The sequence below is a fragment of the Aethalodelphis obliquidens genome, unplaced genomic scaffold, assembly GCF_003676395.1.
Source record: "Aethalodelphis obliquidens isolate GAN/ISIS:26980383/991018 unplaced genomic scaffold, ASM367639v1 scaffold7, whole genome shotgun sequence".
NCBI classification, from domain to species: domain Eukaryota; kingdom Metazoa; phylum Chordata; class Mammalia; order Artiodactyla; family Delphinidae; genus Aethalodelphis; species Aethalodelphis obliquidens.
The window spans coordinates 21,867,971-21,981,050 of record NW_020837951.1 but is presented as its reverse complement, the minus strand read 5'-3'; the positions used below and the strand labels follow the sequence as shown (position 1 = coordinate 21,981,050).

General features: G+C 39.3%; 1 protein-coding gene and 1 pseudogene across 10 annotated transcripts; both read right to left on the bottom strand.

The window, feature by feature from the left end:
* Positions 1-2,595: 2,595 nt before the first annotated feature.
* LOC113619411 (40S ribosomal protein S25 pseudogene) lies at positions 2,596-3,099 on the bottom strand (annotated as a pseudogene).
* A 3,233-nt stretch (positions 3,100-6,332) lies between these two features.
* On the bottom strand, positions 6,333-105,170 carry ECPAS (Ecm29 proteasome adaptor and scaffold). Of its 10 annotated transcripts, none has more exons than XM_027105225.1 (50): positions 104,906-105,165; positions 95,211-95,314; positions 78,424-78,554; positions 70,032-70,148; positions 69,069-69,187; positions 67,768-67,917; positions 64,654-64,822; positions 61,653-61,792; positions 58,616-58,697; positions 55,479-55,598; positions 53,478-53,563; positions 53,170-53,248; positions 51,048-51,097; positions 49,953-50,019; positions 49,737-49,859; positions 47,107-47,210; positions 46,584-46,707; positions 44,862-44,942; positions 43,620-43,845; positions 43,095-43,186; positions 41,255-41,389; positions 40,283-40,445; positions 39,662-39,834; positions 38,389-38,490; positions 34,937-35,060; positions 33,495-33,640; positions 33,005-33,059; positions 31,964-32,078; positions 31,240-31,308; positions 29,859-29,976; positions 29,423-29,590; positions 27,044-27,123; positions 26,330-26,435; positions 25,274-25,321; positions 24,119-24,240; positions 22,394-22,544; positions 20,430-20,495; positions 19,127-19,216; positions 17,968-18,034; positions 17,279-17,370; positions 17,133-17,199; positions 16,475-16,666; positions 15,612-15,820; positions 14,709-14,752; positions 14,420-14,612; positions 12,737-12,875; positions 10,698-10,803; positions 10,322-10,410; positions 8,055-8,126; positions 6,333-6,606 (listed from the first exon to the last, which is right to left on the bottom strand). In XM_027105225.1, exons 2-50 carry the CDS (start codon positions 95,230-95,232, stop codon positions 6,467-6,469), a joined length of 5,523 nt encoding a protein of 1,840 aa, XP_026961026.1. In that variant the 5' UTR covers positions 95,233-95,314; positions 104,906-105,165; the 3' UTR covers positions 6,333-6,466. The 10 variants fall into 10 exon arrangements, 9 of the variants coding, with proteins under 9 accessions (XP_026961026.1, XP_026961028.1, XP_026961027.1 ...); XM_027105227.1 differs by lacking the exon at positions 104,906-105,165 and adding an exon at positions 104,257-104,582; XM_027105228.1 differs by lacking the exon at positions 104,906-105,165 and adding an exon at positions 103,775-103,791 and having other exon boundaries at positions 6,342-6,606.
* Between the last annotated feature and the right edge of the window lie 7,910 nt (positions 105,171-113,080).

The following is a 113,080-nucleotide window of genomic DNA, read 5'->3' as shown; positions in this document are numbered from 1 at the left end:
GGAGAGTTCTTAATCATTAGCTGGAACAATGTCCCTCGAGCCCCACAGTATCTTGTGCTTCATTTTGTTAGGGAACACAATTTATTAACATATTTTAACAAATAGTGTGTATGGAAAAATAATCAGTACATGTTTCGTTATCTATAACTTACAAATACTCTAAAATGACCCAGTTACAATGGATTGTCTTTTTTTTAAAACAACTTTACTAAGATATAATTCATATACCATACAATTGCCCCCATTTAAATTGTACAATTCAATGATTTTTTTTTAGTGTATTCACAGAGTCATGCAAATATCAGCACAATCAATCCTAGAACATTTCACCATCTATTAAAAAAAATTCAATACTGAGAAAGGAGAACCCTGTGCACTGTTGGTGGGAATATAAACTGGTACAGTCACTATGGAAAACAGTATGAAGTTTCCTCAAGAAATTAAAAATAGAACTACCATATGATCCAGCAATCCCTCTCCTGGGAACATATCCAAAGAAAACTAAATGACTCTCTCAAAGAGATATATGCACTTCCATGTTCATTGCAACATTATTTACAAGAGCCAAGATATGGAAGCAACCTAAGTCCCCATCAACAGATGGATAAAGAAGTTGTGATATGTATATATACGTATATGTGTGTATATGTATATATATACATATATATACACACTTATATACATATAAATACAATGGAATATTACTCAGTCTTAAAAAATAATGAAATCTTGCCATCTGCAACACCATGGATGGACCTTGAGGGCATGCTGCTAAGTGAAATAATTCAGACAGAACAAGACAAACACTGTATGATTTCACTTACATGTGGAATTTAAAAAACAAAGTAACTGAACAAACAGAGCAAAAACAGAGTCACAGATATAGAGAACAAAGAGGTGGTTACCAGAGGGGACGGGAGTTGGATGCATGAGAGAAACAGGTAAGGGAGATTAAGAGGTACAGACTTCCAGCTACAAAATAAATGAGTCATGGGGATAAAATGTACAGTGTGGGGAATAAGTCAATAACAATATAACATCTTTGTACAGTGACAGATAGTAACTAGACTTATCCTGGTGATCATTTTGTAATGTACAGAAATACCAAATCATTATGCCGTGCACCAGGAACTAACATAGTGTTGTAGGTCAATTTTACTTCAAAGACAAACAAACTCACAGAAAAAGAGATTAGATATGTAGTTACCAGAGGTGGGGGCTGGGAGGTAGGAAAATTGAATGAAGGTACAAACTGACAGTTATGAGTTAAATAAGTACTGGGAAAATAAAGTACAACATATAAATATAATTAACACTGCTGTACGTTATATATGAAAATTATTAAGCGGGGTGTTAAAATCCCCTGCTATTATTGTGTTACTCTTGATTTCTCCCTTTACATCTATTAAGATTTACTTTATGTATTTAGGTGTTCCTATGTTAGGTGTTTTAGGTGAATGTTATGTATTAGGTGTTCCTTTATGTATTGAGGTGCTCCTATGTTGGGTGCATATATATTTACAATTGTTATATCTCCTCTTGGATTGATCCCTTGATCCTTATGTAATGTCCTTCTTTGTTTCTTGTCACAGTCTTTGTTTTAAAGTCAATTTTTCTGATGTAACTATTGCTACTCCAGTTTTCTTTTCGTTTCCACATGCATGGAATACCTCATTCCATTCCCTCTATTCAATCTGTGTGCATCTTTAGATCTGGCGTCTCTTGTAGGCAACATACATATGGGTCTTGTTTTTGTATCCATTCAGCCACTCTGTGTCTTCCAATTGGAGCATTTAGTCCATTTAAAGTAATTATTGATGGGTATGTACTTTTGCCATTTTGTTTGGGGGTTGTCTTTGTAGCTTTCTTGTTCCTTTCTTTTTCTTTTGCTCTCTTCCCTTGTGATTTGATGACTATCTTTAATATTATGCCTGGATTTCTTTCTCTTTTCTGTGTATCTATTACAGATTTTTGGTTTGTGGTTATTATGAGGTTTATATATAGCAATCTGTATATATATATATATATATATATATATATATATATGTGATTAAGTTGCAGGTCCCTTAACTTTGAATGCATTTTAACATCTTGCATTTTTACCCGCCTCCACGTTTACATTTTTTTTAACATCTTTATTGGAGTATAATTGCTTTACAATGGTGTGTTAGATTCTGCTTTATAATAAAGATGCTACGAGAAAACTATCAGAGCTAATCACGTTTACTATTTTTGACATATTTTACACTGTTTTGTGTATCCCTCAACTTATTGTGGATATAGATGATTTTACGGCTTTTATCTTTTAATGCTCATACTAGCTTTATATGTGGTTGATTTACTATCTTCACTGTATATTTGCCTTTACCAATAAGATTTTTCCTTTAGTGATTTTCATATTTCTAGTTGTGGGTTTTCCACTTTTTAAAAACCAATTGTTATTCTAATCAAATAATCTGGTACTAGCTTGAAGGGAAAAAGGAGGAAAAGCATAGAAGGGAGCAGCTTAGGCTTTTTAGCTGCTATGAGAGAAAAAGCAAGGTATCTCTCACCTTCAAGCATATCTTCCACAGACTAAAAATAATTTTTTTTTGATTTAATAAAGTTTTATTTTTCAAAATATACAGTTGGTGGGACCTGTTCACGCGTCTTCATCAGCTGCTGGAGCATCTCCACCCTTGGTATTTCTGGTGTAAATTACTTGAGCTCTGTGCTTTGAAACCAGTTTAGTAAGTCCTTTACTAAGGAGCTCCTGAAGGGCTGCCCTGGCCAGGGAACCACAAATCTTCAGTATCTCAGGGACAACAGCTGGAGTTATAACCTTATAGTTTGGGCACTTCTTTAGAGTTTGTCTTATGTTGCTTTGTCAAACAAGACTAGGTTATTGAGCTTGTCCCGAACTTTGCCTTTGGACCACTTCTTTTTGGCCTTGCCCCCAGATTTGTTCACTGGGTCTTTGTCTTTCTTGGCTGACTTTCCGGCATCCTTCTTCTTCTTGTCGTCCTTGGGCGACACAGCGAAGCCGGGAGAGCAGCTGCTACCACTGCGCCTCGCTGAGATGTCGGACAAAAAGCCACAGCCTAAAATCTGTTTGGCTATTTACAACATAGGATGTACCCAGAGCTCTGATGTTTTATGTGCATAGCCATGTATGTTAATCTTAACCAAAAGCAGAACTGCTTGTTGTTCCTATGTGTTCATCAGGGATTACCTATATCAAAAAATCCAGTCTTTCAATGATTGCTTCTCTCTAAGCATTTAACAGTAATTATTCAGGTGCCTTGCCTCTGTTTGTGTTTTGCCTTGGAACTCCCAGACACTTAAGCCAACAATTTCTGTTTGGTAGAAGTAGCTCAGAATACTGCACGCAGTAGGGCTTTTTTTGGTCTTTAAAGTATAACCAGGCAATGCCTTGGAAGTTAACTATTTTCCCAGAGAACCAGTAAAAATTAATGCACCACTTCAAAGAACTGATCATGCAGCTTTTATTTACCACTTAATATCTTCTTGGGCATGGGAAGGAGTTTTCCTTTCAAGACTACCACATGCTTAGCTAGCTTAGTACATATTGCAGAGGATTCTATGAAGACTTTGCATATAAAATACAAAAATCTGTTACATATACATCCATTTAACAACAGTTTGTACATTACAATGAGTGCCAATGTCAAAATAACTCCCTGTACTTCACAAGCAGCATGAATATATTGTGGCAGCAGCAGATAGAAACTTCCCCCAACGGGCAGACAGTGTTCATACAGTGCAAATGCTACTAGAGCACAGACCAACAAGGTCACATCTTTTTTTCTTTTCTCTTCTCATTAGTGAATACACAAGTAAAAGATGGAAGGGTAAAGCAGTGGGGATTTGGTGGCAATCAGTTTTATTGCGCAGGTACACTGTATTACAGGCAGACACACTGGCAATTGTAAATTAGACACAAACATTAATTAAAGAAATGGCTGCTCTTTATCACCAAAAAGACAATTTGATACTTTGTTTTGATTTCCAATTGCCAAATTTCAGGTACCTCCTTTTCACATATCAATAAATTTGTGACGATATATATTCCAGGAATAAGGAATTCAGTAGACTCTCTAAATCAGTTGCCTATATGACAAGTAGCACTGAATATTCCTAGGGAAAAAAATAATAAAAATCTGTTCCACATAGCTTTGGAAAATGAAGGCCAAAGATATAAATGTTCACGGGTCCTTTTGCTATCTGTTCACTAATATCAACATTCCAAAATGACAAACTCTCAGTTATTAACTCTTTTAAATAAATACGTGTGCCCATGCACACCAACACAAGCTGCATTGGGAGACCATAGTTAACGTTACTAGTTGTACAAATGACTTGGCTGGTCAAGATGAAGGCAGTTAAGTGTAAAACTTAAAAATGTGCTTAGAAAACTAAAACAAATTCAACAGCACTAAGCACTAAGGTTCAAGTATCTTAGCACCTCTCTCAGCACCATGGGAAATTCCCAATATTGAATAACAAAAAGTTTAAAAAGCATAAAATCTGATGAGGTTTTAAACTTGATACAGGCCAAGAGCACAATTCTTGCCCTTACACTTTTACCTTCCAACAATACCTGACCTACATGGCACTCTTGCCTAGGAAGAGTATCCCAGGTACTGTAAATGAAAGTCAGACAGCACTTCATGGATGGGGAAATACTGATCTGGAAAACACCAAGTCCTATGAGGACGTAAGCTTTCTGAAAAACACGCAGAGTTGATTTTTTTTTCCCCAAGCAAACACCACTCTCAAGTGGAAGTCCACGATAGTTTACTTAAAATTCATGATGCTACTAAAACTCACAATTATATTTAGTACCAGCTAAGAGGATGTTTTGGTAATAAACACTTAAATTTTCATTTGTAAACCCCTTTTCCAAACAGAAGCAACCCCAGAACATAGCATATGCAGCTAGGTTTAGGTACTATCTATGGCAGTGTTTTTCAAACTGAATAACAACCCATTTATGAGTCAGGAAATGAATTTAGTGGGTCTGAAAGAGCATTCAGAACGGTGGTGGGGAGTTGGCGGGGAGGGATCAAAGCAGGTCACACATAGTAATGTACCATTTCACAAAACATTTTATTTCAGTTAAAGATTTTATATTCATTCTTTGTTTCTCTCTCCCTCCCTCCCTCCCCTCCACCCCACACACATTGCTCTGGGTCATGATGAAAAAAGTTAGTTTTACTATGGATCACAGTCAAGAAAATTTTAAATACTTTGGTTAATAGAGACCACAAAAAATATAACACGGAGTTTCCACCCTGGTGTTAATGTCAGTAAGGGGTCAGTATTGAGTGTACGCCAATTTTGTGCTTGTACTCCAAGGTGAGCTAGAGAGTTCTCCTTTTACTTGAATAAACACTTGTGTTAAATTTGTTTTTTCCCCTTACCCCACATCCTCAGGCAGGGGCCTGAGCAGCATAAGGAAAGGAAGAAGCCCTACAGCTGCAGTTATTTACTTTGAATGGTATCAGGTTATTCCCAGACGGCTAATTAAAATGCTTTCCTTTCTATCCCATAGTCGTGACTGTAAGCATAAAAGTGGGTAGAAAATTTTAATTTGTCTTTACAGTTTTGAGATTATAAATGGTCTAAACCAAGCAGTCACGATTTCGTTGTTGGTTTTTGTTTTGCAAAATACGTAAGAGACAAAAAGAACAATCTTGTCCTAATCTACCTTCATCTGCTTATAAAAGGAGGACGATTACATGGAGACCAAATTTTCCCTCCCTCTCAACCTGTAAGGTTGGTAGATAATCATTTTCTAAAAACCAATCATCTAAACAAATGACAAGACAATGTTCAACTTCTGAATTTCAAGAATCCAGTGGTGCTTACATAATGGGTCAGTTCTGTTCTGGTGCCAGGACTGCTGTGCCATCTCATCTTGGGAGTTTCTCAGGTAGGCCAGGGTTAGCACTGATTAGCAGCAGGTTGTAAAAGAAAGTGTCCTGGGCAGGTCATCCATCACACAGGTTCCAGCCTCGGCACAGGCCTCCGAAAGGAAGCTACGTCATCTCATAACCTGTTTCTTCAGATGTAAAGAAGGGGGTTAAACTAAGTAGTCGATACAGCCCCTTCCTGAAATAACTTTTTAAAATTTGGATGCAGTTCTAAGATTTTTATGCAGCTTCCTCTGCAACTTTGTCTCTTCCTTTATTAACACCTTTAGCTCTTTCAACAGCTATTTCTGTCAGTTTCACCTACAACCACCTCTTAAATATCCAAGGTTCCATTTAGTTTATTCAGCCCAGATACTTTTAAAACATCAAGTAAAATAAAGCTAATAAGGAACAAAATTTAAGGCATTTTTTTTTTATTTCAGCCAAGGAATGATGCATGCTACAGATTAATCTTTACTTTCCCCCACAGAGAATACCACCATTTCAACCCCCAATGAACATGGCACTTGTTTGTTTCTTCCCCTTCTAATTTATTCCAGATTTTCAAGTGTTTTCTTCAGTAACGATGCTTTCTCCTGCAGCTCAGGTCTGCTGTCTGTCTCCATAGTTGCTAAAGACTCAATCAGGAGCACTCTGCATTCAGATGTCAAACTTTCCCACTGTTTAGATTCTGAATGGAAAGAGAGCAACAAAAGAATCCTTACAGAAGAAGCAAGCAGAGAATCCAAAACTATTCTTTCTGCTTTTCTTCCACATATCCTATCCCCAAAATAAATGCAAAGCAACACCGTGGTAACAGTTCTGTATATAATGATCACAGGTTTAAGAGTTGTCTCCAAGCCTAATTATTGACAATAACCTGAGGGCCAATCAGGGAGTTTCATCCTCTGTCCCCAGAGCTGGTGGGACAAAGAGAATGAAGGGAGCCTGAAGCCAGCTGGGAAGCAGGAAGTATCGAGGCAGGGCACACAGTAACAAAAAAGCTATTTCAGCAATTGAGCCGAATATATCTTTGTAAGATATGCTCAGTAAAAAAAAGTCCTCAATAAATTTCATAATTGCAAAGCCAGTTTGAACAGATGACACTTTATTACTCCTTTAAGAAAAGCATCAGAGAACTACAGGCATACTCAAAATATTAGAAATTCATAAAGTACATCAGATCCTAAATCTTGTTTATGAGGTTCTGATACTTCCTGGTGATGTGGTTTCACGCAAGTCATCTCACTGTTTAGCTTCATTCTCCTCATCTAGAATATATTCATACATATTTGGCAAACTGTGAGAATTCAGAGATATATCTAAGTGTCTAGCTCTTCTACTTCAACAAGGAAAAAAGGGATTATGACACATGTAGTGTCGCTGAGTCTAAACGGCCTGTTTTATGGAGCCCTGAGAGAGGTGCTTTAATTGCTAAGCAAAGATAGAGACAGAAGGAGAAACAGCAGATACACAATGCTCTAGAGAAAAGTGTTCCATATTCCCCATTCTTCATCCACGTGGTTAAAATAATAAAAAGAGGGAAATGAAAAAAGAAAAGAGGCCTCCTTTTGAAATCAGTAACAGATACACCACTGGAGAAAATGCTAACAGTCTTCTTTTACCAGTGATAGAACAGACCATTAGACGAAATCTGCTTCTTTGTAAGACGGTTTAGAAAAGGGAAAACAGAAAAAAAAAATAGGATTAAGAAAACTGCTATCAAATTTGATAACTCAGGTAAATAATTGTTAAATGTTCTCCTAACTCCACTCTTCAGTGTGTCATTCTGTTTATTTACATGTGTATAGTGAGCTCTGTTCTGCCACTGTCAGCCTCTTGTTGTAATTAACCAAGATTAACTCAAGATTCACGATGGAAACCAAAACTTCATTGAGATAACCACAGCTTCATAATGCATTAAAAGTATATAAAATAAAAGAGTACCAAATTTAACACTTCATAAAATTGGAAGGTTTTAGCTATGTATATTCCACTTCCATGTACAAATATATTAATTTACATTTTGGAGTATATGCTTATTAAAAACAAAAACAGAAAATAAAAAAAATTCCTAAAACCTATGCCATAAAGTCTCCTGGCTTTCCTGTCCTCCAATGAGAGGTATCAAGAACTCACCTTCAAGTTTTTTAAGCAGCAATTCTATCACAGATAAAGCTTCTGTTCTCACAGATGAGTAGGTCTTATTTTCTAAGAAGAAAATCATATAGTTCACATTATTTGTTTTATATGCCTTACAAACAGAACATCTAAGATTAAGTTAGTGTCACCGAAAGAAAGATGTTCGGAAATTATAAATTCAGGGAAAGATACATGTGCTCCTAAGTAAGCTTCCCTTAGCCAATTTATCATCAAATACTTGAAATGTGCTATATGTCCACATTCCTTACTTTAAAAAAAAAAGCTGTCGGCCAAATATACCAATCTCCGTGGTAATATTTAAAGGACCCATTTTAGAAGTTGCCTAAGAAAGGTCTTTAGGTTTGCAAGACCTCTTCATTTTACCCAAGAACATTACATCACCCAGGGGTAAGGCCAACTCAGGGACACCCGGCTGCGACCCGACCCTGTAAAGACTAGTTTCTCAGCTGCCAGTTATTTATCCAAAGGCATGTGGCTACCTCCAAGAATCCCAACTGAAATACGCTTCCTTGGTGTCTACTCTAGACACTGCATCTTGTTCACAGTGAAACTGTTTACTGAAAAAACTAACACTCAACCAGACCCAAGACAAAGGAAGCAAAAGATGAGCTTATAACAGGCTGTCATGCTACGAAGTACGCAAATGCTTGAAAGAATGGTGGCGAGACAGCAACAGGACACAGGAGACAGCTCGAGGAGGCTTCCACTGGCCAAATCTGGGATAATTTGAGCAACAAATTAATTAAGGAAAATAATTATAAACAAAGGGGAAAATAAAGGAATCCATGAATCAATATGGATAATAGATAAATAAAGAGTTCGAGAGAGGGAGGGACCTTGCTTATGAGAGGATGCCAACTGTCAAATGGTAAATGTGGAAGAAGTGCTAGAGTTGGAAAATCATCTTAGTAAAAGCTGGTTCAGGAAAAACCCATCAATGCATGCTAAGTCTAGAAGAGACACTTTGAAGAGGAGCAGTATATGTGCATGGGCTTAAAGTGTCTTCTCCCAGACTGCTTAGTAGACCCAGTTCTGATGAGGAGCAGGTTATCTGAATGGTCTTAAAGTGTGTTTCCACAGGCTGCTTATCAGACAGAAGGGGGAAAAATAGTAACCATACAGCAGAGGAAATTGAGTAGTACCTTGACCAGGTAATCAAAATTAACACTGCCAACGAGGGCAGGTGGACACTGTGTGCCTCTTGATGTGAGAGGACATAACATCACTTATAGAAGCGCCCTACTGGGAATTCATAACCTGGATCTCATCACAAGGAAACATCAGACAAACACCAAACGAGAAACATTCTAGTTTTAAACGCGGGGAGGGGGAGGCTTTTCTTCAAAATTGTCAATGTCACATAAGACAAAGAAAGGCTGAGGAAGTGTTCCAGATTAAAGGAGACTACAACGATACGACAACTAAATTCACTAAATGATTCCGGACTGGATTCCTTAATGGAGGAGAGGAAAAAATTATATAAAGAATATTACTGGGGCTTCCCTGGTGGCACAGTGGTTGAGAGTCCGCCTGCCGATGGAGGGGACACGGGTTTGTGCCCTGGTCCGGGAAGATCCCACATGCCCCAGAGCGGCTGGGCCCGTGAGCCATGGCCGCTGAGCCTGCGCGTCCGGAGCCTGTGCTCCGCAACGGGAGAGGCCACAACAGTGAGAGGCCCACGTACCGCGGAAAAAAAAAAAAAAAAAAAAAAAAGAATATTACTGAGTCAACTGAAAACCTAGAATATGAATGGTTAAAAAATATTGCATCAATGTTATACTATCTAAAGTTGGTATGTAAAAGAAGGCACACTGAAGAATTTAGGAGGAAAGGGGCAAGATGTAAGCAATATACTTTCAAATGGTTGAGGAAAAAGTATGTATACAGAAGTGCAAGTAATAAAGTGAGTGGTGCAAAATGTTAAAAGGTGACTTTGGCTAAAGGACATACAAGTATTACATGCATTATTATTGTAACTTTTCTGTAAGTTTGAAATTATTTCCAAGTACAGGTTTTTAAAAAATACTGGTCACAAAGGTTTTTCTAATCTAGGTGTTGAAATCCTAAATTACAGTTCCAGATTAATACATTCCAGTTTGGGGGCACATATTGAGTATATTAAATAGGAGAGTTCAGTAGTTGTTCCATAAATTTAGTTCCTAGCACAAGGCAGGGACTGTTTGAAGCTTAACTCCTTGAGCTTTAGAATGAACACTCCTTATCTACATCAATTTACCACTCACCTAAAGAATAGGTGATTGATTTACAAGTTTCAAGGAGAATTTCAGCCAGAGCCTCAGGATCTGCATGTTCTTCTTCTAAAAGCATTAATCTGTACATATCAGAAAGCAAGATACAAATACTAGTTATTAAGAAACATTCCAAAACCTTTCTGGCACAAACAATTTCTATCTGTATATATTGCTTTATGATGTCACTTTAGCTTTTAGTTTTAAAATTTAAAAGAATTCCACTGCAGCAGAAACTAACACAGCATTGTAAAGCAATTATACTCCAATAAAGATGTTAAAAAAAAAGAGAAAAATTCCACTGATTATATATAAAATGCTAAGGGGTAGGGGAAGGTTAAATAAATGACTGAACTATGAAGCAAATTACCCCTGAAAAAAGGCATTCATTGACTGTAGGACTCCCAGCTGCACTTTCCATGTGCTGAGTTTTAGCTGGTCACACATCAGTTTGCAAAGCTCTTGACGATAACAACCTGGAAAAAAAGAATGGGGCAGAGCAGGAGAGAGCATGTGAAGAAGCAAGAGACAGAGCAAGTGAGGGGAAGACAGAGAGACAGAGAGAGACAGGGACAGAGAGGGATAGACGGAGAGAGAGAGGGAAGGGGAGAGGAAAAATTAAAACAACAAATGCCTTTAATTAAAGCCATGACATTTCGGAAACACTTCAGCATGACTTTATGCCCAATTCCCACAAACTTCCCTGATCAGAAACACCCACTCCCCACAAAATCCTATATATCTGTTCATAAGTGTCCTTTGTCAAGGCAACAGCCTTTTCTAAGGAACTGACACAGTCTAAACCACACTGCCTTTTCCCCATAAAACACCCTGAATGACAGCCAGAGAGCAGAACTCTGGAGGCTCACAAGCTTCTGCATGCTGTAGGCTTAACAAGAGTCAACGGTGCTTTATCCAAACCTGTTATGCCAACTGCACTTGTTATTATAATTATATAATTAATATTATGCTAAGTGATGAAACAGGAGTATAAAACTCAACAAAGTAGTTATTTTTTAAATGCTGCAGAGTTTAGTACGGTTCACAAATGTAAAGATGGATGAGGGTAAAAAAATCCAGAATTCTGCAATTGAATTGCTTCCTAAGAGACTGTAATTTCTTTCTCCACTATAAAGAAACAAAACCAGAAACTGAAGACGATACATTATGAGTAAGATGTATACGAGAAGCCAGTGTGGAACAAATCCTCAAAGGCCCTGGCCATTCCCCCAGATGACAACCAATCCAGCAAATGTACATTTCTGCTCCTTATACTAAAACTGCTTTCTGTACGTATCATCTTTTTATGTAATTCCCTACTTTAACTTCTTCTACCTATCAAGCAAAAGTTAGTAGTCCTAATGATGTCAAATAAGTGGACTTCCACTGCAGTCCATAACATAATACCAAGAAATAAGGCCTCTTACAAATCTGTATCTTTTGGAAAACCCTCCCTATACATAGCAAATATACTTTCTGAAGTTCACACAAAGGATGGCAAGGCTCAGAGACAACCTTTAAGTCTGATTTTAGAAACCTCCAATCACAGTCAACAATACTTTTCATAACATTCATGAATATTAAGATGTAGGATGCCCTGCAGGAACCAACACAAGGCAAACTCCTACTAACTACAACCCAATCCAACAGTAAAGGTTTACCGTTTATTTACTTAATCCTTCGGAAAGATATGTTCAATTCTGAAAAACTCTCAGAAAGTTTCAAGTTTCTCAGGGAAATACAGATTTCATTTGCTTATTGAAGGTTTGGCAACAAGGCCATTAATTCTGAGATGAAGAGACCCCACTAATAAGTTCTGTGGATTCCTCTGAATACAGCACCATAAAGAAGAGTGAAAGAATTCTTTCTGTAGTCAAACTATCTACATAAAATGTATCATGGTTGTTATGGGCTGAGCTGTGTCCCACAGACTCACATGTTGACATCCTAACCCCCAAGTACCTCAGAATGTGACTGAGTTGGGAGACAGGGTTTTAAAGAGACCATTAGGGTGGGCCCTAACCCAAGACGACAGGTGTCCTTATAAGAATGTACTGGACGCAGAGACACGGACGGCCATTTACAAGCCAAGGAGACAGGGCTCAAAAGAAACCAACACTGTTGACACCTTGATCTCAGACTTCTAGTCTCCAGAATTGTGAGAAAATACGGTTCCCTGGTTGAAGTCACCCAGTCTGTTGTACTATATGTTACAGCAGCCCTAGCAAACAAACAGTCAATGAGATTATCTGCCAACGAAGAAGTAAAATTTATACTGGATGATTCTCGCCGTTAATCAGTCAGGCTCTACAAGAAACGGCAGCTATAACTCGTCACACGGAACACCTTCACTGTCATGAAGTAACCCCTGGCCACAGCATTTCTTCAAAAGCAGGTTCTGCTGCTTACGTTGGGTCTCCACATTTCGGGGCCAGGCTTTGCCCAGGCCCTCAAAGGCTCCCAGCAGAGATTCCAGCTGGAGCTCCTTTTCCTTCTCATTCTCATCTTCATTTTTGGTTGTCTGGACTCCAATGCTTTCAGGTGAGTTCTAGGACATGTCAAAAAAAAGGAAAGCAAATTTTAATTTTTTTTTCCTTCAAAGTTACAGGCATACTATTAAAACAATCAGGGTACCAGAGTAGGAGATGTTAACCAAGAATTAAATGCTACAGTCTCTACCATGAGTTTTCCTATTTGTAAAAAGATTTTGTAACAGGAGTACTACACCTCTCCAATAAATTTTGGAAATCCTCTAAAGGAATCTGTAAGCAAAGGTGAAAAAAAATACCATATATGTAGTATTTTGAGCACAACATAAAAAAGACTTGCATTAGAATCACAGAATTAAAGGAGGAAGAACCCGGTAATAATCTAAATCGAAACTCCTTCTTAATAAGATATGGAAACAGGCAGAGAAGTGACTTGTCCAGCAGCTGATGATACAGACTGCCAAAGCCATACACTATCACTATGTATGTAACAGAAAATTTTTTTTGATAGTTAATTATTTTACTTTGAATTTATTTTTCTCACTGTTTTTATTTTTTTTACAAATCTTTATTGGAGTATAATTCCTTCACAGGACTGTGTTAGTTTCTGTTATACAACAAAGTGAATCAGCCACATGAATACATATATCCCCAGATCCCCTCCCTCTTAACAGACATTATTTAAACAGCTTTTTTACAACAGCAAATTAGCAGCAACACAAGAAACAGAATGAGAATGCTATTTAAAAATTTTCATGTTTCACAAAAAAGTAAGTAGGTAAACCATACTCTTCTTTCTTTGAACCAGTGCCCAACCTTTAAAAACGAGCACTTCATTTTCCAAATGAAACCAAAGTCTGCTTTTGATCAAAGTCCCCCAGCATGTGGCAGAGTCTCTCTTCACTCTGGGGTGCCCGGGGTGGCTGCAGCACACCCTTTCAAGGCAGAGCGTATCAGCAGCAAGACAGGGACTGTTCGCCCACTCCAACACCACTCTCAGGAACTCACCGCTCCCACAGCCTTGAGGTTCCCGGCTCGCTGGATGAAACCCTTGCAATAAACTCATCATTCTGCTTTGTTTTTTTAAAAAAAACAAAAAACAGCCACCCTTCTCCCATGGAGGGGAAAAGGATACCTAGAATGAAGACTACTATTCCCAGCCTCACCTGCAGCCAGGTGTGGCCACCCGGCTAAGCACTGGCCAGTGGGATAGAAGTGAAAGGGCCCTGTAGCAGCTTCCAGGAACTCTCCTTAAGAGAGAACTGACATACCTACTTTGATCCTTCATCCTTTCTTCATCTCCTCTGCCATCACCCACCTGGAACGCAGATACACGGTGGACCGTGAAGACAATGGCCACACCCCAGGGAAGGCAGAGCCGGGAGCTGCAAAGAGCCAGACTCCCTAAACTCTCCTGTGAGAGACTAATGTCTACCTTGTGTGAAGCCATGGTATTTAGGGATTTTTCTGCTATTTGCAGCTACATGAATCCTCCTAAAATATGCAAACAGGACACAGGAAAATCTCTTCCTTCTTTCTTTTTTTTAAATTTTTTTTTTTTTTAAAGTATAAAGCAGACCTGAAAGGATATGGCGATCATTACCTTCTTGATGAGAGGTATGACAATGTCAGCAAACTCCTGGAATCTGTCTTCTTTGGTGGCCTTTAAGACATCCCCTGCACAGCTGATTGCTGCAATCTTGTATTTGGGATTCTCTTTGCAACACTCCTTCAGAACAGCCTGGAGGATTTCACTGGTGCCAGGCTGACTGGGCACAGGCTTCTCCAGCTCTGCACTGCAGGATCCATACAAAAGCATCACAACAGTTAATAAAGGCTGCAGCTTTCAGGTGCAGTGTAAGAAATGGCATCTTCACTGAAGGAACATTTACCTGCAAGCTGTCACCACACAGGCAATGGCTTTCAACAGTTCTTCCTAAAGGGTTGAAAGATGAGGAAATACTATTAAGCAAACATGTCATTTACATACGCTGTACATGACTATAATTACCTCATAAATTTTTAAAAATTATGACAACAAAAATTAACCAGAGTCACCATATCTTTGACACACTTAACTGTTTAACAAGCACATCCACAGAGTTTTACTCCAAACCACGGAAGCAGGGTAACTGTCTTCCTCACCATTTCATAAAGCCTAGAGAACCAATTTGTCCAAGGTCACAGAGGCAGAAGCGTCAACAATGGAATCAGAACTGTGTCTGACTCCTAGACCCGTACTTCATCTACAGCTCTGTACTGGCCACTACTGGCTTCTACCACGTCAACCAGACTGGATATGATGCCACAGTCTCGTGCTCCCCACTGAGTAGTCACTGTGTATAACCTACCATCACCCTTGTATATAAAATGACTTTTACTAATTCAGAGGCCCCAGAGATGGGCATCCTCAGCCCGGGGTTTAGATACAGCTTGCCTTGCTACTCAATTTCACATATGCCCAAATTCTGGTCTGTTCATGAGGTCAACAGGGACAAAAGGGTGACCACTTGGTTTAAGACTTCTCTTGGAAAGCTGAACATGATAAATAAAAATCAACCTCCAGCATTACTGTGCAGTATTCAAGGACACGTGGGTTATACTTTGATGAAATATCACATTGAATCAGGCAAAGTTTACCCAAAGCTTCCCAACTGCCTAGGAAATCTGCTTTACAACAACAACCCATCTGATGTCCCACAAAACAACATTCTAATTTTTACAGAAAATGAAAGATGAAGTCATAATCCTTTAAGGATACCTTAAATTTAACTGGGCATGAATGGTTCCTTTACCTTTCCTGCCCATGTTCGTCCAGCTAGGCCTTGCAGTAATGCGGTCAGTATCATTCCCAGATACGGAGGTACCAGGGAGCTGGTTTGTTTTGCAATTGATGCCATGGCAATTGCACCCTGGGCTTTCATTTTCCAGGACTGAGACTGTAAAGCCTTCTGGGTGATAGTAATCAACTCCTGCAGGTATAACCGAATGCCACCAAAGGAACCTAAAGCAAAATTAAAAGCAACTCTTAAGTGACCAAAAAAAATATATATATATATATATGTGTGTGTGTGTGTGTGTCTGTGTATATATATATATGTGTGTATATGTGTATATATATATGTAAACTAACTGATTTTTCTTTTCTAAGTCTGGAATAAAAGTCAGTGACCATCAATCTAAAGCAGTGATTCTCAATGGTTACATCACATCACTCTCTGAAAGGGAGAGAAAGTGGGTGGTGGTGTGAGAAATCTTGACAACAGCAGGACGTTATGAACTTGGATATGTCCACGGGAGGGCTCTCGTCCATTAACATGTGTCAAGATGAAGAGCAGAGTGGAGAAGCACTACTCTAAAATAATACTCAAGGCAACACGAAAATCACTGTTCATTCTCAACTGAAATAAGCAAAGCTCTGCGTCGCTTGGGCAGTTTCTATTCTCTCACATGGGCAGCAATGAGGGAGGAAAGAAAAGAGATCTGAGCGCCAACCTGAGAACTTGGAAATGTGGATGGGCTGAGAACCCAATGGGACACACATTGTTAAGGTCCCGGGAAAGTAACTACAGAAGTTTATGAATAAAAAAAAATGAGTTAAAATTTTCAACTGTGGTTCTTAAGAAACAGGTTTAATTCACAGGCACTGTTTACTAACCAGGTACATTTTCCTGCCATACTTCAGTCCATAAATTACATTCTTCTTTTTCTGCTTTCTCCTCATCAGCAATTTCATGCATGCCTAGGAATGCCAAAGGCAGAACTTCTTTGGCATGGTTCTTCAGTACATCAGGGCTGTACCGTCCAATAGCATGAACAGTCAGAGCACAAGAGGTCTTGTAGATGGGTTCTAAAGAGAAGCAGAAAAAAACAATCTTTATGACACTTACTGTGTTTAGGATAACTGATCAAAACAGACCACTGCTCTGGGCTTCCCTGGTGGCACAGTGGTTGAGAGTCCGCGTGCCGATGCAGGGGACACGGGTTCGTGCCCCAGTCTGGGAAGATCCCACATGCCGCGGAGCGGCTGGGCCCGTGAGCCATGGCCGCTGAGCCTGCGCGTCCGGAGCCTGTGCTCCGCAAAGGGAGAGGCCACAACAGTGAGAGGCCCATGTACCGCAAAAAAACAAAACAAAATAAAACAAAAAACAGACCACTGCTCGACTTGTACCACAGCAAAACAAACCAGTAAAATCAATCAGAAATGTTCCTAGCAAACCACATAAAATCAGAAAGGGTAAGATCTGATTTGTATTGTTTCATTAGGTTGTTTACATCTAACTTAACAATAATTTAAGTAGGAAGAAAAAAGGTACCTTCTTTCTCCATATACCAGCCATTGAGTTTCTGCAGGAGTTTCTCTGTGCTGCTATCCCGTGACGTCTGGAAGAGAAACAATCCTGGTCAGTTCTTCATAATTATCAAAGTATACTTACTTAACTAAGTAAGAAATTCAACTCACCCGAACTAAATGGCCCATGGCAAATGCACAGGATTTCTGAATTACACCGTTCCGATCTGTCAGGCCACTAAGCAAAGCACTCATGAGTTTACCTAGTGGAAACAAAGAAGAAAAATCTGATACTTGGCTGACCAAATGCTCTGCTCTGTTCGTAGGACCAAAACAAACTTAACCCTATAATTAATATCTGATTTATTCCATAGTAGTCTAGAACCCTTGCATGTTACATTTGTATATCCATTTGCTTCTCTTTGCCTGGTATAAAATTAAAAATTAACCTGTTATTAATTAATTAATCTAGACTATTATGGGGACAGTTGCAAAAACAAGAGTTAGGTACATAAAGTTCATCAGCCCCATCTCGAAGCCAATTCAAGAAAAGAAAAATGCTGATGTAAAATTAAATATAAATGGTAATAAAGCATTTATGCAGTACAGAATAGCAGATACTCTCACCTCCTTATACCACCAAGAAATAAACACTTATAAAACAGTAAAAACTTGCTAAGCTTGATCATCCTGTACCTCTTGCAAACAGAGATAAAGGTAGAAGTGGGAGAGTTTTGAGGGAAGAAAAAGTACACGATATCACAAGCATGTCTGAATGATCACTGTTTTTCCTTTTAAAACCTTGTCACACAAGACATGGCCATACAAAAACATCACCCCAGTGGTTTTGACAAACTCACCTGAGTAAGGTGTTAGGTCCTGGGGACACTGAGTGGTTAATGACACAATGACACTGGCACAGCCTCCCTACAGGGTTACAAAGGCAAAGGTCTAAATTTGATGGTCACAGTGTTCTATCAAACCCTTGGTTTTAGGAGTCAAAGATTTAAAGAAATACACAAAGCCTTACAGCCCCTCCAAGATTCTATCTAGAAAGAGTAAAACTCTTATTTTAAATTATTAACACAAAGATTTCCTTCAAGACTTCCTGCAGAGGTCTTGCTGCAAGTATACACTGCTCTCATACATTGCAAGTGAGAAGGAGACTCGTACAATCTTTTGGGAGGGCAACATGTCATCCTGTCCATCCTTGTTCTAACATTTCCCGTTCTAGGAATTTAACCAAAGGAAGCAGCTTCAGATGTGTCCAAAACCATTCATCACAGCGCTTTGTTTAGTATCAAAAAAGCTGAAAACAAATCAGGTATTCCTTGATGGGTTAAAATAAATGATGTTTCAGCCACATGAGAGAGTATATGGCCATGAGAGAGGACATCGTAGAAGACACATGCACAGAAAGAGACCAGAAGGAAACATTTTGAAATATCAACAGCAATTAACCTATGGGTGGTAAACTTACAGATGACGTCTAACTTTCTCCTGATCTATAAATGCTGAAATTTTAAAATACAAGTAAATGTTAATTTTGTCAGGAGAAATAAACGTGAGTTGTTTATTTTCAAAGTGTAGGGTGTGGGATCTGATCCTTGAAAAATCTTGGAAAGGAAGACATTTTTCCATCTAAATACCTACTGATTCCTCTGTGAAAAATACTAATCACCACCTTAAGCAACCATGACTTGGTAACTGGATGAGCATTTCCACTAATAACTGATTATGAACGAGGACCCAGAGGGCATGTACCTGGCAACCAGGGGACAGAAATGATTCCACTAAAAAAGTAAGACAATGTTTACTGAATGTAAGTCACATGTTTTATATTTTGAATGAGTTACATGTTTTAAGTTATTAGTGCAGTCATAGAAACAAAATAGTTAACATAAAATAAAGTCAGGTTTTAAGAAAAAAAAATGAATTTCACACATGACGGCTGTTCTATTTTTGTGGCCCAAATGAATGAAGATGCAAATTCCTCTTATGAAAAACACACTTGCTTACCTTAGTTCCAAGACCTACACCACTTCTGATCAGTTCACATAACCTAGGAACTAGCTCACCCAGCACCGACACATCAAGATACTGCAGGCACTTTTGGAAGAGAATAAATATAAAGTTAACCTTAGCAAATAATTAAGTCAGTACCGCATCTTCAATTAATAACTGCCCACGTCAACTATGTACCCAACTGGTTTTGACATGAAGTGCAAAAACCACTGGTTTGATTTTGCTCCAATTTCAATGTTAAAATCATTATACTACAAACAAGAAAACCATTCATCAGTGGATCAACATTAAAAACAAAACAAAAATAATAAAAAACATTGATTTATAAAGGAGAAAATAAATAATGAGTACCCAAGAAGAGAGGATCTCTCTGGGCCTCCTTCTTCTTTAACAATCCATGTTTAGTGTAAAAGACCTAGATTAAAACTGACCTTCTTCCGTGGTCCTGCCCTATCAAGCCACCTTATTAAAGTTGACTTCTTAGCTGAATTTGCTATACTACATATTTTTGAAAATGTAATGACGTATAGTCTATTACTGATGAGCATATCTATAAGGTGCTTGCTAACTATTCCTATTTCTTTAAGCTTTCTTTTGCCCTCATAATCCAACGAAGACATCCTTAGACCAAATTTTGGTAATAGTTCCCCAGTAAGCACTAAAAAAATTCCTTCTTCTCTTGTCTAGACCTGTGATCTGCCCATCAAAACAATTTCCAGTAGCTCACAAGCTCTCATTTAACCACTCCAGGGCATGCACAGCAGAGTCAGCTTTTGTGACCTTAGAGACTCTTTAACCCATGATTCCAGAAACATTGGAATTTCGAAACTTGGTGCCAAGCAGCTCTTTTCTGCAAATCCCCTTCCTTTAACTGAACAACCTACCAACATTGCTCAGTTCTCCCTCCCTACCTTTTATGCTTCCTACTTCACTAACACCTCCAGCTTACACCTTCCTAGGTCCTCCCAGAAACAACGCTCAGGCAGACACAAGTATCCGAACTTTCTAAATAGGCAGGCCAAAAGATATACAGATATAGATTTATAGGCAGACCTTTTAATATATTGTTCTCCTGTGTAACACAAATCTGGACTAATGCAATCTAGTATTGGGGAAAGTATTCCATTTAGTAATACAGGAAAAGAAAAAAGAACTATACTAAGAAAAAACTAGAGTCACAACAGCTGCCTTGACTCATCCCTTAAACCTCTACTTCATTTAATGTAACCTGAAGACTTTGAACAATTACACTCTAAGGTAAGCAAACGTAAATGTTCTCATTACGTGAGGCACTTACCATGTTGATTGTTTCCATCATGGGAGAGGATTTGGCAGCACTGAGTCGGGCACTGTCCATCGCAGCCTGAGAACACAAATGCAAGCACATTCAATCAATTAAGAAGAACCTCCAGGGACTTCCCTGTCAGCCCAGTGGTTAGGACTCTGTGGTTTTCACTGCTGAGGGCATGGGTTTGATCCCTGGTCAGGGAACTAGGATCCCACAAGCTGCACACGGCACAGCCAAAATAAAAGAAGAACCTCCACACACTCAAATTGGGCTTTACTGACAAATTAAGGAATATTTTAAAAAATAATATATAGATACAACAAATTCAAACACAAGTCTAAATAATTTCTTTTGTTCTACGCTCAACCATATACATGTAGAGGCAGCATCTCACTGTAAGTGAGAAATGCAGACAACAGTTAGAAATTAACTGCAGTTAGAAAATAACATAGTATGGCTCTGAGCAAGTTATCCAGCCTTCTTGAGCCTCAGGTTCTCCCTCCATTAAATAAAGAAACAGACTAAATAATTTTCTATCTAATACACGATTTTTAATTTTATACATGTATTGTTTTAACTTTATAAAGGACCCTCCTATCTATTGATACAATAGCATTTTAATCAAATAACTATGGTACGGGAGAGGTTGACACTATCCAGACATAGTAAGTGAGAAAAATTAGGCATACAGAAGTGACTTGCCTAGGGCTGCAAAGTCTGGACTAGAATTTATGTTTCCTAATTCTCAACACCTAGTAGGTGAGAACCTAGGAAAGGCAAGATTACTGCTGAAAGAGGAAAGAATGATGACTGGAGAAGAAACAGCAATATCAGAGGCAAAGGGAAAACAGAGTAAGTGATTAGAATATAATAGTTTAGGTAAGTTAAAAACCAAATAGTGAACTGAGAGAAAACTTTTACAATCATATAACAGGAGTTTGACAGTTCTAATAAAGACAAATGTAAAAACATAAACAAGTGAAAAACAGACATAGAGTAGAAACATACAACTCACAGAAGAAATATTTATAAATGGATAACATAATACGAAAAGACAATGGACAACACTAATAATAGGAAACTAAATTAGAATAATGAGATTCTTGCTTATCAGACTGGTATTATTCAATGTTGGCAAAGATGTGGAGAAAACAGAACATTCGTAACTTTTGATGCCACAAAATCTCTCACACGAAAGTTCAAAATAATCTCACTGCAGAATACTCTGCACGCAATAAAAAGAATGAAATAGATCCATATATACACATGGTGTTTTGTTAAAAACAAAAATCAAGTTGCAGAACAATATTCGCAGTCTGATTCTATTTTAAAATTAGTATGTTTGTTTGATTTTGAAGCCTATGACTACAAAAGAATTTGAAAAAAGACCCAGGAACTGCTGACAGTGAGTACTCCTCAGGGAATGATACTGTGCTGCCACAGCAGAGGGGACTCCTAGGGGATTACTTTCTACTCTTCTGTGTTGTTTTAACTTTTCACAATAAATGTTTCATCTGTAATTAAAAAAACAGAACAAAACAAAACTCTAATCAGAGACTAGGGAACTAGAGTATACCTAAAAAGCAGAATAATTTTGGACTATGCAGAAGTCTAGCTACAAATCCTCTTGATTTGCAAAGCAGGAATGGTCCACAGGAGGACTCTGAGGGTGTAGACCCAACCCCCAGAAAATAAACGAACATGTACAAAAAACCATGTTAAATAAATGTATTGACGTATTTTTTTTGGATGGAAGTGTCATTTTTCATTCACTTCACATAACAGTGTATGAGCCCTCTCCGGCCCCGCTAAAGAAACACTGCATGTGGTTATAGAAGTTGAGCTGTTTCAAGAGTGGTGAAAGTATCATGTGAGTCATGGAGTTTGTCTAAGGACCCTGGAAGGCCTGTTGAGTATCTTAACAGGACTCTCCCTTCATGATAATTACCAATATGGCTGTGTTGTCAACTCACCTTTTCTTGGTCTGTAGCCCGGAGACTCAGATAATTGAGAACTTGAGGCTCCAAGACACTTAAGGATTCTAGCAGAGCTGGGATGAGTTTTGGTGCATGTGGTTTCAACATGGCTCCTGCACTTTTGCTGATCTTCACGAGGGTGTTAATGCTACAGACACACAAAACACAACTCCTGAGTCCTTTTAACAAAGCAAGAAGCCCTACAGGTCTAATCATGAGGAGTTTCTGCACTTTATTGCATTAAGGAACATACTCCCTTGGGTACAGAGCCTGGTCTTAGCTCTGTGTTGGTTTTTTTTTTTGGTTTTTGTTTTTACTTTTTATTACAGAAATGTTCACACATATATGAAAGTAAAGAGAATCATAAATGCAATTCCGTATGCTCTCCACCCAGTTCAACAAGCAGCAACCTTTGGCCAGTTTTGTCTCACTTAGGCATCCACCAGACATACAGACCATTCATATACTTTTCCCCCTGCCACTGTAGTATTTTGAAGCGTATTCCCTAACTAAACTTCTACATGTATCATGAAGAGACCCAGATTTTTTATCATAATCAAAATACCATATCACACCTAAAAAATATTAAGAATTTCTTTCATATCATCTAATATCCAAATTTCCTGATTGCTTCACAAGTGTCCATAAGAGCTGGTTTGCTGAAATCAGATCCAGAGTCCATCTACACATTGCAATTTACTGCATTTCTTGAATCTTTTTCAACAGTGCTCTCTCCGTCCTCTTTTTTTTAAGCTATTGATTTGTATTCTGATGGTGTCACTTAAGAGGTTCCTCTGTAGCTTATACAGATCTGCAGGCTAAAATCAAGTTCAGTTCAATTTTTTTTAAAACAAGAATCTTTCACGGGTGGTCTTCACATGTCCTGTCTCATCACATCAAGATGCTTATGTTTTTTTGTGCTGTTGAATGAACAGCAGGTTCAAGTTTGGTCAGCATGAACCAACCATCCATTATAATGCTCCTCCCGTCAGCCTTTACCAGTGGACTCAGGAGCCACTTATGATCACTACCTGGAGTATCTTAGTGAGGAGAGCAAAATGGTGATACCCTAATTTTATCATTCCTTTGCATTTGTTAGGTGAATCCTTCTGAGAAGAGCTTTCCCATAGCAACTATTTAGTTACCATGAAATAGTGTTCGTACTATTAATTTGAGCTAATTTCAAGAGGGAAATAAAAAATGGAACAGATGAAGTTCCCAGATAGCACTCTGGTTAAAAAAAAAAAAAAAAAAGAATCCTTCACTGCTGATTTTAACTTAAAAGAGCCATATATATCTAAATGTGTACTACTTGAGTATTTCACAGGCGGTAAACAGTTTATTTTAAACATAATAATCTGTGAAACATTACTAAGTGGTATAACCAACAAGCAAGCTCTCAAGGACCTGAGGCGTAGCAGAATAGGACGATGTGCCTGCTGGGGGCAGAGGCCAATGACAAGAAAATAACAAACACACTTTACTCAAGGTTGAGGCAGAGTGGCAGAAGGCTGGACAAAAGCAAGGCTCCCATGAGAATGTCTCTGCAAAAATGTTCTGACTCACCACTTCTCACATTTACTATTGGGTCACCCCACTGGATTCTCCTCAACTCATTTCTCCATTCTTTCAAGAATCTAACATTCAAAGAAACCCAATTTCTACTGGGTGGCTAAGAACTAAGTAAATCCAATGCATTCAATTTCATCAGCTGATTCAAACCTGAGGGCTCGAACTTCTGTCACAGGACTCATCACTCCTTTGTCCAGAAGGCAGGGCAGGAGGACAGCAATGGTTCTCTGGCCAGTGGCTCCTTTGGCAGGGTCACACATTTTCACACAAACCTCACATACAAAGAGCACGGAAATTAGTGAAACTGACCTCTCACCCAATAACGCGTTCATCTGACAAAATACTTCCTACTTCTTATATCCATAGAAAAGGGTAAGTGACTCTACTTTCTACGATATCACAGGAAGAAAAAGAAGATCTCATGATCTGGGATTGAGTCCTATGTCTGCCAATAACTAAACAGAAAATTTGGTAATGCATTTTACTTTCTAAGCTTTGGTCTTCTAATTTGTGAAACAGGAAACAGTTGAAGATAAAACAAGAATACGTTTAGAAAGCACTCTGAAGAAGGCTTAGGTATTATTATCAATAACTTTGGGTGGCAGCATAACACAGAGGTCAAGAACACAAATGTGGAATAAGAAACACTTGGATTTAAAACCTTCTAATACATTAGAAGGCCCTGATATACCACGAAATCAAGTTCAAGTGGGGAACCAGTTTCAAAAAGGCTGCCAGGGCTTCCTTGGTGGCGCAGTGGTTGAGAGTCCGCCTGCCGATGCAGGGGACACGGGTTCGTGCCCCAGTCTGGGAAGATCCCACATGCCGCGGAGCGGCTAGGCCCGTGAGCCATGGCCGCTGAGCCTGCACGTCCGGAGCCTGTGCTCCACAACGGGAGAGGCCACAGCAGTGAGAGGCCCACGTACCGCAAAAGAAAAGAAAAGGTTGCCAACCTCATAAGTATGAAAGGCAGATTAACATATAAACATAGCAATAATAAAGAGAATAGATGTTGCTTGATCTAAATGTAATGGTACTTCAGGGTCAAGAGAAAGTCCTATCTTATATAAAGGCCTAGGAAAGCTCTCCATTTAAAGAGCCCAGAGACACACTTTGTTAAAAATACTAGCATTCTAACGTAATAGCAACCAGTTTCCCATTCATTGTTAATAAGTGGGCTGTAACATGAAGCCAGTTACACTGCAACTAAATGTCACTTTATATGACAAAAAAAAAGTCATAATTTTCACTGTCACATAGAATCCTGCCCCACTTCACCCCCCAGTATAAGACTAGAGTTTTCACCTTGCTCAGCGTTTTCAGAGCTAGTTCTGCTGCTTTTCGTACAGATTCCTAAAAATGAGAAGAATATGACATTATACAACGTCAGAGTTTCCTTCTCATCTACCCCAAAATGTGTATTTAAACTGCCTCCAAATCTACACAAATTGGTGAAAAATCCTACTTTCATTACTAGGTAAAAAATGGTGTTTCACTAGGCTCTTTGCCCGTCAAGGAACATACTACCATTCCATACTACTGTTTTTTAAATTAGATACAACCTATTTTGACCTTACAAAAATATGGATATTAAGTATAACAGTTTAGAAACTAAATGTATTATAAAAGCAAATATATAGAGATCTATGTGAAGATTCTGAAAGACTTAAAAAAACTCTGACGAATAAAGCAAAAAACTGAAGTGCCTAATTTTAATGGTACGATGGAAAAATTTTAAATTTAGACTGCCGAGGCAAAAGAGAAACTGGTCATGTTATTTGGGAATGACTGATCCAACTTACGAAGCTGATCTAAGTAGAGTTATTTTGGATTATTTCTAAACTGTTATTTGTTCCTCACAACAGCATCACAAGATCTCTACTAAAAGAAAATCAGGCAGTAGTTACCCTTTTTTCTTTTTTTTTTTAACTTTAATTAAATTTAGATCTAAAGATACCTAAACTTGCCACTTCACAGACACATCAAAACTGAAACTTTGGGGCTTCCCTGGTGGCGCAGTGGTTGAGAGTCCACCTGCCGATGCAGAGGACGTGGGTTCGTGCCCCGGTCCGGGAAGATCCCACATGCCGCAGAGCAGCTGGGCCCGTGAGCCATGGCCGCTGAGCCTGCGCGTCCGGAGCCTGTGCTCCGCAACGGGAGAGGCCACAACAGTGAGAGGCCCGCGTACCGCAAAAAAAACCCAAAAAAACAAAAAAAAACAAAACTGAAACTTTGGAGGAAAATTCTGGTCTTTTAAAAAAAATTGTCTGGATATTGAATTTTGAAATATGTAACATACATATTTTAACAATTCCAATTTATGCTATTCTATAAATAAATGCAGATTTATGTATATAGTACCTTTATATCATCTTGTACTCTAAAGAGAGTTTCCCAAATTTCTGGAAGTTTATCAATGATGTCATCTAGGGGTCTTCCTCTCAATAAATCGTTCAGAGCTAAACAGCTGAAAATAAACAATTTGGTTTCAAATATATGATCAAGAAAGCTCAATATTTTACTATGAAACAGTCATATCAAACAAGAATATGGATTCTGCCTATATTTCTAGTCTTAACCCCCTCACCCCAAAACGGCAATGACTACTCTCTTCTTGGTGCCTCAAATACACCACAGGCATATGGCATGTACACTCATCAAATGTCTATTTCCCACAACTATAATATAATCTCTTTAAGATGATACATCATTTTTTACTTACCAATATACCTCCAGGGCCTAGCACACTGCCAAGCATATAGCAGGCACTGAATAAACATAAATTATATATGTATAAATAAATGCTACCCTACAAAGTCATGAGAGTATATAAATGTATCTTGATGTCTAATTTAACAAGTGATCTACTTCTGTTATTTCATACTTACAAAAACTAAGACAACTTAGGAAAACCACTGACTAGAGCTTAAATATCATTAACTGTCTAACCCAACCAGAAATATGCTTTTTAGTGGTTTTAACTTATTCCTTTTGCACAAAGTATAAAACTTGGAAATTTGAAGGGAAAAAAAATTCAATTTTATTTGACTAGTCTTATATTTCCAAAAATGGTACCTGGATTCTCGAACTCGCCACATATTGCTGGTTAGATTCTTAACCAAATCTTGAAGAATTTCCTTCAAATACTTATCCACCTAATGAAAACAAAAGGATAAAACTGAGAACGCAAAATGCATCAATAATCAAATGATTCATCTCTACCACACTGTGTTTCTGTACATAACAGCCTAAGTGTCTCCCTAGGCCTCTCTGTCCACAACTCTCTCCCCACTTTAGTTGCTGAAAGCTGCCCAGCTGATCATCCTGAAATGCAAACGTGATCCTCTTATTTTCCTCAGTGCATGAGAATAAAGTCCAATCACCCAGGCGTGGATACGAAGCCCTCCTGGGACCATCTAGCTCCCAAGTTCTTGCATGTCCTGCCTCACCTCCACTCCCTAGCACACACTACCTCTACCTCTTCCATCTCCTACTTGTTCAAGATTCAAATCAGGCATCACCTTCGCAGACAGGACTGGCCTACTCTGCCCTATGTTCCCACGGCACCTTCTTAAGCACATTGTATCAGACGGCACAGTAACTGTCCTGCCCCTTCACACTGAGACCTCGAGGGCAGGGACAGTGTCTCACTTGTCCTTCCCTCCCTGGTAGCCTGCACCACGTCTGGCACATAAAGAAGCACTTGATTGTTCAGAATGAAGACGAATTTAATCTTTTAAGCCTCTTTAGTTTTGATATACGCTTATCCATTTGGTAATAACTACACACACCGACAGTAGATTCACTTTTTATGCTAATCCAGAGAACTTCAAAACTTATGGCTTTTCCACTATTACTCTTGTAGGTAGGAGAGGTTTTGTTATCCTCACTTACATTTAAGAAAACCAAGACAGGGAGGAAATAACTCACCTAAGATTTAAGAAACTGATGTCTTTCTATGTCCATGTCTCTAGACAGTCTCCACAGTGATCTCATCCACATCTGTGGCTTCACCTTCCACTCACACAGAGGTGACACTCACATCCTGCGAGCCTAAGCCTGGGCCCTGAACTCGACCTATTAGATCTCAAGTTGACCCAGTGGTACCAAGTACTCTCCTAGAGCAAACAGAACTCACAGAACCCTCAAGGTGGAACCCTCCAGTGCCCACCAGCATCAGACTGGAGACAGGAAAGGCCTGCATCATGCTCAGGCATGGAAAGACAGGGTAAGGGTCATGGGGTTTATTTAAAGTGAACTAGGAAGCCAACAAAGGATTTTAACCCAAAATGCAATCCAATTTGCATTTTTAAAAATCACTTTTACTATTGGTAATTAAATGAAAGAAGGCAAAGAGAAGAGAAAGATGACAACCTGTTCATCAGGGAGGAATAAGGAAAAAAGAGAATAGATTCAAGAAATACTTTGGAGGGAATTCCCTGGAGATCCAGTGGTTAAGATGCAGCGCTTTCACTGCTGTGGGCCCCGGTTTGATCCCTGGTCAGGGAACTGAGATCCCACAAGCCACACAGTGGAAGGAAGAGAGGAAGGGAGGAAGAAAGAAAGAAAGAGAAAAAGAGAGAGAGAGAGAGAGAAAGAAAGAGAGAAACAGAGAAAAAGAAAGAGAAAGAAGGGAAGAAGGGAAGGGAGGGAGGGAGAAATACTTTGGAAGCAGAATCAACAGAATTTGCTACTGGATTCAATTGAGGGTGAGGGTGAGACAGACAATAATCAAGGATGATGCCCAGTTTCCCAGCTGGGGTAAATGAATGAACGCTGAGGAGAAGAGAGAGGGAAGTTTGTTTTTTTAAAGTCCCGTTCTAGACATATTAAGTCTAAGGTATCTTGAAACAACATCCAAGTGACAATGTCAAGCAGGCAGGGAGATAGACAAGTCAGGAGCACAAGTCGTGCCTGGGCCAGAAGTAAAGATTGGGAATCATCACAATCAAGATGACACGTAAGCCCTGGAACTGAGGAGCTGATCTAAAAAGAGAAAGTGGAGAGAGTCAACGGTACTCAGAGGCAAGCCCTGAGAAATCCTAGTATCTAAGAGTGAAGGAGAATATGAGAAGCAGCCAGATGAGAAAAAACCAAATATGGTAATTGCCTGATTCCTTATCTACCTCCCCAACTACGTGAACTCCTCGAAGGCAAGAACCACGACCTGTTCTCCACTACATCAGTGGTTAACTATCGACATACAGTTTTCCATTTGTGTGGATACACTGCCACTTCCTTAACCATCCACCCAATGGACATTTAGATTGTTTCCATTTTTGAGATTTCAATAAATGTTGCCATGAGCATCTCTGATACCTTGAAAGAAGGAAGAAAGCAAGGGATGAAAGAAAGTCTGTTTGTTTAAACAAAAAAGTACACAAAGTAGAAAGGAAGATGAGTATGAGTTTACATGCCATGTGTAACCTGGGACAAGGGTTCACAGATACTTGCCATTGACTTGTCAGTGACCAGCGCATTCCAAATACTTGTCATGGCCTGTCGAATGCCAAGGTTGGGATCAAACTGATAACGATAAAGACGAGGAACTAGTTGAGGCAGGAAAGGAGCTAGCTGCTCTCCAGCTCTGGTAGCAATTACATTAAAACCAAAAGCAGCACCCTAAAAAAATAATAACAAAGTGGCTCAGATATAATATCCACATATGAAAAATCACAAAATTCTTCCTCCTATCCTTGTCCCTGAATAGAGCCTGATTTACTGGGTGTCCAGCTTTACCAATCAGTAATAGCAGCTATGTGGTGATCTAGATCTCTCTAATCACAGACTTTTACAAAACACACTGCATAACAGTTGTCCCCGTCTGCCAATGCAGGAGGTTTGATTTGGAGGGAAGAAAAAAATAAAATGTCCAGCAATAGCCACTTACCTTCCTAGAGTTCCACATTGCGTGATGGTTGGCTAGGTTCATAAATTTATACACCAGGTCCGGCTGACTAAGATCACTTGCCAGAGAACAAAGCTCCTTGTAAGTAGAGAGGCCCTGGCTTGAACACAAAGATGAAGAAGTATGCTGTAATGTATCTCTCCACCTCCAGACTATCAAAAGTTACATTACCAATATTACTAGGACATTTTAAAATTATGTTTTTGCTAAATTTCCAATATTGCGTTATCTCATTACCACAGAGGCAGAGAACCAGGGTGACGAGAATATAGAAAGTCGCCTACTTCAGTTCTCAGCAATGGCTGGTAAATGACCTAAGGCACCTGTGATGCCCATGAGGGTGGCGCCCTCATCACCTCAGGAGACAGCAATAATTCTTCGGTGCACTGTGCACCAGTCTCTCTCAGGATCCCGAGAGCCGTCTGAAGACAGCTTCTGTCTTCCCTACACCTTTTCTAAGCTACAGCGTCCCAATCCTGATAACAACTTCTTCAAGTCCTGTTAACTTCCCTCTGTATTTGCGCAACTACCTGATCTTTTTCATTATTTTGTGAAAAGTGAGCACTTCTTTTAAAACTCAGAGGGAGTCTAGAGGGAGGGTAAGTGGAATGAAACAACTTCAGTGTGAAAACATGGAGCTACGGGAGAGACAGCCTGAGGCAGGGCTCTGGGGACTCCCCAGCGAGGCCCAGCAAGCTGCAGCTGGACCTGAGGGTTTTCAGAGGAAAAGCAACAGTACAACCATGATGGAATAGTGCTAAGACAAAAGAGGTAAGGCTCTACGAATTAATTTGAGATGCCCAGCTGGTGGACTCCAAAGCACCAAGCAGAGATGCCCCTCCAAAAACTAGGTGCAGTGCGTGCTGACTCCTCCCTGAGGACCCACTGGCTGGGAACTGACAGAACTGCCCTCAGTCCAAGGTCAGGTCCTCCCCGAGAGCAGCCCACCACCAACGGCTAGTCACTGAGGGGGTGAAAAGACCTGAGGAGGGGACACAGAGCAGGACCTCCCTGCAGGCCCTCCCAGCCCGGTCCCAGAGCTCCGTGATGGGTCACGGTCTCGTAAGCGGGGGCAGCAGGTCACCTCCTCCTCGGCCACTGGACCTGTCCTGCCTCCTCAGTCCCCCAGGGTGACGACTCCAGGCACCCTTCAATGAACTTCCAGCACACACACCTCCATCTCAGTCTGCTCCCCCAGGAAACCCAATCTAAAACACTAGGCTTTTTCACTGACATTTTCTTCTTCCACTAACACACAACACCTCCCACGAGGGTGGAAATGAACCTGGTGAGCACCCTTCCCAACGGAGAGAAGATGTCTACATCTTCATTGATGACTGATCAATGGATCCGGCACACTTACCCATCAGGGGTTTTGCCAAGGCCTCCTCCTTGAAACACCACTGTCTCTCCAGAAACTTCATGCTTAGCTCTAAACGAAAACAACACCAAGAATTTAAATTAGCCTTGAATTTTTCATACCACCATTCAACTAATGCATACATTTCATCTGTAAACTGATAAAATCAAATTCCCTATCAAGTATCTACAGTGTGCAAGATGTAAAAGTCAACTAACCCTTCCCATCAGCCAGAGAATTTTGTAAAATGAAGTCTAGGAAGAACAAATAGATATAAAAGACATCCCACATAAAGTTACACTGAGTTAAATGTGGTCACACATTGAGAACTATTCTTCCTACAAGGAAAGTAACATAAAGCAGAAACCAATTACGAGAATGACTGCCCGCCTCTTCCTCTTCACAGATCGGACCTGCGTAACACACTTCCTCTCCACATCTTCATTCCATTTAGCCAACGGTAATTACAGTACTTCTGTAATCCAATGCTTTATCTGTCCCAAGATCATTCAATTTTCGAAGCCTGAATTACTGGCCTGTTTCTAAACAGTATACACTGGATAATTAAACTGCTATCCACAGCATAACAATCGATGATTTGCAATTTAGAAAAGGCTTAATAAACAGGAAAATCACAAGCTGAACTTTCCTTCCTCCACTTCATATTCTCAGTACGTGCAAAACTTGCCCTGCGTGTTCAAATCTGAAATTTTCAAGTTCACTGTACCTTTTGCCAGTCATCAGTGTTTCTACAAGAGTAGAAACCAACTCCTGTTGATCTTGTTCATTGCCCAGTTCATACACCAACCCAAGGCCTTTTGAGGCAACATCTTGGCTAAGTTCTACACAGAAGTCAGACAAAACAATATTGTTTTAAGAAAAATTTGTCCTCTGGGCATCAAGTTAAAAAAAAGTTAAACTTGTAACATTAACCCAAAATGATATCAAAGTAAAGATATGAAAACATAATCAACCTGCCTATTTTGTTAAAAACATACTAAATCATCTGAGTGGACATGACACCAGCAAGTCTCTGTAAATGAGAACTACATTCACAGAACATCCAACTCACAGGCCAAGTCAACCCTGCTGGGCCTTAGTGTGTAGTGCATGGTGACAAAGGGTCAGTGGAGGCACGTCGCACACATGAGAGGCAATCACAGGATTTAAGGACGCCCACGTGCAATTTTTTAAATGAAAAGTCAACATTAGACCACATGTTTAAAACAATTAATAAAACAAAGCTACTATTTAAATGTCTAACACAAATATTTGCACTCTCTCCTGGCTTAAATCACAGAGAGAAAAGGAATTCTAAGTATTAGGAGAAGAAAGCTATCATTTGGTACAAGTATGAGTTAAAGAAGGCCTCGGCTCCACTTTTAAATGCAAAACTGATCTAATGAATAAATGATCTAATGAATAAATAAATACATTAAGAATCAAGTTTCCTGTAGCCTTCTTTTACGTTCATTAATCCAGGTTTTTCAAAATTTAAAATACAAGTTTAGGGCTTCCCTGGTGGCGCAGTGGTTGAGAGTCTGCCTGCCGATGCAGGGGACACGGGTTTGTGCCCCGGTCCGGGAAGATCCCACATGCCGCGGAGCGGCTGGGCCCGTGAGCCATGGCCGCTGAGCCTGCGCGTCTGGACCCTGTGCTCCGCAACGGGAGAGGCCACAACAGTGAGAGGCCCGCGTACCGCAAAAACAAACAAAAAAAAATACAAGTTTAAAGAAGTCTGGAAATCAAATATGTACCAATTACTTACCATCATTTTCTGACAAAACAGAAACAAATGCACTCTGAATTTCTTTAAGATGAGACTGAAAGAAGAAAAAAGGCATTCAGAACACTGAAACTCTACCTCCTTGGGAGAATAAAAATCTTGCTCTCAGGGTACACAACCCCTGTGAAGTCTCACGACCAGAGGCAGTCACAAACCCTGCTGTGCTCTCATCTTGGAAGGTGGCCAAATTACCTGAAGGTTGTGGCACTTACAGGTGCTCTAACGCACACAGTCTGAGCGTCCCCCATCCTCACCACTTCCTCTGACATTGTACCTTCAACTTAAGAATCATCTTCCAGCCCATATATATCAGGTACCATCCTTCATTCCTTCATGTATAGCTTATTTCAAAATATGTGTTACTGGTTAGTGGCCCTCACCCTCATACACTTCCCCTCCTACCACCTTTCTATTATAAATACTTCATAAACAGTTTCCCACAGAGCTGGACCACATTTACAGAATGGCTTACCTTCACTTCTTGATGGGTACTTAGCTTCCTCACAAGGGAAAGGAGCCAGATGCAGGCTGCTTGCCTCACATGTGGGTTGGAGCTGATGATATGTTTATTTAAAATCACATCCAGCACCCAGGGGACCACATCATTAACTTTAGCTCCTAGGGAAAGGGAAAGAATGATAAGAAGCAATTAACATAACTGAATAGAGCTCCCTGAAAAAGATAAAATTTTAATCAACATTTACTCAATACAACAATCCTACAACATATTAAGATCTACATGACTAAGGTGTTTAAATAAATTGCTGAAGGAACTGAAAATCATTCATTTCAGAACCTAGCATAAACTAAATAACCTTTCAAAGGTACTCAGATAACTTTAGTTCCCTAGAATGAAAAATTATCACTATCATGGGGGAGGCTAGACATGTGTAGGGGTAGAGGGTGTGGGAAACCTCTGCACCTTCCTGTTAATGTTGCTCTGAACCTAAAACTTCTCTTTTTAAAAATCTGTCATAAGTTTTTTTAATACTCATATGATTAATGTAATTTTACTCATTTAAACAGTGACAGCAAGAAAAAAAAGTATTTCTCTTCCTTTATATTTCCTTTTACACCTTAATTGCACATGGAGTTTTTAAAATAAATATTTTTTCTTTTATTTGTTTGTTTTTAAATTTTAAAATTTTTATTGGAGCATAGTTAATTTACAATGTTGTATTAGTTTTGTCTTAATTTTTAAAAATTATCCCCATTCTTTCCAGTGTCAGCAATTTTTTTTCTCTACCGTATCTTTCCCATCTCCATCTAAAAACTAACAGGCAAACCAACCTCTATTAACCTCACTTTCCTCCTCCAGCTACTACACCATTGTTCTCCTTTCCTTTGTCACTTCAGAGTTCCTCAACCTTGGCATTACTGAGGTTGGCAGGACACTCTGCTGTGGAGAGCCATCCTGTGCCCTGTAGGATGTTCACAGCATACGACACATGTGAAATCACAGTACCTGTAACATGTCGTCAGAAAACGCATGCCCCTTCACCTATGTGGTCACTAAAAGCCAGAGGGACTTAGTGAAGAGGCACCTGCTGCACGACCTGCACTGTGTGATAAAGGATTAGGGGACACAAAACTTGGAAACTGCTAGGCCTCAACCTCTAACACTGGCTAACCACACCAATCCTCACGAATAGAGCACAAGTCTGAAGGTAATCGATAGCTAACTCCCCTGCCTGCTTTGCCAAGGGACTAAAGAAACAGTTCTCATTCATTTTGTGCTCAGTCTCCTTTAACCAACTATCTTTCTCGACTGAGCCAACTGATAAATACATACATAAATATTGGAAAGAGAGTTAAAATGGAATGTATACATTTTTTTCTTTTACTCAAAGGTGATAACAAGAACAGAAGAGGGTTACTTGGTGGTAATAAACTGATTAGCTGACTATATGGTACCGGCAGGGGGCGTATATTCTTCTTCAGCCACCAGCCAGGCATCCCGGGCGGCCACAGAACTAGTTCCTATCGCAGCGCTGGTGATGGCTTCGCCGATAGTGAACTGAAGCTCTATCTGCTTGGCCTGCAATGAAGGGGACAAAAGTGAGGAGTCAGAGAGAACATTGCCCCAAAACATCCGTTTCCACAAAAAGCCTGCTTACTGTCCTGTTTCTCGGCATGCTTTGTTTTCACTCTTTTGCCTGCAATGCTCTCAGCTAACAGGATGGTTGGAAAGTGAGGCAGGGTGAGGGAACAGAGAACCCAAGAATGACTTGAGGATCTTTTCCCAAGTCTGTGTTGCACTCTTCACCCTCAGCAGAGAACCACTAAGCAGGGATTTTTAATCTTTGGAAGAATGGAACCATTTACTTGGGGGAGAAGGGCATGGACTGTGAAGCCATATGGATCTTGGTAGAAATTCTATTTCTCACCAGCTACATACACTTATTTAAACTCTGAGACTCAACTTTGTCATTTGTAACATGAGCATAAATAATACCATCATCCACCTCGTCAGGCCGTAGGGATTGAACGAGGTTAACGTACATAAAGCACCTAGTAGACATCTGACTGGTAGTAACTGCACCCTTAACAGCGGCCTTTGTCATTTACTAACACCTCCTCCTCTCTGCACGGCTTAAATTACATGGTATCTGCAAGTTCCTCTCAAATGGTTCAGAAAAAAAACCAGAGAATGACAAAGCAAACGTGGTAAAATACTATAATCTGGTAAATCTGGATAAAGGGTATAAAGGAGTTCTTTACACTATTCTGACAACCACACTGTAAATTTGGAATTGTTTCAAAAATCAAAAGTTTAAAAAATTCTAAACTATACATACTCAATTTTTTTTTTTTTTTTTTTTTTTTGGCGGTACGCAAGGCCTCTCACTGTTGTGGCCTCTCCCATTGCGGAGCACAGGCTCCGGACGCGCAGGCTCAGCAGCCATGGCTCACGGGCCCAGCCGCTCCGCGGCACGTGGGATCTTCCCAGACCTGGGCACGAACCCGTGTCCCCTGCATCGGCAGGCGGACTCTCAACCACTGCACCACCAGGGAAGCCCTACATACTCAAATTTTAAAAATCAGATTTAGAAATTGACACATCTCACAGTTATGAACCACTGACTAATATGGAATTGGGCCAGCCTCAGCTCCCTTTGGCATTTTTCTCTAATGTTTGCTGGGAATCAGAAAAGACCTAAGAATAGAAGAGAATGAAGAACAGAGAATATGAGTGGTATGGGAATATGGGACTTTTGGGAGAACACTGTAAAGCATACAGACAACAGTCTAGCCATTTCCAAGCTTAATCAACTAAATGCTCTAGGCTTGCTGAGGTGTTAAGTGCTGGTACCACACACTTCCTACTCTGAGAAAAAGTATTTGAAGGCTTCAGTCCTACAGCATTCCTGGTCAAAGTTTCTCTTGGCAACTCTAAGCTGAGAAAAGGTTATCTCGACACAGAGGATCCCGTATTAGGGAGTCATTTTATGTGCCTGTTTTTACCTGTTTACATGTTAATAACAACATAGTTGGCATTACAAACAAAAACAAAACTCCCTAACTCTATTTGTGAAGATAATATCCAGATTTTGCTTTAAATATTCTAGAAATAAAGAGTGGATAAATAGGGATCATTATATTATTATTCTCTCTACTTCTGTGCATGTTTGAAATTTTCCATAATAAAAAGTTAAAAGAAACAACAACAAAAAAAACCTTTAGGACTTTGTCCTAGATGACTGTGAAGATATTTTGCTTCTTGATTCCTGCTTTTTTAAAATTCTCCTCCTTCAGTCTCTCTAGCATGTTTCAAGCTTTTCATATAGTTCTGTACTTCTAAACTCTTAAAATAATGTCTTCAGTAGCAAGTTGAGAACCGAGACAAACCTTCATTCATTTAAACAAAACTGGAAGAAACCCATCTCTATCATAGATATATAAAAAGAAAAAAGATGAGAAAGGAGACATCACAAGCTTTTCCCCAAGACGTTACAATGTCAGTGACATCCAGGGAGAATGAGATATGGTTATAATTTCTTGTCAAAAAATGTCACCTTAAAAATACTCCATCAAGAATCCAGAGACCTGCATCCTAATGTCGGCTCTATCACTCAGCTGCCTTATTCCTCAACCACAGCTCTCCTCTCTCCTCCCTTTCTTCCTTCAAGGCCCAGCAGCGACTTTGCCACCAAAACACGTGCACCAGCTCCCCCAGACAGAAGTGCTCATGCCCGCCTTCGTGAGTCCACTGCCTTACACGCAAACATCTCTTCATTCAGTTACGTTTCCAAAAATGTTTGAGGTCCTGCAACTACCAGTTACGCTGCCAGGCCCCTGTTTTATAAGGGGGTGAGAATGGGGGTGCAAAACAGCCTTTGCCTTCAGCCTAGTGGGCAATTAGCAACTGTGATGAATGTTGTGAAGCAAAGTACGGAGCAGCATGAAAGCACAAATAAATAAAGAAATCTACTCTAGTCTGAAGGGTCAGGAAACTTTTCAAAGACCTATAGCAACAACCTGAGAAAGAAGGAAGCATGGGTCTGTCAAAAGCTCAGAGCAGAGAAGGACTAAGAGGCTGGTGAACAAAAGCGGCTGGTGAGTAAGTGACAAGAACCAAGGCCCAATCAGGGGCCACATCAGACTGTGTTAGGTCACTCATCATATTGGCTAGCAGTTGTCTACTTATAGGTCTTCTCCACCACACTGGACATTTATCTAGAAGACAGAAGCAAAGTCATCAGACTCAAGGGCAACCAGAACACTGGCACCCACTCCCCACATCTAGCTGAATAGGTACGTTTCCCCTTCTACCTACACTGCACCACGCTTTACTCAAAAATGATGAGAAGGGCTTCCCTGGTGGCGCAGTGGTTAAGAATCCACCTGCCAATGCAGGGGACACGGGTTCGAGCCCTGGTACGGGAAGATCCCACGTGCCGCAGAGCAACTAAGCCCGTGCACCACAACTACTGACCGTGTGCTCTAGAGCCCGTGACCCACAACTACTGAGCCCACATGCCACAACTACTGAGCCTGCACTCTAGAGCCCGTGCTCCACAAGAGAAGCCACCACAATGAGAAGCCCACGCACTGCAACGAAGAGCAGCTCCCGCTCGCCGCAACTAGAGAAAGCCCGCGCACAGCAACAATGACCCAACACAGCCAAAAATAATAAATAAAAATAAATAAATTTATTTTTAAAAATCATGAGAAAAGGACTTCCCCACAGAGGTGATTTAGTCAATGCTACGATTACCAGTGATGGACCCACAGATGGTACTCAGTAAGTACTTGGTGAATAAATGAATAAAGTTTTAATTTAAAACCTCACAGCATGCAAAATTCCAAGTTAAGAAAAATGCCTTTTGTTTGAATGACTAACAACCAGATAGCAATATAAATACCTCCACAGAATCCATCAGACCTTGCAAGAGGAGTTTCTGGTGAGGAAAATCTCCATCCCCAACTGGAAAATACCCCAGTGTTTGGATAGCTCTTTCTTTCATCTGGAAGAACACAGAATTTTTTTTTTTTTTAAATGAAGTATATAACAGCTTGGTCCCAGAAAAAATGTTTCCAAAATGAGAAAGCAGGGAGGGGGAGTCTGTCTAACTAATGCATCAGCACAATTTTTTTTTTTAAGTATCCAATTTTACAGAATTATGTCTATAAGACATTGGAGGTAGAAAGACATAAAACTGAGTTCATTAAGGGTCCACAGCTGCAAAAGAAGGAAGAACAAAGTCTTTAACTAGTTCATTATCCTACAAGCTGTAACAGTTATAAATGTAGATTCTGGGCCCAGAGGACCTAAGATCAAGTCACAGCTCGACCATTTTAATAGCCTTTACAACTGTGTGACCTCAGGCAAGTTACTTAGCCTCTCTGTGACGCTATTTCCTCATCTCTGAAAATAGAGATGACAACTGTACCTACTTCACTAGATCTTTTGGGGATTCAATTAATTAATGCATGTGAAGCACTCAGCATATGCTTGGCAGATTGCAAGTGCTCAACAATGGATGGTAATGAGTAGTTGCTAACATCTAATAAAAACTACTGTGATCTCAGAAAGTTTTAAATAGTCCCTAGATCAAGAATAAAATTACATATTTATTAAACTTGTAGTAAACCGATTTTTCTGTTCATTAAATCATCTTATACTTCAACACTGAGGTGTTCTTATCCCAAAGAAAATTTTTAAAGTCTATGAAAGTTTTTATCTAAAACTAAAAAAAAATAAGTGTCCTTTTCCTCAGAGATTACTCACACTGCTTACGAATGCCCAGATTTCTTAAAATCAAACTAAGTATAGGAAGTTAAGATTTAGATTTGGTCTGAAATTACAAAAATCGTTAAACTATTTAACACTTTATTACCCCCCTTTTGCATGACAAAAGAATTACCTGATGCATTTAATATTTACCCAAATCTTAACAGTTATGGGCCTAAATTGGAGTAACTGGGTCAAACAGTACACACACGAAAGCAGTGCACAAATCATCCCCAACTCAAAATTAAACAGTCACCTAGACCTTCTTCTTTACCACTCTTTTCCACATTCAGTCCTTCCTCCAGCTGTAATGCCATCTATCCTGACTATGATTGTTTTTATTCATTTAGTTATCTATGAACAGAAAGAATTTCAGAGAAGAAGGATAAAAGGACGAGACTTGCCTTATTTGTTTCTTTACTGGAGGGTATTCTATTTAGCAGGCTTTCCACAAGATGCAACTTAGTAAAGCCAGATCCCTCACTGGGGATTGGGAGTGGACCATTTCTGCCAATTTCACCCAGGGCTGTACAGGCAGCAATTGCCAGGAGGGGTGATGTACTGTCCAAAAATGAGCCTGTAAACACATTTAGACACAAAAGAATTTTATATCATTACCCCTGGAATCCAAAGCAACCAGCAATGTACTCAAGATTTTTTTAAAGACAGCAAACCAAAATCAAAGTCTACAACATATTTTCCAGTTGATAATTTGTTAGCATTTCTTTAGTAATAAAACACCAGAGTCATGTCCTTTCTTAATGTTTACAATTTTTCCCATAACGGAATCATCTCTGTTAAATAGAAACATATAGAAAAATATGTATATACAAAAACTAGAGTACTTGCATTGTTATTAAAAACAAAGAATTTATTCAGCATCAAGACTCTGTGGAAAAACCTCGTGTATTTAGAGTGCAATGCTATAAAAAGAAATTAAAATGTTACAATAAATTTTAACCTAATTCAAAAAAACTGTAACCTACTTATGCTGACATCCAAATCAGCATAAACACATTAATTACCGATAGTTTCTGTGGCACTCTGAATGAGTTCCTCTTGTTCGGGCAGAAAATCAGCATTTGTCTCCACGTCTTGCTGCTCTGCCATTTTCATTTTCTTCTTAGCCAAATATCTTCCTACTGTGAATCCCAATGCAAGCAAGGATCCGTGCTGTATCTCCGGGCTCTGGATTTAACAACACAATACCGTATGTCTGTCTCTCTCACACGTGCGTGAATGCAATGAAATAACTGTGTGTTTACTACAGTCATCTCCCCAATAAAATATTGGCCAAAGAATAAAGTGATCATGTGAGGTTCCACTGGATGTTAATAAATAGGTTAGGGAACAAGAGAAAACTTGAGTTTCAAACACAGAATTCTGAGAAGTTAAGCTGAGTCCTGACTCACTTGGATTTAGATTCCTTAATCCCATACCCAACTCCAACTATGGGTGAGGTGACTCCATTGCATGCTCTTATAAGCACCCACACTTTCTTCTAGCTTATAAATAACACTTAGGTAAATACACCGTCATAACTTTCAAGCATAATTTTCCTCTACTGCCAACAAAATACAATGAACGGATCCTATTTCTAATTGCTAAAATCTCCAAATGCAAATAAAATATTTGAAAGCACATGGTTTCAACAGTGTTTCCTAACGGGACAGGTACAATGAGAGGTGGCAGTAGATGGGGAGGAAAAAAGGAACTAACATTTCTGAGCACCAAGCACTACTAGAGCTTCTCATGTACCCACTCCCCGCCGTATTCGTAGAGCTTAAAACAATGCCTATGAGACACAAGGCACTCAAATTTGTTGACTGAACTGACTGAATCCATGTATTATCTATCTCATTTAATCTTTACAATCATAAAGGCAAGAAATTTATGAGTTCGTTTTACAAGTGAGAACACAAAAACTAAAAATATATTAGATGCTTTTGTAAAACTATTTCCCACAAAAAAGGACAGAGACAAAACTGATAACATACATGATTGTCTTTTGTAGTCTTTACAAGCTGTTCTATCATTGACTTCAACTCGTTTCCTGACACTGTAGATACCACCACAGAATAAAACAATGCTGCCAGTTCACGCATCTCTTCTTTACTGCTATTCATCAGACTCTGAGCGGTGTAGAAAAAGAAATACACACATAATATATGATCATCTCCCTGCTGACGTCTAACATTTAAAACGTTATAATGTTCAATCTACTGGTAACTATGAGAAAAGAACGCAACAAGCTATTATTTCAAAACGAAATAAAAGCGGAGGTATAGACCAAAATCTTACGTGCATTTTCATCAGATACAAAGTATAAAACAGGTGGAATTAATACACAGCTGATCTGAAACAGAGGTCAGCATGTGTTTTCTGTAAAGAGCCAAATCTATCGCAACAATTCCACTCTGCTATTGTAGTGCAAAAGCAGTCATAGACCACAAATGGGTGTGGCTGGATTCCAGCACAATTTCACAGACACTCTAATTTTCACATGTCAGGAAATTTTATTCATCTTTTAATTTTTTTTCCAACCCTTTAAAAATGTAAACAGTATTCTTGGCTTGCAGCCCATACAAACAGGAGGCGGGCCAGATTTGGTACATGGACCACAAGTTAATGACCCCTGATCTACAAGATCAAAGGTCAAAAACTCTAAGATCATTTTAAAATCAGCAAATATTCACAAAGAATTAAAAAACCTTTTTAAACTAGAAGCAATTTCCTGAGACTAGATTTTCCAGAAAAGTACAAAACTCACTCCTCTTGGTAAATTACCTTCATGCTTTCACACTTAAATAATTGGTACATTTTACCATAATTCAAACTGCATTTTCCAAAAAGAACTACATTATGTAGCACAAAAGGTATACAAAACTATATGAGCCAGACCTGTAATAAAAAAGATTATTCCCTGTTTATCTGAAATTCAAGTTTACCTGAGTATCTTGCATTTTTATTTGCTAAACCTGGTAACCCTTTTGGTGTGACCACGGGACAAAAATACTCTCCAACATGGCCGGTGGGAGTGTGAATTGGAACTACTCATATGGAGGATGTGCATTATCTATTAAAATTGCATCCATGTGTCCTCAATTCCACTTCCGGGGAATCTACCTAAAAATATACCCACTCATATTCAAAATGATGGACTGTTCATGGCAGCAGGCTGGAAGTACCCTAAATGACCATCAATAAGGACCTACAATAAATTATGGCACATTCATGCAGTGGGAAACAATGAAGGTGTTAAAACAAAGAGGATGTTCTCTCTGTAGTTATACAGGAATAACTCCTTGTTCTAACGCTAAGCGAAAGAAGGTACACAACAGTGTGAAAAGTATAATATACCCTTTTGTGTGAAAAAAGGAAGAAAACTCAAAAATGCTAATTTCACTTGTGTGCATATGCATAAGTAAACTCTAGAAGGGACACCATATACAAATAAGTGATAACATATGCATGTCTGTCAGGTGAGAGAGGAAGAGGCAGGAAGGTGAAGGGATCTGGGTAGCTGAGACTATGCAAAGGAGATGTCTTACATAATTGTTTACTTAAGTTATATATATTTATTACTTTTTTAAACTTTTAAAACAGAAAAATAATTCTTTCTTACTTATAAGACTCCCAATTCATCTCCCCCTCTCACCTAAATGGATCACTGCAATGTATGGACCTACTCGCTGCCCAGTAAGTGTTTAATGATGAGAGTTTCAAAATGACCTAAAGGCAGAAAAGGCCACAGAAACACTGGTAGGAAGGCAACATCATGAGACTGAAGTTTAAAATATACAGAATCAAAAAGAAATACACATGCACAGGATATACCTTTATCCATTCGGTTTTGTCTACAAATTTGGTAGCCAGCTTTTCCGGATACACTGAGACAGCTTCCAATAGACAGTACATGACTGGCAAACCTAAATAAGAAGGAATTCAGAACCATTCTGATTTCAAGAAAAGCAATAAACGTACAGGGATCACTAACTTCCTTTAAAGCATAAGGCTACAGCTTTAGGAGGCATTCCCCAGTTCTACAAAACAAAAGTTAACCTAAATACAGTATGTGATTCAATACACAAATTTACAGACTTATTGTCTATAAAAAGATGCCCTGTTCTTCACACCCACTTCCAAAGTAAAAATGTATTACCTATTGTTAAGCATTTCTTTCTGAAAAAAGAAATAGTGTATCAAAGATGAACTCAGGCAAGTTTAGAAAAGAAACAGAGAGTCATGTTCAGTTGCAGGAGAGAAGACAGAAAATAATTTTGCTATAAATTCTCAGCTGAGTTTAAAATTAGATTTTTGCTTAAGTGCTTTAGTATAATCCTCAGCGGCATGACCTCCTACCTCCAACACCTGCTAACAGCTGCTGAAGCAGGCCGATGTAGATCTGAACAGGGTTGGTTTCCCCACTCTTGGAAGAAGACGAGGAGGGTGTTGCCTGGCTGCCCGACATTAAAGTCCGTATATAGCGTCCAATGGCTGGGGCGTGATCTTGCATATCAGCCAAACTCTGAGAGGTGGGCACCACTCCCGCACTGTGAGCCAGGCACATGCGCAAGTACAGGACTATCTACAGACAGAAGGAAGAAGGACACCAGATAAGCGTCTCAAAAAATCAAGGCAGGAGATGTTCTTCAAAGTGACAGTTCCCAGCTTTGATTCTCCACCTTCCTTCAAAAGCTATTCAACAACCCTCACAGAAGATGGAAAACATGACTCAACGTGTGAACTGAAATTATCACAAGGGAGCAGAATTTATATAACCAGTTTTATAATCCAAAGAGTGCTTTTTAACAGAGTTTAATGGAGTTAAAACACAAACTCCACTTTTAAAGTCTAAAATATAACAAGGAAAATCATTATTTTTTTTTAAAGATGTGTGTGTATGTATGTGAGAGAGAGAGACAGACAGACAGACAGACACTGGGCAGAAACCCGGGACCAATGATCTGTTCCTGTGGAACTTGAGCTGCATTTAATCTCCACTGACAAGAGAATTTGAAAAAATGGGTTCAAATCATCTACAGAAGAGTAGCTACAACGTCATTAAAAACCTCTTGACATAAATTAGCTACTAAGGAGTCCTCTGGAAGCTCTTTCCTTGGCAGCTAGAACAGGACAGGCAGTAATTTCATTGTGAGTCTTCTTACTCTGAACAAGATTATCTCTTGCCATTTAGTTAGTGCAAATCAGTGACTAAAACAATAGAATTTCCCTTAGCAAATGAGATAAATTAATCTAATTCTCCAACCTTCAAAACTGGATAATCCAAATAACCTCAATATATTGTTGGCTTTAAAATTGAAACCTAATTTGCTGTAAATTCCCAATAGCAATCAAGGCAGAGCATCTACTTCTTTCGCGAAGAGAATCTCACTGAGACAAATGTATTTCTAGACTCCACTATGATTTAAAATAATACCAATTACTAAGTACTGTTTTCCTAATAAATAACCTGGTATAAAACAATGACGTCACTATATGGGTTTACCTAGAACACAAAAAATTCACGGTCATCTCTTTGACTGTGACATTATCGTTAAGAACCTTTAGCGAAAGCAAAATAGAAATATATGTCAGTCCTACCTCTCCAAAGGCTGCTGGGTTAAATGGAAGGACAGTGGTCCCAGTCATGTACTTGGCTGGCGTTTTCATTCGATGGGAAGCCTAATAAAAATAAACCCCAAAAATCAATTACTGGAAAACAAAGCACGTGTACCCTTTCTCAACTCAAAAATAACTGTATTTCTAGATACATTATTGTCTGTTACTGTTTTTTTTCTAGTCAAAACATTTTTCCATTAATCATGCTTGATTGTGCATGGACCTCAAACCCGAAGTTACAGATGTGTTGCCTTTTGACTGGCTTGTTTAAAAAGAATAAACCTGGGCTTCCCTGGTGGCGCAGTGGTTGAGAGTCCGCCTGCCGATTCAGGGGACATGGGTTCATGCCCCGGTCCGGGAAGATCCCACATGCCGTGGAGCGGCTGGGCCCGTGAGCCATGGCCGCTGAGCCTGCACGTCCGGAGCCTGTGCTCCGCAACGGGAGAGGACACAATAGTGAGAGGCCCGTGTACCGCAAAAAAAAAAGAATAAACCTATAAATCAACTATACTTTAAAAAGAAAGGAAGAAAGAAAAAAGCTGCAAAGATGACACAGTAGCAAGTAAAAAAAATAAAATAAAAAGAATAAATCTACTCCAGGCATCTACTGACAGTCACCCCAGGGCACTGCATTCCAGTTATTTTCATTAATAATAGAGGTAGAAGGAAAATATTAGCACAAAAGCATCTTCTGCCCACAAATATGACAGTGTTATGGAGAAGAGAATCATGGCTGCTACATACTGACCTCCAGCACCCTTAAGATGTCTATCTAAGCCAAAAGCTAAGACCACCAGTAGAAGTGAAAGGCTGTAAGGTATCCCCCCAGCACACTAAGAGAAACATCAATGTAAAAAGTAGGATAGTGTCAGGGTGGGGGGTCATGACTGTCAATACTCTGATCTACCAGCAAAAACAGGAGACTTGCAAAAGCAGATGCAATGCTCTCTTATGATCATGGTGGAAGAAGTCTGAACTGCTCCCTGAAGCATTCTTAAACTTATGCTGCCCTAAATAACGCCCTTAAAAATTAAAAAGGTATATTTTAAGCATGTCATGCCAAGGGGAAAAATTTTAAACACAGCCAATAAAAATAATGGTACAAATGAACTTATTTACAAAACAGAAATAGAGTCACAGTTGTAAAAATCAAACTTATGGTTACCAGGAGGGAAAAGGGGGGAAGGGATAAACTGGGAGATTGGGATTGACATATACACACTACTATGTATAATATAGATAAATAATAAGGACCTACTGTATAGCACAGGAAACTCTACTCAATACTCTGTAATGATCTATATGGGAAAAAAATCTAAAAAAGAGTGGATGTATGTTTATGTATAACTGATTCACTCTGCTGTACAGCAGAAACTAACACAACAGTGTAAATCAACTATACTCCAATAAAAATTGTTTAAATAATAATAATAAAAAATAAAATAAACACAGCCAAAATGTTGAAAAACATAAAAGGAATTGTAAGTAATTTAGATTTGGGCAAAACAGATTAATTACATTTGAGATTTATATTTTTCTCCTCACTTCGTACCTTCCTCTTATTGTATTAACATTGTTAGAAACTTTACTAACCATTCAACATTTAGTGATTAGCATTTTTAAATGTGTCACCTAAAAAAATGTAAGTTTATTTTCATCATTCATTATATGACTTAAACTATTATCTGAAGTTAAATACCATACCTTTTCCTGGATATAATACACCATTTCTGGGAAAGATGGCATCTGCTTAGAAGCACTTTCTTTTCTGTTTCTACCAGGAAGACACCTTAAAACTCGTTGTGCCTCTCCATGAACTTCCTCCCGTCTTTCAGAAAGATAAATAAGAAACATAAATAAATTTCACCAACTGGAGAATGATCATATGAAGACTAAGAACAGCAATTTTATTTGTCATCTGTCTTAAATATATTTTTGGCTATCTATGCAAAGAGGCATAAAATACATGATAAGCAATCGCTTCTTTTTGGAAATTTCATTAGATGTGGAGAGTCATGTGGCTTTCATCTTTGAATTTTACCCACAGGAAAAAACAAGACAGGATATGACTACAGGTCTATATATTGTATCAAGGGAGCCATATTTTTAACTCTAACAAATTGCTCCTAAGTTCCACAGACGAACACTGCAAACAACACAAATTTTATTCAATTTTCAACTAAATTTTAAATGAACCCAAATTCAAATTAACACCTTTGAAACTTACGGATCTCCTGCAGCTAATAAGAGCAAATATCTGGACGGTATATGGTCTGAGGGAAACACCGTGCTGGCAAATTTCACAGCCACTTGTCGAACTTGAACTTCAGGCTATTTGACACATAAACGCACGAACACACACACACACACACACACACACACACAAACACAGAGAGATTTAAAAAAAAAAGAATTCAATTACCAACAACTCATTCCAGTCGAGTCATTTTAATTGTAAACAATCAAAATTTAAGTTGCTATTTCAATAAATATATCTAAATAAATAAAACATCATTTAGTCAAGATCTTTACTCATGTTGTTTTAAAAGTCTCTGGACGATGACATTATTTAAAGAATACTATTATGATCTAAGAGGACACTCCAAGTAGAGCAGGAAACCCCACCAAGACCATAACCAGAGAATCTCTCTGTAGATGTACATCCTCAGCCCAACCATCAGACCAAGGTCACTGTGGCAGTTTCTAGCCACCACCTCTGCTTCTCCAACTCTTAAACTCTCAGTCACATGAGTGAAATTCAGATATTCTGCAGGGAACACAAACAGAGCTTACTTGGAATCCCTACAAATTTAAAGCAAAATACCGCCAACGCTTTCAGATTAGCTCTTAAATTAAAACTGACTCCAAAGCAAAGCTTCAACTACATAAATATATCCAATTAACTTAAATAGATTAAGACTGTAATCTATGAATAGGAAGTTCAACCAGAAAAGCAGTTGTAGAGTCTACTGATGCTTAAGCTTTATTCTCATGTATCTTCCCCCTGGGTCATTCCTCCAGTCACAACATAAGTGAGATGAGAGATGCTTAGAAACATGTACTACCTCGTTTATTCAGGTGTTCTTGCTCTTTAGCATTTTTGGAGCTACTGTAAAGGGCAATGATATTAAGGACCAATCTATATGATTTAGCCCAGGGTCTGGCTGCCTTACATGTAGTCTGAGAAAAGAAAATAAATTACCTTTGGCTTCGTAATACTGTTACATGATTTGCTCTGCATAAGTATAACCAGCACCCATGTGCATTATACAAGCATTCCATTTCCTTGTAAGGTTACCTACAAAAAGTTTTAAGTATTTGACTCTAATGAGCTTCCAAATAAGCCTATACTTCTTTGTCCATGTTCTATGATCATGAACCAGGTACACTGGACACCAAGAGCATTTGACAGTGGGACACTATATATAATAAGCCTTCTGAGTGTACATAATTATCCTGTCATATTTCAACAGAAACCAGATACCTTTCTGAACCTTTAATAATTCCTCGATATAAATGTGTTAATAAACATGGCTGAAGACCTAACGAAGACCCAATGCAGCCAAATTTCAGTTAAGATGCAATTCATATTAATCTCACCAATATTTGACATCATTCCCTCTTTAATCTCCCTCTCTACTCCTAGAAATGGAGGACAAAGAACTGACTAAAGCAAATACATAATGTATTATTTTATATTGCATATTATATATCATGTATACATATGTGTATATAACCACAGATATTAAAAATTCTCCTGCAAACTCCCATGGCAGGCAAATGAAGAGGACTAGAAGGAAGAAGAGTATGTTTGATGGTACTGGCTTACTTCCTACAGACTCATTTTGATCCATAAATTGTGTCTTTCTTTCCTTCTGCTTTTCTCCCCCAATGTTACCTACAGAACTCCACCTCAGTGGACTGTAGTGCTCAGCTACCACTTAAAACAAAACACTTGCAACTGGGAGAGCGTAACATTAAAAACAGTTTTCCAACAAGGAAGGCTTTAACCATAAGGCCTCTGTGAATATCACTACTCTTTCTTCCCTAAAATCAGATTCCAATAACGAAGAATTAAAAGCAGATCATAAATCAGTCCAAGTGAAAGCAAATATTCCTCTTCATTATAGAGAGCTAAGGCAAAAAGCAATTCAAATTTTGATCTTAAAAATGTAGGGGGCGAAAAAAAAAAAAAAAAAATGTAGGGGGCGGGCTTCCCTGGTGGCGCAGTGGTTGAGAGTCCGCCTGTCGATGCAGGGGACACGGGTTCGTGCCCCGGTCTGGGAAGATCCCACATGCCGCGGATCGGCTGGGCCCATGAGCCATGGCCACTGAGCCTGCGCGTCCAGAGCCTGTGCTCCACAACGGGAAAGGCCACAACAGTGAGAGGCCCGCGTACCGCAAAAAAAAAAAAAAAAAAAAATGTAGGACTTCCCTGATGGTGCAGTGGTTAAGAATCCGCCTGCCAACGCAGGGGACACGGGTTCGAGCCCTGGTCGGGGAAGATCCCACATGCCACGGAGCAACTAAAACCGCGTGCCACAACTACTGAGCCTGCACTTTAGAGCCCGTGAGCCACAACTACTGAGCCCATGAGCCACAACAACTGAAGCCCATGCACCTAGAGCCCGTGCTCCGGAACGAGTAGTCACCGCAATGAGAAGCCCACACACCACAATGAAGAGTAGCCCCCACTCGCTATACCTAGAGAAAGCTCGCGCGCAGCAACGAAAACCCAACGCAGCCATGAATAAATAAATTAAAAAAAAAAAAACTGAGAGCTTAAAAAATATGTTTAAAAAGAAAATGTAAAATGCATACACCACCAGCCATTGTAGTTCCCATAGTTGGACCTACCTTTATTAAGTACGAAGCCACAAGTGCCTCCATGAGAGTCCGCTGTGCTCCTTCCAAAGTACTATAAGCTCCAACCATCATGGATAGTGCTTCTTGAATAGCGAGTCGCGTCTCGGGCTCTTCCTATGAAGATGATAGAAACAGTGTTTCCCTCCCTGTTGGGTTTCCAAGTGAGCATCCAAACAGAAAGCATACACTTGCCAGGTGTTTCCCTACCTTACATAGGGCTTCAAAGAGCTGCTGCACAAGAGCTATATCCTTAGTAAATAAATGGGGCATTCGACTGTAAGAGAATATGAGGTCATCATTACTATCAAAAATTTCCATAAGATGGAAAAAAAAAAAGAAACTAAACACAAGCTTTCCTAAACTTGCAGTTTCACTTCTGAACCACATGAGCATCACTGGATTACCTCCCCCAAAGAACCAAACACTTTTTAAAGTAAATATTTAATTCTTCAACTGTCTAATAATGTAATTCTAGATTAATATACCTATTATCCAGATATTCTCACTAGAATATTCCATGCATTCAGTTAACATTTCTGATTTTAAAATAAAGAAAATAGACGAGGCTAAATGCTATTTAAACTAATGACTCTGGTGACAAGGAGCTTTGTCACTTCATGCCAACACACAAGGGACAAGGTTTGTTGACAACCCTATGCTGTATCCGCTGATCTGAAGTGGCTGTCTTCTGAGCCCCCAAACTCCTTCCCTACACAGTGCAGAAGAGCAAGACCTAGTCTACACAGGCCAACACAGAGCCTGTGTGTACCAGGGTGTAAGCAGCACCTAGTACCACTGAGGATGCTGCTCCTCTATCTCCCTGCTCTGAAATACAGTGAAGGAAGAGGAAACCAGGAGGAATTGGGTACAGGAAACCATACTAAGCAGAAGAAAAAAAATCCAACTTTGGAAACAGGGCCGCTCAGAATCATAATATAATGCTATCAGAAAAGACAATCGCTAGAAAAACTCTTGATTATAGAGATTATAAACACTGATAGTAAGTAGCAACAAGAACACTTAAGGTCAATCAAATGTCTCTAGGGTATAAGCAAACTGTAACACATTATGACACAATCCAGTTCAAAATCTCATTTCAAGACTGCCATTTAATATGGTAACACATCTTCAGATGTAAGTTAAAATGTCTCACATTCATTATCCTTCTACAAGGAAGACATTGCTAAACAACCTATGACCCTTTCAGAATCATAATAAGTTTATTCTCCATCCATTATTAAATGCCACAGTTTTTCTTAGTTTACCAACAGGATATCTCTCACTGAAAAAGAGTTTACTCACCTGGAGAGTTTTCCAACAGCTGAATATGCCATTGACAGTAGCTTAGGGTCCTTGAAATTAAGGGGAAAAAAAAAAAAGAACAAAAAGCAGACAGAACAAAAAACAGTAAACAGCAAAACCTTTTTGCTGCAATTAAATGCATTATTTTACTCCTTGTTAAACCTAGGTCTCACCCTGCCTAACTATATGATATCAGCATCTGAACAAAACAAAAATGTCCAAACCCAGAATGCATCACACTACTAAAAGGAAAAACAAAACAAAACTTTACCTCCCCAACTTACTCCAAAAGGAAAATGCAGTGGTCATATATGAAAAGGTTCTCTTAGCTGATGCTAAGTTCAGGATAGTTTCAATACTATATAACCCGCAAAGACCAAAATTCACCACCAACGTACTAGGAAAACAGCTTAACTTATTAGAAAATTCACCTGCCCAACAGGCTAGGATCCACTCTCTCTCACCCAAAATTGTAGTAAGCTGGGGAGCAACTGTCTAAAAATCTGCACCATTAGAAACAGCTTCTTCTCATATCTTCCACCATAAAAAATTAAAGGGATCATAGTATTCGGGTGAGTTAATGAGGTTCCCACTCAAGATACAGATAGAATTTTACGTGGTTTTATGAAAACCAATAGCCTGACATTACTTAGAACATAGTAACACTTCTATGAGCCGAAGTTTATACATTTAACATAGGATTCACACACCTACATGGCCACTCTTACAGACTCATCTGTTGGGAAGACATGCAGTGTCATCTGGAGGTAAAAGGATTACAGCCCTGTAGTTTATCTGGCCTCTCTAACCTATCTTCAAATATACAGTTCCTCCCCTAGAAGCCCCAAAGCATTTTTATTTCTACCAACCATCCAAAGAATCTGACTACGCCATAAAAATAATCTGAAAGTTTCCCAAGGCCTTATGAACCATGCAAGCTCTATTCAATCAACAGAAGACAGGAGAGTCAGGCCTAACACTGCCCCAAAGCACAGCTGCACAACAAATGAATAGCTTTTCATTAATAATATCTACTAATATGCCTTTACTGTGCTGAATAATTTACATGAATTATCTCATTTAATCTTCACAATAATCCAATGAAGTGATACTATTATCCTCATTTTTCTGATAAAGAACAGAGGTCCAAAGAATTTAAGTAACTCACCAAGGAACAAAACTAGAATTCAAACTCAATTCTAAATCCAAATGGCAAAATACTGGTCACCATACTACTGCAAACATGCATTCATGTTTAGCTACGACTTAGGAAGAAATACTAACTAGAGTTCCTGAAACCTTACCTTTTTTAGCAAATTCCCCTGAAATACTAGAAATGGTACGAGTAATACAGCAAGGAAAATCAGGATTTGAAAATCTACAATTCAAGGAATCCTCATTCCACTTAGCTTAAGGAATCAAAAATTTACTGAATGCATGTTCTGACAGAGTTTGTTTGTTTGTTTTATCATCTTTATTGGAGTATAATTGCTTTACAATGGTGTGTTAGTTTCTACTGTATAACAAAGTGAATCAGCTATATGTCTACATATAACCCCATATCTCCTCCCTCTTGCGTCTCCCTCCCACCCTCCATTTCCCACGCCTCTAGGGGATAAAAAGCACCGAGCTCATCTCCTTGTGCTATGTGGCTGCTTCCCACTAGCTATCTATTTTACATATGGTAGTGTATTTGGTAGTCTGACAGAGTTTTGAATCAATAAAATCTCAGTCCCTAAGAATTAACACTGTTTCTCAAAACAAGCAAATCCAAATAGACCTATATGGAAATAAATCATAAAGTAAAATTTAATTCTTTTCATTCCATTTTTGCACAGTGCCTAAAAGTAAAATAAAATGTACTAGCTTTTTAAAATGTTATTTAAAGAAATGATAAGACAACCTCAAGATCCGTATCAGTTTTTAATACTTATTTCAAAAAAAACAGGGCAAAAGATGATGGTAATTTCTGAAATTTGCGCCACTTCAATTAAAAATGTTAAGAAATGATGGAGCAACAGCAAACTTTAACTATATCAACATATAGACCAGCAAAGTTTATAACAGAAAATACTTTAAAATATAAAATGTTAACAAAAATTTAAAAAAACAAGTCACTTACTTCTTTATATTCATTGATTAGCTTGGTGAGGCCATTCAAAAGCATTGGACCTAATGGCTTAATCTTGATTTCTGGACAGCTTTTTGAAAAAATAACACATACAAAGCAAGATATAAGAATCTCATAATTACATATCTTTTCAGATTATTACTTAAAATAGAGACATAACTGAAGTAAATTTAAATAATCTATTAAAATATGAAATATTTTAGGATAAACAAACACGATTTCTTTCTAGGTAAGATATACTTGCATCACTTCATCACTCCAACAGCTTGAAGACTTTATAAATAGTTCAAAAAACTTACGTTACACAAATGTGATGCACAAATTGCAGGGATAATGTTCTTAATTTTGAATTTGTATTTGTACCAAAGAGCCCATCATACACCACCTATGAGAAAGGAACAAACGTCAAGAATACCAATTAACAAGAATAGCAATTTACTATCTTCAAATATTATTAAGTATTCAACAGTAGGTCTTCTGCACTACGCCTTGTTCTTCGAAATTAATGCAGTTCTCTTTCATACAAATATTTTAGCTGACGGCCTTAGGAAGCCAGTCAGTAGCTTCAATTAACAGTCTGTGGAGTAACAACAAACACAATGGTAGATGTTACAAGTCTGCAAAATTCGTGGGGCTACCACTAGGAAGCAACACAGAGTTCACGCTGCAGTGGGCTGCCACTCTCATGCAGGGGACGTGAGCAGAGAAGATTATTTTGGGGGTATTAGGTTTCTTAATTACACGTGGACTCATTTTGAAAACATAAATAACTATAAATAAAGTGTACACCTACAGGATGTCTATGAATATTCTGCCACAAACTTCTAGCTGCTTATTATATAATGTAGTGTTACTACAACCAAATTTTCTGAACCAAAATTATCAAAACACTGTCAGGGAAACAGTGCCTGGAAAGTGAAATAGAAGAAGCTCTGTGATTATTTTATGTTTATGGAAACACAGAACAGAGTACTTGAAATCAGTCAAATATTAGAGAGCCAGATACTGGGAATAAAAGTTGTATCATCTAAAAGGAGGAAACAGCCACTTAAACAAATAAGCCTTAAGAGGGAGAGATGCGAAGGCAGAAGCCAATGTCCACCACACACATACAGGGAGCAAGAGGACAGTGTTCTTACTTTGGGACTGAAAGAGATGAGAGGCAGGAAATGGGAACATTTCAGATAGCAAGGGGCACACCGGAGCAAATCCTGAAACTGGAGTAGATGTTTACCAGGCTACAGGGGGGAGGGCCACTATGCCAGGAGTGGAGACACAGAGCCATGAAAACAGCATACTTAAACAGCAACAATCTCTGTTGGAGCATAAGGTACAGGGCAAGGGTATGGTGAGATACGAGACCAGAAGGGACATAACTGCTGCCTTTCCACCATTTACTGAGAACTTGCTAACTGAATGAGTACTAGCCACCCTGCTCTAAAGCTTCTACCTGCTAACCCACTCAGTCTTTACAACATTGCTATGAGGTAGCTGCTATCACTACATCCATTTTACAGACTTTTTTTATGTTTAAAGAAAAACAGGAAAAACCCTGAGGCTTATTTAAGATCAAAAGTAAGTAACTAATGACAAAATTACGCTCAAATGAATCTGTCTCCAGAACTGAGCTGGTCATTTCATTACTTGGACCAAAAGGCAAGAGCTTTTCCGGAGGGGCTCATATCCCACACCAACAAAGTACAAGGATTTCCAACTGCAAAAATAACTCTGGTGGCAACACAGAAAACAGACTGGCTGTGGGGAAGACTAGAGGCAGGGCAACAAGGAAGACGACTGTGGCAAGCAGAACAAGAAGTGACAATCTCCATTAACATCAGCATTCGGCAGACGAGGGTGAAGACACTGAGGCAGCAGCATCCAGAGGCTGTGGCCGCTGCCTTCACGAGGGATTCCAGTCAAGGATGACTCATTTTTCCACCTAAGTGACCAAGTTTCTGGTGCTACCATTTTTGGAAAAAAGCCACTCAGAAAAGCACTAGTTTGAAAGGAATTATCACCATACATTTAGGGAGAATGGTAACCATATACAGCATATATTCTATAATAAAAATTTATAATCTATATTATATATAATATATATTAATATGTTGATAAAATATATATTTTATTATAGCTATAATTAAAAAGTATTTTCTGCAGCTCAACTTGAGAAAGAATCTCATTAATCTTGTAATACATATCAACCTACCTCCTGAATATCCATTAACGCAGTTCTTTGTCTAGTTAAACAAACATGAAAGTTGTAAACAGGCCATTTTTCTCTGGAAAGAATGAGTTACCTGAATGTTAGCCGGGAACGTTTCAGCAGCTTGTCTAGAACGAAGGAGGTGGGGGACAATCTTTAACTTAACCCTTGTACTGACTGGGTCCCTTTTCAGCTCTGGCTTCAGAACTGCTCCCTGTTGAAAATATGTGTGATTATAGCTCAGCACTTCAAAATTATTGTGAATTGAAAAAAAAATCATGAAAGATCATCTAAATCAATGGTCGCTCAAACTTTTGTTTCAGGATCCCTTTATACTCTTAAAAATTACTGAAACTTCCAAAGAGCTTTTGTTTATACTGAATACCTATCAATATTTAATATACTAGAAATTAAAACTGAAAATATTTTAAGTACTTATTCACTTAAAAATTGGGCTTCCCTGGTGGCGCAGCGGTTGAGAGTCCGCCTGCCAATGCAGGGGACAAGGGTTCGTGTCCCGGTCCGGGAAGATTCCACATGCCGCGGAGCGGCTGGGCCTGTGAGCCATGGCCGCTGAGCCTGCGCGTCCAGAGCCTGTGCTCCGCAACAGGAGAGGCCACAACAGTGAGAGGCCCGTGTACCGCAAAAAAAAAATAATAATAATAATAATATTAAACCCATTATATACTTTCATAAATAACGTATTTTTAAGAAAAATAAAAAACTATATTTTCCAAAACAAAAAACTGCACTGAGACAGTGGCATTGTTTTATATTTTCTGTAAATCTCTTCACTGTCCACCTTAATAAAAGAAAGCTGGATTCTTATATCTTTGTCAGCAATTAATTTGTTGTAATATGTTGTTTTGTTTTAAGTATGTTAAAAAAAAACAGCTTCACAAAGATATGTGACCGGAAAAGTGGGGATGGTTTCAGCCTTTTCAGGTAATTTCAGATACTTGATGCCACCCCCAAACTTGATATGCAATAGGTTCTTAAAGGTTAACTGCCATGTGGATTTGAAACCGTATCAATGGAACATCTGCATACTGTTCTACTAAATTCCACCAGTCTATCTGCATACTGAATGGCTCCCTTACCCTGTATGCTTCTGTAACATCACTGGTCATTTGGAAAATACTGGCTCACCGAGTTAAGCAAATATTTCATTACAAAACATAAACGCGTACACAAAAAAATCACATTAATATCATGACCAATCTCATCAGAAAAGTCTGTAAGCACTGACAAGCTGTCAAGCTCATCGTGATGAATACAAATTTCCCAAAATTCTAGCTTTTGCTTAAGAGTTCAACTTTCATCTTTGCCAATAAAGCATGTTAACTGCTTTCTTGAAGCCTCATTTTTTCATTTTAAAAGAGAAAATACATGCCATATACCCATCTCAATAACTAGAGTTTGCCTCTCTACTCCTTTTTTTAAATAAATTTATTTATTTTTATTCATTTATTTTTGGCTGTGTTGGGTCTTCGGTGCTGCGCGTGGGCTTTCTCTAGTTGTTGCGAGCGGGGGCTACTCTTCGTTGCGGTGCGAGGGCTTCTCATTGTGCTGGCTTCTCTTGTTGTGGAGCATGGGCTCTAGGCATGCAGGCTTCAGTAGTTATGGCTCACGGGCTCTAGAGCACAGGCTCAGTAGTTGTGGCGCACGGGCTTAGCTGCTCCGCAGCATGTAGGATCTTCCTGGACCAGGGCTCGAACCCGTGTCCCCTGCATTGGCAGGCGGATTCTTAACCCCTGCGCCTCCAGGGAAGCCCAGTTCTTAGTTTTTTAAGGAACCTCCATATTGTTTTCCATAGTGGCTGTATCAGTTTACATTCCCACCAACAGTGCACGAGGGTTCCCTTTTCTCCACACCCTCTCCAGCATTTACTGTTTGTAGATTTTTTGATGATGGCCATTCTGACCGGTGTGAGGTGATACCTCATTGTGGTTTTGATGTGCATTTCTCTAATGATTAGTGATGTTGAGCATCCTTTCATGTGTTTGTTGGCAATCTGTATGTCTACTTTGGAGAAATGTCTATTTAGGTCTTCCGCCCATTTGTGGATTGGGTTGTTTGTTTCTTTGATATTGAGCTGCATGAGCTGCTTGTACATTTTGGAGATTAATCCTTTGTCAGTTGCTTCATTTGCAAATTTTTTCTCTCATTCTGAGGGTTGTCTTTTTGTCTTGTTTATGGTTTCCTTTGCTGTGCAAAAGCTTTTAAGTTTCATTAGGTCCTATTCATTTATTTTTGATTTTATTTCCATTTCTCTAGGAGGTGGGTCAGAAAGGATCTTGCTGTGATTTATGTCATAGAGTGTTCTGCCTATGTTTTCCTCTGAGAGCTTTATAGTGCCTGGCCTTACATTTAGGTCTTTGATCCATTTTGGGTTTATTTTTGTGTATGGTGTTAGGAAGTGTTCTAATTTCATTCTTTTACGTGTAGCTGTCCAGTTTTCCCTGGAGCTAATATGGTTTTTTAAACAACTATTAATGGTTTAGAAAGCAAACAAATAATCTTGTATTAGAGTCTAAGTTTCTACTTGGAACACTTTTAAACACAGTTAACTAAACAGAACCTATGTTATTAAGCAAACATCTTATTTCCAGAATTCAGAAGAACCCACCTATTGTTCCAGATTCTAGACCACGGGTCAACAAACTACAGCCCATGGGCCAAATCTGGCCTACCATCTATCTTAGTAAGGTCTGTGAGTTAAGAGTAGTTTTTACATTTTCAAATGATTTTTAAAAAATCAAAACAATAAAAATAATAATAATAATAAAAACAATATTTTGTAAAAGTATATTTCATGAAAATAATATGAAATTCAAATTTCTGTAATGATAAAGCCTGACTGGCACACGGCCATGCTCATTCAGTTCTGTTCTGCCTATGGCTGCTTTCATGCTACAGCAGAGTTGAGCAGCTGCAGCCTCAGAACGATATATCCAATAAAGCCTAAAATATTTACAGAAAACGTTCATTGAGGCATAATCTGGACAATCGTTATTTAAGCACCTGAATTGAAAACACCAGATCAGGCAAACAAAGGTACCAGGAGATTTTAATCCACCTAGACTAGTACGGCTTAAAACTAGTATCAATATTTCCCACAGCATAGGTTCAGCTTAAATCAAAATAACCTGGAGAAAATGTTCAAATACATAGAGCCATGTCAATAAAATGCTTTTTATGATGATGTGAGAGTAAACAAAAAAAACCTACCTCTTTTGTCTTCAGTGGTATATCTCCAAGGTATACCTTGTACATCTTATTAATGATGGCAGGATTATTCCAGTCTATCAAGCTACAGAAGGTTTCAACAAAGCTTGTTAAAATTATTATTTTTTTCTCCCACTCCAATAATTTCAAAAAATCATAGCCTCAATATGTGTTACCAAAGAAAAATATTATAATACACAAATGAAATGGGCAATTGACACTGCCCATTAAAGAAGAGAAGGAAAGGGATTAACTTCTATCAAAGTTAGTTTTCAAACAGAAAAAAAAGTCACTTATCCCACCATGATTCAACGTAAGAGATCAGTGTATCCAGTGGCCCAATTTGGTACTACTGAAGAAATCTGGACTGTCTTCCACTCTCAGGGCCAACGCCACAGAGCAGTTACAACACAGCAGAGCCATACTACACTTGTTCAAAGAGCCCTGAGGCATGATTCTTCTGTTCAGCCACGTGGAAATTCAAAAGTGATACAGAAAGTGACAAAAAACATTTTACCCATTAAAGCCACAACCCTAGGAAGCTTTCAACCCATGGCATTTCTTAAATACCATGTCACTGTGATCCCCAGTATCCCCCCTCTTATCTCCCAGCACCCACTTGCAATTTTAGCACCTAATTCTACAGAGCAGTCCTGCTGCCATTAGTCACTAAGACTTATTCCTAATTGGGGACCACAATAAGGTGACTTGCTATTGATGGGCACCCACCCTCTGCAGCAGCCCCTGCCAGTCATCTTATAAACCCAGCAATAATGCAATCCTGCATTTCACTTGATTAGTGAGATTTAACCATACTCTATTCTCTTTTGACATTGATTCTGCTTTCAAACTATGTTATATTTGTGCAAACATAATTTATCATGCTGCTTTGACTGTTTTTCTAATCCATCTCTTCTTTCATAGCTTATCAATCCACCTCTTGTCTGGATATCCACAATTCCACTAGCCTCAAAGACATTCTACAATTCTACTTATTATTTACCTATATCTTTCCTCAGCTGATTGCTACTAACTAATCCTCAAGCTCCATCTTTGTTTCCTTCCTATAAATACTTCAGGTTTAGAGATTTTTGACAAAACACACACACACTTTAGTAAAACAAACTAAAAACTTAATAGTGATTAACTAATAAGGATAATTTTCACTGTTTCTTCTACTTTTCCTCTTGCTACCTTTCTAGTTTTAGTTTCCTGATTACATGCTTGTGAAAATTCAGAAATGAATAACACAGAAAATAAAATTCCTTATAATCTGCACCATAATCCTCTCTATTCCTTTTCAGTAACAACTAACTTTGGTGTATATTTTTCTACACTTCTTTCCTATGCATGTAAAATAGTTGGATGGGCATGGCAGGTAGATAAAGAAACAGACGTATCACTTGAAGAGATACTTTTATTTAACAAAATGGGATATCTACATATTGTTCTCAACTCACTTTTTACCTCTTAACAATGTTATGCTATTTTTGGGAAAATACAATTGTTTTAATAAACAAAACCAAAACTAATTAGAATACTTCAGCACCACATTTATAGTTCCAACAATCCAATCTACTGTATGGTGTAAAGAATGGAGTCAGTTCAAACACAATGAGAAGTTTTAAAAGAAGATTTTTTGGAAAACAGAATAGAGGTTCCTCAAAAAAATAAAAAGAGTTGCCAGTGAGATCCAGCAATCCCACTGCTGGGCATATATCCCAACAAAACAATAATACAAAAAGATATATGCACTCCTATGTTCACAACAGCACTATTCACAATAGCTAAGATATGGAAACAACCTAAATAAATGTCCATCAACAGATGAATGGATAAAGAAGATGTGGTACATATATACAATGGAATATTACTCAGCCATAAAAAAAAGAATGAAATAATGCCATTTGCAACAATGTGGATGGACCTAGAGATATCCCATTTTGTTAACTACATTTAGCATTAAATTCAAAAAAGAACTATTCCATAATCTGATTTTTTTAACGAAGTATCTTCGATTTTTCATGTATTCTCCAGTCTTTGCACATGTCATTTATTAAAATCAGTACGTATATCATTTTGTATTATGCTTTATTCATTTGCCATTACTTGGAGGCAATTTACATGTTGCTTTATTATTTTTATAATTATTTGGGCAGATATATAATATTCCATAGACGTCACATAATTTATTTATTTACCTATTGTGGAAATCTGAATTTGTTTCCTTTCTTTTGAACAACTACAGGAAATGGTATAATGAATGAACCTGTAACATTTTTCTAAATATTTTTCTTCTTTGAATGATTCTCTTAGGATAACTTCCCAGAAGATTCAGATAAAAGATTGTAAATATTTTTATGATTCATTACCTACTACAAACTGCTTTCCAAAAATTATTTCAACTTATAGTGTCAATCAACAGGGTATAAGAATAGCAGTTTGAACAGAAACTTAAATGGAGTAATCAAATGTTGCACAATTTTATTTACCAATGGGTACAAACTGGCATACCACTGCCTTTTTGTGCATGATTTGATTTCTTAAACACAATATTTTCTATGAGCCTATTTACTATATGTATTTCCTCCTGTGTAAATTAAGATCTATTCAACACCTCTTTTCACGGGACCCGATTTTCATCATATTAACCATAATACCTACATACCCTTTATTAAAAGCCATCTCAAATAATTTGAGATAGAGGAAGAATCAAAAATGAATAACTTCCGGGTTTTGACATTTTTTCTTAACATCAGTTCTTTAAGTTCACTTACCTAGACAAAGGTTTCAATTCTTACGGTTATAATCCTGACCCATTCCAATTTTAAACTACTTCTCCAAACAGCTTTTCTTCTTTGTTTTATACAGAATTCTGCTCTTTAGCAAACTGTCTTTCATACAAATTAGGTATATTTCACAATCTCATCAACTGAATGTCTCACTACACAAAACCCAACATGAACCAATATGTGCTAGGCAAGCTTTCAGAAATCTAGCCTCTTTTTAATTTCGAAAGTTTAAAAGGGAAGCAGTTTACCTTTGCTTGCTTTTCAACTCCAGGTCCGCCGCCGTGGCTACACTGTGGCGTGTGTCACTAGAAGCAATCACCAGGTGGAGAACAGCTTCGAGCTCAGGCACCTGCTCAGCTTCTATGAATTTCACTATACCCAATTTGCACTGTAGATAAATGAAGGGAAGGAAAACCACTTATCAGAGAAACAAAGACCACCAACCTATAACATCTGTTTCACATATCTGTATGCTCCTAAACCAAAGATTAATAAAACAATAGCAGCCACTCCTGTTTAGGCTTAAATGTGCCTGGGGCTATACCAAACCATATATATTCATGATTTCATTGAACCCTCACAATCTGTGAGATGAGTACCATTATACCTATTTTTCTGATAAGGAAAACTGAGGCAAGGCTGAAGAGATTAAGACACAGTTAGTAAACGATGAAGGCCCAATCCAAACCCAAGTCTTGGACTCCAAGGCCACTATGATACGAAGCCTTCCTACTTAGGTTAACAGCCTCTCTAAAATGATGAAGCCTTGAACTGAAGTCCAAATCTGGAGCCTCCAGGTAGAAGTGGGGGTACATCAGAAGTACTCCATGGATTCTTCTGACAGTTCAAAAAGAACTAAACTCACACTCCATGAAGTTCTAATCTATTGTTAACATACTAACTCTGCCCTCAATATTCTTACATACTGAAAAAAACATGATTTCAAACATATCCAAGAATTGCAAATGCAAGTGAAATTCTAATCAAACAGTATTCAATCTAACTGGCTAAAATGAAACTCAGACTGAAGAGAGATTCTGCTTAGAACTTCATGCAATGTGAAGGAGCTATGAATTTCAATACAAATAACTCTATTTAGGATAAATATACCTGAAAAATGAAACTTTACCTTTAAGAATCAGTTACATGATAGTTCTCATGTATACGAATTAGGACTGATAAAGTTTACAATAACTAAATGACAAAGGATGAAATTAAAAAGGATCATAAAAATGCCTGCCTTCCCTCCCCATGTTCAACACAACTGACCTGCAACAAGAGTTACAACAGAGAAGATGCAAGCATTTACTGCACCCACAGTTATGGAAGTCAACTACACAAAGATATACACAAAAAAGTGTGCAAAGGAGGGGCTTCCCTGGTGGCGCAGTGGTTGAGAGTCCACCTGCCGATGCAGGGGACACGGGTTCATGCCCCAGTCTGGGAAGATCCCACATGCCGCGGAGCGGCTGGGCCCGTGAGCCATGGCCACTGAGCCTGTGCGTCCGGAGCCTGTGCTCCGCAGCGGGAGAGGCCACAACAGTGAGAGGCCCGCGTACCACAAAAAAAAAAAAAAAAAAAGTGTGCAAAGGAAACTGAGAATAATACTCATGTCCAGCAATAGGAGACTAGTTTAAAAAATATGTGGTTTACACATAATTACATTTAATACAGACATTAAAAAGGACATTATTTAAAAACCTGATATACTATTAAATGAAAAAAATGAAGTTCAAATAATGTGTTATGTGATACGTAAAAATGTATTGTGTAAAATTATATTTGTGTACACACACATGTACACAGAGCAGCCTGTAGGTGAATGACAAACTAGGGTGGCAGGATTCCAGGTAATTTTTAATTTCTCGTTATAATGTTCTATATTACTTGAACATTTACATTATCACTAACTTTATCATTTGAAAAAAATAAAAGCTAAAAAAAAAAAATAAATAAAAGCTCTCTTATCTGAAAGAAAAAAATGTAAAAAACAAAAGAGATATTTAAAAATTAGAGGAAAACAGCTGTCATCCTTGAAACTAAACTGTTCAACACTAGATCATGAAATTGACAAAAGGCATACAGAAGCCCTTAAAAATCAGCAAATAACGACCAACGTAAGATTACAATTTATAATGTTAACAATGATTCTCCAGCACTTATAGCTTTAGCCCTCAGACAGACCTAGATTCATAAGCCTACTACTAGGAGTGAGACTGTGGTGAATCTCAAAACCTCAATTCCTTTTACAAAATGGAACTAAATTTCTATACCTTCTCAGGCTGCTGTGAGGATTAAATGAGATAATGTATTCAAAGTACTCAGTATAGTGCCTGTCACATAGATCACACTCAGTAAAGAGTAGCTTCTGTTACTATTTACCCTTCTTTCTTACTTACATCATGGTTTAAGAAGAAAAAAGATCTATAAAACACGAAGATGTTAATCTAATCAAATAGAGCCCTTGCTGAACAAATCATTCTATAAATTTGTTGAGTGCCAAGAATGCCCACTTGCCTTTTTCCCTTTCCTGGGAACACTGTTTTGATCAGTGATCACTTACACTGCCAAAAAGAAAAGGATCAAATCATTTAGACTGCCATGGAGAGATAAAGGAAGGATTGGAAGACTAACCCATGTTGCTTGAATTCCAAAATAATTACATACTGATCTCATCTGTTCTTCCCTGAGGTGCCTGATGACACAGACACAGTGAGGCACCTTCTCTGTAGAGCACCAGTCTTTTTTAAAAGCTGCTCAGAGAACATCTGTGTCCTGTTTAAATCCAGAATAAAATTCTTAATGCCAATTTTTCAATTCCCAGGAAGAAATATAAAAGGGGGTCATGCTTTTCCCCCATATGGTCACTTGTTCCTCACTTTACACAAAATGTACAGCCCTAAAAAGCTGAATAATATAAGATAAATTGTACTTCAACTGCACCAAAGCAGCTAGATAATTATTAAACCTGTAATTAAAAACTAAAATGAAAGTTACTCAATTTATAAATGGGCTGTATTTTATACTTGAAATATTTAAGCAGTATTAGAAAAACTAAACAGCATTTCCCACTCCTCCCTTTCCCTGGGGCTTTAACCAATAAATGACATGATGACCAGAACACATTACATCAATCGTATCTCATTACAGAGCCTGAATACGCTGGAATTATGTAACACATACTTCCACGGACTTCAAAGGGGCAAGTGTGCAGGGTTAAACTCCATATGAACAAGCAGTGTGTGATACCTGTTCCAATTGTTCAGGTGTCCATGGGTTATCTCCAATAACTCGTTTAGCTGCATAAAAGCTCATTCCTGGGGGAGGCTGTGGTATTCCAGAACCTCCCCCACTATTTGAAGAAGAACCCTGTGCTGAAGATGAATTTTGGCGACTCTGGGATTCATTTAACACGTATCTGGAAAGGAAATAGGAATTTAACCTCTCTATAAACACATACAAACACATGCATATATAGCACATTCAGTTATATACTTTCCTCCCAGAGAATGTTGTTAGAAGAATAAACACTTGAAATTAAAATTTTATCATAAAGAAAAATTTTAGAACTATCTAAAAAAGGTATCTACATCTTCAGCAAATTAACCATTAGAGTACATCTGCTCAACCTGGTTACAAATGAACTGTAACAGTTACCAACAATGAATATAAATATTCTGTTCATTCTCAATCTATAAATAATTGTTCTAAAAGCCACTATGGACCCACTACATTTTAAGTTTTTAGTTGACAAATACAAAGGTTTACTGACTGTAATGGGGTGGAGGGGGAACTATTGTTTTATACTCAAAGCAGAGAATATTTATAGTCATTCTCATTTCTGTTCAATTCTCCTTGAACTCCTTATATTTCTGCATTAGAAAACCCACTGAGGGCTTCCCCGGTGGCGCAGTAGTTAAGAACACACCTGCCAATGCAGGGGACACGGGTCCGAGCTCTGGTCCGGGAGGATCCCACATGCCACGGAGCAACTAAGCCCATGCATCACAACTACTGAGCCTGCGCTCTAGAGCCCACGAGCCACAACTACTGAGCCCGTGTGCCACAACTACTGAAGCCCACGCACCTAGAGCCTGTGCTCCACAACAAGAGAAGCCACAGCAATGAGAAGCCCGCACACCGCAACGAAGAGTAATCCCCGCTCACTGCAACTAGAGAAAGCCCGTACGCAGCAACGAAGACCCAACGCAGCCAAAAATAAATAAATAAAATTAATTTATTTTTAAAAAATAGAAAAACTCACTGAAACCTCTAAACCACTTACCATACAAGCACATACACCCCAAAAATGAAAAAATTCAAAAGGATCCAAAGAGGAAAAAAATCATAATAAGGACCAGCTTTTTCCATTATATGTTCAAAGCATACAGCTTTGCAGCTAGTTATTAATTTATCATCCCATTTCTTTTTTAGCTTCTATAGATTAAAAATAAGATTTCTGATAAATTCATTTTGAACCATTAAACTAGCATTCCTCATCTACAAAATGAAAATTTTGATATGAATATTAATTCAAGTCCTTCTGAACTCTAAAATTCTATGCTGACAAATTACCAGACTGGATATTAAAATAAAATACCTGTTATAATAAAAATTAAAGAAAACACCTGAAGCCTAATGGCACAGTAAATTATTCCACATTACTAAATACCATATTTGTTCCATTCCTAAATTCATCTAATTTTTTTTAAAAAACCTGTTAAAGAATCGTTTTAATACTTTTATATAAACAAGGCAAATTCTCACTGGTAAGAAAAATGTGAGAAACTACTGGCTTGGGTACATTGTGTGCCTAAGTTAAATTTGGATTTCAAAGTTAAATTACCAAAGCCATCATCACCTGCCAGTTCTGGCTGCCTCCTGATTCAACAACTATAAAAGGAGGTTTTCATTTATTTCTCAGTTATAGCAAGACTGGCAGCAGTAAGTAAATCAATTAATAACTACTGAACAGCTAACATCGTGCAAAACACCATCCTAATCACAAGACAGAGGAACAACAGGAGGTGTAAGACTGAGTGTCTGCCATCTGGAGCAAGTTGAGACAATAACAACACAACTAGTACAACAGCATATGATATGTTATCAGATGACAAAGAAACTGCAGGGAAGTAAGAAATGATATGACAGAGGTAGTGGAAGGTCCAGAAAAATAAAGCCGCCAAATTAGAGGAGTGGGAGGAGAGCAAAAAGGAGAGGAAAGAAATCGTACAGCGTGAACTCTCGTGGCTGGATGGAGGGACAGGTGATGTGGAGCCCCCCATGCCACGCTCATAGTGTATACTGCATTTTTGGTCAGGGAAGAAATGTAATGAAAGCAATATGTTAGAAGAATCTCTCTGGCAGCAGGACAACCTAGAAAAGGAGCAGGCTGGAAGCAGATGACAACGTGGGCGCTACGCCAGGAACCAGAGCTAGAGTAAACAGCTCTTGACTTCAAAGAGCTCCCAATCTATTAGGATGGGATAAGCCAACAACGCAATAAAAGCACAAAGTGGCACTTCAGATGGGTGCTTAGCCTTTTGAGGACAAGGAAGAGTCCTGTGCGTAGGGCAGGGAGTTAGTCAGAGACAACAGAACTGGCCTCTAAGCTAGTCTGTGAGGCTTTTTCAAAGTGGTTTTCCTGGCTGTCGTTTTCTGTTGTTTTCTTTCTTTCCTTCTTTCTTTCTTGATGGGGAAGCATTCTAAGCAGAGAAAACTGTCTTCTCTTAAAATGTAGACAGGCAAGGAGATATAGAGTACATGAAATGCATGAGTGCATGTAATGACTGGAAAATAACAGCCCAGGGATTTTAAGGGGTCACTGATAAAATCTGTGTTTTAAAAATCAGGAAACTCTGTGGCAGTGTAGAAAGTTTTGAAGAAGAGCAGCTGGTGAGAAAGTCATGAAAAGAGATGAAAAGAGTTGAAAAGAGCCGAAACTAGAACGGCAGCAGTGGGAATGGTTCCAGGACACATGGAGGAGGAGGAAGGAGGTCTTACGGAACTGATACTGCAGCAACGAGGAAGAGAAAGCTAGAGGCAATTTATAACTGAGCGCCTACAAGGCTAAGAGAATCATCACAGCACTGATGGTAGTTAAAGAAGAGAAACTATGTTTACTGGGAAGACTGATTTCAGCTTGGACGGGGCAAGTCTGAAAGCACAGCAGCAGCTCCACACCCACAAGGTCAGTAAGCAGCGGCGCTGCAGTTTAGAAGAGGTCAGGGCTGCAGCAAAACAAATCTGAGACATTCATTTTCAAGTGAAAGTTGAATCACTGAAAAGAGTACTTGACTGCACACAGTAAAAGCAATCAAGAACAAGGTTGCTTTGTTTTGTTTTTATTTTTTTTTTACTTACCCATAAGGCATCAAAAGGACATCTAGCATGAAGTCCAAAAGCAGCTGCACAGTCTTTGGTTTCTCAGCAAGGTTAAACGGAGAAGCTGATTTTGATGATTCAACAGGGTATTTCATGTGAAAAAGGGTTGGTATTAAAAGATGCATTAAGCTGAAAAAACAATTACATTTATTGCAACTATTTAAAAAATAAGGTTTTTTATACATGCAAATAACAGACAAAACCAAAAAAAAATAAAATCACATAACAAAAAGTAGCAATCGTAGCAAGGGCCATTCATTTTCAATACCACTAATTTACAAAGTCCTAATCTAGGGAGTGGCCTAGACTTCATTCTTATTTCTTTCTTATTAAAAGCTCAGGATATTGAGTAATAAGTGACATTTAGCCAATCTGGCTCATCACCAAAAACACCTGAGAAAAATGTACATAATATGGGCTCAGTGTTAATATCTATTACCACAAGAGATTTAATATTAAACCTTAGGTAAAGTTCAACTTATAACATGTCCTGTCAATCATTTTTTTCCTTTCCACATTTAATTAAAAATAAAGTCATTCTAAATCTAAAGAAATTAAACATCAATCATGTCAATATTTGGAATACAATATTAAATTTCCACTGTGTGAATTTAAGTAACAGATTCTTTTCTTCTTTCACCAAACCTGTTGCTATTAAAACATGAAAATTTCAGTGTTTACAATGTCTATTAATTTTACTTGTAAATATCTGTATTACAATCTTTTAAAAATGTTTATGCTCTAAAAAGTGAAGTGAAAACATGATTTAAATCCATCTTTCCTCCACAACTTCTTTTCATGGTTGTCACCACAACAGGGCTTAGGATACAGAAGTTTTGAGCTAAGCCTAGAAACTAAGGATGATATTCCTTTTCACCTCTCCAATTCCCATATTAATACAAACGAGTAATTAGTTCCTTAAGAAAACTGCTCTGAAACTTTATATCCTCCAAGAAAGAAATGTCTGATGAAAAGCATATTAGATCTCAAATTTCTGCAATCACAGAAAATCAGTTGCTTCAAAATAACTAACCGAAATAAAAATGCATTTAGATTGAGAAAAATGTTAGTTCTACACATTTTTTGATATGCTCACAAGAAATTTTATAATTTATAAAATTAACAAAACAGTAATGTTGAGGTAACACAGAACCGTCAACTCAAAGAGCTCAACTCAAGCCTTTGTATTTGCCCAAGTGAAACCAAATGTGTGGATCTATTTTTGAATGGCAGCTGTTGACTCTCACAGGTGGGCAATAAGGTAACTGAGGAAAGCATACCTGTCCTGCTGGGGCTGAGGCTTCCCTTCCATGGCAGTAAGAAGTGTAGGAGCCAGCTCACATTGTTTTTCCACTGGTAGGCGAGGATAGCCCATCTTAACATAAATTATAGTAAAATTCTAATGCAACAAGAGAAAGTCAAGTAAGTATGAAAGAAATACTCTAGGATTTCAACAAAAACACATGACTAATAACCTAGGCAGCTTTGTTATAACAAAGAAATTGAATCCTCCTTCCTCATGTTTATCACCTGTTTGTTACAGCTTGACCAACTAGTATATCTCAGGAAGAACTCCAGCCCCAATTACTCAAAATGCTTACTTTTAAGATGGGCTTCATATGAGAGAGCATGATCTAGTCTAAAGCACTTATACGTATATCAAATCATCACATTGTACACTTTAAATATAGACAATTCTATTTGTCAGTTATGCCTCAATAAAGCTGGGGAGAAAATAAAGTACTCATATGTGCAATTACTTTTCACTGAAAAGAAAAAAGTAATCATTTGACCTACCTAAACCTACATACTACACATCAGTATCAGCTTTCCCAGTTTGTTACATTAATCCTTTCAAGCTAAGTGGAGACCCCATGTTAAATCCTAGGCTGCCATTTCCCAACTGGTCAATTACTAAAATAACCTTCTCTTTCTAATTCAGATTGACCTCTCATAATCTTTTACTAAGAATCAATCATTCTTTTTGTAAATCAACATACCTGACAAGTCATTACACCAACATTCCTTTGCCCTGTGTAAATGGCCATACATTATCCTGTTCCTACCATTTCCTCCAGATCAATACTCAGTGGAAAAACAGTGTGTCCTTTTGAAGAAAAACACCTCACGTTTCATTTAGTCTAAGGTGAAATTCTAGGCTGGCCAATATACTGATGGCATCTAATACATGTTATGAAAGAAAACTTACTGTAAGTCAGAAAATATTCCAAGATAACACTCACTGTGACAAAGGAAACTGCAGCAGGGTCCTGGTACTGAACCAAGAGTGTCTCTACTGGGAGCTGTATCTTGGGGCGGCTTTTTATACGCTTATTCAGATGGACCAACAGTTCCATTACCTAAAATACAGGAAGATATAAACTGAAATTATTGATCATATCTTAAAAACGAATTCATTTCTCAGATATTACTTATTTTAATGAATAGTAGCTACTTTGTTCTCTTAAAGGAGGTAAATTTGACATCCCAGAAAGGGAGTATACAATATTAAAATCTTGTTCCAAAATGTTATCCCCAAGAATCCATGCACCAGATTTTTAGTAGTGAATTTATTTTTACAATGTCCTTTAGTTAATTAAACTTGAGATTCCAGATGGGCCTACACTGAGGCACAGTCTCCCAGAAGACCTGTGAACAAATGATAGCAACACACTATGCTACAGACTGAATGTCTGTGTCTCCCAAAATTCACGCTTTAAAGCCCTAAACCCCACTGTGACGGCTTTGAGAGGTAAACAGGTTTGGAGGAGATCCCGGGGGCGGGGGGGGCCCACGATGGGATGGGTGCCCTTCTAAGGGGATGAAGGTATCAGAGTTCTTCCTCTCTCTGCCGTCTGAGGATAAAGCAAGAAGACAGCCCTCCGTACACCATGAAAAGTTCCCGACGAAGAGCCTGACCACGCTGGCACTCTGATCTCGGACTTCCAGCCTCCAACACTGTGAGAAACAAATGCTGTTTATGTCATCCAGTCTGTGGTATACTGTTATAGCAGCCCAAACTAACTAAAATACAACGTGAACACTACAGCAAGAGAAATATACAAGGTACTGAGAGTTTCAGGAAGAAAAAGTTATCTACTAAGATCAAGGAGGACTTCTGGGAGGAACTGACAGGAAACTAAGTCCCAAAGAGCAGATGAAATTCCAAGCAGAAGATCAGTTATAAGAAGGTATAAGAGGTCTAAAAGAACATGGTGTGCTGCATCTGACTGAAACACAGAGTGGTAAGAGATAAAAGCAGGACCTAGATTACAGAAGGATTTGGGTAAAATGCTGAGAAATTTTTACTTTATTTTGAAGATCATCTGGTTCTACTAAAAAGTTTTAAGTAAGTAATATCAAACTTCCTCTCCTTTAAGTGGGAAAAGACAGAAATAGAGGTGAATAAGTCAACAATACCCATGGGTGGAAAGGAAGCTACAGAGGTTTACATCAAATGACCCCAAGCTTACAATGAAAGTGGGATTATCTTGCTAAGAAAGGAGCACTGAGATACAGGATTTTTAGAAAGCCTCACCTAAAGACTCAAGAATTTAAAGTGACTATTCCAGAGGGCCAGGCTTACACTACTCTCCATCACTTCTGAAATTTGAGATCTAGCTTCAAAGCAAGTATTAAGGAGAGCTGTAGGGATGTTCACAGCAACAGCAAAAGTTCAAAGTTATCTACAGCAATCATGAAATAAGTGAATTTTTAAAATAACAACAAATCTAAAAATCAATGTTTGTTAAATGAGTGATAAGAATAATCGTAAAATAGCTGACATTTATTGAGCAGTTTCCACGCAGGACAGCCCTTTGCATTCCTTAGCTCATCTGATTCTCACAACAACTGGAGAGGTGCTATTGTCATTCCCATTTTACCCTGTGAGGAAGCAGAGGGTCAGGAAGTGAAGTTAACTTGTCCAGCAAGTTACTGAGCCAGCAAGTGGCACAGTCAAGATCTGACTCCAGAATCCATATTTTTAACCTTATCAGACACTGACAGTTGAGCTTAATTCAGCTGAAGTGTCTGTCACTGTGAGACACCCTCGGGAGCCCTCAAACATTACAAAGACCTAGAAACTTGCATGACCACACATACCTCACCCAACCTCCTGCCTGTCCAGACCTGTGATTCAGCTGGATGACAGGGGAAAAAATCAGGAGGAGCCAGGCTAAAGGAAACAGCCCTCTTCTGATGATCTAAGCTAGGCTGCTTCCTAGAAGGATCCAATGGAAAATCACTATTGATGGTGGCAGACAATCATGCCCACAATTACGTACTTTCTTTTTTATGACAATTTTTTAAATTTTAAGTAGATTAACTACTTAATTTTCTTCTAGCAATATTATCACCTTAAATATTGACTCATTTCCTATATTTCGTTATCCACTGCCTGCAATCCTCTATAAACCCATAAAAATTAAGAAATCCGCTGAACCAGTCCCTCCCCCAGCTAAACTGACAACAGTTAACCTCTGTCAGTAAGCCTACAGAATTACCAGCCTCGGGCATATAGTATTTTGTCCCTATCAGTTCCCCTTATTACTCATTCATTTATATTCATTTACTCATTAGTAAACTTTTTAATTGAAGTATAACATATAGCTGAAGTGCAAAATTGAGAATGTATGGCTTAATAAATTTTCACAAAGTAAACACACCTTTGTAACCACCAAAAGTACAAAGGCCCTGCACCCCACTGACTAACCCCTCTTCCTGACTTCTAACACCATATTTAAATTTATATAAATGGAACAAATAGGATGAACTCCTGTGTTTTTCATTCTATATTATATCTGAGATTCATCCATGTTGTTGTTCACTTTCACTGCTCTAGTAGGAAAAAAACAGAATTTATCCATTCTCCTATATCATGATAGATATAAGATTATTTCCAGTTTGGACCATTATGAATAATGCTATGAACATTCTTAGCTATGTCTTCTGGTGCACAGATATACACACTTCTGTTGTATACAAACCCAGGACTGGAAATGCCTGGTCATGAAGTATACATATGATAAGCCTTAGAATATTTCCAAACAGTTTTCCAAAGTGGTTATACTAATTTACACTCCCACCAGCAGTGGTCAGTTTTTAATTTTTACCTATTCTAAGAAGTCAGAATATACAAGGTTCACTGTAAAAGAGAATTCTACATAACATATCTCATTTTCCTTAAAATAGTGATATGTCAGTAGAAGTCTAAAACTTATGTCTCTTGGGAATTCCCTGGCAGTCCAGTGGTTAAGACTCGGCGCTTTCACTGTCATGGGCCAGTGGCCGATCCTGGTCGGAGAACTAAGATCCCACAAGCCACGCGGGGCAGCCAAAAAATAAATAAATCAAAAATAAAACATTTCTCTTTCACCCAATTTATCCACAAATTATCAGCTGCTACTCTACAGGTATCCTGCTTAAGCCTAACAAACATTATGAAACTGACAGTCAGGAGCCCTAAAATTACAGAACTGAAAGTCAATACTAGATTAATGCCTAGTGTCACTGACTACAAAATTTTACATACTGAAATTATTTATATGTAAGCTTTTATTAAAAAATACTCTGCTTTCACGACAGTCTTATTTTATATGGTAAAAAAAGGTCTAATAATTGTAACTGCATTCTAGATTTGTGATCAATATCTACATCCTTTGATTTATTAACAATTATATAATAACCAAAACTCCCAATTATCATATTGGTTCTACTTGCAAGAGGTATTAGTATGAGTATAGGACTGTACAAATCATGAAAGTCTGACCAGGTAGCTATATTTCAAAGTAAATAAAAGTCTGACCGAGTATCTATACTTCAAAACAAATAAAAGGGAAACACACATCGAGCCTCTACTACCTGGAGTCAAAATAACATGTAGGCAAAATTATGTTATTGCTTTCAGACATTCTTTTATCCTCAACTTTCATTCACTGACCCCTCATGTACTGAATTCACTTTCACACATAAGCTAAAGAATGAACGTGTTTGCCATCAGGTGAAGGCAAAGCCTGGCAGAAATCATTTAGTCTTGGAATTATCTCTCATGTGTAAAGTCGCTTGTTAGTCATGTGACACAAAGCAAGTTATTTAACTTCTCTGAGCCTCAGTTTCTTCCTAGATAAGATGGGAATAACATGAGCACCTATACCCCACAGAGCTGTTAGATGAGTTGTAATGAACTGAGACAATGTCCACATAGGCATTTAATGCTTTGCACTATTATCATTTTCTGAATCACTTTCCCCCATTTGCAGAAATCAAATGATAACATTTCACAGGCTATTATGAGGATTAAATGGAAGGATATGTCAGAGTCTAGCATACTGCTTAGAATGTAAACAGGTGTCTCAGCTGTTAGATCTCTTTTCCCTTATTCCAGAAGCTTTCAAACTTACTTAACAACAAAACCCCTTTACCAAGAGAAATCTGATATGTAAAAAAAGCAAACAAAATTAGTATTTTACAATATAAATTAAATATACAAGTTCACAATGATTATATCTCTCTTTATTCTATTTTCTTGCTTTTTCAAATTATAATAGAAAAACACATTTATTACAATAAATTAAGTGAAAAATCATAATTATCCCTTTTCCCTAGTCCATTCATAGCCACTCGAAGACACCAGTATTAATACTTCGGTGTTCATCTTCACATCTTTCTCTGTATCCACAAAAATTTCTACAAACATATTTATATCTTTTTTTTTAAAATAGATCTTTATTGGAGTATAATTGCTTCACAATACTGTGTTAGTTTCTGCTGTACAACAAAGTGAATCAGCCACATGCATACATATGTCCCCATATCCCCTCCATCTTAAGCCTCCCTCCCATCCTCCCTATCCCACCCCTCCAGGTCATCGCAAACCACAAGCTGATCTCTCTGTGCTATGCTGCTGATTCCCACTAGCTATATCTTTAGATTTTACTTGTTTACTTTTTACAAAAATGAGCTATATGTCATTCACGTTAGCACAGAGTCTGCTTTGTTTCCAGTTAAAAATATATAAGCTTCTTAATTTAGACCTAACTCATTCTTTGTAGTAGTTGCATAATATTCCATGGGATTCAAAGTTGTTTTTAAAAAATCATCTGTACGACTCATCACAGTAAACACATTTTCGTATATTTCCTTCAAGCTTTTTGTAAAAAGTTTATAGAAAAATTCACCAATAGATCAAAGTCAGCATTATTTGGAATATGAGAAGAAAATCAAAGGAAAATTTCTAGGGAAAAACCTAGTAAGAAATAATAAGAAATATGGGGATATATGTAAATGTAGAGCTGATTCACTTTGTTATAAAGCAGAAACTAACACACCATTGTAAAGCAATTATACTACGATAAAGATGTTTAAAAAATAAATAGATAAATAAAGGACAACATGAAAAATAAATATAACTGAAAAAACGAAGAAATAAGAAGGTAATTACTATTTCTAGTAAGAAATATAAGGGAAGGGGGAGAAGGAAGAAATCTGAACAAGATAAAATAATTTACTTGATGGGTAACTGAGTAAAACATCTTGTTTACTTAGATACAAATTAATGACTGAAATGTTAAGAATGTGGATAGAATTGCTTGATTAATCATTATATTAAAACAGAATATAGGTTATCAAACTCTTAAACAGAAAATGTGTGGCAGGAAGAGGAGAGAAGGGAGAAGAGGGAGAGATGGAAAGAATGAGAACAGATCAAGTGATGAGAAAGGTTAATAACTGGAACTGATGTACATGCCCTCAATCCAAACCTCAAAAAAAATGTGACATCTCAATTACATTGATGAAGATATGCAGCTAAAGTAAATAAGGTTAAGATTGCTGGCTGGGGCAAAGATTCCTCAATCTAACCTACACCAAAGGAAAACACTGGCTACAATACTAGTCTTAGATGATAGAGGTATTGGGGAAAGAAATCTTAAATGAGATTTGAAAGATAAGAAAAGTAAGTAAAAAAATAAATAAATAAAATAAAATTAAAAAAAAGAAAAGTAAGTAATACAATACAAATTACTAAGAAACACAAGACCTTAAACTTGTGCATCAAAACACATCAAGGAGGCGCAAGAGGGAGGAGATATGCAGATATATGTATGCATATAGCTGATTCACTTTGTTATACAGCAGCAACTAACACACCATTGTAAAGCAATTATACTCCAAGAAAGATGTTAAAAATAAATAAATAAATAAGGACACTTAAAAAAAAAGCGCATCAAGGTCAAACTATTAAAACTAAAAGGAAAATCAGAAAAACTACAACAGCAGCAGGAGATTGTAATTCACTATTAATTTACAACAGGACTGGAAGATAGGTTTCTTGAGAAATGAGAGCAGTGTTGAGTGGCCTATCCACACACTGAGCTCCATATTCCACCAATAGGAAATATTTTTTTAATCTTATGAATAGTTTTTATGAACATCAGAAATAATATGCTTTAAAAGACTAGAACATTTGCTCACTGTGGTTTCAAATCAGAATGCAGTAAAACCAGACAAATTTTACACTATTTTAAAACCAAAAACAATGTTCTTATAAACTAATTATTAGGTCAAAAATAAAATAACCTAATACTGCTCACCAGTGTAACTATGGGGTATAACCAAAATAGTAATCAAAGAGAAATCCGGAAACTGAGGTCATTTTCAGTTCTGTTTTTCTGTTATCTGACCTTAATGAAGTCACTTAATCATTCCAAGCCTCAGCTCCATCTATAAAATGGAAATAACACCTACACCTCACATAATCTTGTGAGTATTTAAGTGATTAGCATTTTTCCTGGCACATAATGACCTTTACCATTACGTACTTTACAAACTGAAATCTTATGTGAGAAAAACATATCAAAGGAAAACAAAAAAAGGAGTAATTTGAATAAAAATAGAAGAAAAATACACTTGAAAAAATTAATATAAAAGCTCTTTTTCCTTTTAAATTGGCCCATTAAAAAAAGCAAACCTTTGGTAGGAACAAAAAAAATTAGAAACAAGAATGGAATTTCTCCACTTGAAAGGTAACAGAATATTAAGAATAATAGTATGATAGACGTGAATAATATACAACTGAACATATAAAGTAGATGGTTAGAGACGAATGATTTTCTACAGAAGATAAAATACAAGGAAACATAAAACTCCTAAGTAAATAAGTTTAAAAAAAAAGAAAAAAACCCTACTGAAAATACTCAGCCGAGAGGCCTGGACTAATGCAAAAACTTCCTTCTGTTTACTCTCCTCTGCGCCACTGCAGGTCTTTCTCCACCCCACAGCCAGAATGATTATGTCACTGCCACCAATACCCTTTCAAATGGCTGCCGCTGGAATCCCCATGCCTGAACTCCTATCACTCTTCCTCTGGTGCACAGGGTGCATCTCTGTGGCCTTGTTCAGCTCCCTGAAGGTTTTATACTCAGTTCGGGCTCAGAATCTCTACACAGGGCCTTCTCTGCCTTTAGTGGTCTCCCCATCTCTATGCCTGGCTACTTCCTACACACCTCCCTTACACCCTATACTTAATTTAAATCAAGTCCCCAAATATATTCTTTCATACAATCCTTTGCCATCTTAGCATTTATTGCCATTTTAACTCTATACTCTTTGCCTTATTGTTTAATACTCATCTCCCCAAGTAGACGTTTCTTTCCTTCACCAACGTATTCCTAACACCTGGCATATAGAAGGTACCCAGTAAATATCTGCCAAATAAATGATGAGACTGATGAAGCTAAATAAGGAAACAGAAACCAACACATGAAGGCCTTTTATACCTAGTTATTCTTAGGGTAAGAAAAGGCCATAGAAGAGTTTTAAATAGGAGAATGACGTGATCAAACACGTTATCTATCTTAGCAAAGCAGTATTAACAACAGGCATGTCAAATACGTGACAAGAATGCCCTATTCCTTCCTGTAAATATAACAGACATTCTTAAAGATACTCTTTCTCCACTGAACTCAAATCAGGCCTCAGAATCCCTCTCAGGGCAGACCTCCGGGAAGGTCACTGCCAATCAATTACAGTGGCTCAAGGATTGAAACCTGATGATAGCTCAGAAACCCAAAGGTCTAGTATAAATACACGAGAAGACAAATGAATTATTTTAAAGGTGAAGCATCCAAATGTTCCATGTAGAACATTAGGTTAAAAAAGAAACTCTTGATGTGACAGTTACCCAGCTTTTACTAACAGTTCTTCAAAAAATTCTAAAACAGGAGCTGTACAACAGTATCTTGCTTTTAAAAACATTTCTTTTGCTTACTTTTAATTAAGGCCATATTCACCGTCAGCCAATGATTAAAGAATATTTTTGACCCATTACCACCTGACTTTCATATTGGACTCAAGGGCATAGATTTTAAATCAGACCTCCATACATTCCAGAATAAATATCTCAATTATGTCATCCAGTACTGATGCCAAGTGTACAGCTGGAGCTAAATGCAGCTGTGCTAAGCATACAAAAGGTACTTTTAAATCGTGGAAGCTGGTCCTAGACTTACTGTCCATTTTGAAAAGCCTAATTGGGATCATGAAGCTAGATTTCAATAATGGGAACAGAAAACTCACTTCATAAAATACATCCATTTATTCACTATTTAATTCCCCCAACTGTCCCAGCATGCTTACCTTTTTACGTACTCCTTCTTGGGTGCTGGACAGCTTGAGCAAAACAGGAGGAAGGAATTTAGATATAATATTCTGTAATTGTTCATCTGTTTCAGCATGGCCAAGTCGTAAAAAGACTCGTTCAAGCTGATCTACAATACAAAAAGAGAAAAGGATAACTTAGCACATCAAACAGAACTAAGACTAATCACTTTTATAGCTTAATCCTTTTTTCTATACTGCAGATCCTTCAGCCAGAACTTTAACCATAGCTAGCCCTGTATGCAGATGATTTTGACACAGCAATGAAACAACACTAAAAAGGTTTACTAGCTAATTATACTGTCTTACAACTGTCCTGGTCATTTAACCTCTAGAAGAGAGGAAAACAAAGACAAAAACAACAAATTTCTCTCCTATCTACAAGGTTATTCCGTTTTTCTAAAGGATGTGGATACCAGAAAAGATACAAAAGTTTTGAAGAAATCGTCTAGACCTAGCTAGCAGAGCCATGCAGGAGAACTTTAATCATATACCAGGGATAATATTATATCTTTGGTGAAACCATCTTACTGATGAAATTTCTTCAAAGACAGAATCACTGTCCATTACTGCTGGAATTAGCCAACCAGAATGTGAGAGACAAATTTCCACGAAGAAAGCCACTGAGAAACATATTAACACCAAAGGGATGCTCTCAGCAAAACCCAGGCAACTACAGAACAAGCAACTAACACACTCAGAGCTTCTGTCTCTTCAATCAATACATTGCAGGGGAGGGGAGAGTGCTGAGGTGAAAGGGGAACCTATCAAGGGCAAATGACTGGATACTTGATTTTTTTAAATTATTGTTAATTTTTTAGGTGTTACAATGGTATTGTGGTTATGTTTGTTTTTTAGGGGTTCTTACAAAAATTATCCGTAAGTGATTAGGGAGCATTCTAAGGCACTGGAAATGTCCTACATCTCAATCTGCATGATGATTACACAGCTATATACATTTATAAAAATTCACAAGCTCTATCCTTTCATACTTTCTACTGTATCTATTATACCTTAATTTTAAAATTTAAAAATAAAAAACAAAAAAATTTATTTAAAGGAGTCCTTTTTTTCAGAGATAAAGACTAAAATATCTACAGGTGAAATAACAGTTACTTAGATTTACATCAAATAATCAGGGGTGTACTGGAAATCTGCTGAGAGTAAATTTCAGACATTCTCACAAAAAAAAAAGGCAACTGTGAGAAAAAGACATCTTAATCAGCTTGACTGAAGTAATCATTTCATTATGTATATGTGTATCAAATATTCACATTGTACACCTTAAATATATGTAATTATTTCAGAAACTAAAAATAAAGTCATGGCCTCATTCAGGTCCTCATTTTAAAATAAATAAATAACTGGGGGTGCTGGGGTGAGAAATGGGGAGGGGCCAGCCATATAAGTGAAACCAAGATTGGTCACTAGCTGATAACTGTTCGAGCTATGTGATAGATACTTAGAATTTGTACTTCTGTATATGCTGGAAATTTCCATAATAATTTTTTACAGGAAGAGATATATATACACATATAGATATAGATATGTGTCTCCAGAGGGAGCCTAGAAGCAGTCACAACCTGGCACAACCTAGTAGCAACAAGCGCACCCAGCACCCAGATCTTGGGTTTTTAAACACCCTTCTCCAGTAAAAGGAGCCAGACTCTTGGGGAAATGGCTGATTCTAGGGCTGGGGCAGGGAAAAAACAAGATGAACCTGAAGCATCCTGTAGGGCCAGAAGGGAAACAGGGCCTGATAAGTCAAAGGGATGCAGGAACCACCCTGAAAGAGCTCCATTATGGCCAAGGCTGGAATAAATTTGAGGAACAAAATAAACAACATAGTACTGGATTCTAACCCAAAGTATAAAATAAATTTACATGACTCCATGATATAAATAAATGACTGAATGATTAAATGCACTGGGGAAAAGAGACAAGTCTTTCTTACAGAATTCCAAACAATTATGTAGATGCCTCCCCCTACAGGAGGTAGAGCTTAATTCGTGCCTCTACCCACCCCTTGAGGGTAGACTAGATTTAGTGACTTGCTTCCAAAGAACAGAAGAGGGAAAGAGGAAAATGTTAACTTTACAGTGGTGAAACCTGATAAATACTGTTTTAACCAAGCGATGCCATGTGGTAACACGATCACTAACATGACAAGAAAGGCATTTCAACTCTGTGGTATTCCTTCCAAAAACTCATAACCCTCATCTACTCATGAGTAAAACAAAAAACCAACAGAAACACCAAGTTAAAATACATTCTACAGGCTACCTGGCCAGTATTGCTCAAGACTTTCAAGACTGTGAAGAAAAAAAAAAAAAAAAAAGAAAGAAAGACTAAGAAATTGTCACAGACTAGAGGAGTCCGGGGAGACAGGACATCTAAATGCAGTGTGGTGCCCTGGACTGGATCCCAGAACAGAAAGAGGACATTAACGGAAAAACTGATGAAATCCAAATAAAGTCTTGAGTTTAGCTTTTAAAATTAATACTAAGAGAAGGAAGGGAGGAAAGGCAGGCAGGCTGACTCTGAGATTATCAGACCAAATGCTTCTATTTGCTAATAGTTGAATGCTACTATAAAAGGAGCTCCTAGGAACACTGGATTCAATCCACAACACCCATGGAAGTTACAGGTAAGGAGTCTCTGCCCCAGCGCCTTATAGATCTTAGGCAGTGGAAACTGCCTACAGATTTTAGCTACAGAAACTTAGAAGAACCGTCCTGCGGAAGAAGGCCGAAAGTTAAATTCTTCATCACAAACTGACCTGCAAAATCTGTGCCCAAGGCTTAAAAAAAAAAAACCAAGTGATATCTGGTCCTTTCATTTTTCATACAACCATTTGGGTGCTTCCTATGTATCCCCAGCATAGCACCTAACACTTTCTACTCTCCCTCACTAGAAAGGAAAAGATAACATCCTCAACGCAGTAAAACTGTTTATGATGGGAATGTGGGAATGGAAAGAAAGGGCACCAAACATCACACGGGGGTCCTTGTCAAAGAGGTCAAGCATACCCAAGGAAGAGGCAAAGGAAGAGGATCGATGTAACACTGCTGCGTCATCCTGACAAACATCTATACTTTAAATAAATGATCATCAAACATGTTCAAACTTTATGAAAAGAAATGTAAATACAAGTGCAGATATAATCAACCACTAACTTTTTCAGCCTACCAAAGTTAGCAAAATATGGGCAAAGATTCAGCAACAGTATGGTGCCTGAATCCTGCTGTTAACGGCACTGAAGGGTGAACCCTGTGCCTCTACCCTCAACCCTGGAAACTGAGCCCCGTGAAAGTGACAATCCAAATTAGGCCTTTGCCCCCAAACGTGTCTATTCAGAAACAAGAAGGGATGTAACCAAAAGTTCTGAAAATTCAAAAGGAATCTAAAACTCAAGTTCACCTTTCACAAGGACTCAGTGTTCAGTTGTAGGAACTGAGATCCTCCAGGTCATCACCAAAGTATCTGAGGTATGACAAACATTACTTTAGAGTCAGGGGCAAGTTCTACCCTCTCCACAATTTTGATATTATTCCTCTTATTCAAACTCATATTAATTTCACTTACAAGAAAATTAAAGACATCACTATAACCTCAGACAGTCACTGTTAAATGTGGGGAATATATTCTGAACTATTTTTTCCTATTCATACACTAACATTATTTTAACCTAAAAACTGGAATATGACACATACTATTTTACAATTTGCCTTTTTTTTCCTTTTAGTTAACACAAACATATTATCTAAAACCCTTGGAGCAATAGATGTCTCAGGACTTTTCAGATTTTTGAATTAAAATAAAGTGTATATGCTGTGTATTTCAAATAACCCCATCCACCCTGTGTGTTCTAGGGCAGTTCCTATAATTAAATACATTCAGATTACTGCAATAAGACATATGGATGCTCACACTAAGTGGGATAGTCAAAGATTTTAAAGAACCTCATATCCATTCAGGTCAGGTTTTAATACCCAAAGAATTACACTAAAAAAAAAAAGTGTGGATATGTATAAAATCATAAATATCTTTGCATAGCACTAAATAAAGATCGAATTGATAAAACTATGCCTACAGAAGTAGTATGATTTATTTAACTATTTGTGCTACTACCAGATTTACAGTACCATAAACGATGCTCCAAAGAACATCCTTAGATATGGGGATATATGTATATGTATAGCTGATTCACTTTATTATACAGCAGAAATTAACACACCACTGTAAAACAACTATACTCCAGTAAAGATGTTAAAAAGAAAAGATGTTAAAAAAATAAAATAAAAAACAAAGAACATCCTTATCCATGTGTATCTGTGCACTTGTATGCGTTTCTGTAAGCTAAAACCCTAGAAATGAAACTGCTGAGTCAAAGGGTAGGAGTGTCAAGTTTAAGAGATTTTGGAAAAATGTCCTTCAAAAAGGCTGTGCTCATTTATACCACCAGCAGTATATGTAAGTACCAATTTCCCTATACTCACTCCTACAATGAGTAATCAATCTTACAAAGATTGTAAGTAATCAACCGTAGCTGACTATGATAAATTTTAAAAAATCTCACTGTTGTTTTATATCTTTTATTACTATGGCAAAGTTTGTTTATTTATTTATTTATGGCTGTGTTGGGTCTTCGTTGCTGTGCGCAGGCTTTCTCTAGTTGCAGCAAGCGAGGGCTACTCTTCGTTGCAGTGCACGGGCTTCTCACTGCAGTGGCTTCTCTTGTTGCAGAGCACAGGCTCTAGGGCACGTGGGCTTCAGTAGTTGTGGCACTTGGGCTCAGCAGTTGTAGCTCGCGGGCTCTAGAGCGCAGGCTCAGTAGTTGTAGTGCATGGGCTTAGCTACTCCGTGGCATGTGGGATCTTCCCGGACCAGGGCTTGAACTCGTGTCACCTGCACTAGCAGGTGGATTCTTAACCACTGCACCACCAGGAAAGTCCCTTATTGATCATTTGAAATATATTCTTCAGCAAATTACTTTATTCTTTTGAGTTGCTGACTTCTAAAAGCTTTTATACAATATTGAAAAAACTACCCCCTGTTCTTTCATACATTAAAATACTTTTTTCCTAGTGTGGCTTGTGACTCTATAGCACATTCTTTCTTTTCATATCTAAGTTTTTTAAACATAAATTTACCATTCCTTTGTTTTATGGTTTCTGAGTTTCTAGTCATGCTTAGAAATGCCTTTTTAACTCTAAGATTATAAAAAATATTATATTCTGCAGAGAAGAGTTAACACAGCGGGCCTGAGACTGCTATCCTTACAAGGCTTTGTTTGCCAAGGTTGGTCCTTGTCTGCCATCTGGAGACTTGGATTTCAGGAGGGTTCCCACAGTTCCCAGAACTGATGAGAGTTACTCGCTGTGCCTGAACTGTTTGTGCAAACAATATGCTTTATGCTCAACCGTGCTTTCCTCCTGAGAATCAAGAATTCTAGTACGTGTTAGGCAGAAGGTGCCAACGTGACCAGCACCAAATAAAAACCCTTGGTAATGAGTCTCTAAAGAATATCCCCGGTAGACAACATTTCACATGTGTTGTCAAAACGCATTGCTGAAGGAATTATGCATGTCCCGTGTGCCTCAACTGGGAGAGGACTCTCGGCAGCTTGCACCTGGTTTCCTCCAGACTCCACCACATGTGCCTTTTCCCTTTGCTCATTTTGTTTTTTATCCTTTTACGGTAATAAATGTTAGCCATGAGTACAAATATCTGCAGAGTCCTGTGAATCCTCCTAGCAAGTCATGGAACCTGGGGTGGTTCTGGAAACCCTGACACACATATTTATCTATGTTTTCTTCTAGCTCTTATGATTTTCCTTTCTGTATCCAAGTCTTTAATCCCACTGGAGTTTTTTTGGCACATGAGGGATGTAAGAAACCTAGTCTTTTGTGGGTTTTTTAAATCTTTTTCATTGTGAAATAAAACATTTAGAAAAATGCGTACAAAACTAAGTGTAGCTTAATGAGTTATTATAAACACCTATGTAACTATTGCCCAAGTCAAGAAAAAAAAATTTATTATGAAACTTGTACAAAGAAAGGTTTCTACTCCACTTGGAGTTGGAGAGGACTGAAAGACTGTTGAATATAAAAAAGCACAGTGAGTTTTAAGGTCACGGAGGTAATTACAGCCAAGCAAGAACTAGAATAGGGTCTTCTGATCTTCAGTCTAAAAACCCTTACCTACCCATGCAACTGTCTACAACGTTGACCCTGTATTTTATATGATACTATCCCTGTATACTGCACCTTCTACAGGGAGCCCTGTTTGAGAGAATCACCAAAAGGTCATAAGAATTTGCCTCATTCAAGTGGTATTTATGACAACGGGAAAATGTACAAATTCAAAGGTCAGAAAACAATACCAGAGAAAGCTCACTACTATGAATAAGAAGCTAAGACCAAACATGTCAAACTAAATTTACCCTTCCTCCTTCTCCCTGCTCTGCCAAATTCTCTCCTCCATAAAGGCCCAGCACCCTGCTATCTTCACCCTGTGAAGCACTAATTCCCCTATCTAGATCACACATTCACTCACACACTCATTCAAGTGTGTACTGAAGCCCTACTGTGTGCCAGAGCTTGGTGGTCAGGGGTATAGAGTAGAGAAGGAAGAGGCAAGGCTGGTGTCCAGGTTTAGCACACGTGTATGGTAACTGCAGTAGAAAGAAAACAACAGAAGGCCTGAGATAGACTGCTCAAGACAAGAGCATTTAAGGATGGAGGAAGGAGAGTCTGAAAAAGGGAAGGATAGGCAACACACAAAAATAGGAAGAAAACTGAGTATGGGGTCATAACAACTCAGGAAAGAAAAAAATGGAACTAGTCAGGAAGAACTGGAAAAAGTTCGTTTGCCCTTTTAAAAAAAAAAAAATCTAAAAAAATCCTTGCAGGTAAATTAATGACACAAGTGTAAGAAGCAAGATTTTAAAGCTTTTAAAAGAAAAATGAGAAGGGAAAATTAAAACTCAAGCACAAGGCATTAAAGACTAACAGGTTAAGATTTTAAAATATCATAAAACACACTATAAAGTAAAAGAATAAGCTATAAATAGCTACGTTTTTAAATGAAAAGAAATTGAGTACAGAATATACTTTTAAAATTCCTACAAATCAAGAAAAAGCAAATTAATCCAAAGATTTTAAATGGACAAAGAATATAAGCAGGCAATTCAGAGATGAGAGTCATATATTTAATAACACATAAAATGGTAATCACACTGATCAGGAACACATAAAATTAACACAATAATGAGATACAATTTTGCAGCCTACACATTAGAAAAACTCTTCAAATGTTGGCAAAGACTGGAAACCAACCAAGAGGAACTCAGGCTCACCACTGATGGGGTGTACACTGATACAATCTCTGAGGAACAAAGCTCTAGTTCAGTAGCCTCTAGTGAGGTTCAAGAGGCACATCCCCTTCAACCCAGCACTCCTGCTCCAGGGGAACATACTCTAGAGCAGTGCCCAGCTGCAAAGTAGCGCAGCTGCAAACTGTTTGTCACCAGCCCTCTAAGAGAAAAGAACACTTCTTGCTTCACTGAGAAAGTCTTACCAGGATAAGAAACATTAAATAAATTAACAGTGAGAGTTGATTTACATTCTGCCACAAGTTCCCTATTTGCAAGACATAATTCCCCAGTCCTCAGACCACACTTCTTTGTGTATCACTGTCCTGGAGAAAAACTCCCAGGGAAAGACAAGCACAAGGACACTGTAAGAAACTGTTCATAGCCACATGGTCAGTAAATGCAAAAAAAAAAAAAAAAAGGAAACAATCTAAATGTCAGTCAACAGGAAAATGGATAAAGAAAATGTGGCAGGGTCATACAACAATGAAAATAAGCAAGAGTCACATGTCACATGGACCAACATGACAGTATCTTAAAAACTAAGATCAAACAGAGAAAGCAAGTTGCAGGATATGTACATTATGGTTCCACTTATTTCAAGGTTTTAAATGCAATACATGCATTGCTTATGATATGTACAGCACAGGAATGACAACCCTTGGTCAAGGAGATAAAAGAGAAGAAAAAATGAAGGGGAGAGGAGAGAAAAAAAAAGAAAGAAAAGGAAAATTTGTAAGGGGTAGCACAGGGGGTTTGAATTGTATCAGTAATGTTTATGTCTTTAAAAAATAAAAGACCTGGAGCTTCCCTGGTGGCGCAGTGGTTAAGAATCCGCCTGCCAATGCAGGGGACACAGGTTCGATCCCTGGTCCGGGAAGATCCCACATGCTGCAGAGCAACTAAGCCCGTGCGCCACAACTACTGAGCCCGTGCTCTAGAGCCCACGAGCCACCACTACTGATCCCACATGCCACAATTACTGAAGCCCGTGCACCTAGAGCCCATGTTCCACACCAAAAGAAGCCACTGCAGTGAGAAGTCCGTGCACCACAACGAAGAGTAGCCCCTGCTCGCTGTAACTAGAGAAAGCCTGCATGCAGCAACGAAGACCCAACGCAGCCAAAAAATAAATAATTAATATAAAATTTTTTTAAGTTAAAAAATAATAATAATAGCTAAATAAAGACCTGAAGCTAATAGCAAAAAATGTACAGATTTGACAAATATGAGTGGGACATACCTAAGTGTTCCTAAGATAATTCTCTATACTTTTCTTCATACTTGAAATATTTCATTAGTTAAAAAGAATATATACACCATAATAATTGTTTTATGATACTATATAAAAACAAGAAAATACATCAGTAATTTTTCTTCTTTATATTTTCATGTACTTTTCAAATACTCCAGTAAAAATACATTTCTTTTTAGAAGAAATAACATACAAATTTTTTAAATGAATCCATGTTTCAAGGATAAAGAAATTTAAATCACAGAATTTTACAACTTGAAAGGAACCTTAAAGAACATGGAAGTGGACTTCCGTGGTGGCGCAGGGGTTAAGAATCCGCCCATCAACGCAGGGGACTGGGGTTCGAGCCCTGGTCTGGGAAGATCCCACATACCGCGTGGCAACTAAGCCCGTGCGTCACAACTACTGAGCCTGCGCTCTAGAGCCCATGAGCCACAACTACCGAAGCCCGTGCACCTAGAGCCCATGTTCCGCAACAAGAGAAGCCACCACAATGAGAAGCCCGTGCACCTAGAGCCCATGTTCCGCAACAAGAAAAGCCACCACAATGAGCAGCCCATGCACCACAACAAAGAGTAGTCCCTGCTCCCCGCAACTAGAGAAAGCCCACATGCAGCAATGAAGACCCAATGCAGCCAAATAAATTAAATAAATATATAAATAAATTTAAAAAAAAGAATATGGTAGAACAAAAATAAGAAAGTTTACTGGTAGAAATGCAAAACAGTATAGCCATTTTGGAAGACAACAACTTAGGAAAACTAAACATACTCCTACCATACAATCCAGCAATCATACTCCTTGATATTTACCCAAGGAGTTGAAAACTTATGTCCACACAAAGACCTGCACATGGATGTTTACAGCAGCTTTATTCATAATTGCCAACACTTGGAAGTAACCAAGACGTCCTTCAGTGGGTGAATGGATAAATAAACTGGTACATATAGACAACGGACTATTACTCAGCGCTAAAAAGAAATGAGCTGTCAAACCATGAAAAGACATGGAGGAACCTTAAAGGCATATTACTAAGTGAAAGAAGCCAATCTGAAAAGGCTACATACTTTATGATTCTAACTATATGACATTCTGGAAAAGGCGTAACTATGGAGACAGTAAAAAGATCAGTAGTTGCCAGGGAGGAAGAGGAAAGGAAGGATGAATATGAAGAGCACAGAGGATTTGTAGGGCAGTGAAAATACTCTCTGTGATATTACAATGATGGATATATATCATCATACATCTGTCCAAACCCACAGAATATACACCACCAAGAGTGAACCATAATGTAAACTATGGATGTGCAGTAATTATGATATGTCAGTGTAGGTTCATCCTTCGTAAAATATGTACCATTCTGGTGAGTGATGTGGATAATAAGGGTGGCTACACAAATATGGGGGCAGGGGGTGTATGGGAAATCTCTGTACCTTCCTGTCAATTTTGTTGTAAACCTAAAACTGCTCTTAAAAAATAGTCTTTAGGGCTTTCCTGGTGGCGCGGTGGTTGGGAGTCCGCCTGCCGATGCGGGGGACGCGGGTTCGTGCCCCGGTCCGGGAGCATCCCACATGCCGCAGAGCAACTAAGCCCGTGCGCCACAACTACTGAGCCTGCACTCTAGAGCCCACAAGGCACAACTACTGAGCCTGCATGCCACAACTACTGAAGCCTGTGTGCTTTGGGCCCGTGCTCTGCAACAAGTGAAGCCAACTCAATGAGAAGCCCATGCCCCCCAACCAAGAGTAGCCCCCGCTCGCTGCAACTAGAGAAAGCCCATGCGCAGCAACGAAGACCCAATGCAGCCAAAAATAAATAAGTAAATAAATATTAAAAGAAATAAAAAAAGATTTTAAAAAAGAATATATTCATTTACTTTCCATTAAATAATTCTCTAATTCATATTATTCGCTTGTCTTTAATTTCTCTATCTAAAGGGAAAGATGGGACCTTCCTTCCTTCTACCCCACAAGGAAGAAATAACCAGTAAAGGTTTAAGGACTTCACTTCAGTGTTATCTACCATTGGCCACTGATAATTCTGAAAACATATAATTATTCCTGAGAAATAAAACTGTCCACGTAAATCACTCATTCTTCATATCTCTCCAAACAAATACAACATTGGCTTCTGAGTCAAGGAAGAAAGGCTATTTTTTCACAGGATTATAAAAGGCAAATACTGGCTTTTCACTCATATCATCACTTACGGAAAAAATATTTTAAAAAAGAAAGAAGGAAAGAGGGGCTTCCCTGGTGGCGCAAGTGGTTGAGAGTCCGCCTGCTGATGCAGGGGACGCGGGTTCGAGCCCCAGTCCGGGAAGATCCCACATGCCGCGGAGCGGCTGAGCCCGTGAGCCATGGCCGCTGAGCCTGCGTGTCCGGAGCCTGTGCTCCGCAGCGGGAGAGGCCACAGCAGTGAGAGGCCCACGTACCACAAAAAAAAAAAAAAAAAAAGAAGGAAAGAAAAATAAATCACTTTCCTCAGATGAATCACCTCTTCATGACAACTTGAACATCAAAACATTCCTTAGAAAGTGCAAGAAAAACATTACTGTCAAAAAGACTAGGGAAAGGGCTATATTTAAGGTAGTGGTTATCCTTATGTGGTGGAATTTCAGAGGATTCTGTTTTGGCTTACTGGTTTAATTCTATGTCATTACTAACTTATTTCATGAGCGTGAATTACTTGTGTGAATTAAAAAGAGAAAATGGTTATTTCAGTGTGACAGGTTTAAGATTTCTTTACATTTGTTTAAATTTTCTACAAAGAACATCATTTTTTTCTGAATGTGAAAGTAAATTTTAAATTATAAATCAGGTTAGAAGCCTTAAGTGGAAGCTGAGATTGAAAGGGAAAGCTGAAAATACTTGGACCACTGCCCATTGCATCATAAATCAATTAATAATCTACCGTTACAGGGTATTTTGAGAAAGATCTGTCAAGTTACTACCAAAATACACTCGACTATAACAGAATAATTTCACAAGGAAAACAGTCTCCCTAATAGTATTTAACTTCTTCTGCTTCACACATATGTAAATACATTATAGTCACAAAGCAGTTTCACATGGCCTTCTGAGCCTCAGAAAAACATTGTGAGGTGGGCAGAGATTATCTGCATTTGAAGATGAAAAACTGGGGCTCAGGATCTGACTGACTTGCCAAAGGTCACCAAGCTAATGACACAAAGAATCACAAGTTGAACCTAGAGAGGTCTTTATCCTCCAAGTGCACAACAGAACACAGTACCTCCCTCTAAAGTACTATTTACTGAAGTAGGTAATATTAGCTTCAAATTACAGATGAGGAAACAGAGCCTAGAATTCACTGAGAATGTTGACGAAGATTACAAAGGTAGTAAGTAAGTGTCAGGGCTAGGATTCAAACTCCAGGCGGTCAACTGCAAACCCAATGCTCCTTCTAGTATGCTGAATTACAGCACAGCTGAGGCAGAGAAAGTAGGCGGGGATGACACTAAGCCTTACCAGATAACTATGCACAACATGACTTTGTACCCTGACCACAGCCAATGTGACAGGAATGGTCCCTGACTCATTTATCCTTTCCTCAGGAACTCAGAATTGGGACCAAAGAGTCAAGCCTCCCTTGAGTGCCTGGACCTCTAAGAGTAAGCCAGGAGATATGACATGGGCATCTTCAGCCTACGCCATGGAGCACAAAATCACAAGAAGCTGGTCTGAAGAAACAATGGCGGGGGTGCAGAGAGAAGGTGAAGAACTGGAGGACATCTAGTCCTTAGTTCCAAACCCCTCCTGAGGGTCCCTCTTATTTCCATGACTCCATGATTCCTTACAGTAAGTGCCCCATTTTTGCTTATGCCACCTTAGCACTGTGTCCAAATGCAAATGGAAGGTTTTTGCCAAGGGGGAAAAAAAATCTACTTCCATAAAAGTACATTAAAAAATAAGCAGCTGGCACATGTAGCATATGCCGGAGGTGAGTATCAGATGAGAGAGGAAGTCCTTCCTAAGAGGAGACCAATCTAGCCACAAAGCACCTTCTTGACCATGCATCACACCGCTCCCCAACAGGTGTCCAAACTGCAAGAGCTTCTTAAGTGCACCATATGTTCTTCTTGCACAATTCTTTTGATCAACCAAGTCCCTCATCCAGGAATACTCTACCAACCTCTCCTGACCATTTCTCCACCTCCACATATCCAAATCCTCTCCATTCACGACCCAGCTCAAATACTACATGCTCCACACTTACACATCCCATCCTGGCCCTACAAACTCCCACAGACCTTTTCTACATCTCTCCTGGCACTTGTTATCTTTTGCTGTACATTATTTAACTGCCCGATCATCCCTTCCCTAGACCGTAACAGCTCTTTGAGGTGTGACTCCACCTGAGTGCCTACTCATTTGCTCCATCCAGCTCCAGAGCTCCTCAGGTTGAGAAACTGACGTAGTCTCTTGGTATCCCAGCATTTAACTCAGTGCCTTACAGAAAGAAGTTGCTCAAATATCTGTTGAGTGTATGAAATGTTAATTCCTCATATTTGGAAAAGCCATTTAGAAGTTTATACATCTAACATCTGTGGCAAAGGAAATGAGGGGATTAGTTGCGATTCATAACACCTGACATCAGAATCTCTTGGACTACATGTTATTTTTTATTTTTCAATTTATTTTTATTTTTGGCTGCATTGGGTCTTTGTTGCTGCGCGTGGGCTTTCTCTAGTTGCGGTGAGCGGGGGCTACTCTTCGTTGCGGTGCGTGGGCTTCTCATTGCGGTGGCTTCTCTTGTTGCACAGCACGGGCTCTAGGCACACAGGCTTCCGTAGTTGTGGCTCGCGGGCTCTAGAGCGCAGGCTCAGTAGCTGTGGCACAGGGGCTTAGTTGCTCCGCGGCATGTGGGATCTTCCCGGACCAGGGCTCGAACCCGTGTCCCCTGCATTGGCAGGCAGATTCTTAACCACTGCACCACCAGGGAAGCCCTATGTTTTTAAAATCATGATAAGTGCTTAAGGTTTTTTTAAAAAAAAAAAAGAAGAGGAGGAGATAAATTCCGGAAGGTCTGACTGTGTGACAGAACTATTCTGCTCCAAATCAGGAAGGGTGCAGTAGTTACTGCAAAGAGAAGGATAGGAGAAAAAAAAGATGGAAGGGGAAGACAGACCAGGAAAGGGCAGAAAGTCAAGCCTTTTCCCCATGACTCACCACATCTAAGAGCTAAGAGCTCTTGAAGAGCTAAGTGAATTCTTGAAATGCTTGGGAAAAGAGGTGTGTGTGTGTGTGTGTGTGTGTGTGTGTGTGTGTGTGTGTCTGTGTGTGTGTGTGTCTGTGTGTGTGTGTGTGTGTCTGTGTGTGTCTGTGTGTGTCAGTGAAACAAGCGGGTTTCATGTCCAAACTGACATGGGTGGAACCACAACACCATTTTCAGAAATGGGAGCCCAGAAGCTAAGAAAAGCGTAAGTTAAACTAAACTAGGAAATTCACAAAAATTGGATGTGATAGATTGCAGGGGTAGGTGGGTGAGTACCTCTGGACTTTGACAATCTTCAATTAGGAGTCTGAGGCTAAAGCTATGAATAGGGAAACCCTAGCTGGCATCTAGATTTTCTATGTAATACTCAATCTCTTCTGGTAGATCAATCTACCAGAATTAAAAATCTAGGACTTCCCTGCTGGCACAGTGGTTAAGAATCCGCCTGCCAATGCAGGGGACATGCATTCACTCCCTGGTCCAGGAAGATCCCACATGCCACGGAGCAACTAAGCCCTTGCGCCACAACTACTGAGCCTGCGCTCTAGGGCCCACGAGCCACAACCACTGAGCCCGCACACCACAACTACTGAAGCAGGCACGCCTAGAGCCCGTGGTCCGCAACAAGAGAAGCCACCACAATGAGAAGCCCACGTACCGCAATGAAGAGTAGCCCCCGCTCGCCCCAACTAGAGAAAGCTCGCGTGCAGCAACAAAGACCCAACGCAGCCAAAAGTAAATTGATTAATTTTTAAAAAATCTAACCAAATACTAACTGGTAGTTAAAGTCCACATCATCTATTGGTTCCTATATACCATTTCAATTCACTATATGCCACTCTAATACTTGGCAAAATCTAAATGAGGCCAGTAGGATACTTCTTTAGGAATTAATGCTTAGAACTGTGATGTCTACTTCTGTGTTTTTAAATACAGGCTTGCCCCCATTCCCCACTTTTTTTAAAAAGAACTCATTAAACACCAATGTATTAAAAGGAAAATGTTGAAAAGTCCAGCAGTAAACACAAATATAGTTAAGTCAGGGGTTGGGGGAGGATTCATTCCCAGAAAAAGATAATCCATCATGGTTCCTGCAGGAGTTGCCTCCCTCCACCCAGGGCAGTCCAAGAACCAAGGCGTCAGTAGATAAGAACCTCTGCAGGCAATGAGGTCCTGAGCAGGAGGTTCCTGCTGACAAAGTCCCTGCTGATACTCCTTTCCCCCAGAACTAAGGCAATCCGACAAGCCATCTTCCTGTTCCCTAGCCCACCAGTCTTACCCCCAGGGCCCAAGCAGATACCCCAATGTGGAAACCCCTGCATCAGGATGCACTAGTGACTAGACTGTTTCCAGGGAAGGGAAAGAAGTCCTAGCCATTTGCATATGATGTCAGGCTACTTTAAGCCCCCTACCAACCCAGTATAGCCCAAAGTAAGGCGATGCCTCCCTGTTCACACACAGCCCCTGCCCATCACTCCTCAACCCCCCACAACACCACACACAAAGGGGGAGGGACGGAAGACATCACAGCGTTAGCCTGGCAGGGCTGGGTCAAGTGAGGAAACAGCAGCGCTCATCTGTACCCTAGATTTAATGAACAAGTGCCAGACTCCAGATGCACTGAGGTCCACAAACACTTCCAACTCCCAAGGAGGCCCTTTCCCCCAGATACAACAGCTGGCAGAAGCCCAATTAGAAATCAGTGTTAGTAAACTGATGAGAAGAAAGATTAGTTCAGCTTATGAAAGTCAGCTTAAAGGAGATGATACATTCTATGCAAGAGTTCAGACTGCATACAAGTCAAACGTATGACAGCTAAGATCCACCCAAAGCAGCTAATTACCTAGAACAATGCTTATCTGGATGTGTAAACTCTAGAATGTTTTTTATTTAAGTCACTATTTAAATCCCAGCATTTGTGGTTTGACCTGCTTGCCTTCGGTATATCGCAATTAACACATCTATACAGGTCCAAAAGCTCTAAAAAAGAATCTAGGTGTAAATAATGTCACTTTTCTTCTAAACACTTTCTCCAACCTTCCAATTTTCCATTTCTCTATAATGGAATGAAGATATGTGAAATAGTAAAACTAAGCCAAAGTTTATTCTAAAGTTGAACTTTGGTTTATAAAATATTCCATTCATTCCATCACTCAAAATTCCACCTAATGAATTAAGGCATCATACACTATTGGCAGCAACATACACACCAAAAAACAATAGAATGCACTGGGAGAAGGGGAATCCAGCAGTTAAACTGAAAGACGGCAACAAAATGCACCTTTGGATTGAAGCTACAAAATCCCAGGTACTCCCTGGATATTGAGCTCATGATATCAGAGAATTACAATCTGAATTTACAGAATTTCAACCAAAGGACCATCCAATATCATCCAAGAGTGAAACTGACACCATATTCTTGTTCAGCCTCAGAACAAAGTAGAATTAAGTGGCTTTTCCATCACAGCGCATGTCAAAATGGCAGAATCAGGAATATCCAAATACCATGATGCTGCCTTTCTCCTTACCTCTTTTCACAAATAAAACAATTAAATCCATGATGACATTCCTGGAGCACATAACATCATACTTCATGGTCATGGCAGACAATACTACTTGTAAACTAACACCCACAGCCTTTTCCTTGCACACACTGCTAAAGAACATCTTCAAGTTTTATCTTTTGCTTGCTAATTTTTTTAATTAATGTTTATGTGATGACAGAGAATAGAAGCTTCAAGCATATACAAACTAAAATGAACTTCACTGATTCTCTGAGGATAGCTAAAAAAGGAGAAAAACCCATGAAGATCTTGGGGGGAAATTGCTACTTGATAACCTATGCATTTTTAAATGTTACCACAAAAAATGCACACATCCTAAGGAACTAAATCTACTAACCTCTACAATCAATGTGATACATGGTTTATCCAGTCTTGACAAAAATCCTCTGGATCACCAGTGGTGTGTTCATCCACTCGTACATATGCAATTGTATAAAGAATCTATTATTTGGAACACCAGGGGAAAGAAAAACAATTAAAAGATTTATACTCATAGCTACCATTTAAAAAAACAAAATAAACACTTTTCATTTCCATGCTAAGAGCTCCTAATTAGATGCCCTGTTTTGCAAATTCCGAATGAGGGGGGCAAATCATAGTGATTACCAAATTGGAGAAATAGTAAGGAACATGTCCATAAATAAAATCTGGTGTGTAGAAAAGGTCCTACTGTACAGCACAGGGACTATATTCAGTATCCTGTAATAAACCATAATAGAAAATAATATGAAAAAGAATATATGTGTATATATATGTGTGTGTGTGTAATTGAATCACTTTGATGTACACCAGAAACTAACGCAACATTGTAAATCAACAATACTCAATTTAAAGAAATTGAGTGTGTAGAACAAATATGTTAATACTTAAAATACATATATACTAACAGTTATTCACTGAAGGCTAAAAAACTCCAATACAACATACATTGTGTGTGTGTACATATATATCATAAACATACAAAACCTTACATTAAAATTAGAACAAAGTGTCTGACTTACATAATAATTTTGTAAGAAGAGTATTAGTGTATGGGCACACTTGATTAACACACTATAACAACTGAGAATGCAAACATTTGATAGTCATAACCCTGGGAAACCTTTGCCCTCTCTAGGCACTTCTGATCCCCTTCCCTGGTTCTTTTCTGTCTTCTTCTCATCCCTATATATTCATAGCCCCCAGACAGCTGTCCTCTGGACAATCCGTCCACATCACCTCACACTCGCCCAAGTTTCAGAACCAAAGCTCCCACACACCTGTAATCCATGTGCCCAACACTATACCAAGTTTTTAACATGCATTATCTCTTCCTATTCTTATAGCAACCCCGTAAAATAGTTTTGTTATCCCATTTTACAGATAAGAAATCCAAGGCTTAAAAGTTAGATCCCTTAAAAAAAAAAAGTTAGATCCCTTAACATTAAAACTAAAAGGTGGCAGAGTCAAGATTCAAAATCAGTGCTGACTTCAACACCAGAGGTTTTAGTCACTATTCAAAACTGTCTCCCTAAACAACTCAACATGGATGCCTCAATAATTCAACCCATTCATTCAACAAATGATTTATTTCTTGAACAAAACCTGCTCTCTCTTCTCTCCACTCTTACCTCCCCAAATCTGTCTAGAGGCTGTACTCTCGACCCCCTTAATCTCTAGGTAGATTCTGGGAATCCTCTCTAACTCCTCCTTCTGTTGAATAACTCTCCACTACTCAGTCAATAGTTTCTGCATATTTTAGGGATTCTAGATTATATTACCTGTCAAATCCACTTCCACTATCCCAGTTCAGACCCTAGGTTTCTTCTAACTTGGCTACTGTAATATATTCCTTTTAGTCTTGCTGCTCTTGGTCTCTGGACCCCTGCAATCAATGTTATATCACTGCCACCTGTTATCCTTATAAACAGGGTCTACTCAGGTTACACCCCTGCTTGAAAGCCTTTGATGGTCCTCTACTGTCTACAGAACAAAGTTCAAACTAGTTGTGTTGGGCTTCCCTGGTGGCACAGTGGTTAAGAATCCACCTGCCAATGCAGGGGACACGAGTTTGAGCCCTGGCCCAGGAAGATCCCACATGCTGTGGAACAACTAAGCTGGTGCACCACAACTACTGAGCCTGCACTCTAGAGCCCACGAGCCACAACTACTGAGCCCGCGTGCCACAACTACTGAAGCCCACACGCCTAGAGCCCATTCTCTGCAACAAGAGAAGCCACCGCAATGAGAAGCCCACGCACTGCAACGAAGAGTAGCCCCCGCTCGCCACAACTAGAGAAAGCCTGCGCACAACAACAAAGACCCAACGCAGCCAAAAAAATAAATAAAAACAGTTGTGTTGGCATTCCTAGACAAGCTTGTCCCAACCTTATCCTTAGCTTTCTCTCCTACCACCCCCTCCACTAAAAATAATAATCTATACAGAATTTAATTGTTTACACAGTGCATTAACATGTACATTAAGCCTAACAACACTACGAGTATTTCTAATTATCCCAATTTTATGAGAAACTTAAACTTAGTGAGGTAAAATAATCTGCTCAAGATCCCAAATTGTAAAAGGCAGAAAAGGCCAAGTCTCAGACTCCAAATTTTAACTCCTTTCCTAGTACTTCATGCAGCCATAGTACCCCCATTCTAGCATATCAGACTCATTCCAACTTTCCCTGAAAATGCACAATAGTTTTCAAACTCTATGACAGAGCTCAAGCTATTGTTCCCTTAGCCTGGAATACTATCCTCACTCCTTGACATTTCTAAAGAATTGTGTTAGGCATTTTTCATATCATACTTCCTATTAGCTATTTATATTTATATATGAATCTGCCTCTACACTGAATTATAAGCCCTGTGAGGCCAGGACCATAAGTTAGTAACTCCATTTTTTTTTTTTTTTTTCCTTTCTCTGCGGCACGCGGGCCTCTCACTGTTGTGGCCTCTCCCGTTGCGGAGTACAGGCTCCGGACGCGCAGGCTCAGTGGCCATGGCACACGGGCCTAGCCGCTCCGCGGCATGTGGGATCTTCCCAGACCGGGGCACGAACCCGCGTCCCCTGCATCGGCAGGCGGACTCTCAACCACTGCGCCACCAGGGAAGTCCAGTAACTCCATTTTTAAAGACTGCTTATTGAATTGGAAAATGTGTGGGGAAAACAAGTCATATAAGATGGCAAGCCCAAGGCAGAGACCGGCCAGGCTTGAAAACAGAGACCAACAACTTAGATCAGACCATTTGAGCACACTGGCAGTGCCTACAATTTTAACATCTATCTTCTGAACAAGGTCGAACGTCCCAGTGCCAACTATTCTCACCAACACTGGCCTTTATTAAATATTACAATTTACTGAAGACATAATTCAAAACAAGATGGGGTAGAAGTGGAAAACTAGAAATTATTAAAAAACAGAAATATCATCACTATTTTCCATTTTAACCTTCCGATCTGGCTAAGTACCCAAAATGAAAATAATACAGCCTTGATGTGGCCTTTCTACATAGCTCAGCTCAGCTGCATATTTGGCTGCCACTAAAGCAGCCATCTCTCTGGGGCGGTTTCAGTATGCTCACAGAATCACGTTCACCTACACAGCTACACACACAGCTTCCCCATCTCATCCTCTAAAAGAGCCACTAGGATGCCTGTCACCGGCAGAGACTCTCTCAGAAGACACCTGACATGTTGATTACCTGGCCAACTTTGCAACTGAAGTGGCCGTGTCGAATGGCCAAGTTGAATAGCATCAATGTGCTTTAAGATTATAGGCTACTGCTCCTTCATGAGCTGTCTTTATCCCAATGAAGATCAGATTCTAAGGATGCCTTAGAATTATAACGCCCAGAACATGAAACCAATGAACAGCTGACCAGGTGAAAAGTCTCAAATGCTTCCTTCCCTCTGTCAGAAATCTCCCTACCCATTGCTGAAATATAACTACAATGTCAACTTTTCCATGAACTGGCAGAGGATAATATTAGAAGAAAAACTAGCCCACATGCCTTTCATTGAATTTCATTCCATTCCAAACAGTTATATTACCCTAAATATAAAGAAAGAAAACTACAGACTATGACCTTAAGTAACTTACAAACTAGATTTCAGAACTGCCTTTAACATTCAGAACTAATTGTTCTCTATTTTGGCATCTTACCCCCAAATCTAATATGTCCTATTGGATGAATCAGAATATTGCCACATTTTATACACTATAGCACGTTTCTTCTGCAGGCTAGCAAGACATGGGGAAAAAAGCCATGTTGATCTTCTTATAAACTATATTTTCCCTTTCAGAGACACTAGTACAGTAGCAGCACAGAATTAACATAAACTTTGGAATCAAAAAATCTGAGTTCAAGCCCTAGCTCTGTAACATGAGGGAAGCAACACCAGACAACAATAGTAGCAAAGTCACAGGGTTGTTGTAAGGATTCAGTCAATTAATTCGTACAAAGTGTAGAACACAATGGTAAGCTCTCAAAAACATTAGCTTTACCATTATTCTATTACAATCACCTGACTCAAAGTGACAATTACAGGATATTTTTGAAAGGATAACAAACCCCAACCCAAGATTATCCTGCTTACCTTTTGACAACTTTCATACATGATACTACTCCATGATACTACTCGAAAACAAAAAAAGAGAAGAAGAAAAAGAAAGAAAAGAAAAGAGATAAGTAAAAGACAAACCTGTCAATTCTGCTTCTCAGGAGCTCCTACAGAGTGTAGTATCAGATACAACTGAAAGCAGCTACAGATTTCATTTAAATTTATGACATGTATATGACTTCAAATGCAAAGGTAAAATGCATTGATTTAAAATCTAGAGAAAAGCAGTGTTACGAGTTATACATCTCAAAATAACAGACCTGGGAACCAAAAATGATAATATTACTCTAGCATTACTAACTATAACAAATCATACACTTTGGTCCTTACATATCTGTTTACAAGTATTCTTCCTCTTTCTTCTCAGTAGTATTATAATTCCATCAGTAGAGTTTTCATGCTTCTTTTGTACACCACAGCAGTGTTAAACAGCAGTCAAATAATTGGATTTAAGTAACAAGTAGCTGAGAATTTAGCAATGCATCTGATTTGATCTCTTCATCAGCATGAACACTCTATGGTACATGGAGGTAACCCAGCCTAAAGACTGGTCATGAGTGCCTGTGAGCCACCTGGAATCCAGTTCCAACTCCACCACTTACTAGCTGAGGGACCTTGGGAACCTAAAATGTCTGTTTTCCACTCCATAAAACAGCAATAAGAACTTTACCTACCTCTTAGGATTATTTTAATGAATAAAAGAATATAGGGGCTTCCCTGGTGGCGCAGTGGTTAAGAATCCGCCTGCCCATGCAGGGGACACGGGTTCGAGCCCTGGTCCGGGAAGATCCCACAAGCCGCGGAGCAACTAAGCCCGTGCACCACACTACTGAGCCTGCACGCTACAGCCTGCAAGCCACAACTACTGAGCCCGCGAGCCACAACTACTGAGCCTGCGTGCCACAACTACTGAAGCCCACACACCTAGAGCCCGTGCTCTGCAACAAGAGAAGCCACCACAGTCAGAAGCCCACGTACCGCAACAAAGAGTAGCCCCTGCTCACCACAACTACAGAAAGCCCGCATGCAGCAACGAAGACCCAACACAGCCAAAACTAAATAATAAAATAAATATTAAAAAATCTTTAAATAAAAGAATATATACAAAGCATTTAAAACAATGCTAGTGCTAAAAAAAATGCTAGTGCTGAAATATTTAGGGGGAAGGGTACTGATGTCTCCAATTCACTCTGAAATGCATCAAAATAAGATGGATTGAGTACTTAATGCCACTGAACTGTACACTTAAAAATGGTTACAATGATAAATTTTATGTTATGTATGTGTATCTTACCACAATCGTTTTTAAATAATAACTAAAATAAAATAACATTTTTAAATGTGGCTTGAAAATGGACACATATGTGATAAAGCTAGTAGTAAAATATCACATGTAGAATCTAGGTAGTGGGTATATGAATGCTCACTTTCAATTTTTCCGTATTTTTGAAGAGTTTTATGATAAAATATTAGGGGGAGAAACAATGCTGGCATCTAGTAGTTTGCTTTTTTATCATCTATTAGTCACAAATAATAGCCAGCTAATATTCAGATACTTAGCTCCTTTCTCTTATAGCAGAATTCTAAAAAGCACCTTGTTACCAGCCATCTCTCCTCTTACTATATAACCTTTCTGAAACTGAAAATGGCTTATTTGAAGTTCCTTATATACATGTTCGGTATATATGAGTGTGATTTCAAGTTAAATTATTCCAAGGTACCAACTGCCAAGTATTTAATCTCCCCTGAAGAAATGCAGAAACCAAGTTAACAGACATCTGTGGCCAAAGACTGGTGACTTGACCAAACAAAACAATGAAAAAGCAAGCACTAGAATTATTTCTTCCTAACTTTTCCAGTAGCTGCTAAAGCCAGTAAATTCCTCAACCAGAAGAACTAAAAACGTTTTAACAGGTACCTGATGTACAGGAGCACAATGCATATATACAAATACATCAGCCACTTAAGAATGATATCCAATTCTTCCTCTAGTTTTGTTCCCCATTCCAACTAGTAATTTATATTTTAATGTGTTTAGTGCTACAACATGAACTCAGATATCTTGCTGTGGAACAACTTAAAACGTCAGACCACCTCACACCCACTGGGATAGCTACTATCAAAAATATAGAAAATAGGGCTTCCCTGGTGGCGCAGTGGTTGAGAGTCCGCCTGTGGATGCAGGGGACACGGGTTCGTGCCCCGGTCCGGGAATATCCCACATGCCGCGGAGCAGCTGGTCCCGTGAGCCATGGCCGCTGAGCCTGCGCTCCGCAACAGGAGGGGCCACAACAGTGAGAGGCCCACGTACCGCAAAAAAAAAAAATAGAAAATAACAAGTGTTGGCGAGGTCCTAGAAAAACTGGAGCCCTTGTTTACCACTGGTGGGAACATAAAATGGTATAGTCACGGTGGAAAACAGTATGGCAGTTCCTCAAAAAATTAAAAATAGAATTACCATATAATCCAACAATCCCACTTCTGGGTATATATCCAAAAGAACTGGAAGCACAGTCTCAAAGAGAGACGTGTACATCCATATTCATAGCAGCATTATTCACAATAGCTAAAAACATACAAGCAACCCAAGTGTCCCTCGACAGATGAATGAAAAAATATGACATACGCATACAACAGAATACTACTCAGCCTTAAAAAAGAAAATCCTGTCACATGGTACAACACGGATGAACCCTGAGGACATTATGCCAAGTGAAATAAGCCAGCCACAAAAAGACAAATCCTGTATGAGTCCACTTACATGAGATACCTAGAGATATCAAAATCATAGAGACAGAGAGTTCCCTGGTGGCACAGTGGTTAAGAATCCGCCTGCCAATGCAGGGGACATGGGTTCGATCCCTGTCCAGGAAAATCCCACATGCTGTGGAGCTACTGAGCCTATGTGCCACAACTACTGAGCCCGTGTGCCACAACCACTGAGCCTGCGCTGTAGAGCCCGTGTGCCACAACTACTGAAGCCCGTGCGTCTAGAGCCAGTGCTCCACTACAATAGAAACCACCGCAATGAGAAGCCCGCACACTGCAACAAACAGTAGCCCCGCTCGCCGCAACTAGAGAAAGCCCACGCACAGCAACAAAGACCCAACGCAGCCAAAAATTAATAAATAAATTTATTTTTAAAAAAAATCATAGAGACAGAAAGTAGAACAGTAGCTGCCAGGGGCTGGGAGGAGGGGGGAAAGGAAGGGTTTAGTGGGCATAGAGTTTCTGTTTTGCAAAATGAAAAGAGTTCTGAAGATAAATGGTGGTGATGGTTGCACAACAATATGAATGTCCTTAAGACCACTGGCCTGTACAGTTAGAAATGGTTATGATGGTAAATTTTATGTTATGTGTATTTTACCACATAACAAAAAATGGAAGAAAAAAGATCAGGGAGCTGATCTCCCCAAAAGGCCTGGTGGTGCTCCAGCTTGGAACTGACACACAAGCAATCAACTCTGTGGCTATCAGGCCCTGTCTATCTCTAACCACCGCATGAGACCTTGTCTACTCAAGACTCTCCATCCTGCCCAGGGTGACACCAATTCTTTATTTCAGCCTCAAAATAAGCAAACACCACCGCTGCTACACTAGTTTTGTGTCAAAGCAGCAAGGAACTTATCTCTCTAAGCCTGCCTCCTCTTTAAAACACGGATAATTACTACCTACCTGCATTACTAGGCTGTTAGGAGGACAAAAGTGAGATCATGTATATAAAAGTATCTTTAAACTGCCAGCACCAAAGAAACAGAAATTATTGTGCGTATAGCTACTTCCATATGAAAATTCAGAGGGGGCTGTAAGAACAGAAACTTCACAAGGCTTGAGACACCTCACCCAGGCTTCATTCCATTTAAAACCCACCTCACCCCTAAATAACACCTTTCTTGTCCTTCATAAACTGAAGGGCAGCGTTGAGGAAACACCTCAGCCTAAAGTTTTTCACCTAACCACCCCAAAGGCAATCAGAAATTGTCTTTCATGTCTTAGGAAAATTCAATTTTTATGACCCCAGCGTGGGCCTGCGGCGCCCGGGGACTACACTTCCCACAAAGCACCGAGGCGAACCCGGGCGGCGGGCGAGGTGGCCTGCGATTCAGGGTGACCAACGCTCTCCCCGAGCGTGGATCGCCGTCCCCCGGAAAACTGCAACGTTTAAGGTCAAGTGTGCACTGGCTCTCCTTTCTGAAAGCGCCGTCACCCCGAGGTTTCCCCTGCGGCTAGCGCCGCGACGCTCCCTGCCCGCCCGTCCTTCCTGCTCCACCTGAGGGTCACCGCCTGTTCCTGACCTTTCCGCTGATTTCTGGTGTCACAACACGGCACCTTCTCCTCCTCCCCGAAAGCTCCACTTCTAGAACTCGCCCAACAGTTGGGCCCGGGGTCCACGGAGGGGTCTGACGGGACGGCAGACACAGCCCGCCCCCATGGGGCTCCGGCCGCCCAGCCAGCCCAGCCCCTACGGGCAGGGGGCTAGGCTCCCCCCACCCCCGGGCCGGGGCGGATCGCACACAGAGGTGGCTCCGCCCGGGGCTCCGGTTTCAATTTCGCAACGTGACGGTGCAAACCTGAGGCCTACAAATGCCGGCGGCGGCCGGCGCCCCGCCCGCCCGCCCGCCAGGCCCGAGCGCCCTAGCCCCCCGCACGCCGCGGCCGCCGCCCGCCCGCCAGCCAGGCCCTGCTCCCCGGCCCTCCCGCCCGGCCCCGGCCGCCGCCCCCGGCCCGGCGCTGCGCCGGCTCCGGCTCGCTGCCGCAGGCTCGCCGTGGCACTTACTCAGCTCGTCCTGGGAGGCGGAGGCGGCGGCCGCAGCCATGTTGCGCCGGGGAGGGAGGGAGGGGCCGGAGGGGGAGGGCACGGACGGGCGGCACTGGGGGCTCGCCGCTCTCGGTGCAGCAGAGGCCGGCAGCCGCCTTTGGTAGTTCGGCGCGGGCTGAGCTGCGCCCACGAGGCCCGCCCGCCGTCGCCGTCGCCGCCTGCGTCCTCCTCGCTGCACGCGTAGTTCTCGCCGTCCCCCGCGAGCTCGCGACTCGGGCGCTCCCGCAGTCCGGCGCCTCTGCGGAGCCGCCGCTGTCCGTCGGCCGAGGCCCGGTACGCCCGGCCCGCGCGGCGGCTCTGCGGCTCAGCGCCGCGCTCGGCCAACTCACGCCGGTTTTATATTTAGAAAGAGCTGAGCCATCCTCCCAGCGGCCCCCCCGCCGGGCCCCTCGCGCGCCCGCCCGCCCTCGCTCGCTCGCTCGCGGCTCGTCCTGCCCACCTGCCGCCGCCCGCCCCGCGCGCGGGAGCCGGCCCGCGAGCGCTCCCTGCGCGGACCCGGCACGCGGCGGCCTTCACCGGCGGCCCGGCCTAGCCGCTCCTCGCCGCCCCTCCTTGCCCGCGCAGCCTCCGGCGGCCCCGGCGCAGAACGGACGCGCAGGCCTCTGACCTGAGTCCGAGCCGGTCTCCATGCCGGGGATGCTGCGCTCAGCGCCGCGACGCGGGCGCCCAGAAGCGAGGCGAGAGGCGGGCTCGGCCTCGGGGAGCCGCGCGCCGCAGTCCGTGAGGGGCTTGGTCGAGCTGGCCCGGGCTGCCCCGGCCGGGGGAGGTCCTCGAGGCGGGACGGGAGCTCTTTCTGTAAAGGTCTGTGGTTGTCACGTTGGCTGGTCCCGACCTGGAGAAACACGCCTGTCCGAAGGAAGAGACGTGGACTCGGAAAAGTTGAGCCGGGTTCAGAGTCGGCGGGAGGAAGCCCCGCCCTGCGCCTCCCGCTGAACTTCTCGGCCCCGCCGCCGACTCAGTCCCGGGCGAGCCCGGGTGCCCAGGGCGCCTTTTTTTACTTAAAGATGGTGATAAAGTGTAGGTTTCTGATGCTCTTCGAAACTAGAACTAGGACTACCGAGTGAGGGAAGAAGATCACTAAGCCGCACTAAAGTTCAATAAGCCAAGATTTTTAAAGTTGAATTTCAAGTATATATGCTTATAGGGGTTGTTTTCTTAGATTTTAGTTCTAATCCCTACGTTCTTTTCGGTAACCCGAGTGATTTATTTTGAATATAGCGATTTTAACTTTATGCCTTCAGTTTGTCCGTGAGTTCACTTAGTGAAAAACACTTGCAATCTGGAATTCAAATTAAGGGGTTGCATAATTGCTGTACTTTAAGTGACAGTACTGTCATAAATTAGGTACAAGGTCAGATACACTTTTTTTTTTTTGGTATAAGAGGAAGAAATCAAGATCCTAACTGAATTGAAATTGCCTTTATCCCTAAAAGAAATCTGTAAAGCCCTAGTTAATGTCTTGCAAAATGAATATATGTCATTCCAGATGTAACTTGGGCAAGTACAAGGTACTTAACACAACATTAAAGACATTTATGTCCTTTATTGCTTTTATTATAGCGATTATACATGATCTTTGTAAAAATTGCAAATGGTTCAGAATTTAAAAATGAAAGTGAAAGGCCTTGCTTCCCCTCCCAGCATCCCACTCCCCTAAGAAAACTATGGTTAACAGGTACAGTTGAGCATGCACCCTCCAAGGTCTTGTTTCTGTGCACATGTGTATATGGCCCCCAAAATAACGAAGTGGGGAGGGGGTTCAGACTCATGATAAAGTTCTGTATCAGTGTTTTTCCTTCATAGACATTCTTCCACGTTAACTCAAAAAGCTCTACACCACCACCACTCTTTTTATTAATGACTTCATAGTATTACCTTAACCAGTCCCTTCTTGTGAGCACATTTTGGCTCTTTTTGTTTGATGGTGACACAAAATCGATGCACAATGAAGTATCCGCAAACAATACTGAAGTGTATAAAGTAAAGGTTGTCCGCCACCTTCCTGCTCACCATCCCCTCATCGTACTCCCTAGAAATAATCCCTGTTAACAGTTTGGTGCATACAACCTCTCCTGACCATTTCTATGAATGTATAGAGTGACTGTACCAAGGACTAGTATGGGGAAACTGACTTCCCGTAATTTCCAACAGATCCTTCTAAAGCCAAGCCACCACCACCACCCACCCCCCAACCCCTGCCAAAAGTATAGAATCTAAGTGAAAAAAAAAAAGTTCGTTTGAAATTTTAACTTCCAGACAAGGCCAGTTAGCAACTCATAAATTCCTCCTATATAGACATTCCAGAACCCCACATGTGTGCAAATCACATATGGGTATTTACACGCAGATTTTGTTTGACAAAAATGGAATCCTACTATACATATTACTGTGTAACTTTACCTTTTCACCAAACTATATCACAAGTATCCTTCTATATCAGTAATAATAGCTAATACTAATTGTGCCAGGCACTATTTAAAGTATTTTACTTGGATGAATTCATTTAATCCTTACAACAATCTTATGAAGTAGGGATTTTTATGATACAGAATGATTGAGGAACAAAACTAAAGTGCCACAAACTAGTAAGTGCTGAAGCAGGAATTTGAACTCAGACAGTGTGGATCCAGAGTCTACATTCTTTTTTTTTTTTTTAAATGAATTTATTTTATTTATTTATTTCTTTTTGGCTGTGTTGCGTCTTCGTTGCTGCGCGGGGGCTTTCTCTACTTGCGGCGAGCAGGGGCTACTTTTCGTTGCGGTGCATGGGCTTCTGATTGCAGCGGCTTCTCTTGTTGCTGGGCATGGGCTCTAGGCGCGCGGGCTTCAGTAGTCGTGGCTTGTGGTCTCTAGAGTGCAGGCTCAGTAGTTGTGGCGCACTGGCTTAGTGACTCCGTGGCATGTGGGATCTTTGCGGACCAGGGCTCGAAACCGTGTCCCCTGCATTGGCAGGTGGATTCTTAACCACTGCGCCACAGGGAAGTCCCCAGAGTCTACATTCTTAACCATTCTGATCTGTATGTGCAGAATTACCTCATTCTTTTAAATGACTGCATGATAGTCTTTTCCAAAGACTTGCAAAAAAAAAAAAAAAAACCTTTCATGATAAGTACATGACAAAATTTAATCATTCTCCTATTGATGAGCATTTAAGTTTTTACAATTTTTTACTACTGCAAACAATGCTACTGTAAAACATTCTTATATCTTTATGAAGTTACATATTTCTATATGTAGACATGGAATTGTTAGGCAAAAAAAAGAGATGGCTTTAACATCTCATTATATACAGTAGTTTATAGCAGCTTACAATGCTGCTTCTAATCACTACTCTTCAAACTTTTTTATAGTTGCTTCTTCCTTCAAACTACTTATAGTTTATTTTTCCCGCTAAATAACATCATCATCTTACTAGGCACTATGGTTTTAAATAGTAGCCTTGAGATACTTCCTATCTAGAATTTATTTCAACTTTAAAAAACAGACAGGACACTTCCCTGGTGGCACGGTGGTTAAGAATCCGCCTGCCAATGCAGGGGACATGGGTTCAAGCCCTAGTGCAGGAAGGTCCCACATGCTGCAGAGCAACTAAGCCCATGTGCCACAACTACTGAGCCTGCACTCTAGAGCCTGCGAGCCACAACTGCTAAGCCCATGTGCCGCAACTACTGAAGCCTGTGTGCTTAGAGTCCATGCTCCCCAACAAGAAAAGCCACCACAATGAGAAGTCTGTGCACTGCAACGAAGACCCAGAGCAACCAAAAAAAAAAGAATAAGAAAAATCCACAAGAAAGTCCCTCATGAACCATTGGTAGGAATGGTAATTGGTGCAGACACTATGGAAAATAGTATGGAGGTTCCTCAAAAAATTGAAAATAGGGGAATTCCCTGGCGGTCCAGTGGTTAGGACTCCGTGCTCTCACAGACGAGGGCCTGGGTTCAATCCCTCGTCGGGGAACTAAAATCTCACAAGCTGTGCAGTGCGGCCAAAAGAAAAATTTGAAAAAAAAATTGAAAATAGGACTACCGTATGATGCAGCAACTTCACTCCTGGCTATTTACCTGAAGAAAACAACACTAATTCAAAAGGATACATGCACCCCAATGTTCATAGCAGCATTATTTACAATAGCCAAGATATGGAAGCAACCTAAGTATCCATCAGTAGATGAATGGGTAAAGAAGAAATGGATACATGTATACAGAATATTATTCAGCCATTGAAAGAAAGAAATCTTGCCATTTGGGACAACATGGGTGGATCTAGAGGACATTATGCTAAGTGAAATAAGTCAGACATAGAAAGACAAATACCATATGATCTCACTTATATGTGGAATCTAAAAGGCAAAACAAAGAAAACAAAAAGGATTTCCCTGGTGGCGCAGTGGTTAGGAATCCGCCTGCCAGTGCAGGGGACATGGGTTCAATCCCTGGTCTGGGAAGATCTCACATGTTGCAGAGCAACTAATCCCGTGTGCCACAACTACTGAGCCTGCGCTCTAGAGCTTGTAAGCCACAACTACTGAAGCCCATGCGCCTAGAGCCCATGCTCTGCAGCAAGAAAAGCCACCTCAATGAGAAGCCCACGTACCACAACAAAGAGTAGCCCCTGCTGGCCACAACTAGAGAAAGCCCGCGCACAGCAACGAAGACCCAACCCAGCCAAAGATAAATTAATTAATTAATTTATTTATTTATTTTAAAAAAAGAAAACAGACTCATAGATACAGAGTACAAACAGGTGATGCCAGAGGGGAGGAGACTGGACGGTAAAATGGCTGAAGGGGATTAAGGGGTACAAAGCTCGTTATAAAATAAATAAGTACAGGGATGTAAATATACAGCATAAGAAATATGGTCAATAATATCATAACTTTGTATGGGGACAGACGGTTACTAGACCTATTTTGGTGATCATTTATTTCGTAATGTATGCAAATGTCAAATCACTATGTAGTATGCCTGAAACTAACGTAATATTGTACATCAACTAATTTTCAGTTTCAAAAAACAGACAAGAAGTAATTGGGGGAGGGTAAGAGGGCGCCAAGAAAGGCCAATGAGAAACCAAAATAATATATCACAAAATCCAAGAACTAAAAATTTGTATTTTACTCCTTAGAAGTCCCCTCTCCCTCTTGTAGGTCCTACTCACACTAAATACCTGCATGATTCTGATAAGGTGAACAATCTTGCTTCCATAGTCAGTCAAAGCAGAGTAGAAGCAGAATATTAGAGGGCACTCTTCTGGGCAGGTACATGGATGACAAAAGTACTAACGGACACACTGAAAACAAGGGAAGAAGTAGGAAAACTATGAAAAGAAGCTATAAGAACTCAAAAAGCAAAGCATGCTGGGGTTATTTATAAAGTACTGAAAGCACTACCCACCACATAGGCCCTGAAATCATTTCACTTGAATAAGTGATGTTTATGGTGCTAATCCTGACATCAAGAAATGGTGAAGTAGGGACTTCCCTGGTGGTCCAGTGGTTAGGACTCCGTTCTTTCACTGCCAAGGGCCTGGGGTCAATCCCCTGGTTGGGGAACTAAGATCCCAGAAGCTGCGTGGCGTGGCCAAAAAAAAAAAAAAAAGAAATGGTGAAATTATGTCTAATTTCAAGCAACAAAAATCAAGGAAGTATGAAGTATATTTTACAAAGCTTTTCATCTAAAATGATTATAATAAGTAACCAACTTCTGGTGCTTAAAGGTTTAATTCTAAGCTATCTAGAAAATCCAGCTATCCTAAAAGATTCAATTATCCATTCCCAAAGAGCCCCAGACAAGCCAAAATTCTATATAAATAAGTCTAATATAAATAAGACTTTATATAAGTAAGTCTAATTGTTTTGGTTGCTGAAAAAGTTAGGGACTGGATCCAATCCAATCTGCTAACAGAGGCACAACCCTAATGATCTTCTCTGCTCTTTTCGGTCAGTTATTGACTGAAGACATATTTCATGGCATATAAAACCATGTCATGACTCAAAACATTCTACTTTCTAAAACTTGAACTCAGAAACATCAGTCTCTAACCATCATATAGAATCTTTCCTCTCTTTTCCTAATTCCTGTGGATTGGAGTACATTTTTTAAATCATTGAACATTTTATTTTTAATTTTAATAACCAAGTAAAACAGTAGGCTTGTCATAGCAAACTAGAGAATTAGCAAATTGGGAGATAGAGGAATGCTAAAAGTATGTCTTTCAGAAGAATTAAGAGAGAGAAAATACAAAAAATAAGTTTGAAAACATAGAAGCTTCGAACTTCTCTATTAGAAGACTGGGTGGAAAGAACATAGAAAATTGTGGAAAAGCAATTTTTGAAGCAATTCCAATTGTGGAATGGCTGACTGCATCTAGAAACTAACGCAATAGCTGTAATTTGTTTAGAAAGGTCTGAGTCAACAGATATGTCATTTTTGTTTCCTGACTTTTCTGTTAATTCTGCCTGGAATTTAGACAAGGCTGGAGCTCCAGTGACCATGTTGTGAATATGACATACCTACAGGCCATTTAAGCAGAAACATAGCACGAGGCCAGGTCTCTGAATGTATTGTGAGAGCTGCCATACAAGCTATGGTCAGCCTGATTCCGATTTTATTGCTGAATGAGAAAAACGAAATCCTGATTAGCTTAAGCCTTTATTTTTAGGAACATAGAGTACACTTTAGATCCTCATCATCACCTCGAAGTTTTTGACCACTTTATGTTCATGGCAATGAATCCTTATTAGCACCTTCAAGTTTTTCTTTCCTTGATTTCTCTCTTACATACAGTACCAATCAATTCCCAACCTTGGGCAAACCCCATCATTCATTTTATTTTTCCCCTCCCAAATATCACTGGAGAAAGGCAAAAAGCTGATCTGGTCCAGTATAATACTACACCTTGCATTTTGGAGAATGAGGCAACCTGTCCCCTATCTTCTAGAGATAGGATTTATCCCTATACCAAAAGATTCTACCTCCTCTGATTTCCTTAGGACAGTGACTTCACAGGTTTTTGTTCAGGTCTCCCCCCAAAAAATTTTTTTGAAAAACAATGTAACTCATTTGCACAATTTTAGGGTGGCATCTAAAATTTCCCCTTATTACTTAAATAATTGAAAAGAAGAAATTTTGACAATGAATTCTATTGTAAATAGTAGCATTTTAAATAAAGGCCCAGGGACTTCCCTGGTGGCACAGTGGATAAACTCCACAGTCCCAATGCAGGGGGCCTGTGTTCCATCCCTGGTCAGGGAACTAGATCCCACATGCATGCCGCAGCTGAAGAGCCCACGTGCCGCAACTAAGATTCCACACAACCAAATAAATAAATAACTATTTTTTAAAAATAAAATAAAATAAAGGCCTGGGACTTCCCTGATGGCGCAGTGGTTAAGAATCCACCTGCCAATGCAGGGGACACAAGTTCGATCCCTGGTTCGGGAAGATCCCACATGCCACGGAGCAGCTAAGTCCGTGTGCCACAACTACTGAGCCTGTGCTCTAGAGCCCATGCTCCGCAGCAAGAGAAGCCACCGCAATGAGAAGCCTGCACACTGCACAAAGAGTAGTGCACAACAATTTACACTAAGGAAATATAGTTGTTTTTTTTTTTTTTTAGGTACGCGGGCCTCTCACTGTCGTGGCCTCTCCCGTTGCGGAGCACAGGCTCCGGACGCGCAGGCTCAGCGGCCATGGCTCACGGGCCTAGCCGCTCCGCGGCATGTGGGATCTTCCCGGACCGGGGCACGAACCTGTGTCCCCTGCATCGGCAGGCGGACTCTCAACCACTGCGCCACCAGGGAAGCCCAGGCAATTTAGTTTTAACCTTGAAAGTCTTACTGTTTACTTTATCATCCTTTTCTTCAACAAAAATATGTATATAAATTTAAATATTTGAAAAATTTTCTATGGTTATTTAAAAAATTATTATGACTGAATAGTCATAATTAATAGTACACAACTTATCAAAAACAACATAAATACATTACAACATTTTTTAAGGTTTTAACTATTAGTGATTAGCATATTTTTATGTTACAGCTTTTTTTATGTTACAGCTTTTGAGAGTTATTAAACATGAAAAGTAAAATTTTATTGGAAATGTATCTCAATGAAAAGGACAGGGGCTGTTTTTTTCAAAAAAGAAAGATACCCAGTTGCTGTTATTCACTTCCTCATTACCTAATTTAATATATCAAATTGTTTCTTTGATGTCGTCAAGTTCTTCCTCTGAAGACAATCAACCCTCTTAGTCGGGAGATGGCTGAGAGGCATGGCTTGCTTTTGTAAAGTGAGAGAAGGGCCACTGTGAAATAGGACATCCTGATTTTTAAAGGCATTCTTAGGCAAAGCAATTTGAAGAAACACTATATATGATCTAGAGATTGATTTTCTTAGTACTATCCATGCCCCTATATCCTAAGAAAATCTTCATGTACTCCTGAGGACCCTTGTTCCAGAACAATGCATCTTCAGTGTTCTTCCTTCTTATCCTATTCTGTCCCTAGTCTCTCTTTGAAAAAATAACCTACCCAATACCTTCTCTTTCCATTCTCATATTCAGGCTGCACCTTTATTCTTTCCTTAACCCCCTGGACTTCCCTGAAATTAATTGCCTGAGGATCAACCAACTGCAAACTCCCGTGGTCACTTTTTCATTCCAATCTCATTAGAACTATTGACTCCATCGTCCCTTTCAAAATTCTCCTCTGTTGGTTTTCCTTTACCAGTTTCTCCTGATTCTTTTCTACTTACCAGTTAACTTCACTGCATTCTCTCTCTG

What these genes read in the sequence shown, in the direction of transcription:
- ECPAS (XM_027105224.1), bottom strand. Translation starts at nt 104,296, where the DNA reads ATGGCTGCGGCCGCCGCCTCCGCCTCCCAGGACGAGCTGA. An exon ending in CAATGTGGAACTCTAGGAAG is followed by an intron (nt 29,591 to 29,858) that starts GTAAGTGGCTAT and finishes TTATTTTTTTAG; the next exon opens with GGTGCTGCTTTTGGTTTTAA. An exon ending in TGATGGAAACAATCAACATG is followed by an intron (nt 19,217 to 20,429) that starts GTAAGTGCCTCA and finishes CTCTTCCAAAAG; the next exon opens with TGCCTGCAGTATCTTGATGT.